Below are 144,179 nucleotides of genomic sequence, written 5' to 3'. Positions count from 1 at the left end.
ATTGCACTTTTTATTCATGTTTGTTCTTTATTATTTTTTAGGTTTAAAGGTTTGATGACACAGGGATGCAGGACTTATCGAACTGTGGGACTCCCTCTTCCTCTTCTCCCTCTGTATATATATAATTGTTCACTGTAATCACAATGCATATACAGGGTGGGCCATTTATATGGATACACCTTAATAAAATGGAAATGGTTGGTGATATTAACTTTCTGTTTGTGGCACATTAGTATATGTGAGGGGGGAAACTTTTCAAGATGGGTGGTGACCATGGCAGCCATTTTGAAGTCGGACATTTTGAATCCAACTTTTTTTTTTTCAATAGGAAGAGGGTCATTTGACACATCAAACTTATTGGGAATTTCACAAGAAAAACAATGGTGTGCTTGGTTTTAACGTAACTTTATTCTTTCATGAGTTATTTACAAGTTTTTGACCACTTATAAAATGTGTTCAATGTGCTGCCCATTGTGTTGGATTGTCAATGCAACCCTCTTCTCCCACTCTTCACACACTGATAGCAACACTGCAGGAGAAATGCTAGCACAGGCTTCCAGTATCCTTAGTTTCAGGTGCTGCACATCTCGTATCTTCACAGCATAGACGATTGCCTTCAGATGATACGAGATGTGCAGCACCTGAAACTACGGATACTGGAAGCCTGTGCTAGCATTTCTCCTGTGGTGTTGCTATCAGTGTGCAGTGTGTGAAGAGTGGGAGAAAAGGGTTGCATTGACAATCCAACACAATGGGCAGCACATTGAACACATTTTGTAAGTGGTCAGAAACTTGTGAATAACTCATGAAAGAATAAAGTTACGTTAAAACCAAGCACACCGTTGTTTTTCTTGTGAAATTCCCAATAAGTTTGATGTGTCAAATGACCCTCTTCCTATTGAAAAAACAAAAGTTGGATTCAAAATGTCCGACTTCAAAATGGCCGCCATGGTCACCACCCATCTTGAAAAGTTTCCCCCCTCACATATACTAATGTGCCACAAACAGGAAGTTAATATCACCAACCATTCCCATTTTATTAAGGTGTATCCATATAAATGGCCCACCCTGTAGATTGGCACTCAGCACTTTAATAACTGTTGGTTATCTGAACACATACAATCTGATGGTCGTCATTTCTTATTTGGGTATTTTTGGTATTTTTGATATCTTATGGAACTGCACATTTTTACATACTATTTTGATGGAGTATATATATATATTCTTTTCCCTTTTGTATCATTCATCGATTACTTTGATGATATTTATACATGAATTTTTCGCTTCCTATTTTTGCTCTTGCTTTTCTGGCCCCCTTCTCCCTGGTGCATGGTCCATCATCCTCTTGGCTCACCGAAGCTTTGGTTCGGAGGATATGAGTTTTAATTGACTATTTGCATTCCTTATTTATTATTAAAACTATACAGTCTGATTCATCGATTTTTTGAATAAGGATAACTCATTATTTAGCATTAAATGAATGTAGGTACGGTGTGGTGAGGACACAATGAGTTTATTAATACTAATAACAAAATATTTTTATTTTATTTTTTTATATATGTTTCATTTATTCATGTAATTATGTAATTATTCATGAGTTGGTTTGCTTGTGTCATCATGTCAGGGAGAAAGGTGATTGATTTGTGTATTATTATATATATTTTAATATATATATTTTTTTATTATTTATTTGATCATGCACTGTATATCACACGTATATACAGTACAGACCAAAAGTTTGGACACACCTTCTCATTCAAAGAGTTTTCTTTATTTTCATGATTATGAAGGCATCAAAACTATGAATTAACACATGTGGAATTATATACATAACAAACAAGTGTGAAACAACTGAAAATATGTCATATTCTAGGTTCTTCAAAGTAGCCACCTTTTGCTTTGATTACTGCTTTGCACACTGTTGGCATTCTCTTGATGAGCTTCAAGAGGTAGTCCCCTGAAATGGTTTTCACTTCACAGGTGTGCCCTGTCAGGTTTAATAAGTAGGATTTCTTGCCTTATAAATGGGGTTGGGACCATCAGTTGCATTGAGGAGAAGTCAGGTGGATACACAGCTGATAGTCCTACTGAATAGACTGTTAGAATTTGTATTATGGCAAGAAAAAAGCAGCTAAGTAAAGAAAAACCAGTGGCCATCATTACTTTAAGAAATAAAGGTCAGTCAGTCAGCCGAAAAATTGGGAAAACTTTGAAAGTAAGGGCTATTTGACCATGAAGGAGAGAGATGGGGTGCTGCGCCAGATGACCTGGCCTCCACAGTCACCGGACCTGAACCCAATCGAGATGGTTTGGGGTGAGCTGGACCGCAGAGTGAAGGCAAAAGGGCCAACAAGTGCTAAGCATCTCTGGGAACTCCTTCAAGACTGTTGGAAGACCATTTCAGGGGACTACCTCTTGAAGCTCATCAAGAGAATACCAAGAGTGTGCAAAGCAGTAATCAAAGCAAAAGTTGGCTACTTTGAAGAACCTAGAATACGACATATTTTCAGTTGTTTCACACTTGTTTGTTATGTATATAATTCCACATGTGTTAATTCATAGTCTTGATGCCTTCATAGTCATGAAAATAAAGAAAACTCTTTGAATGAGAAGGTGTGTCCAAACTTTTGGTCTGTACTGTATATATAACATATGTATTTACTGTATTCACTATGCTTTATTATTCACGATGAGCACACCTTGTTTATTTATTTAGTATTGCACTTTACATATTATCATGTAGTCATTTCTATTTAATTGTATATAATATTGAATCATGTTTTTGACACTAGTGCAACTTTATGAATTGGTTTTATGATTGATATCTGTTTCAAATTATTGTGCCTTGTTCGTACACCGGAACCAATAGTACCTTCCTTTGTTTCGGTGATCCATTTGGGGATGTTTCTGTGCGGCTTGGCGCTCTGTAGCGTTGTCGAGGCCGTGCGCGGCGTCGACTTCCGCTCGGGCGCCATTTTGCGCATGCGCGGTTGCTTATCCAGCACGCCGTTCCTTCTGGCGCCCGCACTCGCGCTCGGACCATGCACCGGGGAGAATCCAGATAATACATATGGGCGCCCTTCCCTTATTCCTCCTCCCTTTATTGTTCTATTCATTTGATCACAGTTATATCTGATTATTGATTAATTACAAAGACTATAATAACTTTGAAACGCCAATGCATAGTCACATGGACCTCTGAGGAAGCTAGTCCATGTTCTAGCGATACGCGTGAGGGTTTTCTGCTCTCCCCCTTATGGGTCTACACTCTGAACGTGCCACCACTGTGTTTCCGATAAGTATATCATTTGCTGGCATTTGGTTGCCATATCTTTGATGCTTGTACACACATTAATTGTTTCAATGGTGGCTCTGGTTGTAATTTTGTATAGTATTTTACCCATGGGTGGGGTTTGCTCCATGTATTGATGTTTTTAACGAGAATGTTTCAATAAATTATATTTTATTTTTTGGAGGTGCGGTCTAGTTGTGGTATTTCTTTACTTGGTTTAGTTTAAAATTCTAAAATCTGGCTTGGTCATTAAGGCTAGAGATGAGCGAATCAAAGTTGATGAAGTGGAATTCGATCCGATTTTCCTCGCGCTTCATGGTAACGAATCACATTCTTTCTAAAATAGCTGCAGCACATGTTAGAGGAAGTAAGAAGCCCAGGTATGAGGGAGCACCCATAATGCCATGCAGACAGCCAATCAGCAGATAGCCAACCCTTGTGATGTCACAGCCCTATAAAAAGCCTCCTCCTGCCCATTACAGGCACTATGGACAGTAATTAGGAAAGACTTTATTCACAAAAAAAATAACTATTAAGCAGTTTAGGGACAGTTTATTTATGGTGTAGGGATCAAATAGGGAGGATTTATCCACAACAGGAAGACAGAAGAAACCAATTGCACAGTGTAAAGCCTGGTTAATAGGGGCTATTCTATTACACCTAGCTGCACTAATATTGGGGTTACTAAAAGTGATCTATTACTACAGATTTTAGGCTGTTTGTATTCAGTGATACATCAGTAATTCCAGTAATCCTTGATTCTGTTATTGGGTTGAAACTGCTGTCTGATACTACAGAATTTAGGGTGTTCACTGTGTTTTATATATAATTAGCAGAAGGACCCGCCTTTGCATGGGTAAATTTCATCTATTTCATTTAATGTTTGTGTGTGTCGTTAAAAGATATCAACAGTATCCCCCATAACAGTGACCTCTACAGCACCCTGCTGCCTTAACAGTGACCTCACAGCACCCTGCTGCCTTAACAATGACCTCCACAGCAGTTGCCCCTTTAACCTCTTCCCGACACATGACGTACTATTACGTCATGGAAGCCACTGCGTTCCCCAATTTGATGTAATAGTACGTCATGGTGTGTGCCCAGAGCGGTGCGCACCCAATCACTGTAGGGGTGCCGCAGTCCCTGATAGCAGGGTCCCTGCTGTATCCACCGGCATCACTGTAAAAGCCGCCCTGACCGCTACATAGAAGGGGTTTGTGTCAGGTGACTCCCTGCGCTGCTGTGGTGGGGACTCGATGTGTCAGAAGACAGCCCGGTGACCTGCCTTCTACAAGTGCCCAGGAGACCCAGCCTCCGGCTGGGTCTCCTAGGCAACCTGTTAGTGTTCTATTTACTGTAGTACACGAACAGGCAATGCATTACAATACAGATGTATTGTAATGCATTGCAGAGGGGATCAGACCCCCAAAAGTCAACGTCAGAAATAAAAATAAATAAAAAAAAGTTTAAAAAAAGTGTTTTTAATAAAAGTTTTTAAGTAAAAAAATAAAAAAACACCTCTTTCACCTTATTTTATATTAAAAAACAGAAAAAAAAACACACATATTAGGTATCGCCATGTCCGTAATGACCAGCTCTATAAATATATCACATGATCCAACCTGTCTGATAAACACCATAAAAAATGGTGTAAAAAAAAGCAATTTTTGTCACCTTACATCACAAAAAGTGCAACACCAAGTGATCAAAAAGGCATACAGTTGCAAGAAAAAGTATGTGAACCCTTTGGAATGATATGGATTTCTGCACAAATTGGTCATAAAATGTAATCTGATCTTCATGTAAGTCACAACAATAGACAATCACAGTCTGCTTAAACTAATAACACACAAAGAATTAAATGTTACCATGTTTTTATTGAACACTCCATGTAGACATTCACAGTGCAGGTGGAAAAAGTATGTGAACCATTGGATTTAATAACTGGTTGAACCTCCTTTGGCAGCAATAACTTCAACCAAACGTTTCCTGTAGTTGCAGATCAGACGTGCACAACGGTCAGGAGTAATTCTTGACCATTCCTCTTTAAAGAACTATTTCAATTCAGCAATATTCTTGGGATGTCTGGTGTGAATTGTTTTCTTGAGGTCATGCCACAGCATCTCAATCGGGTTGAGGTCAGGACTCTGACTGGGCCACTCCAGAAGGCGTATTTTCTTCTGTTTAAGACATTCTGTTGTTGATTTACTTCTATGCTTTGGGTCGTTGTCCTGTTGCAACACCCATCTTCTGTTGAGCTTCAGCTGGTGGACAGATGGCCTTAAGTTCTCCTGCAAAATGTCTTGATAAACTTGGGAATTCATTTTTCCTTCGATGATAGCAATCCGTCCAGGCCCTGACGCAGCAAAGCAGCCCCAAACCATGATGCCCCCACCACCATACTTCACAGTTGGGATGAGGTTTTGATGTTGGTGTCCTGTGCCTCTTTTTCTCCACATATATTGTTGTGTGTTTCTTCCAAACAACTCAACTTTGGTTTCATCTGTCCACTGAATATTTTGCCAGTACTGCTGTGGAACATCCAGGTGCTCTTGTGCAAACTATAAACGTGCAGCAATGTTTTTTTTGGACAGCAGTGGCTTCCTCTGTGGTATCCTCCCATGAAATTCATTTTTGTTTAGTGTTTTACGTATCGTAGATTCGCTAACAGGGATGTTAGCATATGCCAGAGACTTTTGTAAGTCTTTAGCTGACACTCTAGGATTCTTCTTCACGTCATTGAGCTGTCTGCACTGTGCTCTTGCAGTCTTCTTTACAGGATGGCCACTCCTAAGGAGAGTAGCAGCAGTGCTGAACTTTCTCCTTTTTTAGACAATTTGTCTTACCGTAGACTGATGAACATCAAGGCTTTTGGAGATACTTTTATAACCCTTTCCAGCTTTATGCAAGTCAACAATTCTTAATCGTAGGTCTTCTGAGAGCTCTTTTGTGCGAGGCATCATTCACATCAGGCAATGCTTCTTGTGAAAAGCAAACCCATAACTGGTGTATGTTTTTTATAGGGCAGGGCAGCTGTAACCAACACTTCCAATTTCATCTCATTGATTGGACTCCAGTTGGCTGACACCTCACTCCAATTAGCTCTTGGAGATGTAATTAGTCTAGAGGTTCACATACTTTTTCCACCTGCACTGTGAATGTTTACATGATGTGTTCAATAAAAACATGGTAACATTTCATTCTTTGTGTGTTATTAGTTTAAGCAGACTGTGATTGTCTATTGTTGTGACTTAGATGAAGATCAGATCACATTTTATGACCAATTTGTGCAGAAATCTATATCATTCCAAAGGGTTCACATACTTTTTCTTGCAACTGTATGTCCCACCAATGGTATCAATAAAACCGTCACCTCATCCCGCTACAAATGAGCCCCTACCTAAGACAATTGCCCAAAAAATAAAACAACTATAGCTCTCAGAACATGGAGACACTAAAACCTAATTTTTTTGTTTCAAAACTGCTATTATTGTGCTAAAGTGAAATACATAAAAATAAAATATGCATATTAGGTATCTCCACGTCCGTAACAACAAGCTCTATAAAAATATCACATGACTTAACCCCTCAGGTGAATACCGTACAAAAAAAAAAAAAAACTGTGTAAAAAATGCAATTTTTGTCACCTTAAATCACAAAAATTGCAACAGCAAGCGATCAAAAATGTATATGCCCCCCAAAATAGTACCAATCAAACCGTCACCTCATCCTGCAAAAAATGAGATCCTGCCTAAGTCAAAAAATAAAAAAGCTATGGCTCTCAGACTATGGATACACTAAAACATTATTATTTCGGTTTTAAAAATGCTATTATTGTGTAAAACTTAAATAAATAAGAAAAAGTAGACATATTAGGTATTTCCACGTCCATAACGATTTGCTCTATAAAAATGTCACATGACCTAATCCCTCAGATAAATGCTGTAAAAATAAATAAATAAAAACTGCACCAAAACAACCAATTTTTTGGTCACCTTGCCCCATAAAGTGTAATAATGAATGATCAAAAAATCATATGTACCCAAAAATGGTACCAATAGAAACGTCAACTCTTCCTGCAAAAGACGATCGGCAGAAAAATAAAAAAAAATTGGGTGTTCAGAAAATGGAGATACAAAAACATATTTTTTGTTTTCAAAAATGCTTTATTATGTGAAACTGAAACAAACAAACATAGAAAGTAGACATATTTGATATCATTGCGTTGGTAACAACCTGCTGTATACAATGTTGTTAGGACATTCAGAAAACTTTTTTTCACCCTTACTGTCACCACCAACAGTTATGAAGCAACTTTGAGGCTTACTGGCTCTCAGTCAGATGAGAGCTGGTTTTGAATGTCTCATAGTGCACAGGGCTGCCATTGTAAGGTGTACTGACAGTATCTGTCTCATGGATAGATTGTTGGCTTGCACATACCTGGCTTTTGGCATATAGACTTTGTGTGGTTGTCTATTGTATGTCATAGGTAATAGGAGTCCAAGATGCATCCAGATGTCCTCCCCATACTGTTTCCAAACCATTTTGATGGTGTTTCCATCAATATCGAACCTTTTTCTGTAAACCAGACACTCCCTCTTCTTCAGAGCAGGGGGTGCCTGGATTAATGCTTACGTTTTCCCATTGACTTCCATTGTGCTCAGTAGAGCACCCCGATGTGTTCAGCCAGAGCACCCGAGCACTTTGGTGCTCGATCAACACTAGTCATCAGTCACGTGGAAAATCAGGTCAAGCCCACTGTGCCAGGGGGATAAGAATAGCATGGAACACCATAGGAAAAAAAAGAGGAGGAGAAGGATCCACAGCAAGGGAGAGGACAACACCCAAGATAAAAGACACACAAGAGAGAGAAGAGATCAGAAGGAAAATAGGATCGCTCTTACTTCATATTTGAATCTTGACACTAATTTCTTCCAGATTCTCTGGTACAGTATACATTTTGTCTGTGTATTAGGCAACTGATTAGCCATATACAGTCGTGGCCAAAAGTTTTGAGAATTACATAAATATTGGAAAAGTTGCTGCTTAAGTTTTTATAATAGCAATTTGCATATACTCCAGAATATTATGAAGAGTGATCAGATGAATTGCATAGTTCTTCTTTGTCATGAAAATTAACTTAATCCCAAAAAAACTTTTCCACTGCATTTCATTGCTGTCATTAAAGGACCTGCTAAGATCATTTCAGTAATCGTCTTGTTAACTCAGGTGAAAATGTTGACGAGCATAAGGCTAGAGATCATTATGTCAGGCTGATTGGGTTAAAATGGCAGACTTGACATGTTAAAAGGAGGGTGATGCTTGAAATCATTGTTCTTCCATTGTTAACCATGGTGACCTGCAAAGAAACGCGTGCAGCCATCATTACGTTGCATAAAAATGGCTTCACAGGCAAGGATATTGTGGCTACTAAGATTGCACCTCAATCAACAATTTATAGGATCATCAAGAACTTCAAGGAAAGAGGTTCAATTCTTGTTAAGAAGGCTTCAGGGCGTCCAAGAAAGTCCAGCAAGCACCAGGATCGTCTCCTAAAGAGGATTCAGCTGCGGGATCGGAGTGCCACCAGTGCAGAGCTTGCTCAGGAATGGCAGCAGGCAGGTGTGAGCGCATCTGCAAACACAGTGAGGCAAAGACTTTTGGAAGATGGCCTGGTGTCAAGAAGGGCAGCAAAGAAGCCACTTCTTTAAAAAAATAACATCAGGGACAGATTGATCTTCTGCAGAAAGTATGGTGAATGGACTGCTGAGGACTGGGGCAAAGTCATATTCTCCGATGAAGCCTCTTTCCGATTGTTTGGGGCATTTGTAAAAAGGCTTGTCCGGAGAAGAAAAGGTGAGTGCTAGCATCAGTCCTGTGTCATGCCAACAGTAAAGCATCCTGAGACCATTCATGTGTGGGGTTGCTTCTCATCCAAGGGAGTGAGCTCACTCACAATTTTGCCCAAAAACACAGCCATGAATAAAGAATGGTACCAAAACACCCTCCAACAGCAACTTCTTCCAACAATCCAACAACAGTTTGGTGAAGAACAATGCATTTTCCAGCACGATGGAGCACCGTGCCATAAGGCAAAAGTGATAACTAAGTGGCTCGGGGACCAAAACGTTGACATTTTGGGTCCATGGCCTGGAAACTCCCCAGATCTTAATCCCATTGAGAACTTGTGGTCAATCCTCAAGAGGCGGGTGGACAAACAAAAACCCACTAATTCTGACAAACTCCAAGAAGTAATTATGAAAGAATGGGTTGCTATCAGTCAGGAATTGGCCCAGAAGTTGATTGAGAGCATGCCCAGTCGAATTGCAGAGGTCCTGAAAAAGAAGGGCCAACACTGCAAATACTGACTCTTGCATAAATGTCATGTAATTGTCGATAAAAGCCTTTGAAACGTATGAAGTGCGTGTTATTATATTTCACTACATCACAGAAACAACTGAAACAAAGATCTAAAAGCAGTTTAGCAGCAAACTTTGTGAAAACTAATATTTGTGTCATTCTCAAAACTTTTGGCCACGACTGTACACATATATATATATATATATTTATTCAAATAGACTATATTGTTCTTTGTAGGATCTAGATTGATTTGAGATAATTGTAATGGCAGTATCAATTGTGCCTTTTCAATCTACGGAGATAAATATATACAATTGATATATCTACAATTGTGTGATCTCCAGAGAACTGATTGTAGTTCTAGTTTGATGGTCTAATTGAATTAATATGTATTACATAACATGGTGGAAGCTTAGTTTTATTTGGATTGTAATCTAGAGTTATTACAAAACTCATGCATGATGAGATAAAGTCACCATGCACCGTTAAATTTTGAATTAGGAAAATCTGTTCGTTGGGAGAAATGAAGTGTCAACTTTGAGTTTGCTTTTGTTTTCTGTTATTACTAAGATACCAGTTTAATTATTAATTATATCTATATCCTATATGTTATTTTGTCTTCTTGATTGCATATAATTGATTATTATTCTTGAATTGTCACCAATTTTATATCGTCTTATATTTTATTTCTTTTATCCACTGAAATATTATAAAAAATATATATTTATATATTTTGTACACAACTGTCTTCCTTTTGTCTTCAACTTAGCGCAGATAATGAGCTTTTATTAGCTCTTGTTTTTATTTGTGGAAATAAGTCGCAATCTCCTCTATTATACATTCTAGCTTGTTTTTCCATATATAAATTGAACTGTTTTTCAGAGCAGTATAAACATTCTGACATAAATGGAGGCACTGCTGAGATCTGCCTAAGATTGAAATAAAGGTTATTGTGTAAAAAATATATCTTTTGTTAGTTTATTCAATAATTAGATTGTGTTTTTGAAAATGTCTGAAGACAATGGTGAGGCTAGCCAAGCCAGGCAATTTGATATGGAAGCAAAAATTGGTATGCATAATATAGGTACTAGAGAATTAGTCAAATTTCATGTGATGTCTTTTATTCGAGATAGATTGGACTTAAAAGAGGATATAAATGACTGGGCAATTGACTGCAGAGTAAAGTTGCTGAATATGTAAATGATATTTAGTCTGATGAATCAGGGTTTGCTGGGTATCTCTATCGCATTGATGATGCTAAAAGAAAAAAGGACAAATATCTAGTGGTGCTCCAATCATGGCCAAAATGTCTTTATCTGGTATGTGAATTGGCAGAACAATTAAATAAAGCAAAGCATAAAAACAGTCAAAAGGCTGCTAAAGTTGAACAGTTACAAAAAGAGGTAAATGAGTTTGAAATTGAGTCTGCCAAAATTTCGGCTCAAATGGAGCAATTGTCTGCTAAAATATCAGAATATTGTGACAGAGATAGCCAGAATAGAGAAATGATACAGGGTCTAAAAAGGGATTTGGATCAAGTTTCTAGTGAAGCATTAGAATTTAAAAAGTCAAAATCTGATCTGGAAACAGAATTTGAAAGGCTGTATAATGCTAATATAAGTTTGCAGAGAGAGTTAGATAGCCAGGACCCAGCATATCTGCAGTTCAGACAGGAAAAACACGCCAGAGTAAAAGTTATACCTTCCGTGTGGAGGTCAGAGGTAGAAAGTGATTACAGTAGCCCCTCTGAAGAAGAAGAACGAATTTCTATTAAAGTCCTCCAAAAGTTTGTCACAGACAGAAAGTCTATCAGCCTATGGTTGACACGACAAAGGTTATCAAGTTTTTAAAAGAAACTGTGGGTCTTTTTACTAAGAAAGGATCGCCTTCCATAATTAATCATGTAGAAACCTATAAGGAGGCAATGAGGACCCTACATTTTGAACATGATAAGCAGACAATTGAATTCATTTCCTGGGTGTTTGAGCCAAAGCACAGGTATTTCTTTAATTCCCTCCATGATATGGGCGTAGATACCTAGTAAGAGGTTGTGTCAGAAATAAAGACAGCGTTTGGGCCTTATAGGTCAGGTACTGCTGCAAGGAGAGCCATGTTTACCCTAAAATGTCGGCCAAATCAGAGTCCCAGGAAATTTTTTCTGTTCTCAAAAATGCCTACAGCCTAGCTGAGAAAGATCAAAATTTTGAAAGCCATGAATTTATCCAACAGTTTAATGATGCTCTGACCAATAAAATAAAATTTATTTTGGCCCGGTATTGCCATCCCAGAAAAACTCTGGATTGGTTGCTGAAAGAGAGTACAACTCTGTATGCCACTTTACAACAAAGCGAGGAGTCTCAAGACAGGAGATTTAAAACACTGAATGATGAAATAGCTGAGACCCACATGAAAAGGGATCAGGGACAGTTTGAGGCTCCCAAGACGAGTTATGCTGAAGTTGTATAAAGCTCCAGACCTCCCCATCCAAATAAAGTTAAACCTAGATCAGATGATAATAAGGTGCCAAATGTTAATGAAAGCCCAGATAAAAAGAATCAGTTTGTAAATAGGCGATTCGCTCCTTTTAGGAGATACCAGGGAGGTTATGTCAGGAGTTTCCAACTTGGCCCAGAAAGGGTTCCAAATGGTTCTGAGTCAGTTGGTTCTGGTAAATCTCAATCATCTAAATTCCAAAATCAACCTCCAAAAGGTTATGGGAAAAATAGAGCTAATATCCATGACCGAATGGATCAGATCCAGAGCCAGTTTGGAGTGTTGATGCAAAAGATGGAAGATTTTTCCAAAGCTCTTACTGCTAATCCCAAAAATCCTTTTTTAGGGGCAGCTACTCCTGTAGAAAGCCCTCCCCAATTATAAATGGGGGGAAGCAGGTAATAGTGTCAAATCCTGCGAATGCTGATGAATTAGCTGTATGAAAAAGTAAGCAAAATAACACAAATGTCTGTATCCCTGAAAATAATTTAACTACTCCAATGCCACATGGCAAGCAGGAGGGGCGACATGGTTGTGATTTTACTTACAGCCCACAGAGTCTTCAGCTGTGCAGAACGTGACATGTAATCCTGTTTGTACAAAAAGGAAGAGAGGTTACGGGTAAGAATGCATGCAGAGCAGGAAAGCAGATTCACTTATCATCCAAAATATTTGTGTTCTTTACATGAAATAGAACAACAATATTTTATTAAAGTGGAATTGTTTGAGAATTTCCTGCAAATATTGGCTTTGATGGATACAGGTAGCCAAGCGACCTTATTATCCCAAAAATATTTTCAACAAATACAGGATTTATCTTCTGAGAAGTGAAAGTTAAAAAGTTTTACTGCTAACCTGGTAAGTGTTTCAGGTACCATCCTAAAGGTCTTAGGTAAAGCTTGGCTGGATTTCAAGGTGGGAAAAAAATTAATCAGCCATCCCACACTGATAGTGGATATGCCCTCTGATCGCTTAATTATTGGCATCGATTTCCTTAAGAGATTAAATCCTATTGTCGATTTTATCAATAAGGTTATATGGTCCCAAGTGAGAATGCCCAATAATTATGAGCATTCCCTATCCTATCACAGTTGGTGTAATTGCCATGTGATAGAGGAAAAGCCGGATTCTATTGAGATCCATTTCAGTTATAGTCAGATTCCAGATGTCTCCTTCTTACAAGCCACCTCAAACTCCACCGTAGGTGGACAGGAGGATAACACCATATGTGTATCTCCTGAAAGAGTTAGAGATGTTTGCTTGGAAGGTGATGTTCTCACAATTCACCTCCATCCAGAAACTACTGACTCTACTGGGTTCAGTGGTCATGAACAGTTCCCAGTAGGGATTGAAAAGGTGAATGATGAGGTGTTCTTCCCATTACAGGTTAATGACCTAGGGAGGACTAAAAGGGTTAAACTGAATTTACGCCAAGAGAACAGTTACATTAGTAGGAACCTACTAAAACAATTGGCCAATTCTAAGGTAAATAGGTATCCAAACCCTCAGGATAATTGGGTCCATGAGTTGGATGATGACTCTGAAGAGTCATAATGTAATTGAGAAATGCATGTTATCCATTTCTATTGGGGGTAAATCAGCTAATCATTTATTCCTGGTAATCAAAGAGCCACAATATCCCATTTACATAGGCAATAATATATTATATCACTTTGCCATACATGTGGATATAGTGAATTCCACATTGTGGACTAGATTAAAAGGAAATCCAGATGGTTTTATGGATGAACATGAAGCCCTAAAATCATCCCAGATACTGCCTTATGCAGTAAGTGTATTACTACCACAAGATGGTATTATCCCTCCCGGTACTAATAATTTCCTGTTACCCATTTAGGTATCAAAAGACAAGAAGTTAAAGAATCAAACAGAATGCAACAATTAGAAATTTCAGTAAATCCTAACCTCATGGTGAATTTACAACCCTTCAAAACGCAAATCATTGTTAACCCTTAGGATACCAGACTTTTTTTTTTTTTTTTTCATTTTTTCATTTTCATTTTTCTTCCCTACTTTCCATAAGCCATAACTTTTTTATATTTCCAGTCACATAGCCGTATGAGGGCTTATTTTTAGAAGGACAAGTTGTTCTTTCTAATGCCACCATTAATTCTGACATAAAATGTAGTGAGAAGCAGGAAAAAAAATCCAAATGGGGTGGAATTGGAAAAAGAAATGCAACCCCACCACCATTTTACAGGTTTTGTTCCCACAGCATTTTGTTTGAAACTGACCCATGCCCTTCATTCTCTGGGTCAGTACGATTACAACGATACCCCATATGTATAGTTTTTTTAAATGTGTAAATAGTGTAAAAATAAATGTAAACTTTGAGATTATTATTTTTTTTTTTTACATCACCATATTCTGACCCCCATAAATGTTTTATACTTATGTCTACTGAGTTGGGCTACTTATGGGCTCATTTTCTTGGAACAATTCATAGTTTTTATTGATACAATTTTCGAGTGTACATGACTTTTGGATCACATTTTAATTCATTTTTTGGGTAAGCGAAGCAATGAAAAAATGGCAAATCAGCCATTTTGACCCTTTTTTCCGCTACACCATTCGCCATATTGGATTTTTTCCGTCGCGGTTATACCCATGATGTTTATATTTATTGTAATTTCGTTTTTTTTTTATATACGAAAAGGGGGGTGATTTTAACTTTTATATATTTTTTATATATTTTTGAACATTTTTTTATCATAATTTTAAGGCTCATAAATGATGTTTTTGAATTTTTCATTTTGACCTTTAAGCGATTTAAAAAATAACAATTTCTTTGCTCATTTCTTATGTTGGCCTGCTATCTGTGGCCAAAATAAGAATTGCAGCATTAATGCTCTGAATTTCTTCATAGAGATTCAGAGCATTCAGCGTATATACTGAAGTCCCGATTGGCTGCATGGGGCTTCAGTACTAAACCCGGAAGCGTGAGCCTACAGGTTTTTGCGCATTCAGGTGCCGTGATCTCACTTGACCTCACTCTGCAATACAGCTAGGGCTACTTTCGCACCGGCGCTTCGGTGTTCGCCTGTGGGGTCCATATCGGGGCTCTCACGGGTGGCCCCGGACGGATTGGTTTGGCCCCAATGCACTCTGGATGGATGCGGATCCGTTCGGAGTGCATCAGTTTGGCTCCGTTCCGCCTTCATTCCGTTCTGAAGGGGGACACCGGGGTGCTGCTTGCAGCATTTTGGTGTCCGCCTGGCCGTGCAGAGCCAGGCCGATCCATCCTGACTTGCAGTGTGGGTCGGTGGGGACGGATCCGTTTGACGTTGACTCAATGTGGTGCGGTTGCGGGCGGATCCGTCCCCTGTTGACTTTCGGTGTGGGGTCGGGACAGGTCCGTCTGACTAACAATTGGATTTAAACTTTTCTACATAGAATGCGGATGGATCCGTTCTGAACAGATGCCATCGTTTGCATTTATGGGTGCGGATCCGTCTGTGCGGATGGCAGACGGATCCGCACCTAACGCAGGTGTGAAGGTGGCCTAAGATATGTTTATTATGTGTATGTATGCGTCACCTGTGATACTGGATCTCCTCCCCTGGACCGCTGAATGGTTCCCATTCCAGGCTCCAGGTGCGGACACTTTGCTGATTAGAGGGGGTTGGACCTTGTGCTACATAAAAAGGAATGGTTTTAATATGTGTGTTATGTCTTGATGAAGGGCTGGATTCTGTAGCGCGAAACATGTTACTGTACACCTTTTTACTGTGATTTTGGTGGATTTTATATGATGAGCCAATAAAGAACTACTTTTTACTCCACAAGAAGCTGGATTCTCTCTTTCTATTGGATATTCTATTAGGCCCAGTTCTGGCCTTTTTTCCGTGTTTCGTGGATTAAAGTCAGAGGTGAGAGCTGCAGCCATTTCTATTATTGTTTTGGGACATATTTGAACAGCGTGCACTCCCCCTGTATGTCTGAGTAAAACAGATTTTAGGCTCTGAATCCACCATTTCTTTTTGTCATCTACAGGGTGGGCCATTTATATGGATACACCTTAATAAAATGGGAATGGTTGGTGATATTAACTTCCTGTTTGTGGCACATTAGTATATGTGAGGGGGGAAACTTTTCAAGATAGGTGGTGACCATGGCGGCCATTTTGAATCCAACTTTTGTTTTTTCAATAGGAAGAGGGTCATGTGACACATCAAACTTATTGAGAATTTCACGAGAAAAACAATGGTGTGCTTGGTTTTAACGTAACTTTATTCTTTCATGATGGTGCACCACCAAATTATGGGTGTCAGGTCCGAGCATTCCTAGATGAACAGTTTCCTGGAAAGTGGATTGGTCATCGTGGGCCAGTTGAATGGCCCCCAAGGTCTCCCGATCTGACCCCCTTAGACTTTTATCTTTGGGGTCATCTGAAGGCAATTGTCTATCCTGTGAAGATACGAGATGTGCAGCACCTGAAACTACGGATACTGGAAGCCTGTGCTAGCATTTCTCCTGTGGTGTTGCTATCAGTGTGTGAAGAGTGGGAGAAGAGGGTTGCATTGACAATCCAACACAATGGGCAGCACATTGAACACATTTTATAAGTGGTCACAAATTTGTAAATAATTAATGAAAGAATAAAGTTACGTTAAAACCAAATGTTTTTACGCCATTGTTTTTCTTGTGAAATTCCCAATAAGTTTGATGTGTCACATGACCCTCTTCCTATTGAAAAAACAAAAGTTGGATTCAAAATGGCCAACTTCAAAATGGCCGCCATGGTCACCCCCCATCTTGAAAAGTTTCCCCCCTCACATATACTAATGTGCCACAAACAGGAAGTTAATATCACCAACCATTCCCATTTTATTAAGGTGTATCCATATAAATGGCCCACCCTGTACTTTGACTGAAGTATAATGTCCACAGCTCTGCGATCCGTAGAACAATGTGAGGATCGCATTAAGAAAATGGACGATATTTTCAATACAATGAATACACCCAAACAGGGTGATATGGAGTTAAAAGTTAAGATGACGCTGACCTCGCTTCATGGCGGTTGCTTCTGAATAGAGCTCCTGCCACCAAGCTCTTCATAAACCCGTTTTCAGCACGTTCTGCCTACTATGGTGAAAATACAATACAAAGAACTAACTGGGGCGATGTTCAGCACCGGTAAAAACATCAAACAGGACAAATCCATGGAGAAATTCCTGAACAAATCGAGACCTCGAGGAGATAGAGGACAACTTAAGATGGCGCCAGCTGGCGCAATGCCGCAAGATGCAGAGGCGGGAGGCCGACTGGATGGCTCAGATCTTGAAGAGGATCCTTCGGCTGTCTCATCGGGGGTGAGTGCAGTGGCCCCTTTAACCACAGCTTACCTAGATAGAGCCTTAAGCAGAGCCTTAAGCAGAGCCTTAGCCCCGCTGGCTGCGGATCTTTCTCATATAAAGGCGGACGTCCGCCATATTGGTGACAGGGTGGAAAACCTGGAACAGCAACATGAGGTCCAACAAGCCTTTAACGCTGCGGTTAGAAAATCCCTGACCTCATATCAGTCAGCCCTGAACGAATCTTTGGCATTAATAGAAGATCAAGAAAACAGGAGTCGCAGGAAGAACCTGCGGATAAGAGGTTATCCAGAGGCATCTGATTAGGAAAATTTGGTCAAAGCTATGAAAGACCTCTTTACTTTCCTGGTGGGAGCTGATCGAGCTGATAGTGGTCGAACGCGTTCACCGAGCCCTCAGGCCCAAACCTCTACCCTCTGATAACCCAAGAGATGTCATCTGTGGGTTACTGAGTTATAGGGACACTGAGATCCTTCTGAAAAAAGCGCGGGACCTACCCGACATCTTTATTGGCGGTTCAGAGGTCCAAGTGTTCCAGGACATCTCGCCTGCCACGCTACAGAAGAGGAGGATGATGAAGCCCTTAACCGTAGCACTTAGAGAAGCCGGGATCAATTACCGCTGGCTGTTCCCGTTCGGCCTCCTGATCACCGCAAAGAATAAAACATACACCGTCAGATCTCCAAGTGATCTGGAACAGCTTTGGGAGCCCCTGGGTCTAACTCCGATGAAGCTTCCATCTTGGTTACCGGTTCCCCTTGAGCCTGAATTACCTGTTATCAAGATCCCGACAGAGTGGTCCACAGTCAGGAGACAAAGACCCCACAATCTTCAGCGCTCTGCTCTGCCCGACACCAACGATTGATCAGCAGATGGAAGAGTTTTACGACCCCTTCCATTCCGGATCAGCGGAGATCCAGAGTTCAGTTTTTCTCGGTTAGACTCTTAATGTCAATGATTCCGGAGTCATCTAATCTCAGTAATACTGTCAGCCTTAGTGTTCCTAGTTCCTCCGTTTAAGGAATTATAGAAAGGAATATCCATATTACTGTCTACTAAGAGTGACTCCTTATTGCTTTAATTGTCACCTGTTTGTTATTTGATTTTTGCTTTTTACATTAAGTCTAGATACAACTCATATAGAGCATTTATTGTGTGCTATTCAACCTTTTAGCATATTATTGCCTGTCCATATTAAGTAGGGAAGTAGGGAATTAATTCAGGTTCCCTTCCCCCCCCCTCTTCTCCTCCCCCCCCTCCTTTTCCTGCCCCTAACATTATCACTCCCTGCATATCCATGTGACCTGAGATTACCTAGAGTTGTAGACTAGTTATATGGGCTTAAAATATGTGTTTTATATAATTCACCGTGGAGGAGAACCCTTTTGCTAGCAAACAATAGCGGGTTCATAAGTGGAGAGTTTGGGCGGATCAGGCTACTTTTTCGTATTACCTGCCCCCATTCCAGCTCTATCGGAGCCTTATGTCTTATTATTCACACACTGTATTGTTCATTATGTTAATACTGTTCACATTGTTTATCTCTGTATTATCACAGTTTAGGATCACTTTTGTGGTGAGCATATCACTGGCAAGCGGAATCTTTTTAGTGAGACCAATATGGCCCCAATAAGCTTAACTATAGCTTCCCTTAATGTTAAGGGATGCAACCATCCGGTCAAAAGGAGCCGAATTATGCAGTTGTTGAGAAGGGAGTCGGCTGACATCCTACTTTTACAGGAGACCCATTATAAGAAAGGGCGTACCCCTAATATGAATAAATCGGGCTACTCCACTTGGTACCGCGCCTGCTTTGATAAAGCATCCAGAGGAGTTAGTATAGGTATTCATAAAAAATTACCTTTTGTTAAAACAGCCATTATATCGGATCCGGAGGGGAGATATATTTTATTAAGGGGTAAATTGGGCTCCAAGCAGCTTACGATTTGCAATTTGTATGCACCAAATAATGGTACAGTGAGCTGGATGTGCAAAATGCTCAACACCATTTTGCAGTTCTCGTCAGGTCTTTTACTAATAGGAGGAGACATGAATCTCACCTTGAATCCAGCTCTTGATTCCTCAGCAGGTAGATCAAGTATTCCACTCTCGTCCTTGAGGAAACTAAATATGCAGTTGCTAGGTATGTGTCACGACTGTGACTGATCCAGACAGGTCTGGGAGGAGAAGGTCGCAGCGACTTGCTACTCGCGATAGCTTGTGAGTTTGCTCCGTGGTTCATGGTATGTCATCTGGGTTTTGCCTTGTGAACCTTTTTGTCCTGACTGGGAGTTTGTAGGCATCCTTCTCAGGTGAGTCCTGTCTGCCACTCCCAGCTACTATATTAGTTTCACTTTCACTTGCAGTCATTGCCAGATATAGTCCTTACTTCCAGTTCTATTCTGACCTTTGAAGGAGATCGTTTGATGGTGTTGCTGTGGAGCTCTTGTCCGGCGTGGACTGTCGTGATTGGGATCGCCTTCTCTGCTCGTGACTGGATAAGTCTATCTCTGATATAGTTTGTTTGTTGCTGTCTTCCCCTGCTGTTCTCCTAGACATGAGTGATGGTGACTAGTGCTCCCATCGGCCTTTCCCCACTCTAGGCTTGTTAGGGTGACTGAGGGTTTAGGCATCCTGCTCGCCACACGGGTTCACACCCCGTCTAGGGTATCAGGGCAGACAGGTGCCAGCTTAGGGTTAGTCAGGGGTGGCCATACTATTCCCATCCGTAGATAAGGGTCCCCCTTCCCCTTCGTCTGGTGCGACACGACTGCTGCTGGGGTAGCGGTCGTGACAGTATATCTGGCCTTTTGAAAAAGAAAAAAAAAAGTGACATTTCTTTTTTTTTTGCTTGCTGTTTTGCTTTGTATTTTTCTGTTCCACTATGGATCCGGTTACGGTTTTGGCGAAACAATTACAGGGATTATCCCTTGAAGTGGCAGGATTAAAAGCAACAGTGCTGCAGCAGCAGCAGCCATCCTTGGGTTCCACCGTTGCTATGGGAAACCAAGGTACTCCTGAGCCAAAAGTGGCTTTACCTGATAGGTTTTCAGGAGGGAGAGACCAATTTGTAACCTTCAGAGAAGCTTGCAAATTGTTCTTTAGGTTACGTCCTAGATCCTCCGGCGGTGAGGAACAACGGGTGGGTATTGTAATTTCTCTCCTGCAAGGAGATCCGCAGGCTTGGGCTTTCTCCCTACCATCTGACTCTCTGGCCTTACGATCAGTGGAGGAGTTTTTTGAAGCCCTGGGTCTCGTATATGATGACCCGGACAGGGTCTCACTGGCTGAGTCTAAGCTACGTAGACTTCGGCAAGAGAACCGGTCTGCTGAACTATATTGTTCCGAATTCCGTAGGTGGGCTACTGATACATTATGGAACGACTCGGCCCTTAGGAGTCAGTTCTGCCAGGGGTTGTCTGAAAAATTAAAAGACGCGCTGGCGGTATACGAGGTCCCTACGACCGGTAGATGGGCCCGAAATATTTTTGATCAATTATATTCGCAAAGAGCTTCTAGCTGCATTTGCAGTAAGTATGGCCACCAAGCAGTTATTTTTTCAGTGTTTGCTTATATCTTTGTGCAATTGACTAGCGGAGTGCTGTTACCTGTAGTTCTACTAATCCATGTCCATAAGAATCGACAGACGACTCAGGGAGAGACTATTAAATTTTACGGAGGCCTCTATAGGGCAGGGATCGGTTTGTTATGATCCAGTCGAACCAATGCAAATAGGGGGCGCCACTAGACGGGTGAATCCTCCTAAGTTCCGCTGTAGGTCAGAGGTTTGTTTTCGTTGTGGGGGGAGGAGTCATTTTGTAAAGGTTTGTCCCTCAGAACCCAAGAGACCACAAACAAAGGAGCCACCGGGAAAACTAGAGTCCCCAGATTGTGCGGAGGATAACAGTCTGGGCGTATTCGTTTCCTCCATACGCATGTCTCCGTTTTTGTTGTCCGCTACCGTTGAGGCGGGCAATAAGACTGAGATCTGTTCCGTCTTTTTGGACAGTGGGGCGGGGGTCAACTTGGTGGATTCACGGTTTGCTCAGGCTCTGGGTTTTACTCCAGAACCGATACGCAGAACTATTCCTGTTTTTGCCATCGACTCCTCCCCTCTTACTCAGAAAGAGTTAACTCAGATCATTCATAATATCCATCTGCAGGTAGGGGACCTCCATAAAGAGCATATCTCGTGTTATGTCCTGGACGGTCTTCCGGCTCCTATGGTATTGGGGCTTCCCTGGCTGGTGACTCACAATCCAGTGGTGGATTGGCAGGCCGGGGAGATTGTGGAGTGGAGTGAACATTGTAAGGACAACTGCTTGAGTAGTAGGTGCTCTACACTCTCTGTAACATCTTTACCTGCCTTTCTGTCAGATTTTATGGATGTGTTCTCTGAGAAGGGTTGTCAGGGGTTACCACCTCATCGTCCATATGATTGCCCGATTAATCTACTACCTGGGGCCAAACTACCTAAAACCCGGTTATACAATCTTTCCGGCCCGGAGAGGAAGGCTATGAAAGATTATATTTCGGAGAGTTTGGCTAAGGGACACATCAGACCCTCTTCTTCACCTGTGGCTGCAGGGTTCTTTTTCGTTAAAAAGAAAGATGGGGGGCCTACGTCCTTGCCTGGATTTCCGGGAATTAAACCGGATAACTATCCGAGATCCCTATCCTCTTCCTCTCATTCCCGACCTCTTTAATCAGGTTGCTGGTGCTAAATGGTTCTCCAAAATGGATCTCAGAGGAGCCTATAACCTGGTTTGCATCAAAGAGGGGGATGAGTGGAAGACGGCTTTTAATACTCCGGAAGGGCATTATGAAAATCTGGTCATGCCATTTTGTCTTACTAATGCGCCTGCGGTATTCCAACATTTTGTCAACGATATTTTTAGTCACCTTATCGGGAGATTTGTTGTGATATATCTTGATGACATCCTGGTCTATTCCCCGGATCTGGATACACATAAGATCCATGTGAGACAAGTGCTGCAGATATTAAGGGCCAACAAATTGTTTGCTAAGTTAGAAAAATGTGTGTTCGCCGTAAAAGAACTGCCATTTCTGGGGTATGTGTTGTCAGATTCAGGTTTTCGCATGGATGCAGAGAAAGTCTGGGAGATTATAGACTGGGATCTGCCTGAGAACCTGAAGGCATTGCAACGCTTCCTGGGGTTTGCCAATTTTTATAGAAAGTTTATAAAAAACTATTCCTTGGTGGTCAAACCACTGACGGACATGACCCGAAAGGGATCCGATTTTTCCAAATGGTCACATGCAGCCAAAACTGCCTTTGCATCTCTGAAGGAGAGATTCCCCTCGGCCCCTATTCTCGTACAGCCAGATGTCTCGCTTCCTTTTATTGTAGAGGTTGACGCATCAGAGGTGGGGGTGGGAGCAGTACTATCTCAGGGCCCGTCCCCTGGTGAATGGCGTCCGTGTGCTTTCTTTTCGAAGAAATTGTCTACTGCAGAAAGGAACTATGATATTGGCAACAGGGAACTTTTGGCTATTAAGTTGGCTTTTGAGGAGTGGCGTCATTTTTTGGAGGGGGCGGTTCATCCCGTCACGGTGATTACTGATCACAAAAACGTATTATATCTGGAGTCTGCTAAACGTCTCACCCCTAGACAGGCTCGGTGGTCATTATTTTTTACTAGGTTTAATTTTGTAATAACCTATCGCCCGGGGGCAAAAAATACTAAGGCGGATGCATTGTCTCGAAGTTTTCCTGGAGGGGGTGATGTTGAGTACCAGAGCCCATTTTGCAAAAGGGGGTGGTGGTCTCTGCATTACACTCAGGTTTGGAGGGGAGGGTGTTGGAAGCTCAGGGGGACGCCCCGGCCTCCTGCCCCTCGGGTAAACTGTTTGTGCCAGAAAATTTACGACTGGAGATACTAAAAGAACATAACTCCACACTGGCAGGACACCCAGGTAGTAGGGCAACCTCTGAGTTAGTGTTTCGTCGGTTCTGGTGGCCTAAATGGCGCCAGGAGGTGTTGAATTTTGTGTCTGCATGTGCTACCTGTGCTCGTTCTAAGGTAGATCATACTCGTCCGGCAGGGCGTCTTTTACCTCTGGCCATCCCCAACAGGCCTTGGACGCACCTGTCAATGGATTTCATTACGGATCTACCAGTATCAGCGGGGAAGACTGTTATTCTTGTAGTTGTTGACAGATTCAGTAAAATGGTGCACTTTATTGCTCTTGCCGCATTGCCTAATGCTAACACACTGGCTCAGGTTTTTATTGACCACATCGTGAAGCTTCACGGGGTCCCTTCCGATATTGTTTCGGATCGTGGTACCCAATTCGTTTCTAAATTTTGGAAAGCTTTTTGTTCTCGTTTAGAGGTTCATCTGTCGTTTTCTTCATCTTTCCATCCACAGTCCAACGGTCAGACTGATCGTACCAATCAAAACCTAGAGACATATTTGAGATGCTTTGTTTCCGAAAATCAGGAGGAATGGTCATCTTATTTACCGTTAGCCGAGTTTGCCATTAATAATCGTCGTCAAGAATCCACCGATAAGTCACCATTTTTTGGTGCGTATGGTTTCCATCCTCAGTTTTGTACGTTTAGTGAGGGGGGGCCGTCTGGGATTCCCGAGGAGGAACGATTTGCGTCTTCACTTTCTTCAGTGTGGCAGAGTGTGCAAGAAAGTTTGAAGAGAAGTGGTGGTAGATACAAACGTGCGGCTGATAGGAAGCACTCTGAAGGTCCGGACCTTGGGGTGAATGACTTGGTGTGGTTGTCTACCAGAAATATCAAGTTGAAGGTTCCCTCGTGGAAATTAGGTCCGAGATTTATTGGTCCTTATAGAGTAATTAAGATCATTAACCTGGTGGCTTTTTGTCTGGAGCTACCTCAGACTCTAAGGATCCATAATGTCTTCCACAGATCTCTGCTTAAGAGATATGTAGAACCTCCTGAACCATTGCCACTACCGCCTCCACCGGTGGTTGTTGATGGCAGTCTTGAGTTTCAGGTAGAAAAGATTGTTGATTCACGATATGTTTGGCGCTCTCTTCAGTACCTGGTACACTGGAAAGGTTATGGTTCCGAAGAGAGAATGTGGGTTCCAGCATCAGAGATAAAAGCGGACAGACTCATTCGGGCTTTTCATAGCTCCCATCCGGAGAGGCCTGGTCTTAAGGTTCCAGGGGCCCCTCGTAGAAAGGGGGGTACTGTCACGACTGTGACTGATCCAGACAGGTCTGGGAGGAGAAGGTCGCAGCGACTTGCTACTCGCGATAGCTTGTGAGTTTGCTCCGTGGTTCAGGGTATGTCATCTGGGTTTTGCCTTGTGAACCTTTTTGTCCTGACTGGGAGTTTGTAGGCATCCTTCTCAGGTGAGTCCTGTCTGCCACTCCCAGCTACTATATTAGTTTCACTTTCACTTGCAGTCATTGCCAGATATAGTCCTTACTTCCAGTTCTATTCTGACCTTTGAAGGAGATCGTTTGATGGTGTTGCTGTGGAGCTCTTGTCCGGCGTGGACTGTCGTGATTGGGATCGCCTTCTCTGCTCGTGACTGGATAAGTCTATCTCTGATATAGTTTGTTTGTTGCTGTCTTCCCCTGCTGTTCTCCTAGACATGAGTGATGGTGACTAGTGCTCCCATCGGCCTTTCCCCACTCTAGGCTTGTTAGGGTGACTGAGGGTTTAGGCATCCTGCTCGCCGCACGGGTTCACACCCCGTCTAGGGTATCAGGGCAGACAGGTGCCAGCTTAGGGTTAGTCAGGGGTGGCCATACTATTCCCATCCATAGATAAGGGTCCCCCTTCCCCTCCGTCTGGTGCGACACGACTGCTGCTGGGGTAGCGGTCGTGACAGTATGGGGCTTTGTGACGTATGGAGGTCTACACATGGTGACACTAAAGATTACACGTTCTATTCAGTTCCTCATAAGTCCTATCATAGATTGGACTACATGTTTATACCTGACAGAACACTTATTAATGTAAGTAGGTCGGACATACTTGGGATCAGGGTCTCTGACCATGCCCCTGTAGTGTGTGTTATCATCATTCCAGGAACGGAGGGTGGTGAGTGGACCTGGCGGTTAAACCCTACGATCTTAGATTCTGCTTCACATATCACAGCTTTAGGCGAGAAATTGTTAAATTACTTTCAGACTAACGAAACACCCGACGTCTCTCCAGCTTCCATTTGGGAAGCCCATAAGACCGTAATCCGGGGTGAATTCATCTCCCTAGGTTCTCATCTTAAAAAGATACGACAGAAACAAATCACCTCACTACTTACTAAAATCTCAGAGTTAGAGGCAACACACAAAAGCTCCCTGACCTCTGAACTGCTCAACAAGTTGTCTGCAATTAGGAATGAGTTGAAAGCGGTCTTAAATGTGAAGGCAGCTCAAGCTTTCTTACGCCTTAGGCACAAACAGTATGCTCATGGCGATAAGGGCAACAAGCTCATGTCAGCTCTGGTAAAAAAACAGATCCAACGCTCTTTCATTGGTCGGATGGTAGATGCAGAAGGCAAAGAACACACTTCTTCCTCAAGCATAGCAAATGTCTTTGCTAGATATTACAAGTCCCTCTATAACATTAGATCAGGAGACTGCGAGGTTGAGACCACTTCCAGATCCCAATCGATAAAATCCTTTTTGGATGGGCTCGACCTACCAGTCATACCTGAGGAAGCCAAAGGTCCTCTAGTTGCGCCAATCACCTTAGAGGAAGTTAGTAATGTTTTATCTTCTGTCCCTACAGGCAAGAGTCCGGGCCCCGATGGGCTACCTGTGAATTACTATAAGAAATTCTTCCCAACCATTGGCCCCTATCTAGTTAAATATTTCAACTCGCTACTCTCAGGAGCCCTCCCAGCAAAGCAAAATTTGGAAGCCTATATAGTTGTCATTCCTAAACCTGACAAAAATCCTGTCTCTCCAGCAAGCTATAGGCCGATTTCACTGCTCAACATTGACCTGAAGTTATGGGCAAAAATTCTAACTCATAGAGTGGCTCCGCTGTTGCCTGGATTGGTGTCTCCTGAGCAAACAGGCTTTGTGGGGGGGAGGGAGTGCAGGGACAGTACATTCCGTGTTTTACAGGCCATTGAATTTGCTTTAAAATTTAGGGCCCCTCTTGCCCTGCTCAGTACGGATGCTGAAAAAGCATTTGACAGAGTGGATTGGGGATTTATGCAAGCTGCCCTGCTTAGGTATGGCTTTCCCCAAACCTTTGTCTCAGCGGTGTTCTCCCTGTACTCCTTCCCCTATGCAAGAGTTCGGGTTAATGGATTACTGTCCACATCGTTCCCTATTGCTAATGGGACTCGACAAGGTTGCCCACTATCTCCCTCACTTTTTATCCTTTGCCTGGAGACACTGATCCAGGCGATACGACAAGATGAGAAAGTGGTTGGCCTACAGGTAGGCCCAGTTCTGCATAAAGTGGCAGCATTTGCAGATGACATGCTCCTGATGTTGTCGAACCCAACGGAAGCTTTCCCAGCTCTACTCAAATTATTGAAGAAATTTGGGGATATTTCCAACTTCAAAATAAATTTAGCAAAGTGTAATGCATTAGCCATTAATATTCCCCAAAATACTGTCACAAACCTAGCTGCTAACTTCCCTTTCCAGTGGGCTACATCGCATATTCGGTACTTGGGATTAAATATATCCTCAAAACCTTCACAACTTTGTGACCTCAACTACACCCCTATCCTGAAAGAGATTAAAAAACAACTGGATGACCTGCGGGTTCCCTTCATGTCCTGGCTAGGTAGGGTTCACATGATTAAGACTTATATTCTCCCTAAAATCCTTTATACCATACAGACGCTCCCGGTATTTGTACCCGATCCCTACTTTAAAGCTCTACGCAGAATTCTCTCTTCCTTTATTTGGAAACAAACCAAACCACGTTTATCGTATAACCTGTTAATCCGCCAGAAACACAATGGGGGTATCGGCATGCCGGACTTTAAGTTGTACTACTTATCCTCTTTCCTCCGACTTCACTCAGAAATACTAAACCCTAACAACCACAAATTAGGATGTCAAATTGCAAGACAGGTTTTCTCCCCAACTGAGGTAACTAGCCTATGGAAAGCTAAGATAGCCAATACCCCGAACACACAGGGTCACCGCCAGGCCTTCTCAAACGCCTCACCCTTTTATCAAGGGGTTCTTTCCACATGGCGGTACTTGTCGACCCTACTCGACCTACATTCACAACCCTCGCCACTCATTGCGATTAAACTCCTTCCATACTACCTGCTGAATGGATACTCTGATACATACAATATGTGGAGGAGATTTGGTAATCACACTATAGGTGACATACTGAAAAACAGATCAGTCCCACAGGAAAGTGATCTACGGGCGTCATTTAAGTTGGACAACTGGTCCACATTGCAATATGCTCATTTTAGTTTTTTCTGCAGACAATACATGGACCTGACTTGCCTTAATTACCTCCCCTCCTGGTACGACATGCTTTTGACATATGTCTCCCCAGTGAAGAAGGTACTTTCCTTAATATATAATTAGGGATGAGCGAACCCGAACTGTAAAAGTCTGTGTTCGGGTTCGGTGTTCGGCGCTTTCTTGGCGCTTTTTGAAAGGCTGCAAAGCAGCCAATCAACAAGCGTCATACTACTTGCCCCAAGAGGCCATCACAGCCTTGCCTACTATTGGCATGGCTGTGATTGGCCAGTGCAGCATGTGACCCAGCCTCTATATAAGCTTGGGTCACGTTGCGCTGCACGTCACTCTGCTGATTGAAGCATAGGGAGAGGTTGCAGCTGCGACGTTAGGGCGAGATTAGGCAGATTAACTCCTCCAAAAGACTTCATTCTGTGATCGATCTGCAGCTGTGGATCATTGAAGTGCTAATATTGACTTGCTCACTTTTTTGAGGCTGCCCAGAGCGTTTTTAGATCACTTTTTTTCTGGGGTGATCGGCGGCCATTTTGTGACTTGTGGTGCGCCAGCACAAGCTATCACCAAGTGTATTTAACCATCAATAGTGTGGTTATTTTGTGCTATATCCTACATCAGCTGCAGGCTGAGCCTGTGTCACCGAAGTGCATTTAACCATCAACAGTCTGGTTATTTTTTGGCCATATACTACATCAGCTGCAGGCTGAGCCTGTGTCACCGAAGTGCATTTAACCATCAACAGTCTGGTTATTTTTTGGCCATATACTACATCAGCTGCAGGCTGAGCCTGTGTCACCGAAGTGCATTTAACCATCAACAGTCTGATTATTTTTTGGCCATATACTACATCTGGTGCAGGCTGAGCCTGTGTCACCCAAGTGCATTTAACCATCAACAGTGTGGTTATTTTTTGGCCATATACTACATCAGGGGCAATTTGAGCCTGTCACCCAGCGCCTAAAAAATAGACCTGACATTTCTATTCAACCAAATCTGTACTGTTTTAGCTGGTCAAGTTATTTGTAGTGACTGTAAAAGCACACTTTTTGTTCTGGGTTGAAAAACTATTCCAAAATTTGCCATTCTCAAAATAACTAGTTTCTGGTATATGAGGCCTACTTGAAATCTATCCCAAAAAGGATATCTTGCATTGAAGGTACTGATAGTGTCATTCAGAAAAACCTAAGACACACGCTACCGTGCAGATAGAAGTCTGATTCTGAGATTAAACCTTAACCTGTCACACAGTGCAAAAAAAAACAGGTCTCACATTTCTATTCAAGCAAATCTGTACTGTTTTAGCTGGTCAAGTTATTTCTAGTGACCGTAAAAGCACATTTTTTTTTCTGGGTTGAAAAACTATTCCCAAATTTGCCATTCTCAAAATAACTAGTTTCTGGTATTTGAGGCCTACTTGAAATCTATCCCAAAAAGGATATCTTACATTGAAGGTACTGATAGTGTCATTCAGAAAAACCTAAGACACACGCTACCGTGCAGATAGAAGTCTGATTCTGAGATTAAACCTTAACCTGTCACACAGTGCAAAAAAAAACAGGTCTCACATTTCTATTCAAGCAAATCTGTACTGTTTTAGCTGGTCAAGTTATTTGTAGTGACCATAAAAGCACTTTTTTTTTTTCTGGGTTGAAAAACTATTCCCAAATTTGCCATTCTCAAAATAACTAGTTTCTGGTATTTGAGGCCTACTTAAAATCTATCCCAAAAAGGATATCTTACATTGAAGGTACTGATAGTGTCATTCAGAAAAACCTAAGACACACGCTACCGTGCAGATAGAAGTCTGATTCTGAGATTAAACCTTAACCTGTCACACAGTGCAAAAAAAAACAGGTCTCACATTTCTATTCAAGCAAATCTGTACTGTTTTAGCTGGTCAAGTTATTTGTAGCGACCGTAAAAGCACTTTTTTTTTTTCTGGTTTGAAAAACTATTCCCAAATTTGCCATTCTCAAAATAACTAGTTTCTGGTATTTGAGGCCTACTTGAAATCTATCCCAAAAAGGATATCTTTCATTGAAGGTACTGATAGTGTCATTCAGAAAAACCTAAGACACATGCTACCATGCAGATAGAAGTCTGATTCTGAGATTAAACCTTAACCTGTCACACAGTGCAAAAAAAAAACAGGTCTCACATTTCGATTCAAGCAAATCTGTACTGTTTTAGCTGGTCAAGTTATTTGTAGCGACCATAAAAGCCCTTTTTTTTTCTGGGTTGAAAAACTATTCCCAAATTTGCCATTCTCAAAATAACTAGTTTCTGGTATTTGAGGCCTACTTGAAATCTATCCCAAAAAGGATATCTTACATTGAAGGTACTGATAGTGTCATTCAGAAAAACCTAAGACACACGCTACCGTGCAGATAGAAGTCTGATTCTGAGATTAAACCTTAACCTGTCACACAGTGCAAAAAAAAACAGGTCTCACATTTCTATTCAAGCAAATCTGTACTGTTTTAGCTGGTCAAGTTATTTGTAGTGACCATAAAAGCACTTTTTTTTTTTTCTGGGTTGAAAAACTATTCCCAAATTTGCCATTCTCAAAATAACTAGTTTCTGGTATTTGAGGCCTACTTAAAATCTATCCCAAAAAGGATATCTTACATTGAAGGTACTGATAGTGTCATTCAGAAAAACCTAAGACACACGCTACCGTGCAGATAGAAGTCTGATTCTGAGATTAAACCTTAACCTGTCACACAGTGCAAAAAAAAACAGGTCTCACATTTCTATTCAAGCAAATCTGTACTGTTTTAGCTGGTCAAGTTATTTGTAGCGACCGTAAAAGCACTTTTTTTTTTTCTGGTTTGAAAAACTATTCCCAAATTTGCCATTCTCAAAATAACTAGTTTCTGGTATTTGAGGCCTACTTGAAATCTATCCCAAAAAGGATATCTTTCATTGAAGGTACTGATAGTGTCATTCAGAAAAACCTAAGACACATGCTACCATGCAGATAGAAGTCTGATTCTGAGATTAAACCTTAACCTGTCACACAGTGCAAAAAAAAAACAGGTCTCACATTTCGATTCAAGCAAATCTGTACTGTTTTAGCTGGTCAAGTTATTTGTAGTGACCGTAAAAGCCCTTTTTTTTTTCTGGGTTGAAAAACTATTCCCAAATTTGCCATTCTCAAAATTGTGGTGAACGGGAACAATGAGGAAAACATCTAATAAGGGACGCGGACGTGGACATGGTCGTGGTGGTGTTAGTGGACCCTCTGGTGCTGGGAGAGGACGTGGCCGTTCTGCCACAGCCACACGTCCTAGTGTACCAACTACCTCAGGTCCCAGTAGCCGCCAGAATTTACAGGGATATTTGGTGGGGCCCAATGCCGTTCTAAGGATGGTAAGGCCTGAGCAGGTACAGGCATTAGTCAATTGGGTGGCCGACAGTGCATCCAGCACGTTCACATTATCTCTCACCCAGTCTTCTGCAGAAAGCGCACAGATGGCGCATGAAAACCAAGCCCATCAGTCTGTCACATCACCCCCATGCATATCAGGGAAACTGTCTGAGCCTCAAGTTATGCAGCAGTCTCTTATGCTGTTTGAAGACTCTGCTGCCAGGGTTTCCCAAGGGCATCCACCTAGCTCTTCACCAGGGGTGGAAGAGATAGAATGCACTAACGCACAACCACTTATGTTTCCTGATGATGAGGACATGGGAATACCACCTCAGCACGTCTCTGATGATGACGAAACACAGGTGCCAACTGTTGCGTCTTTCTGCAGTGTGCAGACTGAACAGGAGGTCAGGGATCAAGACTGGGTGGAAGACGATGCAGGGGACGATGAGGTCCTAGACCCCACATGGAATGAAGGTCGTGCCACTGACTTTCACAGTTCGGAGGAAGAGGCAGTGGTGAGACCGAGCCAACAGTGTAGCAAAAGAGGGAGCAGTGGGCAAAATCAGAACACCCGCCGCCAAGAGACTCTGCCTGCTACTGACCGCCGCCATCTGGGACCGAGCACCCCAAAGGCAGCTTCAAGGAGTTCCCTGGCATGGCACTTCTTCAAACAATGTGCTGACGACAAGACCCGAGTGGTTTGCACGCTGTGCCATCAGAGCCTGAAGCGAGGCATTAACGTTCTGAACCTTAGCACAACCTGCATGACCAGGCATCTGCATGCAAAGCATGAACTGCAGTGGAGTAAACACCTTAAAAACAAGGAAGTCACTCAGGCTCCCCCTGCTGCCTCTTCTGCTGCTGCCGCCTCGGCCTCTTCTGCTGCTGCCGCCGCCTCGGCCTCTTCTGCTGCTGCTGCCGCCGCCTCGGCCTCTTCCTTTGCCTCTGGAGGAACGTTGGCACCTGCCGCCCAGCAAACATGGGATGTACCACCAACACCACCACCTGCGTCACCAAGCATCTCAACCATGTCACACGGCAGCGTTCAGCTCTCCATCTCACAAACATTTGAGAGAAAGCGTAAATTCCCACCTAGCCACCCTCGATCCCTGGCCCTGAATGCCAGCATTTCTAAACTACTGGCCTATGAAATGCTGTCATTTAGGCTGGTGGACACAGACAGCTTCAAACAGCTCATGTCGCTTGCTGTCCCACAGTATGTTGTTCCCAGCCGCCACTACTTCTCCAAGAGAGCCGTGCCTTCCCTGCACAAACAAGTGTCCGATAAAATCAAGTGTGCACTGCGCAACGCCATCTGTGGCAAGGTCCACCTAACCACAGATACGTGGACCAGTAAGCACGGCCAGGGACGCTATATCTCCCTAACTGCACACTGGGTAAATGTAGTGGCGGCTGGGCCCCAGGCGGAGAGCTGTTTGGCGCACGTCCTTCCGCCGCCAAGGATCGCAGGGCAACATTCTTTGCCTCCTGTCTCCTCCTCCTCCTACTCAGCTTCCTCCTCCTCTTCTTCCACCTGCTCATCCAGTCAGCCACACACCTTCACCACCAACTTCAACACAGCCCGGGGTAAACGTCAGCAGGCCATTCTGAAACTCATATGTTTGGGGGACAGGCCCCACACCGCACAGGAGTTGTGGCGGGGTATAGAACAACAGACCGACGAGTGGTTGCTGCCGGTGAGCCTCAAGCCCGGCCTGGTGGTGTGCGATAATGGGCGAAATCTCGTTGCAGCTCTGGGACTAGCCGGTTTGACGCACATCCCTTGCCTGGCGCATGTGCTGAATTTGGTGGTGCAGAAGTTCATTCGCAACTACCCCGACATGTCAGAGCTGCTGCATAAAGTGCGGGCCGTATGTTCGCACTTCCGGCGTTCACACCCTGCCGCTGCTCGCCTGTCTGCGCTACAGCGTAACTTCGGCCTTCCCGCTCACCGCCTCATATGCGACGTACCCACCAGGTGGAACTCCACCTTGCATATGCTGGACAGACTGTGCGAGCAGCAGCAGGCCATAGTGGAGTTTCAGCTGCAGCACGCACGGGTCAGTCGCACTGTGGATCAGACACACTTCACCACCAATGACTGGGCCTCCATGCGAGACCTGTGTGCCCTGTTGCGCTGTTTCGAGTACTCCACCAACATGGCCAGTGGCGATGACGCCGTTATCAGCGTTACAATACCACTTCTATGTCTCCTTGAGAAAACACTTAGGGCGATGATGGAAGAGGAGGTGGCCCAGGAGGAAGAGGAGGAAGAGGGGTCATTTTTAGCACTTTCAGGCCAGTCTCTTCGAAGTGACTCAGAGGGAGGTTTTTTGCAACACCAGAGGCCAGGTACAAATGTGGCCAGACAGGGCCCACTACTGGAGGACGAGGAGGACGAGGATGAGGAGGAGGTGGAGGAGGATGAGGATGAAGCATGTTCACAGAGGGGTGGCACCCAAAGCAGCTCGGGCCCATCACTGGTGCGTGGCTGGGGGGAAACACAGGACGATGACGATACGCCTCCCACAGAGGACAGCTTGTCCTTACCTCTGGGCAGCCTGGCACACATGAGCGACTACATGCTGCAGTGCCTGCGCAACGACAGCAGAGTTGCCCACATTTTAACGTGTGCGGACTACTGGGTTGCCACCCTGCTGGATCCCCGGTACAAAGACAATGTGCCCACCTTACTTCCTACACTGGAGCGTGATAGGAAGATGCGCGAGTACAAGCGCACGTTGGTAGACGCGCTACTGAGAGCATTCCCAAATGTCACAGGGGAACCAGTGGAAGCCCAAGGCGAAGGCAGAGGAGGAGCAAGAGGTCGCCAACGCAGCTGTGTCACGGCCAGCTCCTCTGAGGGCAGGGTTAGCATGGCAGAGATGTGGAAAAGTTTTGTCACCACGCCACAGCTAACTGCACCACCACCTGATACGGAACGTGTTAGCAGGAGGCAACATTTCACTAACATGGTGGAACAGTACCTGTGCACACCCCTCCACGTACTGACTGATTCATTCATTCATTCAACTTCTGGGTCTCCAAATTGTCCACGTGGCCAGAGCTAGCCTTTTATGCCTTGGAGGTGCTGGCCTGCCCGGCGGCCAGCGTTTTGTCTGAACGTGTATTCAGCACGGCAGGGGGCGTCATTACAGACAAACGCAGCCGCCTGTCTACAGCCAATGTGGACAAGCTGACGTTCATAAAAATGAACCAGGCATGGATCCTACAGGACCTGTCCATCCCTTGTGCAGATTAGATATTAACTACCTCCCCTTAACAATATATTATTCTACTCCAGGGCACTTCCTCATTCAATACTATTTTTAATTTCATTTTACCATTATATTGCTGTCACGGCCACGGTTTTGGCCATGACTCCTTGGGAGCCGCATACTGTTGCCCGCGGTTTTGGGTTGTAGTGTCAACCGCAGCTTGAGGCATAATGTAGTTGGCCTCAGGTGCGGTTGCCGCGGACAACAGCTATGTGTGCGGTTTCCTAGGAGTTGTGTGCGAGTATGTATGCACTTTTGTATGTCTGTGTGCACTCTGTTTTGAGTGTGTGGTGTGCACTGACATCTTCCCTTCACTGTGGTTGCCCGTGGCAACGTTTGGTTGTATGTGTACATGTGGTGGCAGTGTCCCGGCCCTCGGGCTGACTCCCAGGACACGCTTGCCACCCATGCTTTTGGCTGCGGCAACAGCCACAGTGTGTTTGTAGTTTTGACACTTCCCCTTTAGTTATGTTTTCCCTTCTGTGGTATTGGAAGGGTTAACTCCCTTTCAGTGTGTGTGAGCCACGGGGTGTGTCTGATTGTTGGGTGTGGCCTCTTGGCCCTATATAGCCTCAGTTGTAGGCAGTAGCCAGAGAGGGTGTTTCAGCCATGCTGGCTGTAGACATCCTCCTGGTTACTTACCAACTGCCAGTGGGGGCCAACCTTCTGGTCATAAGCTTATATATGTCCTTTGGTGTCTGAAGATGTGTTTGCTTTATGTTGTTTTATTGCACCTGTGGTCCTGGGTTCCCGTGTGTTGTATGTTTGTGTGCTGAGTCCTGCTGTCTGTGGGCAGTACACCCACATGGGTTCCAGGCTTGGTTGTCTGTGGCAGGTCAGTGTGATGTTTGTGGCAAGTACCTGCCACTGCCACAGGTTGCACTTGTTCTCCCTTCCTTGCAGCTTGGCCAGTGAGACTCCTGTTCCTCCGTATCCAGAAGGAACAGGATGTCTTACTCTGACTCCTAGCCTAGGGACCGGCGGAGGGCGAGTAGGGATCCGAGGTTCCTGCGCATGGGTCCTCCTACCTTCAAGGTCGGCCCATGCAGGTAGGAGTTAGGGTCAGGTTAGGGACGCTGTAGGAGGTGACCTGCTCCCTAATCCTGTTTGTCCTGGTCAAGCAGCGACCATCTTCCTTCCGGCACACGGCTGAGGGTTTCCCCCATCCTCAGCCGTGACAATTGCGGGGCAACCCAAAGTTGAATGAACCTCTCCTCTGTCTTGGTGCCGGGGCCTAAATGTGTGACAGTGGCCTGTTCCAGTGGTGGGTGACGTGAAGCCTGATTCTCTGCTATGACATAAGGACTTATTCTGTGCTGACATGAAGCCAGATTCTCTGTTACGCGACCTCTCTCCTCTGCCTGGGTGCCTGGGCCTAAATATGTGACAGTGGCCTGTTCCAGTGGTGGGTGACGTGAAGCCTGATTCTCTGCTATGACATGAAGACAGATTCTGCGCTGACATAAGGCCAGATTCTCTGTTACGGGACCGCTCTCCTCTGTCTGGGTGCCGGGGCCTAAATGTGTGACAGTGGCCTGTTCCAGTGGTGGGTGACGTGAAGCCTGATTCTCTGCTATGACATGAAGACTTATTCTGTGCTGACATGAAGCCAGATTCTCTGTTACGCGACCTCTCTCCTCTGCCTGGGCCTAAATATGTGACAGTGGCCTGTTCCAGTGGTGGGTGACGTGAAGCCTGATTCTCTGCTATGACATGAAGACAGATTCTGCGCTGACATAAGGCCAGATTCTCTGTTACGGGACCGCTCTCCTCTGTCTGGGTGCCGGGGCCTAAATGTGTGACAGTGGCCTGTTCCAGTGGTGGGTGACGTGAAGCCTGATTCTCTGCTATGACATGAAGACAGATTCTGTGCTGACATAAGGCTAGATTCTCTGTTACGGGACCGCTCTCCTCTGTCTGGGTGCCTGGGCCTAAATGTGTGACAGTGGCCTGTTCCAGTGGTGGGTGACGTGAAGCCTGATTCTCTGCTATGACATGAAGACAGATTCTGCGCTGACATAAGGCCAGATTCTCTGTTACGGGACCGCTCTCCTCTGTCTGGGTGCCGGGGCCTAAATGTGTGACAGTGGCCTGTTCCAGTGGTGGGTGACGTGAAGCCTGATTCTCTGCTATGACATGAAGACAGATCCTGTGCTGACATAAGGCCAGATTCTCTGTTACGGGACCGCTCTCCTCTGTCTGGTTGCCGGGGCCTAAATGTGTGACAGTGGCCTGTTCCAGTGGTGGGTGACGTGAAGCCTGATTCTCTGCTATGACATGAAGACTGATTCTGTGCTGACATGAAGCCAGATTCTCTGCTATGGCATGAAGAGACTGATTCTGTGCTGACATGAAGCCAGATTCTTTGCTATGGCATGAAGAGACTGATTCTCTGCTGACGTGAAGCCAGATTCTCTGATATGGGACCTCTGTCCAATTGATATTGGTTCATTTTTATTTTTTTAATTTTTATTTTAATTCATTTCCCTATCCACATTTGTTTGCAGGGGATTTACCTACATGTTGCTGCCTTTTGCAGCCCTCTAGCTCTTTCCTGGGCTGTTTTACAGCCTTTTTAGTGCCCAAAAGTTCGGGTCCCCATTGACTTCAATGGGGTTCGGGTTCGGGACGAAGTTCGGTTCGGGTTCGGATCCCGAACCCGAACATTTCCGGGAAGTACGGCCGAACTTCTCGAACCCGAACATCCAGGTGTTCGCTCAACTCTATATATAATAAGATTCTAGCGGCTAATTCTAAGGATATACCCCATTTCATTTCTCAATGGGAAAGGGATATTGGAGTTCCTCTGGTGGCAACAGATATAGAGGAGATTCTCCGTAACTGTCACAGCTACTCTCGGTGTGTCCGAATCCAGGAGAATTCTTACAAACTAGTGACCCAGTGGTACAGGGCTCCCACTATTTTGCACAAAATGGACCCCACCTCCTCTTCGTGTTGTTGGAGATGTCATAGATATTTAGGCACAAACTTCCACATATGGTGGGCTTGTTCAGAAATCACCGGGTTTTGGGGAATGGTGTCGAAAGACATTCAATCTATATGCTCTATAGGTACTCCATTAACCCCCAAGATAGCCTTATATTTGCCTTGATATTTTAATAAAGATTTGAAAGAAAGAAAAGTTAAGATGACAGCACTGGAAAAACTTTTAACTAAGGAATTACGCGTGTGGTGGGATTGTACATCCCTGAAACGATATCTGGACAAGAATATGGTACCGAGGGGACTACGTATTAAAAAGAAACCTACCACCGGGTATTCCGATCCTTTTGCAGCGCAATGGTACAACACTCTAAATGATTGCTCTTTGAAGCTGATGCAGCTCATTATTACAGAGGAGGAAGTGTGTCTGAAGGAACTCCATGAGGAGATTAAAATTTCACAAGGTAACCTTAAACAATATGAGCAAGATGTCAGTTTTCTCAATATGGACATTAAATTAAAAGAAAACCTGAATAAATTGGAGGACACCATTATTGATTACAAACAAAGCAAGTATAACAGAGATCTTCTGGACTATAGTACGGACACAGTTTTCACTTGGTCTAATAGTAAAAATGGTGTTCTACGCTCAATTCTTAAGAAAATGAACCGCAATAAGGGGAGACGCAATTCACGTGTTTCATTTAGCTCCACGGACATGGACTCGGCGGAGTCTGCTACAGATGAAACGAATGGTTCCGATACAGGGACCCCGCATAAAAGGCATGATGATTCCACTCACAAGGAGCAGGCAAAAAACGCAGGGCGGGGAGAAAGCACTGTAAAAAATCGGCGATATCCTACTCGCCGGAAATAGCTCATGATGACATTCAGGTAATCAACCTATCCTCAGTGTCCATCTCCCCCATTCAGGAGGGGGTACTGCGGAGGGGTTTTTCTTTCTCTCCGTCCTGCAGTTTTGACCTTTATCACACGATCATTGATATCAATCGTCTTGCTAGAAATCTCACTTTAAAAAAACATTTTTCGTCCAGTAAAGACGCGATGAGTGTGAATACAGGCCAAACAGGCGAAACAATAACGAATGTAAACACGGGTCAAATAGGTCATACAATAATGAATGTGAACACAGGCTCAATAAATCAAACAATGTTGCAGACGGTCCCTACCTTAAAGGGTTTCTGTCACCCCGCAAAACTCATTTTTTTTTTTGTTGGATAGTTAGATTCTTCATAGTGCGATATAGGAGAATATAATGCTCTTACTTACTTTCATGCGGCCGATTCTTTATAAAACGAACTTTTATAATATGTAAATGAGGGCTCTACCAGCAAGTAGGGCGTCTACTTGCTGGTAGCTGCTGCAGAAATCCGCCCCCTCGCCGTGTTGATTGACAGGGCCAGCCGTGATCTCCTCCTCCGGCTGGCCCTGTCAGTAATTCAAAAATCGCGCGCCTCGCGTCATTCGGCGCAGGCGCTCTGAGATGAGGAGGCTCGTATCCTCAGCACTCCCTCAGTGCGCCTGCGCCGATGACATCACCGAAAGAGAAGACGTCATCGGCGCAGGCGCACTGAGGGAGTGCTGAGGAGACGAGCCTCCTCATCTCAGAGCGCCTGCGCCGAATGACGCGAGGCGCGCGATTTTTGAATTACTGACAGGGCCGGCCGGAGGAGGGGATCACGGCTGGCCCTGTCAATCAACACGGCGAGGGGGCGGATTTCTGCAGCAGCTACCAGCAAGTAGACGCCCTACTTGCTGGTAGAGCCCTCATTTACATATTATAAAAGTTCGTTTTATAAAGAATCGGCCGCATGAAAGTAAGTAAGAGCATTATATTCTCCTATATCGCACTATGAGGAATATAACTATCCAAAAAAAAAATAATGAGTTTTGCGGGGTGACAGAAACCCTTTAAGTGATACATCTATGCATTATCCAGTGTTTGACTTTAAAGAATTGATCTGTGTCTCATCTCTTCAGGAATCTTGTCAGAGGGCAGAAAACTCACAGTTACAAAATGTCTCTGAAACATTCAGGGTATTAAACAAGGGTTTTTACCTAATACAGTCTCGTTCTGTGGCCCTTGACAAACTCCAGGAGTTAATAGAGAAGGATCTGTGTACTCTAAAACAGAAAAACAGGTCCAAGCAAAAATGTAACAATCTCACCAGGGAGGAAATGAATGCTTTGCAGGCTTTACATGATATGCAGGAGATTGTGATCCAAAAAAGAAGTGGAGTATATTTATGTGGAACATACGACCACACCAATCTTTCACGCACTTCCAAAAGTGCATAAACCGGGTTCCCCGCCCCCTATGCGTCCGATTGTGGCAGGCATCGGGTCCTATTCTGAGAGACTATCGGACTGGACCAATTCCCTGCTACAGCCACTGTGTCATGGCCCGCCCTGATGATGTGCGGAGGTCGGCCAGAATAGCAGCACGAGTTTAGTGTTTTGGAGCCGTGCTGGATCCGCCTCTCATCAGGTGCACTGGGTGGGGTCATTAGTTTAAATAGCACTCCATCCCAGTGCTCTGAGCGGATTATAGGAATCACTTTGGTCTTGGAAGCTAGGAAGGAAGGTTGACTGTTCCAGCTCAGAAAGATAAGTGTGATTTCAAGTTTGGTTGTTTTGTGTCATCTCTCCCATCCAGGTTCTGTGCGAGCAGGCTGCTCCTTTTTCCCCTCTCCACCATTTCAGGGAATTTAGGGTGTTTCAGCCCAGGCACGGGGACACATCATACCTACCACCAAGGTCTGCATGTGGGCTGAGCAGTGCAGGGAGAGAGGTCAGGGATTAGCTAGGAGGTGACCCTTCCCCCGCCTCTCGCCTAGAGCCTGGTCAGTGGTTTATCTGTTAGTCTGAGTGCATGTCCGCCGTGACATTATAATCCGCCCAAAACTTTGACTGTCATTGCTCAGCGGTTTGGTGATGGCGTCAATTGAAGCATTAGTTGACCGCATGCAGGGGCTATCCTTAGAGGTTGCAGAGCTACGTGGTTCGGTCGCACAGTGTCAGAATGCTCTGGCATCAGGAGGAGGTCAAGTTTGTGTGGAGCCTAAAGTGTCTCTTCCTGATCGATTTGCAGGGGGTACGGATGACTTTATCCATTTTAGAGAGTCCTGCAAATTGTACTTTTGGCTGCGTCCATCGTCGTCAGGTGATGAGAGTCAGAGGATAGGTATAATTATTTCTCTGCTTAAAGGGGACACGCAATCCTGGGCCTTTTCTCTGCCACCTGGTTCTCGGGCGCTCCGGTCGGTGGAGGAATTTTTTAAGGCTCTGGGATTAATCTACGATGACCCAGATCGGGTCTCTATGGCAGAGTCGAGATTACATAATTTGTTTAAGGGGGAACATACTGCAGAGGCTTACTGTGTTGAGTTTAGGAGATGGGCTACTGAATCAGAGTGGAATGATCCCGCGTTACGTAGTCAGTTTTGTCAGGGGTTATCTGAAAGATTGAAGGATGCCCTTGCTTTTCATGAATACCCAGACTCTTTGGAGAACGCCATGTCTTTAGCAGTACAGCTAGATAGACGTCTCAGAGAGAGGTATAGGGCTCCCCCTGTGCAAGGTATCCCTTCTGTGAGTGGTTTCATCTCTACTGCCTCCCCGGGCGATGTTACAGGTAATGCGGGGGAAGCGGTGGAACCCATGCAATTGGGTCAGGTTTCTTGCCATTCTGATAGTAGAGACTTTAGGAAATTGCACAAACTATGTTACTATTGTGGAAAGAGTGGTTATTTTGTTTTTGCTTGTCCTTATGTTAAACCACAGGTGGTAGAGAAAAATAAAAAAAAATCTTCCCTGACACTTGGTAGCATGAATGGTGTGGTGGAGCAGGCAGGTATGCAAGCTCCCTGCAGTTCCCGTTTTCTCCTTCCAGCTATGGTGGCGCTGGAGTCAAGAAATGTTTTTGTTGAGGTGTTCCTTGATTGTGGTGCTGGGGTAAACCTAATCGACTTTCTTTTCCTTCAAAATCTAGGACTAAGTACTTGCACTTTAGAGAACGAGATTCGTGTTTTTGCAATTGATTCTTCCCCTCTTTCTCAAAGGAGCCTTACTCACATTGTTCATGGTATTCACTTAAGGGTGGGTGATTCACATGTTGAGATTATTTCTTGTTTTGTCTTGAAGGATTTGCCAGCTCCTATAGTTTTGGGGTTGCCATGGTTGACTAAACAAAACCCAATTATAGACTGGCAAGCGAGACAAATCATCGGTTGGAGTGAGTTTTGTTCGGATAATTGTTTTGGCACATCTGTCTCTGGTGTGTCCATTACGATTTTACCTCAGTATCTCTCAGATTTTGCGGATGTCTTTTCGGAGGGTGGGGCTCAGGAATTGCCCCCTCATCGTGACTATGATTGTCCAGTTAATCTCATCCCAGGGGCTAAGTTGCCAAAGTCTCGGCTTTACAACCTTTCTCAGCCCGAAAGAGAGGTTATGCGAAAGTATATCGCCGAGAGTTTGGCAAAAGGTCATATTAGACCATCTAAGTCTCCAGTGGCAGTAGGTTTGTTCTTTGTGAAGAAAAAGGATGGATCACTGAGACCGTGTTTGGATTTCCGGGAATTGAACCGTATTACAGTCCGGGATCCATATCCCATGCCCTTGATCTCTGATCTTTTTGATCAGATTGTTGGAGCCAAGGTGTTCTCCATGTTGGATTTGAGAGGGGCCTACAATCTGATCAGAATCAAGGAGGGGGATGAGTGGAAAACGGCCTTCAATACGCACGAGGGTCATTTTGAGAACCTGGTTATGCCTTTTGGGTTGACGAACGCGCCAGCAGTATTTCAGCGATTCGTCAATGACATTTTTCATCATTTGGTGGGGAGGTTCGTAGTAGTTTATCTGGATGACATTTTAATTTATTCTCCTGATCTGAAGACCCATCAGGATCATGTGAGACAGGTTTTGACGATCCTTCGGGAGAATAAATTATATGCTAAATTGGAGAAATGTTTGTTTGCGGTGCAAGAGCTTCCGTTCTTGGGATACCTGCTTTCTGATTCTGGTTTTCGTATGGATCCCGAGAAGGTCCGGGCGGTTCTGGAATGGGACCGACCAGAGAATCAGAAAGCCTTGATGCGGTTCTTGGGGTTTACGAATTATTATAGAAAATTTATTTCGAACTATTCTACCATAGTAAAACCTCTCACTGATACGACCAAGAAGGGCGCAGACGTCTCTGTCTGGTCGGACGAGGCATTTTCGGCTATTAAGGGGCGTTTTGAGTCTGCTCCCATTCTGGTGCAGCCGGATGTGTGTCAGCCATTTGTAGTGGAGGTTGATGCATCAGAGGTGGGGGTTGGAGCGGTGCTGTCACAGGGTTCATCCCCTGGCAAGTGGGTCCCGTGTGCCTTTTTCTCCAAGAAGCTCTCGGTCGCCGAGAGGAATTATGATGTTGGAGATAGAGAGTTGTTGGCTATCAAGTTGGCCTTTGAGGAATGGCGTCACTGGTTGGAGGGGGCATCTCACCCCGTTACGGTATATACAGACCATAAGAATTTGGCTTACCTGCAATCTGCCAAGCGTCTGAACCCTAGGCAGGCCAGATGGTCGCTGTTTTTTACCAGGTTCAATTTTGTGGTTACCTTTCGCCCAGGGGTCAAGAACGTCAAGACAGATGCCTTGTCTCGCAGCTTTCCCGGGGGAGGTGATTCAGAGGATGCGCCGATTCCTGCACCGATTTTAGCGGATGGGGTGGTGGTCTCCGCTCTGTACCCTGAATTGGAGATGGAGGTGTTGGGAGCCCAGGAGGGGGCTCCTGGTTCTTGTCCCCCAGGGAGGTTGTTTGTTCCTGAGGGCCTGCGATACAAGGTGTTCAAGGAATATCACGATACTGTCCTTGCTGGACATCCTGGTGGTAAGTCCACCTGTGATCTGGTGTCCCGGAGGTTCTGGTGGCCAGGGTTACGTAAGAGCATTGAGAATTACGTGACAGCATGTGAAACCTGCGCTCGGTCAAAGGTTGCTCATACTCGACCTGCTGGTTCACTTCTTCCATTGTCTATTCCGTCTCGTCCTTGGACGCATTTGTCGATGGACTTTATTACGGATCTGCCGAGTTCCTCCGGGAGAACAGTGATTTTGGTGGTAGTTGACCGTTTCAGTAAAATGGCTCACTTTATATCACTAACTAGTCTGCCTAACGCTAAGACTCTTGCGCAGATTTTTGTGGATAATATTGTGAAATTGCATGGTATTCCTTCGGATGTGGTCTCTGATAGGGGCACGCAGTTTGTCTCCAGGTTTTGGAGGGCGTTCTGCTCTCGGCTTGGCATTCAACTTTCATTCTCCTCGGCTTTTCATCCGCAGTCGAATGGTCAGACGGAGCGTACTAATCAGAACCTGGAGACCTACTGGAGGTGCTTTGTGGCTGAGAATCAGGAGGACTGGTCCTCATTCTTGTCCTTAGCAGAATTTGCGTTGAATAACCGTAGGCAGGAGTCCACGGGTAAGTCGCCATTTTTTGGCGCATACGGTTTCCATCCTCAGTTTGATACCTTTTCTGGGACTGGTTCTTCTGGGATGCCAGAGGAGGAGAGATTCTCTTCTGCCTTATCTTCCATCTGGCGGAGGATTCAAGGGAATTTGGAGAAGATGGGTGAGAGGTATAAACGAATGGCTGACAAGAGACGTGTGACTGGTCCGGACCTGTGTGTGGGTGATCTGGTGTGGTTGTCCACTAAAAATATCAAATTGAGTCCAAGATTTATTGGTCCGTATAAAATTTCTGCGGTGATCAATCCTGTAGCGTTTTGGCTGGATCTTCCGCAGACTTGGAGGATCCATGATGTGTTCCACAGGTCGTTACTAAAAAAATATGTGAAACCGGTGGAACCATCGCCATTGCCTCCTCCTCCTCTTCTAGTCGAGGGAAACTTGGAGTTCGAGATCTCCAGGATTCTCGACTCTAGAATTCTTCGGGGTTCCCTTCAGTACCTGGTGCACTGGAGGGGATACGGCCCTGAGGAGAGGACGTGGGTTCCGGCGCTGGATGTCAACGCCAGCCGACTGGTAAGGGCTTTTCATAGGTCCCATCCGGATAAGGTTGGTCCAGGGTGTCCGGAGGTCACCCGTAGAAGGGGGGGTACTGTCATGCCCCGCCCTGACGATGTGCGGAGGTCGGCCAGAATAGCAGCACGGGTTTAGTGTTTTGTTTTGGAGCCGTGCTGGATCCGCCTCTCATCAGGTGCACTGGGTGGGGTCATTAGTTTAAATAGCACTCCATCCCAGTGCTCTGAGCGGATTATAGGAATCACTTTGGTCTAGGAAGCTAGGAAGGAAGGTTGGCTGTTCCAGCTCAGAAAGATAAGTGTGATTTCAAGTTTGGTTGTTTTGTGTCATCTCTCCCATCCAGGTTCTGTGCGAGCAGGCTGCTCCTATTTTCCCTCTCCACCATCTCAGGGAATTTAGGGTGTTTCAGCCCAGGCACGGGGACACATCATACCTACCACCAAGGTCTGCATGTGGGCTGAGCAGTGCAGGGAGAGAGGTCAGGGATTAGCTAGGAGGTGACCCTTCCCCTGCCTCTCGCCTAGAGCCTGGTTGGTGGTTTATCTGTTAGTCTGAGTGCACGTCCGCCGTGACACACTGATACCTTTGATGCCTGGTTATCTGCAGGATAGTCGCACAGTGCTTCAGAATTTTTATAACTTTAAGTGGAGTGAAGAATATATTTGGGTTGCGGCTGATATTACCGCACTATATACTAACATTCCTCAGGATTCAGCCATTGTGGCTCTTAAATGGTTTCTGACGCACTATAGCGACTATACTGTGGAACTGCAGGATTTCTTGTGCATATGTGTGGATTTTCTGATGAGACATAATTTCTTTATGTTCAATAGGAAATACTATCTCCAAATGTCGGGTGTTTCAATGGGAGCCAAACACTCACCATCTATTGCAAACATATACATGGCGTGGTGGGAGCGACATTTTCTGTTTCTTGATGACAACCCCTTTGCTGGCTCCATTAAATGGTATGGACGTTATATAGATGATATGCTGTGGGTTTGGCAGGGGGGGGGGAGAATAAGGTGACCCAGTGCATCAAGTATCTTAATAACTGCACAGATTCCATCAAAAACTTATATTAGCGATTCAGCTAAAATTGATTTTCTTGATTTACATTTGGAATGGGACCTCTCTGAGGGATTGGTCACTACCTGTACCTTTAGAAAAAAGACATCTGGGAACACCATTCTTCTTGACTCCTCCTGCCACCCACCGCATGTCATAAATAACATACCAAAGGGCGAAATGATTAGAGCTAGACGTAATTGCTCTACAGAGGGGTTGTTCTTAAAAGAAACAGAGATTATTACACAGAGACTCCTGAGCAGAGGCTATACACTCCAGAACATTAATAAAGGCGTTGAGTTTGCCAGACTGAAAGATAGGGAATCTCTGATCTTTCCTCAGACCTTGAAAAAATCCTATAGATGTCAAAAAAGTCAAAAAAGTGAATACCTTGCTGAGGAGGACAAAAAAACTACAGTTTTTTTTACTAACTACAGTAGAGAATATCCACACATATGCAGAATTATCCGTAAACATCTCCCTGTCCTCAATTATGATGAGGAGTGGAGAGATGTGGTGTCTGCGGGTATCAGGTGTATATCCAAGAAAGCACCTACGGTCGGAAAAAAACTCAGCCCCAGCCTGTTTACTGATACCATTCCTCGGGCATGTTCCTGGCCAAAAACTACTGGCAATTATAAATGTGGAAGTAAGAAATGCATTTGCTGCCGATACATGTGTGTCACTAAGGAGGTCACATCTACAGTCAATAACAACAGATACGCTCTAAAACAATAGATCAACTGTAATACGGCGTTTGTTGTGTACGTTATTACATGCAGAATCTGTAAAGTTCAATATGTTGGATGCACTGTAAATGAGCAGAAAATACGTATCAGAAAACATCTTAGTGATATTCCTCATTTTCAGACTCGCAATGTATCGGCAGCGACTTTCCACTTTGCCACTTTTCACAGAGGTGACGCATCTGCGTTTTGTGCACAGGGGATTGAAGTGGTTTCAATGCCCATAAGAGGAGGGGACCGCAGACAAAAACTCCTTAGCAGGGAAACCTTTTGGATGTTTTCACTTGATACCTGCATGCCAAAGGGGTTAAATAGAAAACATTTACTGGGGGCACTATATAAGGGTATTTTATACTGGCACACTCTGCAATACAGCTAGGGCTACTTTCGCACCGGCGCTTCTGTGTCCGCCTGTGGGGCAGTGGCGGATCCAGAGCCTGGTCTCGGGAGGGGCACTTTCAGATTATTTTCTGTCCGCCGCCACAAAACAATGGTGCTTATAAAACAGACTCCACAGTGTAGAGGTATACTGTATATTGTGTGGCACAGTGTAGGCTATGTGTGTATAACAAACATATTTCACATGAAAACTTACAATTACTTGGCTTGGCCCTTGGGGATCTCGGACGCCCCTTCAACACTTTGGCCGGGGGCTCGGTGGAGCTGATGTTGTGTTTTATCCTAATGAGAAAGATTTCATAATAAGGATTTGGAGAAGGGGCAGAGGGATAGCAGAGCAGGGAGAGGCTGGTGCTGCTACTAGGGGGTCATACCATGGGGGAGTAATAAAGCCCACCATAATGCCCCCCCCAGTAGAAATAATTCTCCTTATAATGTGACAGTGCAAAAAATACCCCCTTGTAATGCGCCCAGGTGTGCTAATGTCCCCATAATGTGCCAGTATAAAATACCCTTATATAGTGCCCCCAGTAAATGCCCCCACAGTGCTCCACACCCTCCTTCCTCCTAGTGCCCCCCATAATGTACCAGTATAAAATACCCCTTCTTAGTGCCCCCCGTAGATGACCCCATAGTACTCCTCTCCCCCCTTCCCCATAGTACCCACCATAATGTGTCCCAGTATAAAATTGTACTGTACAGAGCGCCCCATATAAAATACCCCTTCTTTGTGGCCTCAGTAGATGCCCCTATAGTGCCCCCAATCATGTGCCAGTAATAACAGCCCCCCCTGTGCCAGTAATAACAGCCCCCCCCTGTGCCAGTAATAATAGCCCCCTCCCTGTGCCAGTAATAATAGCCCCCTCCCTGTGCCAGTAATAACAGCCCTCCCCTGTGCCAGTAATAACAGCCCCCCCTGTGCCAGTAATAACAGCCCCCCCTGTGCCACTAATAACAGCCCCCCCCGTGCCAGTAATAACAGCCCCCCCCTGTGCCAGTAATGACAGCCCCCCCTGTGCCAGTAATAACAGCCCCCCCCCGTGCCAGTAATGACAGCCCCCCCTGTGCCAGTAATGACAGCCCCCCCTGTGCCAGTAAAAGTATTGTATTTTTTTAAAAATAAAAAATAAACACATACTTACCTCCATGTCAGCGATGCGATGCGATGCAGGCCTCTTCCGGCCTGTGTCCCGCTCTGTACGGCTCAGGCGGCGGTGCGATGATGTCATCGCGCCGCCTGCGCCGGCTTCTGATAGGCTGCGGGCCTCGTGCCTGCAGCCTATCAGAGGAAGGGAAAGGGACACGCCTCTCCCTCCCCTGCCTCAGCACAGCCATCTGTATCGCTGTCCTGAGGACGGCGATACAGATGACTATGGAGATCAGCGTTTCCACAATGGAAGCGCTCATCTCCCTGTGCCCCGCCGCCGCCAGCTCGGGGGGGGGGGGGCAATTGCCCCTGTTGCCCCCCCCTGGATCCACCACTGCTGTGGGGTCCATATCGGGGCTCTCACGGGTGGCCCCGGGCGGATTGGTTTGGCCCCAATGCACTCTGGATGGATGCGGATCCGTTCGGAGTGCATCAGTTTGGCTCCGTTCCGCCTTCATTCCGCTCTGGAGGCGGACACCGGGGTGCTGCTTGCAGCATTTTGGTGTCCGCCTGGCCGTGAGGAGCCAGGCGGATCCGTCCTGACTTGCAGTGTGTGTCGGTGGGGACGGATCAGTTTGACGTTGACTCCATGTGGTGCGGTTGCGGGCGGATCCGTCCCCTGTTGACTTTCGGTGTGGGGTCGGGACAGGTCCGTCTGACTAACAATTGGATTTAAACTTTTTTACATAGAATGCGGACGGATCCGTTCTGAACGGATGCCATCGTTTGCATTTATGGGTGTGGATCCGTCTGTGCGGATGGCAGACGGATCCGCACCTAACGCAGGTGTGAAGGTGGCCTAAGATATGTTCATTATGTGTATGTATGCGTCACCTGTGATACTGGATCTCCTCCCCTGGACTGCTGAATGGTTCCCATTCCAGGCTCCAGGTGCGGACACTTTGCTGATTAGAGGGGGTTGGACCTTGTGCTACATAAAAAGGAATGGTTTTAATATGTGTGTTATGTCTTGATGAAGGGCTGGATTCTGTAGCCCGAAACATGTTAGGCCTAGTTCACATCAGCGTTCAGCCTTTCCGTTCTCCTGCTCCGTTATAGGAGCAGGAGAACGGAAAGGACGGATTCGGCTCATAACTGAGCCGAACGGAGCCTACAGACCCCATAGACTATAATGGGGTCCGTTAGGTTTCCGCTCAGAAGATGATTTTGGAGCGGAGACAAAAGTTGTGCATGCAGGACTTTTGTCTCCGCTCCAAAATCATCTTCTGAGCGGAAACCTAACGGACCCCATTATAGTCTATGGGGTCTATAGGCTCCGTTCGGCTCAGTTATGAGCCGAATCCGTCCTTTTCGTTCTCCTGCTCCTATAACGGAGCAGGAGAACGGAAAGGCTGAACGCTGATGTGAACTCGGCCTTACTGTACACCTTTTTCCTGGGATTTTGGTGGATTTTATACGATGAGCCAATAAAAAACTATTTTTTACTCCACAAGAAGCTGGATTCTCTCTTTCTATTGGATATTCTATTAGGCCCAGTTCTGGCCTTTTTTCCGTGCTTTGTGGATTAAAGTCAGAGTGAGAGCTGCAGCCATTTCTATCATTGTTTTGAGAAACTACTGACTCTACTGGGTTCAGTGGTCATGAACAATTCCCAGTAGGGATTGAAAAGGTGAATGATGAGGTGTTCTTCCCATTACAGGTTATCCATTTCTATTGGGGGTAAATCAGCTAATCATTTATTCCTGGTAATCAAAGAGCCACAATATCCCATTTACATAGGCAATAATATATTATATCACTTTGCCATACATGTGGATATAGTGAATTCCACATTGTGGACTAGATTAAAAGCAAATCCAGATGGTTTTATGGATGAACATGAAGCCCTCAAATCATCCCAGATACTGCCTTATGCAGTAAGTGTATTACTACCACAAGATGTTATTATCCCTCCTGGTACTAATAATTTTCTGTTACCCATTTAGGTATCAAAAGACAAGAAGTTAAAGAATGAAACAGAATGCAACAATCGTTAATTTCTAACGATAATTTGTTTTCCCTTAGTCCTAACAGCAGCACAGATGGGGTTAACTGCCCCCTGAGGACTGGTAGGACCGGCGGAATTTTTAATGAGCCCAAGAACCAATAAGCGATCTTCAGCTCCCTCAAAGGGAGGAGATTGGCCCCCAGCCCACCGTGTCTGTAACAAGCATAATGTACCTAGGGTGGGAAATTTGTGTGCTGCTGTTAGGACTAAGGGAAAACAAATTATCGTTAGAAATTAACGATTCCCTTACGTCCTACCAGCAGCACAGATGGGGAGATAGCAAGAAGAATCCCCTAGGGAGGGTCCTCATGCCTGGCAGAACTAAGAACTGTCTGCCCAAAAGCCGAAAACTCTGCCACCCTAGCATCTATCCTATAATGGGAGATGAAGGTTGACTCAGAGCTCCAGGAAGCCGCCTTACAGATCAACTCTAAGGAGAGAAGTCTTCTCTCCGCAACAGAGGTGGAGACAGCCCTAGTAGAATGGGCCCTCACAAACTCCGGAGGATCTAGAGATTGGGAGACGAAAGCCTCCCTAATGGCTTCCTTGATCCAGCGACTAATGGTAGCTTTAGACGCTTTACGGCCTTTAGACTTACCGGCAAACAGGATGAGGAGATTCTCATCTATCCTGAACTCTCTGGATCTATCCACATAGACCTGGAGGCACCTCGAAATATCCAGCGGGTGTCTGGCTGGAGTATCAGAGGAGGAGGCTGAAAACAAAACTGGTAAAGAGATTACCTGGTTAATATTTTGGAAGGTTGGAACCTTAGGCCTGAAGTAGGGTAAAAACTTCAGGAGTACTCTGTCCTGCAAGAAGATGATGTAAGGATGAATTGCAGAAAAAGCCTGTAGTTCAGAGATCCTCTTGGCTGAAGCTACAGCCAGAAGAAAAACCACCTTTAAGGTCAAAAATCTTAATTCCACCTCCTCCAATGGCTCAAAGGGGGGAGATGCTAACCCCCTGAGCACTACTGAAAGATCCCACTGGGAAATAGGTTTCAGTATAGTAGGCTTTAGTCTTTTAGCTCCCTTCAAGAAGCGTTTGATGAGTGGGTCCCGAGAATGTGGCCTGTTAAGGCAGGCCGAGATGGCACATATCTGTACTCTCAAAGTAGCTGGAGAGAGACCTTTATCTAGTCCATCCTGAAGGAATTGTAATATCGCAGGAAGGGGCGGATCTGCAGACGCCACCTGTTTGGAATCACACCACGACATGAAGATTTTCATGATTCTGGAGTAGGCCTTCTTCGTAGACTCTGCTCTGGAATGCGACAAAGTTCTCAGGACCGACTCGGAAAGCCCTTCTATGTTGGGAAGGGACTGATCAACCTCCAGGCTGTCAGGTTGAACCTGTGCAGATCTGGGCAGAGGTGAGTGTCCCACGACACCAGGGTCTGCTCCGGGGGGAGCCTCCAGTATTGTCCCCGATTCATCTGAATGAGCTGGGTAAACCAGGATCTCCTGGGCCAGAACGGTATGATGGCTATTACCGAGGCCTGATCCTGACGGATTTTCGTCAATACCCTCGGTATCATGGAAAACGGAGGGAAGATGTAAGCCAGCCTGAACCTCCATGGTATCGACAGAGAATCTATCGCCAGGGGGTTGTCTTCCCTGTACAGGGAACAGAACCTCAGCACCTTGGCGTTGAACCTGGTCGCCATGAGATCCACCTCTGGCATACCCCATCTGTGAACTAACTGCCTGAAGATCTCCGGATGCAGAGACCACTCCATGGTCGGTAATCCTCGACTTAAGCGGTCCGCAATCATATTGAGGGAGCCTCGAATATGAGTGGCAGATAGATGGGAAAGGTTCATCTCTGCCCACCGAAGAATTACCCCGATCTCTGACAGAAGGGGCAATGATCTTGTGCCTCCCTGCTTATTTATGTAGAGAACCGCAGTCATATTGTCTGACTGGACTTTCACTGCTTTGCCCCAGATCTGAGGGGCGAAGTGAAGGAGGGCTAGCCGGATAGCTCGCATCTCGCGAAGATTGGAAGAGAGACGCCGCTCCAGAGGAGACCAAGATCCCTGTACTGGGGATCCGTCCAGGTGAGCGCCACAGCCTACAAGGGACGCGTCTGTAGTCAATATGACCCAAACTGGTTGGGTCATAGACTTCCCTGATGGCAGATGGAACCACCATCTGAGGGAATTCCGGGTTTGACTGGACAGGGAGCACAGGGAATCTAGCCCCGCAGGGCTGCCGTTCCATAAGTCTAGGACCTCCGACTGAAGAGGACGGAGGTGCCATAGCGCCCAAGGGACTGCGTCCGCAGCCGCTGACATGAGCCCCAGCATCTTCATCAGAGTCGGGATGGAGACTCGACGAGGGACGTAAAGGACCCTTGCCAGGTCCTGAATCCGCGCTCTCCTTTCTAAAGTCAACTGGAGGGACATCTCCACAGAGTCGACCACGAATCCTAAATAATGAATTGAAGTCGATGGGCTCACATTCGACTTCTGCCAGTTGATAATCCAGCCCAGGCGGAGGAGAAAGGAGATAGCGATCTGAAGATGGTGGGTAAGGATCGGAACTGAAGAGGCTATGAAAAGCCAATCGTCCAGATAAGGAACAATAGTCAGTCCTTGAAGTCTCAAAGCTGCCACCACCGACACCACCACCTTGGTGAAGATAAGAGGGGCAGAAGAGATTCCGAAGGGAAGAGCGGCAAACTGAAAATGCCTGCGAACCCCTGAAATCTGGACCGTGATCCTGAGGAACTTCCGGGAGACGGGATGGATCGGGATGTGGAGGTAAGCATCCTTGAGGTCCAGAGTAGCCATGACGTCCCCCGGGTTGAGGATGTAGCTGACTGACCTTATGGTTTCCATCCGAAACCTGGTTTTCCTTACAAATCGATTGAGGAATCTCAAGTCGATGATCATCCGGAGATCTCCCGTCTTCTTGGGAACCAGGAATACTGGAGAATAAATCCCTAGGCCTCTCTCCCCTACCGGTACCTCCTCCAGAGCTTCCTTGGAAATATAGTCCTGTATGTAGGACTCTAGGCTCTTCTGTTTGGCAGGCCCGAGACTTCGCGTGGCGATGAATCTTTCTGGGGGGAGAGAGATGAGATCTACCCGGTAACCGGCAGAAACTATACCCTGAACCCAGGGGTCTGACTGACCCAAGGGACTGCGTCCGCAGCCGCTGACATGAGCTCCAGCATCTTCATGAGAGTCCGGATGGAGACTCGACGAGGGACGTAAAGGACCCTTGCCAGGTCCTGAATCCGCGCTCTCCTTTCTAAAGTCAACTGGAGGGACATCTCCACAGAGTCGACCACGAATCCTAAATAATGAATTGAAGTCGATGGGCTCACATTCGACTTCTGCCAGTTGATAATCCAGCCCAGGCGGAGGAGAAAGGAGATAGCGATCTGAAGATGGTGGGTAAGGATCGGAACTGAAGAGGCTATGAAAAGCCAATCGTCCAGATAAGGAACAATAGTTAGTCCTTGAAGTCTCAAAGCTGCCACCACCGACACCACCACCTTGGTGAAGATAAGAGGGGCAGAAGAGATTCCGAAGGGAAGAGCGGCAAACTGAAAATGCCTGCGAACCCCTGAAATCTGGACCGTGATCCTGAGGAACTTCCGGGAGACGGGATGGATCGGGATGTGGAGGTAAGCATCCTTGAGGTCCAGAGTAGCCATGACGTCCCCCGGGTTGAGGATGTAGCTGACTGACCTTATGGTTTCCATCCGAAACCTGGTTTTCCTTACAAATCGATTGAGGAATCTCAAGTCGATGATCATCCGGAGATCTCCCGTCTTCTTGGGAACCAGGAATACTGGAGAATAAATCCCTAGGCCTCTCTCCCCTACCGGTACCTCCTCCAGAGCTCCCTTGGAAATATAGTCCTGTATGTAGGACTCTAGGCTCTTCTGTTTGGCAGGCCCGAGACTTCGCGTGGCGATGAATCTTTCTGGGGGGAGAGAGATGAGATCTACCCGGTAACCGGCAGAAACTATACCCTGAACCCAGGGGTCTGACTGACCCAAGGGACTGCGTCCGCAGCCGCTGACATGAGCTCCAGCATCTTCATGAGAGTCCGGATGGAGACTCGACGAGGGACGTAAAGGACCCTTGCCAGGTCCTGAATCCGCGCTCTCCTTTCTAAAGTCAACTGGAGGGACATCTCCACAGAGTCGACCACGAATCCTAAATAATGAATTGAAGTCGATGGGCTCACATTCGACTTCTGCCAGTTGATAATCCAGCCCAGGCGGAGGAGAAAGGAGATAGCGATCTGAAGATGGTGGGTAAGGATCGGAACTGAAGAGGCTATGAAAAGCCAATCGTCCAGATAAGGAACAATAGTCAGTCCTTGAAGTCTCAAAGCTGCCACCACCGACACCACCACCTTGGTGAAGATAAGAGGGGCAGAAGAGATTCCGAAGGGAAGAGCGGCAAACTGAAAATGCCTGCGAACCCCTGAAATCTGGACCGTGATCCTGAGAAACTTCCGGGAGACAGGATGGATCGGGATGTGGAGGTAAGCATCCTTGAGGTCCAGAGTAGCCATGACGTCCCCTGGGTTGAGGATGTAGCTGACTGACCTTATGGTTTCCATCCGAAACCTGGTTTTCCTTACAAATCGATTGAGGAATCTCAAGTCGATGATCATCCGGAGATCTCCCGTCTTCTTGGGAACCAGGAATACTGGAGAATAAATCCCTAGGCCTCTCTCCCCTACCGGTACCTCCTCCAGAGCTCCCTTGGAAATATAGTCCTGTATGTAGGACTCTAGGCTCTTCTGTTTGGCAGGCCCGAGACTTCGCGTGGCGATGAATCTTTCTGGGGGGAGAGAGATGAGATATACCTGGTAACCGGCAGAAACTATACCCTGAACCCAGGGGTCTACAATCTGCTGGGCCCAAATATGTTTGAAGTGGGAGAGACGGCCCCCCACGGGAAACAGGGGGAGGGGTACGGGAAAATCTAGAGGAGTTACGGCAGGGGCAGCAGGGCTTAACCAAGAGCCTGTGGGAGGCCCATAGTCAGGAAGGTTTCGCCTCCCTGGTGGGTTTGCGGGGGCGTCTCGAGGATCTACGAGATGGATGTCGAGGCGGAGGCAGCGGCCGCCGTGTAACCCCTTCTCAGGGTGCACTCTGCCCTCCGATCTAGAGGGTCCTGCAGACTAGACCCATCATCTGCTGGGACCAGAGTGCGCCTGGACAACTTTGCTATCGCCATGTCCACCTTGGGAATGGAACCCCACGATTCCACCAAGGGTTTAGCCATCGGGAACATAAGTTAAAATTTTCTGGTGAGGACTGGACCTTTTTCAGGCTTTCTCCACTCTGTGCGCATCACAGAAAGAAGGGTCTCATCCGCCCTAAAGACACGCTGTGTCCGGCCGGCGGGATCGGAGGACTCCCCCATGTCAACATCATGGTCCCCCGACCTGATGGACCTCAGCAACTTCTGTGTTTTCTCTGGTGGAAAGAAACAAGAAGTTAGTTCTTCTTCCTCAGAAGATGACCCCACCGAACAGGGGGTGGGTCTCTCGACTGGTGCAGCCACTTCCATAGGAGCCTGGGAGGGTCCTGGTAGCCTCTCGTTAAGTAGACGCACTACTCCCTTTATGGAATCGTCCACATAGGTCTTGGTCCACTGGAACATCTCCTGCATCGTGGGTTCCGTGGCTGTTTGTATGCGACAACTTTCACACCTGGAGTAAGGGCAGTTGTCGTCCAAGGGTGTGTTACAGTCATAACAGGCCAAGTGCTTTCTCTTGGCCCCAGACTTCCGCTGCTGATCCGAATCCCTAGGGGAAGCCATCACTGTAACAGAAAAGGATAGGTTATAACTCCAACAAAAAACACACAGAGGTGCAAAGAGACCATATGGGATGCCCACCAGCACTTGAAGAAAATAGAGCTGGAAAAATACACAATAGCAATGAAAATATGCCAAGCGCAGGGGACTCTGGAGCTAGATTGTCAAAGCAACGCAACCAGAGACTGAATGACAGGCTCTGGGAGTTTAAGAAGGGAAAGCTCCGCCCCTGGGTGGGACTGCCACTGAGAACTACGCCCAGAGTTCTAACCCTCTAATGGAGCCTTATTATATGCTCAGACCTTCACACACACAACTCTAACAATCCTAGACTGTGCCAGATGTCCCCTGGAAGCGTGCGGTGAGGAGAAAAAATCCCCCACCGCCGGAGAAATCGAGAAACCGGAAGTGACGTTGCGCACATGTGCGTCACTTCCGGAGATGGCGGCGCCCAGGGCGCCTATACTAGCGCGGCGAGAACTGACGGGCACCGGAGGAAGAGGGGGAGCTCCCTTCCACTGCACACTTCAGCTCCCTAAGAGGGAAGCCTCACGCCAGTCCACATGTCCAAAGGACAGAAAACAACATGGTGGGCTGGGGGGCGATCTCCTCCCTTTGAGGGAGCTGAAGATCGCTTATTGGTTCTTGGGCTCATTAAAAATTCCGCCGGTCCTACCAGTCCACAGGGGGCATCCATGGTGAATTTACAACCCTTCAAAATGCAAATCATTGTTAACCCTTAGGATACCGGAGTTGTTTTTTTTCATTTTTGCATTTTCATCTTTCTTCCCTACTTTCCATGAGCCATAACTTTTTTATATTTCCAGTCACATAGCCGTATGAGGGCTTATTTTTAGAGGGACAAGTTGTACTTTCTAATGCCACCATTAATTCTGGCATAAAATGTAGTGAGAAGCAGGAAAAAAAATCCAAATGGGGTGGAATTGGAAAAAAAAATGCAACCCCACCACCATTTTACAGGTTTTGTTCCCACGGCATTTTGTTTGCGGCAAAACTGACCCATGCCCTTCATTCTCTGGGTCAGTACGATTACAACGATACCCCATATGTATAGTTATTTTTTATGTGTAAATAGTGTAAAAATAAATGTAAACTTTGAGATTTTTTTATTTTTTTTTACATCACCATATTCTGACCCCTATAAATGTTTTATACTTATGTCTACTGAGTTGGGCTACTTATGGGCTCATTTTCTTGGAACAATTCATAGTTTTTATTGATACAATTTTCGAGTGTGCATGACTTTTGGATCACATTTTAATTCATTTTTTGGGTAAGAGAAGCAATGAAAAAATGGCAAATCAGCCATTTTGACCCTTTTTTCCGTTACACCATTCACCATATTGGATTTTTTCCATCGCGGTTATACCCAGGATCTTTATATTTATTGTTATTTCGTTGTTTTTTTTATATACGAAAAGGGGGGTGATTTAAACTTTTATATATTTTTTATATATTTCCCCAAAAAATATTTAATCATCATTTTAAGGCTCATAAATGATGTTTTTGAATTTTTCATTTTGACCTTTAAGCGATTTAAAAAATAACAATTTCTTTGCTCATTTCTTATGTTGGCCTGCTATCTGTGGCCAAAATAAGAATTGCAGCATTAATGCTCTGAATTTCTTCATAGAGATTCAGAGCATTCAGCGTATATACTGAAGTCCCGATTGGCTGCACGGGGCTTCAGTACTAAACCCGGAAGCGTGAGCTTACAGGTTTTTGCGCATTCAGGTGCCGTGATCTCACTTGATCACGGCATCTAAAGCATTTAATTACCGTGATCGGCATTATTGCCGGTTGTGGTAATTAGCCGCAGGTCTCTGCTGTTTGAAACAGCAGAGACTTGCCGGCCATGACGCCCGTTGCACGCGCAAGCGGGCGTCATGCTTGCACAGCGCTACCAGCGCCGTACATGTATGGCGCTGGTAGCGAAAGGGTTAATAATGAATAATCTAATAAACAGCTGACTCACAGTTCTTTTGCATACAAATACCATTTATTATCACCACAATTATACTAACACATTTATTGTAAAATAAACATCATATCATTCCATGTATGTCATCAATCATTATTCAATCCAGCAACAGTAAACATATAAAAATGCGGAGCTCACGCATTTGATTAAAACTGTACTTGGAGTAATATATTACCACAGTGGTAAAAATGTATCTATAGCTAATAGTCTCCCCGGCAAAGTTAATACTTTGTATGGCTTTTGGTTCCTTCTGTGGGCTATATTATCACCAATATTAAATTTTGGCCGCAATGCTACATTACCAGTTGTTGTAACCCTCCTGGTTCAGCAAGTTATGTTCCTTTGATTGCGCTCGGCTCCGCTGACTTTCCAGCACCCAATCTTCCTCCCTTAGGAGCGCTCTGTTTGTCCCTTAGGAGCGCTTAGGAGTTTTTCCAGGGTTCCCGGAGATGGTACAGAAGCAAATATCCTTAGCTGATGGATGCTCTAATGACCTAGAGCAGTGGTGGCGAACCTATGGCATGGGTGCCTCTCTGTGGGCACCCACACCCTGGAAAAATTCTGAGTGTACAAATATGCCTTAGACCTTTCCTGCCATTCATCAGCGCAGGATGCACCATGAACAGCACAGGCAGCGCACTTAATGTAGGCAGGCTATTAGAGCTACTACATGATAAAGTACATGAAAGATATACTATATTGAACTGTAGGATAGTTGGTTAGCACACCTGTGGCATACCTTTGACGTTCCATGACGTAGAGTCTGAATGGCAAGTTGTAGTTTGGAAGGCCAAGGGCTGGGGAGAATATTACAGCTTGTTTAGTTGTTCAAAGTATTGTTTGGGCTTGAGGTGAGGAAGAAAGGCTGAGTAGAAATACAATCATACAAAGGCTGCATGAGAATGAAAGCATCCAGAATCCACGGTCGGCTGTATGAGATTAGTCCTAAAAAGGCTTCAAGTTGTTTTGGAGTTGTAGGCTCAGTCATCTGCATGACATCTGTTTTCCTATCTTCAGTCAGGTGTTTGGCCCCAGGGCTGAGACAGTGGCCCAGGAAAACCACCTTGTCCTGACACCACTGGACCTTGGCAAGGCTGGCCTTACATCCTTGTTGAGCCAGGAAAAGAAGTAGAGTGACAGAAGCATCTCTGCATGTTTGTGCAGTGTCAGCACACAAAAGTAAGTCATCCACATATTGCAGGAGTGTCACTGTATCATGCTCCATTCTTTATTCATCCAGTATGGCTTTACTGAACTGAGAAGGACTGTTCTCTGCTCCCTGGGGCATGACAGTCCAGGTGTATTGGCATCCAGAATGAGTAAAGGCAAACAGATATTGACAGTGTGGATAAAGTGTTACAGAGAAGAAGGCATTTTCCAAATCAATTGGCTTCTGGAGGCACGCATGACGAAAGGGTATGTGGGTTTGGTACCACTGGTGTTTCCAAGACTGTAGCTTCGTTGACAGCCTGTAGATCATGTACCATACGATAAGTGTCTGGTTGTCCCTTTTTTTCCTTCTTCTTAACTGGGAAACAGGGCGTGTTACACAGAGAGGTCGTTTTAATTATCGCTCCCTCTTCCTGGAATGCCAGGATTTGCTTAGTCACTGCATCTATTTGTGCCACTGACAATTGATATTGGGGTTTGCGGGGTAGGAGGGCACCAGGCTTAAGCGTGACTACTACAGGCTGGACCCTTAGTCTCCCAATATCCTGGGGCCCAGAGGACCATAAATGGGGAGGTATCAGCTTCATTACATCTGATGGTACAGTTGTTCCCAATATCTTATCCTGTATTGTTTGTAGGGTAGCAAGCATAACTGTCTCTTCTGGTTGGAGGAGGAAAGAAAGTGTGATTGTTCCGTCTTTATGGAACTGAATGTTTGCAATACAACAAAAACAAGAGGGCCGAGCATACAAATAAAGGGCTTGGCCAATTACTCCCAAAATGCAAATACAAAAGTACTGATCCACTAGGCGACAGAGGGGGTAAAACGTAACATTTAATAATAAAGATAATAAAATGTCCGTGCTGAAACACGGGTAGAACCTACAGAATCAATTATTAGAACAGCCCAAGGTGGGCGTGTACGAACATACACTGAATGGTGCCAGTATGTGTAAAAAAAGGAACGCTCTCACCCATCAATGGCTGTACAGGTTGGTGGTAGGATCTCTTCCAATATGATGGGCTTCAAGGAGGCGGATATCCTTAATTCGATGGAGATAAAAAATCACATAGATGGTAGTACCATTCAGGAAAAATGATGAACTTTAGCGTAGATAGGAAACAGGAGAATACGTCCCTGATACACCCTGTCCAGGAGGAAGGAGCTAGTATCACCCTGCCTATTTATACGAAGTACTTGCCCCACAAGGAGCGACCCCATCCGGATACCTCTCCCTTTTCCCGGGCAGTATCCCTAGTATACCCTACTGGAGGTGAACTCCCGACGTGTCACGTTTCGTTCCACATGAACTCATCAAGGGAGATGTACAACAATAGTAGCAAACACAAACAGAGCTTGCTAAGAAAAGAGGGTAAACATAGATAATAGATTGGCAGTGGTTGGACCTAAAAAACTCCTAGGGAAGAGCCAGGCCAGTGGGACCCAGGCCACCCAATCGCAAGTCAGTACAGCGCTCCACAAGCCCGGACAGGGGGCGGCAACATGGAGGAGCCGCGGACCACGTGACAAGGTCACGTGGTGAAACCAACCAGGCCGTGGAGCGCAGCGCCAAATGACGCTGCACCCGAACTCGAACGGCCCACAAAGAGGGCGGGCAGGTATACAATCTGGAGGCAGGCGAGGTGCCTAGCAGCTAGGACGCCTCAGGAGACAGGGTGTCCTGGGTAATAAGGAGACTCACAGTGACGTGAGCTTCTAGTAACCAATACAATATTATTTATACAGAGCTATTAGTACAGGCCAGAAAGCAAACGACCCCATATGCACAAAAGCTAACTAATAATTAGGTCAGAAGAAGAGGGGCGGAATAAGGTCAAAGGTCAAAAGGATGGTTTTCAAACAATGCAGCTACTACTAAAATTAAGCTGCTCATTCAACCCTAATGGGGCCATGGTTTTGAGATAGTAAAACCAGCGGGTCTCACGCTGGAGAATGGCCCGATCCCAATTCCACCCACGCCGTGGGGGAAGGACTCTGTCTACGCCCATAACAGAAACACGAGCTCTGCCATTATGGTGACTATGAATATGGTTGGCCACTGGTGTATCTTTGGCCCTGGAGATGTCATTTAAATGTTCAACAATTCTTCTGCGGAACTCGTGGATGGTCTTACCCACGTATTCCTTGCGACATTCGCAAGTCAGGAGATAGATCACCCCACACGTACGGCAGTTGATATAGTAATAAAAGGCATATTCTTTACCAGTGATGTTACTTCAGAACATTTTACCAGTTTACTCATTTAAAACTCCCTCTCATTTCTCTAATCTTGACCAGGTCCATGCCACTGTTATCTCAGATCTTGAGAGCGATCGTTCCATAGTCATCAAGCCATCAGACAAGGGGGGGAATACAGTGGTTATGGACCATGGTCAATATAGAGAAATGTGTGAATCTCTGCTGCATGATTCCTCTACATATAAAGTGCTAGCCCGGGACCCCTCTGATGATTACAGAGTGGAACTCAAAGCTATTCTAGATAAGGCCAAATTATTACACATCATCACTGATGATGAGTACAGATATTTGTTACCTGTTTTCCCCCGCATGTCTACATTCTACTGCCTCCCCAAATTACACAAGGGGACGAACCCACTCAAAGGGCGACCCATTGTGTCAGGGGTGGGGAACCTTTGCCAAAATGTAGGGATTTATGTCGATCAGATTCTTGCCCCCTTTGTGACTGCACTTCCCTCTTTCACCTGTGACACCACAGATTTGTTTAAACAGCTAGAGGGGATTCACATTGAGGAAGGTAGTCTGCTGGCCAGCATTGATGTCGAGGTGCTGTATTCTAGCATTCCTCACTCCCTGAGCATCAAGGTGGTCAAGTATTCTCTGAGCACTCGTGGTTGTCAGTATCGCGCCCACAGTCTCTTTATCCTCCGTTTATTGGAATTCATGTTGACCCGAAACGTGTTCTCTTTTAGTGGTAGGGTCTACCACCAGCTCAGGGGCACTGCGATGGGGAGTTCCTGTGCCCTATCGTATACCAACTTGTTCCAGGGCTGGTGGGAGGCAACCCTGGTTTTCACGGAGGAACGATCTGTCCTAATGGACCATGTAGGACTGTGGGCGCATTACATTGATGACATTTTCATTATTTAGAATAGTAGTGATGCTTCATTTCAGTCCTTGGTGGATACGCTTAATGATAATACAATTGGGGTAAGATTCACGTGTGAGTCTGATAGCGAACGTCTGCCTTTCCTCGATGTCCTAATCTCAAAAACTCAAGGAGGTGAGCTTATGATGTCTGTATACAGAAAGCCCACATCCACCAACACCCTGCTTAGGTGGGAGAACAGTCATCCTCTCCCACTCAAGAGAGGTATTCCCAAGGGGCAATACCTCCGGTTAAGGAGGAATTGCTCGACTCAACGTGAATTTAGAAGGCAGGCTGATGACCTACGTATTAGGTTTCAGCAGCGAGGTTACCCAGACAAGGTCCTGCGGAGAGCTTTTAGGTCAGCGTTTCAAGAAAACAGAATTCATCTCCTTACTCCAAGATTCCATCACACACCGACTCAGAAGCTAATCTGCCTTATCACCACATTTGATAGGGCAGCGCCTGAGATCCGTGAGGTTATTCGCAGGAACTCTTTTGATGGACCCTGATCTGAAGGAAGTTGTGGGTGAATACCCACACCTTACCTATCGCCATGGACATAGTCTCCGTGACAGACTAGTTTCCAGCGAATACATACCCCTTTCCCACCCTGGCTGCTCTTGGCTAAAAACAAATGTCAAGGGTTGCTACAGGTGTAGTGGTTGCATTGCTTGCACCCACTTGCAAACTGGTAAAATGTTCCGAAGTAACTTCACTGGTAAATAATATGCCATTTATTACTATATCAACTGCCGTACTAGTGGTGTGATCTATCTCTTGACTTGGCAAGGAATACGTGGGTAAGACCATCCACGATGTCACAGTCATTACCGCTGGCTGTGACCTTCTGTCTATGCTCTCGCTGCAGTTCCGTTTCTGTGTCATTTGTGGTTCTTTATGGGTTAACTCCCCTGTGTGCCTATTAGGAGTTAATCCTCTGTCTGCTCCATGGGTGTGGTCTCTCTGCTGCCCCATGGAACCTGTATATAAGGCTGAGGTTTCCTCAGTTCTGTGTCAGCTCTCCTGGTGTGTGTTGTCTTGTCCTGCTCCTGGTTTGTACTCTCTCTCCCATGCTGCTGACCCATGGGATCCGTGTCTGTCTGTCTGTGCTCTGTGGGTTTCCCTACTTGTTCATTTACGTCTTCTTTGATGTCCTCTTTTCTGTCTTTCTGTTATCTGTTCTGCCAGTTATGTTTTAGTTACTTTGTGTTTATTCATATGTCTGTGTTCAGCAAGCCTTTGCAGCAGAGTGGCATGACAAGGCCATGCAGTTTACTACTGGTGGAGCAAGTCCTTCTCTGCTCATTGCCACTCCTGCTCCCTTGCGTGAACTTCTGCTTGTGTTATTAGTTGCCCTGTTTTGTATTTACCTGTCTGTTATGTTTGCCTATGTGCCGTCGGTAACTTCTGGTACCTGTTGTCCATTCTTTCCTGCTGTCACTGTTTAGTTCACGCTCCAGAGTGGACCCTGGCAACTTCCTGCGGCAAAGTCTAACCTTACCATCTAGGGCTCTAGTAAATACAAGGAGTTGCTTAGTCACGCCCCTCTGGAGTATTACTAGACAGTGGCGCAGTGGGGGTTTCTCCCACTGTGCTGACGGTACATAGAGCTCATGTTTTGTCTGTGCTGCCTTCCATGTTTTTGTTTGCAATAAACTCTTATGTGTCTGTACCTGATTTCTGTTTATTGCTTGACGACGCGGTGGTCTCTCCTGGGACCTCCAACTCGTGACACACGAGTTCCGCAGAAGAATTGTTGAACATTTAAATGACATCTCCAAGGCCAAAGATACACCAGTGGCCAACCATATTCATAGTCACCATAATGGCAGAGCTCGTGTTTCTGTTATGGGCATAGACAGAGTCCTTCCCCCACGGCGTGGGGGGAATGGGGATCGGGCCATTCTCCAGCGTGAGACTGTGAGTCCCGTTATTACCCAGGACACCCTGTCTCCTGAGACATCCTGGTTGCTAGGCACCTCGTCTGCCTCCAGATTGTATACCTGCCTGCCCTCTTTGTGGGCCGTTCGCATTCGGGCGCGGCGTCATTCTGCACTTGTCTTGTGGTCCGCGGCTCCTCCATGTTGCTGCCCCCTGTCAGGACTTGTGGAGCGCTGCGCCAATGTGTGATGCGTCCACCACCTGCGTTTCACCTGTCACGTGATTTGCATCACGTGACCGGGATAGGGCGGTCCTGGACTAGCGGTGTGATTTTGAATGCCTTTAAAAGTGCTGGTAGGTAGATGCCTCGTGCTGACAGCCTCACCATTCTGACTTTGTACTGCAACTTACAGTTGCCTAAGCCGGCATAACCCACTGGTGTACCAGCATACATACGATTAGTGGTATTTGGGTGGCCTGGGTCCCACTGGCCTGGCTGGGTCCCACTGGCCTGGCTGGTGTAAGCTCCAACCACTGCCAATCTATTACCTATGTTTACCCCCTTTTCTTAGCAAGCTCTGTTTGTGTTTGCTACTATTGTTGTACATCTCCCCTGATGAGTTTATGTGGAACGAATGTTTGTGCACAAAGCCATAGTATTGATGGCTTCTCTGACATGTGGCTCTGGCTTGCCCCTGTCTTATGGTTCATTTAAGATTGCCCCCGTTTGTTGGATTGCCTGGGCAGTGTGGAACGGTGCCAAAGATAATTGCTGGGGAGGACCCCTCTGCCCCCCCCCCCTCCTTGGCTGATGTGGGCATCAGTTTGTAAATGTCCCTTTTGTCCACATCCATAACAGGTGAGAGTCTCTCTGGGTCAGATCCTGGAATCTTCCTTCTTTCCTGGGTCCTTCCCTACTAACCATAACAAGGTGAGCTCGAGGGGCTGTCTCAATGCTTTTAGCTATTAGTACGAGTGTTCCCAAGTCGACAGCCCGATACTCGGGGGCAGTCAATTTTTAAGGCTTTTTGGATGGGTGGTTTTAACCCGTCCATGAAGGCATTGGACCACATTTTTGCTTGCACTAACTCATTACGGTTTAATCCTAGATCCCGGAACATCAAGGCCAGATGAAGCACTGAGGTGCGAAATGGCTGTCGCCTATTCAGCTGGAGCACTCATATATGCTGTCCGTTTCCTACCAAGAATAAAAGAAATTGTTACAACGCAGAGCGGTGAGTGCAGTCCTTTTGTCTCTTACCTGTATATACTGAACATAACATATCTTTCCCCTGCTTTGTATTCCTCACTCAGCTTAGCCGTTGAGGTCTGATCTAGTCGTGATAGGATATCTATTTGTACTGACAGTCTGGCTATCATCCGATCCAGTTCCCTCGCTCTCTATCCTGGACATATCTAATTCATGTGGTTCTAAATCTCCGAGTTCACGGGCATCATTTGTTGCCCCTGCGCTGTCTTCATCTCCCGATTCCTGGCCCTCCACTCTTTAGGATTTTGCAGCTCCTGCCTTTTTCACCCCCCCTCCCGCCCCCATCATGATTGACACCACTGGTCTCCCTCTTTGTGACACTCCCTTCTCCAGTACATAGTACGTGCCGTCAGCATTTAGGACCGGATATATGGGCTCTGACAGGGGAGGCAGGGCAGGGGCTGAGTTGGCTCCTGTGTTGATTCAAAGGAGATGAGGGGCGGTACGTTATTCTTCGAAGCAGCTGCGGGGGAGCCGAGGGATTTGTGGCTACTGCTATCAAGGAGGAGGAGCTACAAGGCCTGGGAGCTGCACATGCCAGGCAAATGTTCCGTGTATCAGGATTTTGTTGTCCACAGACACTACAGACCCACCCCTCAGGTCTCTGTTGAGGGGAGGGCACTTTTCACTGGGGGCTACAAGACCTTTTGTTTCTGAGCGCCATTATAGGGTGGTGGCTCATCTTGTCCCACAGTATACATGTACATCTTTGTTCCTTTATCCCATCTCACTGTCCCACCAGTCTCCATTAATCGACTTGCCGTTCGGTGCCAAGCTTGTGCCGCACCTAACAATCCTTCATCGCTCAACTTTCCCCGACATCGCTGTAACCCTCTTTTCCATATTTCACCATTCAGTTCTCCATTATTATCACATCCTGCAATCTTCCACAACTTCTTATAGTTTTTCACGTTTATTTCCCTCTTCTCTAGCTACTAACTGGGGGGCAGTATATTCTCCTCCTTCATGAGCCTGGGACGGGCCCATTTCAACAGCAATATTTCAGACTGACACACACAAAACAGAGGAGTGAGCAGGCACCTTTAACCCTTTCCTCCGCAGACAAAGGGTTCACCATCCCCTCTGGTTGGCCCAATCTGACTATCGCATCCGACTAGTCAGCCCGGGACTCTCTTCCGCACCTCTTCCTGATCAAGTCAGGCGGAATTTACCTCCGCACCTCGGGACCCTCCTCTGCACCTCTTCCTGATCAGGTCAAGCAGAATAATTTGCGTCCTTCGTTGGTGCATCAACACCCTCTGGCCCAAACCAGGTGGTTACTTTCCCCTTCTTTTGTCTGTGGTCTTACCATCCGTGCTCAATTCACTCCTCAGAAAATCACATCTACACACCAGAGTGATCTATCAATTCAGACTATGGTTCTATGGATAAATTGTTTACTGCCATCATAAGGCAGTAAACAATTTATCTACAGTGACAAGTACGCAAACCAGTATCAACTTTAGTTACTCATTTATTGTTCTATTGACCCAGCCTTTCAGCCGACTACTATACTCACATGGGCTCCACCGTACAGCAGACTAAGCTACGATGACGTGACGAACTGAATAGGAGAAAGGCAGGTAAGATCATTGATTTTCTTAGCTTTCTTTGAGGCCACGGTCCTTTCCTGTCATGCCATTTGTCGGCTGTTGATGCTCCCTTTGCCTGTGCCCCACATTGGGTGCCAAATGTTAAAGTGGCTTTCAATTGAAGCATTTAAGATACACGCTGGTGCTCCAAATCAAGGTACCCCAAGAGGTTAATATCCACACGTGGTAGAGACAGCTACTGACACAGGTGGGTCAAAGACAATATCTCTTTTTCATTTTATTACAATAAGTTTAAGCAGTTTATATATCTTCAGGAAGGGCGTTCCTCAACTGAGGCCCATGTATTGTTTCATTGGCTAAAAAGTTAAGAAGAAAAGAGAACACTTGGCATCTGTGCATTGTGCACTCTCTTACATACTTTGGTATGTGAACTAATGTAAACATCTGTGTGCCAGCGCCATATTGTAATGGCTTCTCACTAATATCAATACTGCATACGTCATATGTGACACCTCAAGGAGGAGCTTTTATAGGCACTGGAAATATATCTAACTAATTGGCTTAAGAATTCTTCTACAGTCCATACATCATTCTTGACACATCTGTGTGGAGAAGTGAGAAGCCTCTGCGGCTTCTCTTCAGTGTCAAATAAACAGGTAGCTTGAAGCAAAGGGGGAGGGGAGGCACTTGTGATATGGAAGAGGCAGTTTCAAGCAGCTACATAGAAATCATCTGGTTACATAGTTCTTGAAACAGAATGATATTCACATCTCTATCAAGAGTAAAGCTTATTTTTCGAACCTATGTCACCGGACCACCCTTTAAGCCAAATCGCTCTCCTAGCTGAGTTGGAGAGACACAGATCTGGCATTTAATCTTAATGCGGCTTCTGCTGTCCCCGACGTTACGAGATCCCGCGCATGCCCAGTAGAAAGCTATGGGATCTCTGAACGTCGGGGACAGCAGAAGCCGCCCAGCGAAGTGAATATTGATGAGCTGGGCGGCGCTTCAAAACGGCGGTTGGGGGCGGCTGGCTGGGCGCAAGTGAAGCTGAAACGCCGCCCATTGGTCAGAAAGAAGACGATTCTATCAGGTTATAAAACATGAGTTTACTGTATTTATAAGGTGACAGGGGGTATACTTATATGATTTTAATACACATTAGAAGACCTGTGCAGTCATATATATAGCTAAATATGCTTATTGGGCCTGTCAGTGTCCCTTTAAAGGCCTGAGTAGAGGCCTCCCATACTTTTTTTTTAAGGTACAGCTCTGCCAGTCTATCCATCGGGTCTTTTAACCCCTTCCTGACCAGGCCTAACTTTGCAAATCTGACATGTGTCATTTTATGTGGTAATAACTTTGGAACGCTTTTACTTATCCAAGCCATTCAGAGACTGTTTTCTTGTGACACATTGTACTTCATGTTAATGGCAAATTAGATTCAATGTTTTACCTTTATTTATTAAAAAAATCCAAAAGTTTATGAATATTTGAAAAAATTCACTGTTTTCTAAATTTGAATCTCTCTGCTTTTAAAACACAATGATACCTCCTAAAATATTTATTACTTAACATTACCCATATGTCTACTTTTATGTTGGCATCATTTTGTAAATGTCATTTTATTTTTTAAGAAATTGGAAGGCTTAGAATTTTAGAAGAAATTCTTAAAATTTTTAAGAAAATTTCCAAAACCCACTTTTTAATGACCAGTTCAGGTCTGGAGTCACTTTGTGTGGCTTACACAGTGGAAACCCTCCATAAATGACTCCATTGTAGAAACTACACCCCTGAAGTTACTCAAAACTGATTTTACAAACTTTGTTAACCCTTTAGGTGCTCCACAAGAATTAAGAAGGTTCACACTTGAGCGCATTTTATATGCGCGTTTAACGTGCGTTTTTGTCGCCCTTTTTTTATGCGCATTTTTTGCAATAGTAAACGCGCGTTTGACGCGCGTTTGTGTGATTGACTGCAGTGTCCTATGGCCACAAACGCGCGTCAAAACGCCCCAAAGAAGCTCAAGAACTTGTTTGAGCGTAGGGCGTTTTTCAGCGCGTTGCAAAACGCTCAAGTGAGAACCAGGGCCATAGGGAAGCATTGGTTTTCATGTGTTGAGCGTTTTACAGCGCGTTTGAACGCGCTGTAAAACGCTCCAGTGTGAACCCAGCCTAAAGGAAAATGGAGATTAAATTTCAAAATTTCACTTTTTTGGCAGATTTTCCATTTTAATCAATTTTCTGAACGCCATATTTTTTTACATTTTTCTGCTAATCGTCTTGAGCAGGGGCTCGTTTTTTGCAGGAAGAGTTGCCGTTTTTATTGGTACCATTTTTGTGTACATATGATTTTTTGATCATTCATTATTACACTTTATGGGGCAAGGTGACCAAAAAATTTTAGCACAGTTTTTATTTATTTATTTTTACAGCATTCATCTGAGGGGTTGTCATGTGACATTTGTATAGGGGAGATAGTTACGGACGTGGCAATATGTATACTTTTTCTTATTTATTTAAGTTTCACACAATAATAGCATTTTTGAAAAAAAAGATGTCTCCATAGTCTGAGAGCCATAGCTTTTTTATTTTTTGATCGATTGTCTTAGTTAGGGTCTCATTTTTGCGGGATGAGGTGACAGTTTGGTACTATTTTGGGGGGCCTTTTTGATTGCTTGGTGTTGCACTTTTAGTGATGTTAGGTGACAAATAAATTGCTTTTTTGGCACGGTTTTTACTTTATTTTTTATTACGGTGTTCACGTGAGTGGTTAGGTCATGTGATATTTTTATAGAGCTGGTTGTTATGGACGCGGCAATACCTAATATGTATTTTTTTCTTTTTTATTTCACTAACAAAATAATAGCATTTTTGAAAGAAAGAAATTATGTTTTAATGTCCATGTTCTAAGAGCTATAATTTTTTATTTATTTTTTCCGATTTTCATATGTAGGGGCTTATTTTTTGCGGGATGAGGTGACGATTTTATTGGTACCATTTTGTGGGACATATGCCTTTTTTATCACTTGGTGTTGCACTTTTTGTGATGTAAGGTGACAAAAAAATTTTTTTTAAGGCATTTATCGGACGGGGTGGATCATGTGACATGTTTATAGAGCCAGTCGTCATGAACACGGCAATACCAAATATGTCTATTTTATTTTTTTTAATTAATAACTTTTTTACATGTGAAAAAAAGTTTTAAATTTTTTTTATAAAACACTTTTTTTATTTTTTATTTTACACTTTGCATCCCCCATAAGGTCATACAAGACGTCTGGGGAACATTTAACTTCACTTTTTTTTTTTTTTTTTCCTCACCGAGCGCTGTGTTTACAGCGCTCTAGATGGCAGGGATAGTTCCCAGATGTCCCTGCCTTCTAGATCACTGTATGCACAGTGCTCAATGGTCCCGGCCCGATGATCATGTGACCGCCGGGGCCGGGAGAGTGCAGAAGCTTTCAGGTCTTCCACAGACAGCGGGCCCCCCGCTTGGTAGCTGCTATCTCTGAATGGAAGTTATAGAACGTGCATTTAGAGATAAACGTCCTATGGGCGGTCAGGAAGTGTTCAAAGTGGCAAGGTCTTCAAAAGGTAAAGCAGATCTTTTTAAAAATTTTGCAATAGGAGCATCCAGTTTAGGAGGCCTATCCTAACATGATGACTCTCCCTCTTCAAAAGGATATTTTCTCTTAACGTTCTTAGGAATAAAAAACGGTCAGGTTTTTTTTCCACTCTTTCTGAATTAAATACTTTATATTCTCGTTTAACCAAACATATCTTGAATGGATTTCTGTTCTCTGGATTCATCCACCTTCATCGTGGCTCTAATAGACAAGAGTAAGGAATCCGTACCCTCAGGGGAAAATAAAGGTCTACCCGTGGATTCTTCGTCTGAGAAAGAGCTTTGAGTTATCTAGGATTTCTCCTTGCTCATTCTCGTCTGAAGATTCGGTATCAAATATGACATTAGAGTGACCCTGCTTGTTCATAGCTGAGTAAGGTAGGCATTTTTTAAACATTTAGAATCAGAAACTTCAGATTTAACAATGTCTTTGATATTCTGAAGTAGTGACAAGGATTCCTCCTCTACCACCTTGTTAACGCAATGCTGACATAACAACTTAGTCCGGAAGGAGCGAGTTTTTTTCTTGAATACAGCACACTCCCTTCCTTTAATTTTAACGGTGGCTTTCTTAGGGCCCTCTTTGGTATTCTAAAATAAAATAAGAGATTAAGCTCTATTAGATACTGAGGGAGGAATACAAGGTGGGGATTGACCACCTTAGCCCACCAGGAATACCGGTCTGACATCATGACCCTCCTGGACATTAGCTTGCTGACTGCTCTCTTCCTCCATACTTCCAGATAAGGATAGAGCGTTGTCTATAGGCAAATCCACAGATGCCTGCAGGCTGGCTGGGGTCCATCTGACCGTGAGCTGATAAGGTTTAAAACCCACAGGTCGGGTCCCTGCCGGTGTCCCCATGCGGCCCCTCATGGAAGATGGATGTTTCTCCCTCATTTCCGGAACCACATGAGTTCCAAATACCGGAAGTTATATTTAGGGAATATATTTTTATACTATGGGCGTTTTCGCACATCGCAACACCCATGATGTGTATTTTTATTCTTTTTTTTAGCTCTTTTATTTTTATTTTGGGAAAAGGGGGGTGATTTAAATTTTTATGCATTTGAAGGTTTTTTTTTTATTTATTTTTTTTTTACTTTTTTCATAGTTCCCATAGGGAACTATAACATGCAATCAATGCGCCGACTAAGTCACAGTGAGGAAGCCGGCATCAGGAGAGCGGCCTTCACTCACTGCGCCAAAGACAGAAGTGAACGGCGCAGGCGCAGGATTTAGTCAACGATGCGGTGGATCGTGCCATCAATCAAGAGGAGCTGGGAGGGCAGAACAGGGGACCTGGGTGGGATAAATGGTGAGTGGACGGAGCCTCTAGGTGCTGATTTTACACCCACATAGCACCTATAGGCTCATTAGCATATAATAAAAGTGCTTTTTTTTTTTTAACAAAAACGGCTGCAGGGACTAATGTTAGAAACATACTGTTATGTAGTGCTGACATTAGCGCATCGCTAATGTCAGTCAGCTACATAACATATCTCAGAGCGCCTGCGCCGAATCAACACAGGCGCGCGGATCTTTGAAATGCTGACAGGGCTGGCCGGAGGAGGAGATCGCGGCTGGCCCTGTCAATCAACAGAAGGAGGGGGCGGTTTTCTGCGGCTGCTACCAGCAAGTAGACGCCCTACTTGCTGGTAGAAAGGTAATTAGCATATCATAAAAGTACGTTTTTTGCTACATCTACTGAACGAAAATTAATAATAACAATGTATGGCAATATGGCAGGATAGGGATAAGTACACAAAAAAAAACAAAAAAAAAACAAAAAAAAAAACTGAGTTTAGTGGGGTGACAGAAGCCCTTTAAAACACTTTTACTTATCCATGCCATTCAGAGATTGGTTTCTCGTCACATATTTTACTTCATGACAGTGGTAAATTTGAGTCAAAATATTTCATTTATATTTATAAAAAAAATATATACTAAATTTAACTAAGATTTAGAAAAATTAGCAACTTTCCAAATTTCTATTTCTCTGCTTTTTAAACAGATAGTGATACCTCATATAATAGTTAATACTTTACATTTCCCATATGTCTACCACATGTTTGGATCATTTTGTGAATGCCATTTTATTTTTGGGGGACATTAGAAGGCTTATAAGTTTAGAAGCAAATCTTGAAATTTTTCAGAAAATTTACAAAACCCACTTTTTAAAAGGGCCAGTTGAGGTCTGAAGTCACTTTGTGAGGCTTGCATAATAGAAACCACCCCAAAATTACTCCATTCTAGAAACTACCCCCCTCAAGGTATTCAAAACTGATTTTACAAACTTTGTTAACCCTTTAGGTGTTCCACAAGAATTAATTGAAATTGGAAGTGAAATTTCTGAATTTAACTTTTTTGGGCAGATCTTCCATTTTAATTTTTTTTCTGCTAACAAAGCAAGCACTAAACAGCCAAACTAAACTCAAAATTTATTACCCCGATTCTGTACTTTACAGAAACACCCCATATGTGGTTGTAAACTGCTGTACGGGCACAGGGCAGGGCGCAGAAAGAAAGGAGCGCCATATGGATTTTGAAGGGCCGATTTCACAGTGATAATTTTAACTTGCCATGTCACATTTGAAGATGCACCCCTAGAGTAGAAACTACAAAAAAAAAGTGACCCCAGTTTTATTGGTACTATTTTAGGGTACAGATGATTTTTGGTTGCTCCATATTACACTTTTTGTGAGGCAAGGTTAAAAAATAAATAAAGTAAAAAAAAAAAATGCTGTTTTGACACTTATGTTTTCTTATCTACAACGTTCATCTGACAGGTTAGATCATGAGCTATTTTTATAGAGCAGGTTGTTACGGACGCGACAATACTAAATATGACTTTTTGGTTGTTTGTTTCAGTTTTATATAATAAAGCATTTTTGAAAAAAAAAAGATTTTTTAGTGTCTCCATATTCTGAAAGCCATAGTTAATTTTTATTTTTTGGGCGAATGTCTTAGGTAGGGGCTCATTTTTTTTAGTACGAGATGACGGTTTGATTGGTACAATTTTGGGGTGCATATGACTTTTTGATCGCTTGCCATTACACTTTGTGATGTAAGGTGACAAAATGGCTTTTTGACAGTTTTATTTTATTATGGTGTTCACCTGAGGGGTTAAATCAGGTGATAGTTTTTCAGAGAAGGTTGTTACGGACGTGGCGATACCCAATATGTATACTTTTATTCATTTACATTTAACAAGAATTTTTTTGGGGAAAAAAAAAAAATTAAAAAGACATGTTTTAGTGTCTCCATATTCGGAGCCATAGTTATTTTATTTTTTGGGCAACCGTCCTATGTAGGGGCTCATTTTCTGCGAGATGAGGCGACGCTTAGATTGGTACTATTTTTGGGGGCATACCCTTTTTTGATCACTTGGTGTTGCACTTTTAGTGATGTAAGGTGACAAAAAAATTGCTTTTGACAGTTTTTATTTTTTATGGTGTCTATCAGACAGGGTGGATCATGTGATAAGTTTATAGAGCCGGTCGTTACGGACAGGGCAATACCTAATATGTGCATTTTTTTTCTTTTTTATCTTATAAAATCAGGGGAAAGGGGCTTTTTTTCCCCTCTTTTTAACTTGAAACTTTATTTTGTTTATTCGAAATACTTATTTTTTTTTTTAAGCTTTATTTCTGTCCCACTCTGGGACTTCAGATTTGGGGGGGGGGGGGGGGGGGTCTGATCCCCATGCAATGCATTACAATACATCTGTATTGTAATGCATTGCCTGTTCGTGTATGACACTGAGTCATACACTAACAGGTTGCCTTAGGAGACCCAGCCTGAGGCTGAATCTCCTCGGAACCTGTCGAAGGCAGGTCCCGATGCCGTGCAAGGCATTGGGCAGCCTCTTCACAGCATCGAGCTGCCTTCTGACACATCAAATCACCGCCACAGCAGTGCGGGGACTTGATGGAGCGCTCCCTCACCTGCCGGAAACAACTTCTATGTCGCGGTCAGCACGGACCGCAGCATAGAAGGGGTTAATTCGTCGGCATAGCTGCAAACAGCGATGTCAGCGGATACAGCAGGGGCCCGGCTATCAGGGCCTGCCGGAACCCTGCAGTGATCGGGTGCGCACCACTCCGCTGGCAATGCATCCCCCGCTGTACATGCACAGCGTTTTGCATTAAGGAGTTAACAGCTTTAGGGCTCATGCACAAAACAATGATTTGCCTACAGTACAATAGACCCACAATCAGATAGGCACTCTTTGCATGGTAAATCACTATGATGCAGTGAGTTAGAGTTGCCATTAGTCCGAGAAACAATGCCAACATGGGCAGTGTTTCCCAGACTGCACACAGTTATAAGCATAAGCTCTTAAAGGGGTATTCCGGTTACATTGTTATCTGCCATCCACAGGCTAGGAGATGACTGTTAGATAAGTGGGGGTACTACTGCTAGGACCCCCACAGATCACAACGGGGCCCTGTACACTTCTATAGGAATTCCAGAGATAGTCAAGCACTATAGGTTGCTATCTCCGAACTTCCATGAAAATGAATGGAGCGGCCGCACACATGCCCAAATCAGCAGCTCTGTTCATTTCAGGGTGCTGCAGGGCCCATTATTGTGATCAGCTGTACCACTACCAGCTGTAGGACCCCCACCCATCTAGTAGTTGTCACCTATCCACTTAACGTAACCCCTTTAAGGAAAAGCAAAGTACTTATGTAAAGAAAGCACTTCTACAATACATGTATGAGGGCAGTCCTGAAGGGATTAAAGCCCCTCCAATCTAGCAGTGACAGATCAGGTTGGGAAGCCAAGGAGAATGCATAAGTGGTTTATAATCGCTTTTGCCTTGTCCCCAGATTGGCGAGTTGCACTCTATGAACACTATGCAGTGAATAGAGGAAGTGGCACCCAGTGATCAATGGGCATCTCAGGAGCAGAGCACCAAGGTCTTAGCAGACCTGGATCAGCTTTACAAAACCCACATCTAAAATGGAAGAAATAATTACTCAAACATAACTTAATAGAACCGTTAAACAATCGATATACCAATGTTATTCAATATGCACACGTCTCCATACGACACTCACTTTTCTTCGGCCTGTGTAACAGGCCTATGCACTCGTGCACTGATCAACATTTTTTATTTGTGGCCCATTGAAATAGAACAATGTGGCAGTGAAGCCCTCAGGTCAAAAAGGGTTGTTTGTGCACCTCTGTTTCTCAATGCATCCCATTGACAAAAAAATAAAAATAACTGAGGTGGAATGGGTGTTCCACCTTTCATATATCAGTCTTGAAGGTAGCCCCTTATTGGTGTGGTCATGGACGTAAACGAAAATAGCTGATCTTCTTACACATACATGGAAGAATAATTTTTATTGTCTTAATTGCAATGTGAAATAAAGATTAAATGGAGGATTGTAACTTAGAGATATATCAGTATATATTTGGCTGCATGGTGTTACATAGGTCATCTTTCCTAAAGAAAGGGCACATATTACAAACTGTACAATTCAACATTGCAACAGAATATGGCACTGAAGCAGTTTTTTTTTCCTACATGTATGTGGATAAGTAAAAGGTTTTCAACCACAGACACGGTTAAGCCAGTAGTTTATTTGTATTATGATTAAGCATAACTTAAAATTTGACTTGCACAATACTGCCTCAAATATGAGGCATTAATGTGAAACGTACAACAGACTTCCAAAACTTTTATACAGTATAAAACAGGATTGTTGAGCCAGGATACAGGAAGGAAATATAATAATAAAAAAAAAAAAAAAAGGTCTACATAGGCCAAATATGCATGGATAAAGCAAAACAGGGAATGGATGGGGACTGGGGGAAGAAGAAAAAAAAAAAAATGGACATACAAATCAATACGGTAAAGAAATTATATAAAGAGTACTGCCAAAACACAGTAGAACATTTATCATTTGAACATATCTGCTCAGGACATCCCTGTGGAAATTGGCTCCCAAGCTACTATTCAACTTGTACTATTCCTTTACTGCTTGTCTTCTTTCTTCTCCTCTTTTTGCTCACTAGTTCCAGAACTCTCCCTCTCTGATGCCATCTGCAAAAAGAAATATTCAGAATGTGACAGAAATACATTTTCCAACCAACCATCCTGGGTTCACAACGCACCAGATATACGGTTTGGCTCTGGTATACCAATGAGCTCCCAGACTGGGTTTACAGTTTGCGGAAACGCACTATGGTCCAAAGGTGCTACACATCCATTATATTTCTAGATGTAAGCATTGCCTGACTTCTGGCAGATGTATAATGGTATGAAAACTGTACACGCATACCAATCCATCTGCAAGCCATACATCGATTTAAAAAAAATATATATAAAAAAAAAATTCTAATAATCCATACATACCAAGACGAAAGCGCTAAGTATTTTTGGTAAACACTAATGGAAGTGGAGTAAATTCAGAGGAGAACTAAAACCACATCTACTTGTAAAAACTTTTGTGCTTGCCAGCGACTCAAGGAAAAATAAATTCTTGATACATCAGGAAACAATCACTAATCTCACGGCAGGATCATTACCTTTTTGTACGCAATTTCAAATAACTTTAGAGAGGCTTGTTGAAGTGAAGATGCTGCTTGTTTGATGCTTTCACCAGTTTCTGTATCTTTTTTTGCCAACAGTTCTTTCACTTTGCTTATCTCCTCCCTAAGCTTGTTGCACTAAGGAAATAAATGACAGTATGGTGTAAGATAAAGAAGTATAAATGCAACCCATAAAAATGTAACAGGCACAAACCTCATCTTCTGGGAGCTGGCTTTTGAATTCCTCCATCTTAGACTCTGTATCATGGATAATGCCTTCTGCATTGTTCACTGCTTCAACACGTTCCTAGAATAGAAAGCAAAGAAACCTAGGTCAACTTAAGACAACTAAACACCATTTAGAAGCATGAAGACAGAAGACCAAGAGGAGACACAGCATTTCAGTATATTCAAACATATGTTTTATGGTTTTCAATAATAAAATATTACATACAAGAACAGTACATTGTGATACTGGTTTCAAACATCAAATCTTGCATGACATTTATAGACAGTCGAAATAAATAATTAAAATAACGGTACAATATAGTGAACTTCACCAAGTTGAATTATAACAAATAAGGTGAAAATAAATAAAAAGGTGAAAAGGAGTAGTATGCTCAACATTACATCACAAAAGTACTGAAACCTTGTTGAATTGAGGGTTAAGCCAGTTATGCCACTTAGCCTTGAATTTGACTAGTTTATTGGAGACGGAGGCATTGATCATCTCATAGAAACAATTGTTGTTAACAGAGTTCATAAGTTCTATCAATGAGTGTGGGTTTGAATTTTTCCAATAGTGGGCAATTTTCATTCTGGTTGCCATGATTACATGAATTATGACTGCTCGGAAAGAATCTGGAAAGGAATCCAAAATTAATAAAAAGAAGGCTTTGCGCCATTGATAAGGAAATGGGAAGTTTACATAGTCGAGTTATGTTGATTGAACGCCACACAAGTTTTATTTCCCTACATTCCCACCATATGTACTCCATATCCACTTCTGCTGATTAACATCTCCAGCAGACATGAGGGGATGAAGGGTACATTTTAGATAATCTATAACGGAGTATAATACCAGGTGTAGAGAATTTTCCTGGAGTGTTCCAGATTGTTGACACATTTAGAAAAGAGGCACACATGGAAAATGCAGACTACAATTGCTCTGGCGATATACTATTGTTTAATGCGGATTCCCATTTCCGAAGTAATGGAGACAATGGTGAGTCCAATCTCTCCGTCATAAAATAACAGATATAAGGCTTTAAGATTAGCAGACGGGTTATTTAGCAACCTCATCATTTGGGAGGCATTAGCGGTCATGGGGAATTTCAAGACAGGAGATGTCTTATTTGAAAATAAAAAAATAATAATATAATAATAATCTCTTTGAGGGATATTGAATTTCAAGCTTAGCTCCATAAATCAGTTCAGAGTATTATTGGTGAAAAGGTCTGCCAATTTTTTGATTCCCAGATCAATCCAATTAGGAATGTACAGGTCTGAAATACATTTCACCCCATGACCACCAAAGGGATATTGGAGAGGGTGAAATTGATAAAGCTTAATTTAGTTGATAATAAGGTCCACACTTCAAGTGCAGCTTGGGTTGTAGGGGGAACCTTAAAGGGCAGAGAAGTTCTTCTGTAAGGACATAGTGTAGAAAAACACTGATTAGGTAGTTCTCAATAGAGATCCAGTGTTTGTTAGAATTGTTTATCCATAAGAACCTCATTTGCTCAAAAATACAGGCCCCATAATATCTAATGATGGATGGGCAACCCAAGCCTCCCTTCGATATAGGTAAATAGAGTATTTCTGCTTGGACTCTGTCTTATCCTGCCATATGTATTTTTGGAGTAATCTTTGGATCTCTTTTAGGTATGATATAGGGATAGAGATTGGCAAATTGCGGAACAGATAAAGGATTTCTGGAATAAACATTTTCAGGGCTGAAATCCTCCCCATCTAGGGTTGCACCGGGTATAGAATTATCGATACCCAATTGATACTTTTGTACCGGTACAGATTCGATACCGGGATTTGCCTTTTACCTATACTAGGCTGCACTACTGCACAGCATAGTATCAGAGAACATGGCGTGCGCTGGTGTCCACAAGCTCCATGTTCCCTCAGCAGCACAGTGGAGAAGGAAGCAGTCTCTCCCTCCCCCTGTGCTGTTGCTGCCGCCAATGAGGAGGAGAGAGGGACAGGACTGTGGCCACTGTGCATTAACGTTTAATACAGATACAGGAGGTGGGTGCTGGCGGCAGAATCATATAGCCGGCACCCACCTCCTGTATTAAACTTTAATAATCAGTGGTGGCAGTGGCCAAATGGTCCTCTCCCCATGGCAGCCAGGACGCTACTGAAGCTGTCCATGGTCAGCTCCCTGCTGCTGTGTGCACAAAGCCCAGGGCAGTAGGGAGAGTGTACGATTCTATTCACCCTAATAGAGCTCTATTAGGGCGAATAGGGCAAGGGATTAAACGAACCCATGTTCTAGCCCCTAAGGGGGTAAATAGTTATGAAATAAAAAGTAAAAAATAAAAATATAATGAGTGTAAAATCACCCCCTTTACCATCGCCATGTCTGAAAAGTCAAAACTATTAAAGTGAGGTGACTGCAGAAAAAAATAAAATGCGCAAGTCACCTTGTCGTCCCTCGTCCCCCCTCCCCGTGCATTTCCGCATCTCTAAAAAGAGGTGACAGAATCCCTTTAACCACAATACTGTGCAAGAAATTAATATCAATATTGCAATAACTGAAGCAAGTAAAAATGAGGGAATTGGTGACAAGTGCTAGCACAAGAGTTTTCATTAACTTACTCTTCACTGCCAGACAGTTAATAATAACCACACAAACAGAATAAAAAAACTTGCCTTTCGTCTTCTATCCTCCTCAGCGTACTTTTCGGCATTTTTCACCATATTTTCAATATCATCCTTGCTAAGTCCACCAGAAGACTGGATGACAACTACAATGAAAAAATAAATAAAAATAAAATTATCCAATCCCACTGATACAATCTCTCATATCGTCTGTCATTGATGTTCAGTCAGAAGTAATGCATTAGACAGCAGTATCCTGCTTTATCTTACCTGGTTTTAAGACATCTACATACACTATGCAGAATAATGTTACTATCGGATATTAATATTAAAATTTTATAAAATGGAGAAAGATGGAGACACAGAGATATCTGAACATTAAACAAATTTTGTCTTTGTGGGAGATGAGGAAGGAAACCTACTCTGCTGCTCGCGGCCAGTTCCTTTGTCTTTTGCGGATACGTGCACAATTCCATTGGCATCTATGTCAAAAGTAACTTCTATTTGAGGAACACCACGAGGGGCTGGAGGAATTCCTACCTAAAGAGACATAAAAAAAGTACTTTGTTAGGAGGGAATCCTCACAATTTATATCACATTTAAGGCTTCAGAGTTTATGTACGAAGGTCCCCCATTTTTCCTAACTTAGCCATAGCCACTTACTAGTGTGAACTGTCCAAGTATTTTGTTGTCAGCAGCCATTTCTCTTTCACCTTGGCAGACTTTAATTTCCACCTGAGTCTGGCCATCAGCAGCAGTGGAGAAAACCTAGAGAAGACAAAATACACACTGAGCATAATCGTGCCTTACTTGGTCCATGTATTTGGACGAGTGCTGCATAATACTCAAAATTTCAATGCAAGATTACTCCACCAGCATTATCCCCAATATGACCAACATCTTGGAGCATGCAACTAGTGCTCAAAACATACAAACAACCAATGTATGTGGCTATATTGGCCAAGAGGATGCTTAGTTGCTTCCAACAGATCAAATGCAGAATTTACAGAACGGCACTCCCCACTTAGTGGTTTTAAAGGCTATAGATATTGATGGCCTATCCTCAGATCGCTGAAGGTCCAACACCCAACGTCTGCACCGATGAGGTGTTCCCTGCATCAGAACTAGCATTTTCAACAGGGCAGGAAGCACAGCTCCATGCAAAGTGTAGTGGCTGCGCCAGGTTACTGCAGCTAATGGGAGCTGAGGTGCAGTAACCCAGTACAGCCACTACACTACAAAACAGAGCTGTACCTCCATGTCCACTCAAAATGCTTGTTCCACAGGCTGCTAGTAACAGCTGATCGTTGGGGGTTAACCAATATCTGGAACCTGAAAAACCCGTTCGCTACCAGCGCCGTACATCTAGCGATGTGTAAACATGGCACCCACTTGGCGCATGCAACGGGCACCATGACCAGCAGATCTCTGCTGTTTCAAACAGCAGAGACCTGCGGCTAATTAACGTGACCAGCAATAATGCAGACTGTGGTAATTCAAGGCTTTAGATGCCGTGATCAAGTGAGATCACGGCATCTAAATGCGCAAAAACCCGGAAGCTCATGATTTTGGGCTTCCTACCGATGCCCTGTGCAGCCAATGTGGGCATCGGTAGTTGCGCTGAACACTGAGCCTCGATGACGAGGCTTTAAAGGCTATGTACAATTATTGCATTATACTTAATATGGAATCCCTTTTTCTGTACAGAGCTGACATGCTCTACTAGCTGTCCTTTCAGTCATCTGAGGAGCAGACAGACTTATCTGTGCCCTCTCACATCATAAACACTCATTAAAGCTCAATCCTTATCTTACTGATAAGAATGTGGCTTAAAGGGAACCGGTTACCTGGATTTTGGGTATAGAGCTGAGGACATGGGTTGCTAGATAGCCGCTAGAACATCCGCAATACCCATTCCCCAAAGCTCTGTGTGCTTTTATTGGGTAAAAAAACCGATTTGATATATATGCAAATTAACCTGAGATGAGTCCTGTTCCTGACTCATCTCAGGTTAATTTGCATATGTATCAAATAGTTTTTTTTTACACAATAAAAGCACACAGAGCTATGGGGACTGGGTATTGCGGATGTGCTAGCGGCCATCTAGCAACCCACGTCCTCAGCTCTATACATTAAATCCCGGTGACAGGTTCCCTTTAAGTGTTTATGACCTAGTAGTTTAGAAATAAGGGTAATTAGATACTGAAATTGAAAGTACCAGTCACACAGTTAGAAGAGTTAAAGGGTTTCTGTCAGAAGGAAAATGGTTATTAACCTGGCTGACATTAGTGATGTACTGTCAGCTGAACATAACTATATTAGTGCCATCTCACTGCGCGCCGCCATTATATAGAAAAAATATATATAACTTATAATATGCAAGTGAGCCTTTAGGAGCATGGGGAAGGGGGGCGTTGCTCCTGCTCCTAGAGGCTCCGTTCTCCCACCTCTGGCCATGCCCTGCTACACTTGATAGACAGGGCCAGGCAGCGCTGGTCTCCTCTTGCTGGCCCTGTCTGCCGTGGAAATCACGCGCCTGCGCCATCCCGTTTAGTATTCAGCGCAGGGGCAATGAGTAAAGCCATCAGCCGGCGAGCGCCCTTCACTCACTGCGCCTGCGTTGAATACTGAACGGGACGCTGCAGGTGGGAGATTAAGGTATAAAAAAAAAAGCTACGGGAGTCAGAATATGGTGATTAAAAAATATATATTATTATTATTATTATTAAGTTTATTTTTACACTATTTAGACATAAAAAACCTATACATATGGGGTATCGTTGTAATCGTACTGACCCAGAGAATAAAGAGCATTGATCAGTTTTGCCGCAAACGCAATGCCGTAGGAACAAAACCTGTAAAACGGTGGAAGAATTGTGTTTTTCCCCCAATTCCACACCATTTGTAATATTTTTACCGCTTCCCACTAGACTTTATAATTAATTGTGGCATTAGAAAGTACAACTTTTCCAGCAAAAAAAATAAGCCCTGATACAGCTATCCTGCGGGTTAAAGTCTTTATTGTACCAAACTTTAACAAGAGTTAAAGCAGTGGTTAGCCCAGCTATTCAGTTAGGGTATGGTGATGTGGTGCAAACTCTGCAGATTGTCACATCATGTATTACAGTAGCAGAGTAAATAAGGTTTATTTAATAAATGTCATTCATATGCTGGGGTCTCCTGCAAAAAAGATAGAGCATGTTCTATTCTTGTCTGTAATAGTGATGAGCGGGAGGTGCCATATTGGATTTCGCGAATATTCGAATGAATATTCGTATTATTTTCGTCGAAATCGTATATTCGTAATTATTTTATTTTTCGCGAATAATATGCGATTAAATGAATCGTACGATTTTATTTTAATTTTTTTTCCTGTATAAGGCAACGTTCCTATGACTATGGCTAGGCTAATATGTGTATTTTACGAAATTTCTTAACATTGCTCTAACTTCGTCTTTTAGAATATTCGTAATATTCTAAAAGACGGAGTTAGAGCAGTATTAAAAAATTTCGTAAAATACACATAGATTGTAATTTAGCTAATATACTGCTAAAGTAATTTTTTTAATAGTGTACATATTTTCCAAAACTGATGTTCAGAAGAGCAAAAAAAATTAGACAAAAAAAAAAAAGGATTATATATAGCACTATATATTAGCTAAATTACAATCTATGTGTATATTATACGAAATTTCTTAATATTGCTCTAACTTCGTCTTTTAGAATATTCGTTATATTGCTCTAACTCAGTCTTTTAGAATATTACGAATATTCTAAGAGACGAAGTTAGAGCAATATTAAGAATATTCTAAAATACGAAGTTAGAGCAATAATATTCCACTTTGGCATACTGCTCCCCGACAAGCGTCCCCGTCACCATGGGAACGCCTGTGGGTTAGAATATACCATCGGATCTGAGGTTTTACGATCTCAGGGAAAACTCAAATCCGATGGTATTTTCTAACCCACAGGCGTTCCCATGGTGACGGGGACGCTTGTCGTATGCTGAAGTTGATTAAATAATGATTTTGTCATGCGCTCGGGCACACATATTAACCATTACGATTTTTCTGTTGTAATATTCGTGAACTCGAATATTATAACCGAGATTATTGGTTTCGATTAGAATAGGACGGATATTCTAAAATTGAATATACAGCAATATATTCTTTATTTTGAATATTCCGGTCCATCTGAAAACGTGTTTCCCTCCAGCTTCAATTCAGTTGCTTGTGGGCCAATGGCTTATTGACCCACAAGCAAGAAGCAGGGGAGGAATCATTTTCAGATGAAAAAAAAATAAAAAAATATACGAATATTCAATTTCGCGAATATATGGAACTATATTCTAAATATTCGCGAAATCTCAAAATTGCGATATTCGAGAAAAAAATTCGAAATTCGAATATTTGCGCTCAACAGTAGTCTGTAATTGCGTACACAAATAGGCATGTCTAGCATAGGGCTGGTCATTCTGTTCCGCAAAATGTAGAACGCACACGGCCGGTATCAGTGTTTTGCGGATTGCAAAAATAGATACAGTTGTCTGAATGAGCCCTTACTCTGTAAATACCAAGAGTATTTTTATTGTATGCAAATGACTCCAATGCAATTTCCCTGGAAGTATAAGGAATTTAAGTACTTCCTCAAATATTTCTTATAAGGGTTTCTTATTAGATTTTAAGAGAGAAGCAGTTATTACTTAGATATTTTTTTTTAAGAATGATAAAAATTTACTTGTGGACCCTTGTTGCTGGTCAAGGTGACTGCAGTGAGACTGAGGGGGGTGGTCACCATATTGATACATAGTAATCAGTGTGGCTTTATTCCTGAAAAATTGGTCAAAAGATAATCTTAGCAACCTCCTTCACGATTATCTCTCCAATGCTGCGGAAATTTCAGCTATATCACCGAATACTGAGGATCTTTTACTCCATGTAGAGTACTTAATTTTTTTCTTGAACAATTTAAAAATGTTAAATTTTATTAAAATTTAAATTAAAATATTGAATCCAAAAGGAAAATGTACACTTCCACAATATCATGTAACCTTTTTATACAAAATGGTATTATCTGAGCACATAGTAAAAGCAATCATTTACAGATGTTAGAATCCTTGCCGTTATGGAACATATATTACCTGGCTCTTCTTGGTAGGTATAGTAGTGTTTCTGCCGATTAACTTTGTGAAGACTCCACCTAAGGTTTCAATTCCAAGAGACAGAGGAGTGACATCCAACAACAGAACATCTGTAACATCTCCAGCCAACACTCCACCCTGAATAGCAGCACCAATGGCAACGGCTTCATCAGGATTAACCGCCTTGCTTGGAGCACGGCCAAACAGGTCTTGTACAGTCTGCTGAACCTACACAGATCACACACAAAAAATAAATAATATTGATTAGGAAACACATCCAGCGAGGAACATTAATGGAGGTGCCCACTATAGGAACCTCATAACATAGAAATGGGTTTACCTTTGGCATCCTGGTCATTCCACCAACTAAGAGCACTTCTCCAATGTCACTCTTGCTAACTTCAGCATCTTGCATAGCTTTCTGGCTTGGTGAAATAGTTCTTTTAATGAGATCAGCAACAATACCCTCAAACTGAGAACGAGTCAACTTTATATTCAAGTGTTTGGGCCCAGAAGCATCCATGGTAAGGTAAGGCAGATTTATATCAGTCTAAAAGGCAGAGGGGAAAAAAGGGATTTTGTTTACTTTAAAAGAACTGTTTAACAGTCATCATGAAATAAAGAAATTAATGCAGTTTCATTACTTTTCAAGGAATAAGTGAGGCATTCTCCATCCCACCAGTCCATTTCTTTGATTCAAACAAGTCTGTCAAACATTCAGAGCAAGGGATGCTCAACTGACAGACGGCAGATACCAGTTGAAATCCGGACAACTGGTATCTGCAAGACACAGATACAGCTGAATACAATGGTGGTGTCGGGAGCCTTTAGATCCCTGCTTCACCATTCCCATTCTATATGTGGTACAGAGTAGGCAAGCGCGATGCAATGAGGTCATTGTGCCTGCTCTACAGAGTCACAGCAGTGACCTATTCGGCTCTGCTGCAGGGAACATGGGGTAGGTGAGTATTCAAACTGCATCACTGTGAGAGGGGCATCAAAAGCATCATGAGTGAGGCACCGAGTGGCATCATACAGCATAGGGACACTAGAGGAGCATTATACTGTGTGGGGGAACCAAGTGATCACCCTGCTCTGGGAGTGTGGCACTAAAGTAAGGGGAAGCAATATTGTGAAGTGACACGAATGAGACAGATTGTGGAGATGCAAAAGTGACTGGAAGGCATTAGACGCATGGCTTATTGTAAAAATTAGAACGGACTGTTGTCCCGCCTAATATTATTTTTTTGTATTTACTCCCACCTACACCTGACTGCAGAGCCAGGTATGTGGACCTTTAAAACTGTACTTGAGTACTCTTGATTAAGAGTATTGACAAAGCAATTTATTGTGGACCAAATCCCAGATTAAAATGCCTTTTTTGTGGACATGGTGTTTGGTGCAGTTTTTGTGGTAAAATACTAGCTCCAGATGTTTTTCATACGGTTAGTCATCCTTTTCTATGGGAAGGGGGGGGGATTAACAAACACCTGAACAAAGGTGTTACCTGTGGCTGTTAATACAAGTCCAATAAGGCCGGTTTCAGGTATTAATGTACATCTTGGTGGCATTAGAGGCAGAGCTATTTAAGAGCTCATTTGCATACCTTCTTCCCAGAATTCCAGGGGAGCATGTATGGCCTACTAGTCTCCTCAAGCCGATTAACCACCTCAGCTCCCCTAGCTTAAACCCCCTTAATGACCAGGCCACTTTTTACACTTCTGCACTACACTACTTTCACAGTTTATTGCTCGGTCATGCAACTTACCACCCAAATGAATTTTACCTCCTTTTCTTCTCACTAATAGAGCTTTCATTTGGTGGTATTTCATTGCTGCTGACATTTTTACATTTTTTTATATCAAAATTGACCTAAATTTTTGCAAAAAAATGACATTTTTCACTTTCTGATGTAAAGTTTTTAAAATAAAACTACATTTCTATATACATTTTTCTCAATTTATTGTTCTACATGTCTTTGATAAAAAAAATAAAAAAAAATGCAATAAGTGTATATTTATTGGTTTGGGTAAAAGTTAAAGCGTTTACAAACTACGGTGCAAAAAAATTAATTTACGCACTTTGACTTTCTGAGCACCTGTCATGTTTCCTGAGGTTCTACAATGCCCAGACAGTAGAAACACCCCACAAATGACCCCATTTCGGAAAGTAGACACCCTAAGGTATTCGCTGATTGGCATAGTGAGTTCATAGAACTTTTTATTTTTTGTCACAAGTTAGCGGAAAAAGATTTTTTATTTATTTATTTTTCTTACAAAGTCTCATATTCCACTAACTTGTGACAAAAAATAAAATTTTACATGAACTCGCCATGCCCCTCACAAAATACCTTGGGGTGACTTCTTTCCAAAATGGGGTCACTTGTGCGGTATTTATACTGCCCTGGCATTTTAGGGGACCTAAAGCGTGAGAAGTAGTTTGGAATCCAAATGCGTAAAAAATGCCCTGTGAAATTGTAAAGGTACTCATTGGAATTTGGGCCCCTTTGCGCACCTAGGCTGCAAAAAAGTGTCACACGTGGTATCGCCGTACTCAGGAGAAGTAGGGCAATGTGTTTTGGGGTGTATTTTTACATATACCCATGCTGGGTGAGTGTCACGGTCATGGTCATGGTCGTGACTCCTGTCACCGCAGGCAGTTGCCTGCGGTCTTGGTGTTGTTGTCAATCACAGGTGAGGGCTATAGTATGTTGCCTCAAATGTGGTTGCCGTTGGCAACATTGTGTATGTGGCAGCAGAGCAGCCTGAGCGGTGCTAGGCAGCTTGCTGCAGTAGGCATGCGGTTGCACCTGGCAGCCTCTCTTTATAGGTGTGCCTTTTATCGGTGTGCACGGGGTGTTATATGTGTTGTGTGCACTTCCCCTTTAAGTTGTTTTCCCTTCCCTGGTGTTGGGAGGGTTAACTTCCTTCCTAGTGTGTGTGTGCGCACTGGGTGTGTCTGACTGTGGGTGTGGCTACTTGGCCCTATAAAGCCTCAGTGGTAGGCAGTAGTCAGAGAGGGTGCTTCAGCCATGCTTGCTGGAGACATCCTACTGCTTATTTACCATCTGCCAGTGAGGGCCACCCTGGTTGTCATAAACGTTATGTCTGGTGTTAGTTTATGGTTTATCTGTTATTGCAGCATATGGTTTACTGGGTTCCCGTGTGATGTCTGTTGTGTGCTGTCTCCTTTATGTTGGTTGTTGATAGCAGCACTTGCACGTGGGTTCCAGGTTGTGGGTCTGTGGCAGGTAAGTGTGGAACTAGTCTCACTTAACTGTCATTGCCATATGTCTGTTTATGCTCCCCCTTTCTATGTAGCTTGGCCAGTGAGACTCCTGTTCCTCCGTGTATAGGAGGAACGGGTCGTCTTACCCTGCTCCTAGTCCAGGGCCACCCTGAGGGCGAGCAGGAATATCAGGTTCTGGAGTATGAGCCCTCCTACATTCAGGGTTAACTCATACGGATAGGAGACAGGGTCAGAGTTAGGGATGTGTAGGAGGTGACCAGCTCCCTAATTCTCTGTCCTGGCCTTGCAGCGACTCCATTTGCTGATACCGCACGGCTGAGGGTTTTCCCCATCCTCAGCCGTAACAGTGAGATAAATATATCTCTGTAAAAGACAACTTTTCCCTTTTTTTTTTTATACAAAGTTGTCATTTACAGAGATATTTCTCTCACCCAGCATGGGTATATATATGTATGTATAAATACACCCCAAAACAATTGCCCTACTTCTCCTGAGTACGGCGATACCACATGTGTGACACTTTTTTGCAGCCAAGATGCGCAAAGGGGCCGAAAGTCCAACGAGTACCTTTTAGGAGGGCATTTTTAGGCATTTGGATTCCAGACTTCTTCTCACGCTTTAGGGCCCCTAAAATGCCAGGGCAGTATAAATACCCCACATGTGACCCCATTTTGGAAAGAAGACACCCCAAGGTATTCCGTGGCAACGTTTGGTTGTAGTGTGTACATGTGGTGGCAGTGTCCCGGCCTTCGGGCTGACTCCCAGGACATGCTTGCCACGCATGTCGTTGCCTGCGGCAACAGCCACAGTGTGTTCTTCACTTGGACACTGTCTGAGTTTGTGTTTCCCTTCCCTGGTGCTGGAAGGGTTAACTCCCTTCCCAGTGTGTGTGACTCACTGGGTGTGTCTGACTGCTGGGTGTGGCTTCTTGGCCTATATAGCCTCACTGTTAGCATATGTCTGTGGGTTGCTTCAGCCATGCTTAGCTGGAGCAGCCTCCTGTGTTTACCAACTGCCAGTGAGAGCCACCCTTGTGGTTCATAAATTTTATGTCACATTAAGTTTATGTTCATCTTTATGTGTGATGTCTATGTGATGGTCTGTTGGGATTTTCCTATGTTGTTTAGTGCAGCTTATGGATCTGGATTCCTGTTTGCACAGGGATCCAGTCAGCAAGGCTGTGGCAGGTAGGTGGAACTCAGATAGTTCACCTGCCATATCCGCAAGTCTGTTTGTGTTCCCCTTTTCCCTGCAGCTTGGCCAGTGAGACCCCCGTTCCTCCGTGTCCAGTAGGAACAGGCTGTCTTACCTTGACTCCTAGTCCAGGGACCGGTCGGAGGGTGAGTTAGGGATCCGAGGTTCCAGAGCATGGGTCCTCCTACCTTAAAGGTCGGCCCATGCAGCTAGGAGTGAGTTAGGGTCAGGTTAGGGACACTTTAGGAGGTGACCTGCTCCCTAATCCTGTTGTCCTGGCCGAGCAGCCATAACATCACGTGGTATCGCACGGCTGAGGATTTTCCCCATCCTCAGCCGTGACACAAAGTCTCCCTTTCCGCTAACTTGTGACAAAGTTCAATCTTTCATGGACTCAATATGCCCCTCAGCGAATACCTTCGGGTGTTTTCTTTCCAAAATTGGGTCATTTGTGGGGTGTTTGTACTGCCCTGGCATTTGAGGGTCTCTGCAATCATTACATGTATGGCAAGCATTAGGAGTTTCTGCTATTCTCCTTAGGCCTCATGCACACGACAGTTGTTTGGGTCCGCATCCGAACCGCCGTTTTGGCGGCTCGGATGCGGACCCATTCATTTCAATGGGGCCGCAAAAGATGCGGACAGCACTCAGTGTGCTGTCTGCATCCGTGGCTCCGTTCCGTGGCCCTGCTAAAAAAAAATATAAAAACATGTCCTATTCTTGTCCCCGCTTTGCGGACAAGAATAGGCATTTATATTGCCGGCTACCGTTCCGTAAATTGTGTAAGTCAACACAGGCGCCTTCCGTTTTTTGCGCATCCGCGGTTTGCGGACCGCAAAAAAACGGTACGGTGGTGTGCATGAGGCCTTATATTGAGCATACGGGTAATGAGATTTTTTTTTCGTTCAGCCTCTGGGCTGAAAGAAAAAATGAATGGCACAGATTTCTTCATTCGCATCGATCAATGTGGATGAAAAAATCTCTGCCAAAAAATATGCAAAAAAAAAAAAAAAAAGCTGTAATCGCTAATAAAGATCCAAAAAGCTCAAAAGTGATCTTTATAGTGCCGCAGGGATTTTAAAGTGTTTTTGCAGTGATCAGAAAAAAAAACATTTCTGTCACTGCGGTGGGGCGGACTGAACGCAAGTGTGCGCACAAGATCAGTCCTGATCAGGCGACCACTGCGTTTTTTTGTAGAGCCTAAGGTGACCCTAATGTACTGATATAGATCTGATTGCGATCAGTCTTGATCACTTACAGATACTATATAGTACTAGTGCTGATTAGCGACAGCGATGACGCTAATCAGTGACTGCGGTGCGGTGGGCTGGGCGCTAACTACCTAACAAGAGGCTAACTAACTGGCGGTGATAAGGGACCCTTAGGCCCCATTCACACGTCCGCAATTCTGTTCAGCATTTGGCAGAACGGAATTGCGGACCCATTCATTTCTATGGGGACAGACTTTGTCCCGCTCGGATCCGAAATTGCGGATCTGCACTTCCGGGTCCGCACTTCCGTTCCGCAAAAATATAGAACAGGTCCTATTCTTGTCCGCAATTGCGGACAAGAAAAGGCATTTTCTATATAGTTCTGGCAATGTGCGGATCCACAAAATGCGGAAAGCACATTGCCGGTGTCAGTGTTTTGCGGACGTCTGAATGGAGCCTTACAGGGGGGGTGATCAATGACAGGGGGGTGATCAGGGAGTCTATATGGGGTGATCAGAAGCTAATAAGTGACGGGGGGGGGGGGGGGGGGGTGTAGTGTAGTGTGGTGCTACTTACAGAGCTGCCTGTGTCCGCTGGTGGTCGATCCAAGAAAAGGGACCACCAGAGGACCAGGTATATCAGATGCTGTTAACAAAACAGTGTCTGATACACCTTTCTGGGGTTAAAAATAAATGAATAAATAAAATAAAAAAATCGCATCTACAGCCTGCCAGCGAATGATCGCCGCTGGCAGTCTGTAGATCAACTTGTTTACCTTGCGATCCTGTGAACGCGCGCTCCTGTGTGCGCGTGTTCACAGGAAATCTCGCATCTCGCGAGATAACGCACCGATGCGTCAAGGAGGAATAACCCGGCCGCCCTCAGGACGCATCCCTGCGTTAGGCGGTCGGGAGCTGGTTAACCTCTTCAGGAAACAGGGCGTACAGGTACGCCCTTATGACCTGGTACTTAAGGACAAAGGGCGTACCTGTACGCCCTGTGTATTTCTGATCACCGCGGCGGGAGGTGCAGGCGGTGCGGCAGGCGGGATCGCGATCCCCTGCCCGCCTCCCCTTGAATAATCGTTGGTGGCCAGTGGGTATACCAGGGTGTCAGCACATTGCCGACACCCTGGTATAAACGTCTGACATCTGTGATGCGATGTCAGCCGTTTAACCCTTTCCATACCGCGTTCCGTACGGACCGCTGTATGGAAAAGGTTAACAGCTCAGGGAGCTCCCTCTCTCATCGGGGGGCTGCTGTGCCTTTGCAGCCCCCCTTCTTACCCTTCCCAGTCTGCGCAGTTGTGGCCACAACTGAGCAGACGGGGAAGGTTCCCATAGCAACAGGACGCCTTCTCAGGCATCCTGCTGTCCATGGTGCTGAACAGATCTGTGGTAAAGGCAGAGATCTGTTCAAAGTGTAAGTAAAATACAGTACAAAACACTATATAGTGTACTGTATTATACAGACATCAGACCCACTGGATCTTCAAGAACCAAGTGGGTCTGTGTAAAAAAACAAACAAAAAAAAAAACACATTAACCCCTTAAGGACTCAGCCCTATTTCACCTTAAGGACTTGGCCATTTTTTGCAAATCTGACCAGTGTCACTTTAAGTGCTCATAACTTTAAAACGCTTTGACTTACCCAAGCCGTTCTGAGATTGTTTTTTCGTCACATATTGTACTTCATGACACTGCTAAAATTTGGTCAAAAAAGTAAATTTTTTTGCCTAAAAAAATAAAATTTTACCGAAAATTTTGAAAAATGAGCAAATTTCAAAGTTTCAGTTTCTCTACCTCTGTAATACATAGTAATACTCCCAAAAATTGTGATGACTTTACATTCCCCATATGTCTACTTCATGTTTGTAGCATTTTGGGAATGTTATTTTATTTTTTGGGGATGTTACAAGGCTTAGAAGTTTAGAAGCTAATTTTGAAATTTTCCGAAATCTTCAAAATCCCACTTTTTATGGACCAGTTCAGGTTTGAAGTCATATTGTGAGGCTTAGATAATAGAAACCTCCAAAAAATGACCCCATTCTAGAAACTACACCCCTCAAGGTATTCAAAACTGTTTCAAACTTTATTAACCCTTTAGGTCTTCCACAAGAGTTAATGGCAGATGGAGAAACAATTTAGAAATTTCAATTTTTTGGAAAATTTTCCAATATAATAAATTTTTTCCAGGAGTAAAACAAGGGTTAACTGCCAAACAAAACTCAAAATGGGTTGCCCCGATTCTGTAGTTTGCAGAAACACCCCATATGTGGTCGTAAACTACTATTTGGCTAAACGGCAGGACATAGAAGAAGGGGAACGTCATATGGTTTTTGGAAGGCAGATTTTGCTGGACTGGTTTATTTACACCATGTACCCTTTCAAGCCCCCTGATGCACCCCTAGAGTAGAAACTCCACAAAAGTGACCCCATCTAGGAAACTACAGGATCAGGTGGTTGTTGTTTTGGGACTATTTTAGGGGTAAATATGATTTTTGGTTGCTCTATATTACTCTTTTTTGAGGCAATGTAACAAAAGAGAAATTCTAAAATTGTTTCTACATTCGCTATTTAGTTTTGTGGAACACCTAAAGGGTTAACATAGTTTGTAAAGTAACTTTTGAATACCTTGAGGGGTGTAGTTTCTTAGATGGGGTCACTTTTTTGGAGTTTCTAGTCTAGGCTACATCAGGAAGGGCTTCTAATGGGACATGGTGTCAAAAAAAAAAAAACTGTCCATCAAAGTCTGCCTTCCAGAAACCATATGGAGTTTCCTTCGTTCTATGCCCTGCCGTGCGGCTATATAGCCATTTACGACCACATATGGGGTGTTTCTGCAAACTACAGAATCAGGGCCATAAATATTGAGTTTTGTTTGGCTGTTAACCCTTGCTTTATTACCGGCAAAAAGGATTCAAATGGAAATTTTGCCCAAAAATGGGTGTTTTGGCACAGTTTTTATTTTATATTTTTAACACCGTTCATCCGAGGCGTTTGGGCAAAAGTTATTTTTATAGCGACGACTTTTACGCACGCGACGATGCCCAATATGTATGGTTCTCAGACTTTGGAGACACTAAGCAGGCATCCTAAAAACTGCGGCCCTCCAGATGTTGTAAAACTACAATTCCCACCATGCCCTGCTGATGGCTGTAGGTTGTCTGGGCATGCTGGGAGTTATAGTTTTACAACATCTGGAGGGCCGCAGTTTGAGGATGCCTGCACTAAAACTAATAAGTCTGAGAGCCATAGTTTTTTATGTTCTCTAGTGGACTGTTGGGGATTCTAAAAATTTAGTACTCCATGGAAGTGTGATACTCCCTGAAGCAATCGATAACGCAGAGGCCCGGATGATCGGGGCAAGTGTCGCACTGAGTGGTGGTGTCCTTCCGTATCCCCCTCCTGCGACACACTGCACTTTTTTTGGGTTCGTCCCTTCTTTCCAGTATGGGGGACCACACCTGGAAAGTGTTGGCCAGGGACGATCCGGGCGCCTCCAATTCCCGAGGTACTCCGGCCTGCTCTTTCCCGGTCCGAAAAGATCAGGTCCTTGAGGACTGCCTCACAGAATTGGAGGAATGTCCCTGTGCTGCCAGCGCTTCGGGATAGTACAAAAGAGTTGTACATGGCAACCTGCACCAAGTAGACCACAACTTTTTTGTACCATGCCCGGGTTTTGCGCATGGCGTTATATGGCTTGAGGACTTGATCCGAGAGATCAACTCCTCCCATATACCGATTGTAGGCGACGATACAATCGGGCTTGAGGACCGTTGCCGCGGTACCTCGCACAGGGACAGGGGTAATGTTGTTACCATGGATTGTGGACAGCATAAGGACATCCCTCTTGTCCTTATACCTGACCAGCAACAGGTTTCCAGTGGTAAGGGCACGGGTCTCACCCCTGGGGATAGGTACCTGGAGGGGGTAGGCAGGGAGGCCGCATTGATTTTTCCGCACGGTCCCACAAGCGAACGTGGATCTGGCGGCAAGGGACCTGAACAAGGGAATAGTGTTGAGCGCGAATATTCGAATTGCGAATTTTTTTCTCGAATATCGCAATTTCGAGATTTCGCGAATATTTAGAATATCGTTCTATATATTCGCGAAATAGAATATTCGTTTTTTTTCTTTTTTTTTTTTATTATATTTTTTTCTTTCCCACTTCCCTAAAGTTGTTCTTACCTGTCCTTTGGATTCCTGGCTTCCTGGCTGCTCCAGTCAGTGGCGCTTTCAACTTACTGCTATATTCCATATTAGCTAAATTACAATCTAATCTATATGTGTATTTTACGAAATTTCGCAATAGTCGCAATTGCGATGCGAGTAATATAACACGAAATATTCGCATGAAGATTTCAACTTAGCACTGCTATACTCCATATTCTATCCCAATATGGAATATAGCTGTGCTAAGTTAGCACTGCTATATTCCATATTAGGCTAGAATATGGAGTATAGCTGTGCTAAGTTGAAATCTTCATGCGAATATTTCGTGTTATATTAGTCGCATCGCAATTTAATAGAACGCATCGAGTAATATAACACGAAATATTCGCATGAAGATTTCAACTTAGCACTGCTATACTCCATATTCTAGCCTAATATGGAATATAGCTGTGCTAAGTTAGCACTGCTATATTCCATATTAGGCTAGAATATGGAGTATAGCTGTGCTAAGTTGAAATCTTCATGCGAATATTTCGTGTTATATTAGTCGCATCGCAATTTCGACTTTTTCAAATGTTCTTAATATTGCTCTAACTTCGTCTTTTAGAAATTTCGTAATATTGCTCTAACTTCGTCTCTTAGAATATTACGAATATTCTAAAAGACGAAGTTAGAGCAATATTACGAAATTTCGTAAAATACACATATAGATTGTAATTTAGCTAATATAGTGCTATAATCCCTTTTTTTTCCTGTAATTTTTTTTGCCTCTTCTGAACTTAAGTTTTGTAAAATATGTACACTATTAAAAATTATTACTATAGCAGTATATTAGCTTAAATACAATCTATGTGTATTTTACGAAATTTCGTAATATTGCTCTAACTTCATCTTTTAGAATATTACGAATATTCTAAAAGACGAAGTTAGAGCAATATTAAGAATATTTGCAAAAGTCGAAATTGCGATGCGAGTAATATAACACGAAATAGTCGCATGAAGATTTCAATTTAGCACAGCTATATTCCATATTCTAGCCTAATATGGAATATAGCAGTGCTAACTTAACACAGCTATATTCCATATTAGGCTAGAATATGGAATATAGCAGTGCTAAGTTTAAATCTTCATGCGACTATTTCGTGTTATATTACTCGCATCGCAATTTCGACTTTTGCAAATGTTCTTAATATTGCTCTAACTTCGTCTTTTAGAATATTCGTAATATTCTAAGAGACGAAGTTAGAGCAATATTACAAAATTTCGTAATATACACATATTAGCCTAGCCATAGTCATTAGCATAGGAACGTTGCCTTATACTATCAAGATAAATTTTCGCAATATGCGAAAAATAATTTCGCGATAATTGGAATAATTGCGAATATTCGATTTCGACGAATATAACACGAATATTCATGCGAATATTCGCGAAATATCGCGAAACCGAATATGGCACCTCCCGCTCATCACTACAAGGGAATGCTAGTATAAAAGTTATCCACGTACAAGTGGTAACCCTTATCCAGCAGTGGGTACATAAGGTCCCACACGAGTTTCCCGGTAACACCCAGAGTGGGGGGACATTCTGGGGGTTGAATCCGGGAATCTCGCCCCTCGTACACACGAAATTTGTAAGTGTACCCTGAGGTACTCTCACAAATTTTGTATAGCTTCAAGCCATACCTCGCCCGCTTTGTGGGAATATATTGGCGGAAACTGAGTCTCCCCTTGAACGCAACGAGAGACTCATCAACCGCGACCTCCCTTCCAGGTACATAGGCCTGCTGAAATGTGGCCCCAAAGTGATCGATGACCGGCCGTATCTTATACAGCCGGTCATAGGCAGGATCACCTTGGGGTGGACATGCTGCATTATCGGAATAATGCAGACATTTCCGGATGGCCTCAAACCGGGGACGTGTCATGACCATACTGTACAGTGGGGTCTGGTATAGGACGTCCCCACTCCAGTATTGCCTGACACTGGGTTTTTGGACTAGACCCATATGCAGCACGAGGCCCCAAAATGTCCTCATCTCGGCTGCACTGACCGGCGTCCAGCCACCGGGTCTAGCCAAAAATGAGCCTGGGTTTTGAGCGACGAACTGTTGGGCGTACAGATTCGTCTGCTCCACCATCAGATTCACCAGTGGGTTACTGAAAAAAAAAACTAAAATAGTCTATTTCAGTAAACCCCACTGGTGGGGGGGGGGGGGCAAGTGGCAGGGGGGGATCTGGGGTCTGATGGATGGATCAAAGAAAGTTTGGAAATAAGTTTTTTTTTTTTTTTTTCTAACTAACTTTCCCCTTCTTTCCCTGCCTAACGGTGCCTCTCCCTCACTGACCCTAACCTACCTGGGTGGCGATGGGTGCAGGAGGGTGATGGATGCCGATAAGGGGGACACAGGAGCTGGTTCTGGACGGTGCTGCACGGTCAGGGTGCTGGACAGGAAGAGGAGGGGAGAGAGGAGCGCAGGAAGTTTGAATCTCGCGCCTCTCTCCCCTGCACCAATCAGCACCCTGGACAGCAGGCATCAGCACCAGGGCCAGCACCGCCTCTTCAAATCCTCGGACTGCGATAGGTGGTGTATAATTACGCCACCGATCGCAGTCTTTTTCCGGTTCATCGGGTCACAGGACACCCGAATGGACCGGAAACGCAGAAAACCGATCGTCGATGCGGGGGGGTCAAATGACCCCCCCCCCCCCTGCATTGTTACGGGATGCCGGCTAAATGATTTCAGCCGAAATCCCGTTCCGATTAACCCCTGGGGCGCCGGAATGCCGATTTCAAGTTAGGACGTACCGATACGCCCTGCGTCCTTAAGGGGTTAAAATGAAAAAAAAAATAATAATCCCTACACGTTTGGTATTGCCGCGTCCATAACGACCTGATCTATAAAACTGTCATGTTACTTTACCTGAACGGTGAACGCCATAAAAATAAAAAACTATGATGAAATTGAAATTTTGCCCACCTTACTTCCCAAAAAAGGTAATAAAGTGATCAAAAAAGTCGCATGTACGCCAAAATTGTAACAATCAAACCATCATCTCATCATACCTTACCCAAGATAAATCGCCCAAAAACTGAAAAAACTATGGCTCTTAGACAATGGAAACACTAAAACATGATTTTTTTTAATTCAAAAATGAAATCAGTGTAAAATTTACATAAATAAAAAAAAAATAAAAAAAAAGTATACATATTAGGTATCGACCGACTCTATAAAAATATCACATAACCTAACTAGTCAGATGACCACCGTAAAAAAAGCTATTTTTTGTCATCTTAAGTCACAAAAAGTGTAATAGCAAGCGATCAAAAAGTCATATGCACCCCAAAATAGTACCAAACAGTCATCTCATCCCGCAAAAAATGAGACCCAAGCTAAGATAATAGCCAAAAAACTGAAAAAACTATGGCTCTCAGACTATGGAGACACTAAAAACGAGATTTTTGTGAAACTCACCTGTAAAATCTCTCTCGCGGGGTTCATTGGGGGACACAGGACCGTGGGTATAGCTTGCTGCTGCCACTAGGAGGCGACACTAAGCTGAAAAGTGATAACTCCTCCCCTGCAGGCTATACCCCCTCCAGCCTGGAGAGAGCATATCAGTTTGTGCCCAAGCAATAGGAGTAGGAGAAAAAAACCAAACAACCAACAACTGGTCAACGCCAGTCGGATCAAACCAGAACTGGGGCCATACTGGCTCGGCAACCAACAACAATCACGGCAACAGAAATTACTGGGTGGGAGCTGTGTCCCCCAATGAACCCCGCGAGAAAGAGATTTTACAGGTGAGTTTCACAAAAATCTCGTTTTCTCGCTGGTATCATTGGGGGACACAGGACCGTGGGACGTCCTAAAGCAGTCCACGGGGAGGGAACAAATCACATGCCCATGGAGTAAAACGCCTTTGAGGATGCGTAACTCGCTGCCGCCTGCAGACTTTGCTGCCTGGAACGGTATCCGCCGGTGCCTAGGAAGGCACCCGGTAAGACTTGACGAACGTGTGCCCAGAAGATCAAGACATTGCATTCCCCACTGGGAAGCTACTGCATGAAGGAGATGGACCCGAGAAGCACCGACCGCTGGTCGGGTGGGCCAAGACTCAGCTGGGCGTTGCCTTACCCGGAGGGCGGAATGCCTGAGCAACTGTATAACGGATCTAACTGGAAAACATCCTTTGGAGGCCGTCAGCCTTGACAATGACCCAAGGATAAAAATTGGTAGAAGTCCGTACAGCTGTAAGCGCTAGTCCAGGACAAGGAAGCTCAGAGGCCAAATCACATGGCTGATGGAGAGCTCGGTCTGTGTAATGCGAGGGAGAAAGAAGAGAAGCCCATGCCTGTGAGGGCGTGGAAAGACAACCATCTTCTGCGAAAAAAGAGGATCCTGGACGGAACACTGCCCTATGTTCATACTTAAAGAAAAAAAGTACGTACCAGAAGGCGTACCAACTCTGAGAAAAAATAATAAAAAATTAACGCCACAAAATAGCTGGCTCCTGGCCGTAGCTGCGGAAGTAGAACTAAAAAGGCCAAGTCCGCAGGATTCACCTCTGGTCAAGAGAACGCCCCATAGGGAGCGGAATATTGGTAGACCAACGCCCTTATAGCCGTAGAGGCTTGTGGAGAGATTTCTAGTGAGAGAGGCTGCCCGAGAATCACGAAGAAACAAACGCCTGAGCCAGGCGTGCCCCACTGCCGGCCAAAGCATCAACACCACGCGAGAAAGGTAAAGTAAAGCCAATGTGAGCACCACCTGTGATGGGAAGCCCCGTCAGTGACCGAATTTTAACCAAGCGGCAACGCTGCCTGGAAGGGCAGATGAGTGGAACAAAGATGAGAGAAATACTCTTGCCGGGTGAAGTTTGATTACATTACTGATATCTGAAGAGAGGTAGCACCAATGGAGTTACGGTATGACTACTAGAATCCAAGTCCCGCTTCGAACGGCAATCTAGTGTTGACGAGTGCCGTAGGGACTGAGCTACCCAGTAGAACGCACTCAAAGGTAGGTGCTGATCAGCCATGGTAACTACACCATCGCCACGCCCAAGCCGACGACAGAAGGACAACAGTTGTCAGAGCCACGGTCCCTTATTGGTAGTAAACCAGAAAGAGGCCAGAACTAAAGCCCATTCCCATGTGAGACTGGCGCTCTACAGAATCTAGTGGTAATGCGATACTCCGCCTGAAGGGAGGCCATACAAGCCCCAATAGTAATGCTCACGCCATACTCCAGCTGAGGAGTAGGCCATACCTTCGAGGTCACTGAATTCCCGTGTTAGAGGAATCCGTTGCCTGACGAAAGAACTATGCAGTAGGAACCTTAGCATGTAATGGTGACTCCAACACCCCTCGTGCGGTAGGGGCTACCGCATGCTCCGCCAGCGTGGACATGAGGGGAAGGTCTGAGGACATCCAGTAGAAGTCCTGGTATCAAGCTGGCCCAGTTAGTAGACCTAACCTTAAACCCTCCACCTGAAAAAGGGCGCTGAACAGGAGCAACTGCCGAAGTAGTACCAGGGTAGAACCCCTACCTGAGGGGGGCTGTCCCGCTACAGCGATTAGGAGCATCTAACCCTAGCGTGAAGACTACCCTGCGAAGGAGAAGACTTGTAGTAGTCACTGCGGAGGGCCAGCATAACACCCTCACCTAGATAAGGATGAGTGGTGGACGAAGCATCCGGAGTCGGTGGAATATTCTGCTTGCTGGATCTTGATCACAGCACTCTGTGCAGTGAGACTGACCTGAACGGTGGAGGCTCATGGGGATGGGGAGTCTCTAGGACACATAAGGCTGGATGACTCCCCTGAGAGCACAAAGGGCCGACATTTTTGTGTCTTCAATAAGTGCATGAAGAAAAGAGGGATACAATATGGGAGTATTCCTAGTATCCAGTGTCAGTATCCATATAGCACTAGATGGAGAATATCAGGCACCAGCGGTACCGACTGTTGCCAAGGACCACCTGTGAAGGCAGCCGAGTCATCTAGAGACGTGGCGTAGTTGAAATACTGCATGCAGAGATGCATAGTGATTCCCCTGTTAATCGATCGTTTGTAGCGGATAATGCCATAGGAAGTATGTGATGGCAAATGAGAGATGGAATAGCACCAATGCTAGCGCAACACCCGGTTAGGGAAGGGGGTAGCGCAATAGTCAGAACCGCAATCTACGGAAGTGTAATTACCCACTCAATGCAGGGGGGGAAAAAAACCTACGGTAAGCACTGCGCCCAGTGGCAGTGCAAACACTTTATCTATGGTCGGGAGTAACATATCCAGTAAGTACTGTAACCCGAGGTAGTGCAAATACATCACACCTCGAAGGGGGTAACGCACCTAGCAGGAACTTGTCATATGACGTGTTCTGTACTCTGTGGGAAGTGCCATTATCCCAGCCCAGTAAGGAGTTAATGCGTACGTAAAACTGCGACAGCAGTGAGAATGCCATAATGCCACCTATACAAAAGGTTAATGTATGCTGACGATACTGAGCCCAGTGGAACTTCAATTTCGCCACTCACAGAACGAGGGGCACCTATGGCTGGCATTGAGACCAATGCTAGTGCAGTCAGTCCACCTCAGGAAGGAGGTAATACCCAATTAAGCACTTAATGCATACACCAAAAACCGGCTAGCACGGACGTAATCTTGGAAAAATGATCCGGATTCATGTCAGAGTCCGAATAACTGTCCTGCTTCGGGCTGCTCGTGCGCAGTTCCACCTCTCAGCCTCTAGCCCATGGCTGTTGCAGGCTGTGGCGGTGTTGACATAAGAACCAAACTACCCGTAGGTGGAATGGAACTAAAGGTCTGCTGATCGGATTGCGCAGACGGTGCTCGATTACCCAAACGACCCAGGAGGGTGGATTGGGAACTTCCAGAGGTCCTCCGCTGTGTTGCGCAGGAGGAGAAATATCAAACAGACGCCCGGAAGGGTGGATGGGAAGTTTCAGTTGTCCTCAACTGGATTTGCGCAGTTGGATATTTGTGCAGTTGTAGTATTATCAACCAACCGGCCTCAGAGGACAGATTGGGATCCTTCAGATGAACCCCACTGGATTTACACAAGTGGAGCATTATCAACCAAACGGTTTCAGCGGGTGGAATGGGGATCCCCCGTATGCACTCCACCGGATTTACGCAGTTGGAGTATTATCACCAAACGGCCCGGGAGGGCGGATTGGGAATCCTGCAGATGTACTCCACTGGATTTGCGCAGTTGGAGCATAATCAACCAACCGGCCTCGGCGGCGGATTGGGGATCCTTCGGATGTACTCCACTGGATTTACGCAGTTGGAGCATTATCACCAAACGGCCCAGAGGGCGGAATGGGAATCCTCAGGTGTACTCCACTGGATTTACGCAGTTGGAGCATTATCACCAAACGGCCCAGAGGGCAGAATGGGAATCCTCAGGTGTACTCCACTGGATTTACGCAGTTGGAGCATTATCAACCAAACGGCCCAGAGGGCGGAATGGGAATCCTCAGGTGTACTCCACTGGATTCTTCTCACCCAAACGGCCCCGGAGGGCGGATTGGAAACCCTTCAGATGTACTCCACTGGCTTTGCCCAGGTGGAGCACCATCAATCAAACTGCCCGTGTGCGCAGTTGGAGCATTATCAACCAAACGGCCTGGAGGGCGGATTGGGAAAGGAGGGCAAGCCTGTATGGGCGCACTTCTTTATTTAACAAATAAAATAATTATATATATATATATTTTTTTTTTTTTTATTTAACCCGGGTGAGGACCTAACCTCAAATGGACAAGGGGCAGGGAAGGCTGCATACTGCAATATTAAGGCACATCGTGCCTGCAGATAGAGACCCAGGGTAAGTGTAATCTGGTCACTGGATTAGGAAGGGTTAAACTGTCCCAGGACCGGGGCGGAGCCAGCTGGCTCCAGAGGAGAATTCGTGCCAGAAAATGGATCCGCCCCTCCATACTTGAGGGTGGAAGTTGCGGCCTAGAAGGCCGCAAAGCCGGGAACTAGAGTTTTATGCAGGCCGACGGAAACGCACCACCAGCCGAACACAACGGTACCTGGATCGGTGCAAGAATGAGGCCGCCTATGCCCACTGGCCACGGAAGCCCGCCCCGTGGGCCGGGAGAAGACAACAGCGTGGCCGGAAGAAAACGGAAGGCCCGAATGAAGCCGGGGCCTAGATTTGTGGTGCCCGGCCAACTGGGATCTCCGCCCGCTGTATCCGCCGGTGCTTCCGGATCCGGAACGGCACTAACAGGCGCCAAGATTATACCTGCCAAAGGTATGGTGTTTGACCGGCCGGGAGCTCGCCCGGCCGGTCTGAGAACAAGGGGCACGAATGGAGCGCAGCGGCGCCAGCTTCTGAGTGTCCCCTGCCCGATATGAGCCACGTTAGATCGGAGGGTGTGTAGAGGGAAAATCTAAAATGCCGCCGCCGGGTTTGAGGATTAACCCCTTCATTACCTCAATGAGGTGATATGCGGCGACTGGTGGAGGATTCTCAGCCTCCTTAATAAAGGGCCATGGTGTGAGGGGGACAGGGAGGGACAGTAATACTCACCTGTCTTCATCTGTGGTCTTCACCCTTAGTCTTGTCCAGCAGGGCCACCCCACGACCGCTGGCACCAGGCATCAGGGGTCCGGGCAGAGAAGGGCTGGAGAGGAGGTGGCCCTCTTGCTGGCGGGAAGCAGGGGAGCAAGGCTGCCCTGGTCCACTTTGTCTTCTTGGGGGAGGCAAGGCGGTGGAACCAGCAACACCGGCCAGCCTCCCAGGGAGACAGGGACGCAAGCGTGCCTGTGCCCCATCCAGGAAATCTGTGCAAAATAACAAAATTAAGAAAATCAAAAAAGGCCACCCTGCTAAGCAGGGAGGTCTGCCTCCTACGACACTAAGCTAAAAACTGATATGCTCTCTCCAGGCTGGAGGGGGTATAGCCTGCAGGGGAGGAGTTATCACTTTTCAGCCTAGTGTCGCCTCCTAGTGGCAGCAGCAAGCTATACCCACAGTCCTGTGTCCCCCAATGATACCAGCGAGAAACATGATTTTTTTTGTTTAAAAAATGAAATCATTGTGTAAACCTTACATAAATAAAAAAATTGTATACATATTAGGTATCGCCGCGTCCGTGACAACCTGCTCTATAAAAATACCACATGATCTAACCTGTCAGATGAATGTTGTAAATAACAAAAAAAAAAAAAAAAAAGTGACAAAAAAGCTATTTCTTGTTACCTTGCCTCACAAAAAGTGTAATATAGAGCAACCAAAAATCATATATACCCTAAACTAGTACCAACAAAACTTCCACCCTATCCCGTAGTTTCTAAAATGGGGTCACTTTTTTGGAGTTTCTAGTCTAGGGGTGCATCAGGGGGGCTTCAAATGGGACATGGTGTCCAAAAAAAAAAAAAAACTGTCTAGCAAAATCTGCCTTCCAAAAACCGTATGGCATTCCTTTCCTTATGCGCCCTGCCGTGTGCCCGTACAGCTGTTTACAACCACATATGGGGTGTTTCTGTAAACTACAGAATCAGGGCCATAAATATTGAGTTTTGTTTGGCTGTTAACCCTTGCTTTGTAACTGGAAAAAAAATATTGAAATTGAAAATCTGCCAAAAAAGTGAAATTTTTAAATTGTCTATTTTCCATTAAATCTTGTGCAACACCTAAAGGGTTAACAAAGTTTGTAAAATCAGTTTTGAATACCTTGAGGGGTGTAGTTTCTTAGATGGGGTCACTTTTATGGAGTTTCTACTCTAGGGGTGCATCAGGGCGGCTTCAAATGGGAAATGGTGTTAAAAAAACCAGTCCAGCAAAATCTGCCTTCCAAAAACCATACGGCGCACCTTTCCCTCTACACCCTACTGTGTGCCCGTACAGTAGTTTACGGCCACATATGGGGTGTTTCTGCAAACTACAGAATCGGGGCAATAAATATAGCATTTTGTTCTGCTGTTAACCCTTGCTTTGTTACTGGAAAAATTTTTAAATTTGCCAAAAAATTTTAATTCTCAAATTTCACCTCCATTTGCCAATAACTCTTGTGCAACACCTAAAGGGTTAACAAAGTTTGTAAAATCTGTTTTGAATACCTTGAGGGGTGTAGCTTCTAGAATGGGGTCATTTTTGGGTGGTTTCTATTATGTAAGCCTCGCAAAGTTACTTCAGACCTGAACTGGTCCCTAAAACGTGGGTTTTTGAAAATTTCTGAAAAATTTCAAGATTTTCTTCTAAACTTCTAAGCCTTGTAACAGCCCCAAAAATAAAATATCATTCCCAAATTGATCCAAACATGAAGTAGACATATGGGGAATGTAAAGTAATAACAATTTTTTGGAGGTATTACTATGTATTATAGAAGTAGAGAAATTGAAACTTGGAAATTTGCAATTTTTTAAAATTTTTTGGTAAATGTGGTATTTTTTTATAAATAAAAATGATTATTTTTTTACTTCATTTTACCAGTGTCATGAAGTACAATATGTGACAAAAAAACATCAGAATGGCCTGGATAAGTCAAAGAGTTTTAAAGTTCTCAGCACTTAAAGTGACACTGGTCAGATTTGCAAAAAATGGCCTGGTCCTTAAGGTGAAATATTGCTGAGTCCTTAAGGGGTTAAAGCTAACATCTGGAAGACTTTTTTTGCGGCATGGTAGGAACTGTTGGCGTCCGGAAAGGAGCACGGCGCATGCGACGCTTCAACCACTATCGCGAGATTCACTGAGGTAATGTGTGGTAAAACAACCACATCAAGGATGGCCACTTTGAAACAATAATTATTAACGGAGTAGCAACACTGCTTGACAGAAAATTCCGAACAGACCAAGGCGAGAGAAAAAACTCCTGCCTCAAAGAGGAAGAAAAGGGGTGTTCCGTTCCAGAAACGAAACTCCATCAACAGTCGTGACAGCACCCCTGCTCAGCCTGGCCACGGAACGTGCAGTGAAAAGGCATGACTACATCGGACTTACATGGCAGTCACTAGTCAAGTCTTGAGAGGTAGTTGTAGATACGGGTAGTACACCCAGGACCAACGGGTAGGAGTTGGAAAAAACATCACATCCCAACAGTCGGCCCGGAACAGGACTTGGAAGAAAAAAAAAAAAACACATAACCAATACCCTGCATCCACATAGATGGAGGGGAAGTAGTAACGTAGGAGCTACCAAGGTTTGCGGAGTGGCCGTGAACCCTGAGCCAGAAAAGGAAAAAAATAAAAAAATCTGAAAAAAATAAAAAATAAATGGCAAGGCGAAGTCCATTCCCCATCTGAGACTGGCACTACACCGAAGTAGCCACCGGATGATAGTGGCGGTGCCACACTCCGCCTAAGGAGGAGGCCATGCAGCATACGCCACCGAATCTAGCGATAGAAGAATTCGTCACCTGAAGCTCGCAGGTATAGCTGCCAGGGGAGGAGCTAACAGTTTTTACTAGTATCAACGCCTCCTAGGAGGACATAGCTATAGCCATGGTCTCTGTGTCCCCCAATGAATATGGGCGAGAAAAAAATAAATAAAACACATCCTATTCTTGTCTGTTTAGGCATTGTTACAATGGATCCGCAAAAAACTGATGGCATATGGATGTCATCAGTTGTTTTTTTTTTGGGCGGATCCGCAATTTGTGGACCTCAAAACACATACAGTTGTGTGCATGTAGCTTAAAAGTGCGTGGGGCCTCCTCAGCCCATATATGACAGAAAACCAGCAGGAGTTCTAATGGAAACCTGCTTCAGCCCATAGCTGGATTACATTTGCATTCTGGCAAATGGACAGTACAAGATGCAATAAATTTAGTAAGAGTGGTGCCCCCAAGAAGGAAACCTCCATTAGGAAACTTCAAATGGTTAACCAAGCCGATAATGAAGCACAGTAATTGTAGACTGTACCCACCTGCACAGAGGAGGACAGCTCACATTTTGCTTTTTCAGCAGCTTCTCTGACTCTTTGAAGTGCCATGTTGTCTTTCAATAAATCTACTCCAGTCTAGCAAAAGAGAGTAGAAAATTAGAAAGGCAAATAAAAAATAAAAAGACACACAAAAATAGCAGTAAATAAGACCAACTTTATATTTGAATTAAGCATCACAATATATGCTGCTGGTATGTCATTTTTTTTTAAAATAAAACAAGGACTAACCAACTAAATACTGCTTTAGCTGCATCCCCATAATGAAAATATCTTCCTGTGGACTATATAGAAAGTGGGGGTGTAATCAGCTTTCACATTAGCTACTCTTCAATAAATATAATAGATCTTCTCCAGAAGGAAAATAACTCTTTAGCGCCACCTAGAGGTAGCTACAAGTTTAGTCACTGTCTGAACCCTGAGATTCCTATCAACCAGCAGATGAAAGGGGTTGTGGTGCATACATTTATAAGCAGCCCATAAAGTGCTAGAGAAAGAGTTAAAAAATGCAAACAGTATTCACGTTTAACATTCAAAGTTCATACAAAGCAGCAACCACATGATTCTGCCAATAAGGGGGTGTCATTTCCAAAAAACTACCAACCTCTCTCTTGAACTGCTTTACAATATGTTCCAATAAAGCTTGGTCAAAATCTTCTCCTCCAAGAAAAGTGTCGCCATTGGTGGATTTCACTTCAAACACGCCTTTCTGAATCTCCAGGATAGAAATATCAAAGGTACCACCTCCAAGATCATAGACTGCAATGCTGCAAGAGCAATATTTAGATATTAAACATTATGTAAATGAGTATTGCATACACACAACCTGCAAAAATGGTGGACAATAAGCGGTAGTTTACCTTTTCAGACTTGAAGGGGTATTCCAGTAATAACGAGTTACTGTATCTGTTAAATCAGTAGGTGACCCTCACCAATCACGAGATCGGGTGCCCCACTTGAATGGAGCGGTGGTTCTATTGGACTGCACGAGAGCGCTGTACTATGCCATCTCTTGCGGTCCCATAGAGATGAATGGGGCAGCATACATATTCAACTGCCACGCCAATCATAGGGGGGCACAGGATCCCATTCTAGTCTCAATAGATATCCCAGTGGTCAGAACCCCAGCACTCTCCTTTATCCCAACTTCGAATGGACAGAACTTCTAACCTGAAAACCCCCATGAACAGGCAAAAAAGGTGTCCCTAAAAGCTTAAGAAATATCATTCGTAGAAAGGACTTATTCAATTTGGCTGGAGGACATGTAGTAAAAGCAGGACAGTATAGTGTAGGTTCATATGTAGCTACAGGGGTACTATAACAAAAATCAGGCAAGTTATGGAGATCTAGAACTTCAGAAAGTAGAAGGAAGTTAACTTACACTTTATCATCAGACTTATCCAAGCCATAGGCAAGAGCAGCAGCGGTTGGTTCATTAATGACCCTCAAAACATTGAGGCCAGCGATCTGCCCAGCATCTTTTGTAGCCTAAGAAGAAACGTCTGCAGCATTAAGTCAGTGGCCAAAGTAACAGTCTACTATTCGATGCACTTTTGACAATTTACAAGCAAATAGAGCAACTGCATAAATACCTGGCGTTCTAGCTTTTACCACCAGTTCTTAATTCTACAGGCCTCAGCGCTCAGCTAATGTCTCCCAGCATTTGTTGCTGGTTAACAAAGGGAGCCGAGGTAAAAACGGGCAAGGGCCACAGCTCTTTACAAACGCCATCATCAGCACATCCTAGCAATATGCCTTCAATTGTAACAGGGAAACAACAAGCACTTCAACTACACCCAGACGTCCCCTCAGTAAATGTGTGCATACTAGGGATCGACCGATTATCGGTTTGGCCGATATTATCGGCCGATATTGAGGATTTTGAACGTTATCGGTATCGGCATCTATTTTGCCGATATACCGATAACGTATTGGGAACACAGAACGCGCTGCTCTCAGCGCTCTCTGTGTTCCCTCCGCAGCACAGGGGAGAAGGAAGCAGTGTCTCCTCCCCCTGTGATGCTGCTGCCGCTGCCTCCAATGACAGGACGGAAGACAAGAGGAGGGGAGGGGCTGTGGCCGCTGCGCCACCAATGAAGAGGAGTCTTTCATTAATTCAAATACAGGAGCTGGGAGCTGGCTGCAGAATCACATAGCCAGCTCCCGACCTCTATGAACGGCAGCTGCGGTCCGCGGTAGTTAACCTCTTAGGTGCCGCGGATCGCAGCTACCGCTCATAGAGGTCGGGAGCCGGCTATGTGATTCTGCAGCCAGCTCCCGCCTCCTGTATGTGAAAGAGAGGTATCTTCATTGGTGGCGCAGTGCGCGCCCCCCCCCCCCCCCCCCCCCAAGCCCCCTAGTATTAATCATTGGTGGCGCAGTGCGCCCCCCACCCCCATCCCAATAGTAAAAACATTGGTGGCGCAGTGCGCCCCCCCCCCCCCCCCCAGTTCTAATCATTGGTGGCAGTGGCCACAGGATCCCCTCTCCCCTGCTCCTCCGATCGGAGCCCCAGCAGTGTAAGCCTGGGGCTCCGATCGGTTACCATGGCAGCCAGGACGCTATTGAAGCCCTGGCTGCCATAGTCAGGTCCATGCTGCTGTGTGCACAGAGCACAGGGCAGCAGGGACAGTGTGAGCTCCTATTCACCCTGATAGAGATCTATCAGGGTGAATGGGACAAGAGTTCTAGTCCCTAAGGGGGCTAAAATCTATCAGGGTGAATGGGACAAGAGTTCTAGTCCCTAAGGGGGCTAAAAGTTAGTAAAAAAAAAAAAAAAAAAAAAAAAAACACAAAAATATTAAGTATAAATAAAAAAGATTTACAAAAAAAAATAAAATAATAATACACGTTAACAATAAAACATTAATTTTCAGCAGATTTGTGTAGGAAATTTTTTTTTTCCCCTCAAAAATAAAAATACCCAGAATATCGGTATAAATTATTGGCTATCGGCCTGAAAGTTGACAAATTATCGGTATCGGCCCTAAAAAATCAATATCGGTCGATCCCTAGTGCATACATCAAGATACAATCCCCAGCTTGTAATTACATGGAGGCTTCACAGGACCCCATCAGCAGCCTGGAGTTCGGGCAGCACAACAAGCTCCCTGGTAAAAAAAAAAAAAAAACTAAATTGCTTTCTCCGAAATGCCACAGCGTTTCAGAGTAAAACAAAAACGATCGGGGAAATGGCTCCCTGTCAGCTTCTCCTCACCAGGCTCAGCTTGATGGGTCTTTTATTATTTGTGTATAGGGAGAGCAGGCAGGGCAAAGCCAGAGGGGAGATGCCATTTCGAACTATGCTTAGCAGTTGTGTGTAACCAGGCACCCCGTCGAGATCCCATGCAGTCTGTGGTTCAGGCACCATGCACTTCCCGACAGGTTTCATTTTACATTTGGTTTCTTCACTGAGCAGCCATGTGTCTATCCATGGAGTCTCTTAGCTTTCAATAATTAGTAATTGCTATGCTCTGCTTACTGCTGTGTGAAAAAATACTACCCCTCAGGCAGGCAGGATGATCTCACTAGGAATAGACCACTTTTTATAGCCGATAATTGGTCATTATTTTGCTCCAGCATTTAGGCCACTTCCAACATCTGTGCTTTGTATTCCGGTTTCGAGAATCTCAAAACTAGAGCAAAACGCTTCCTTTTTGTCCCCGTGCATTATCAATGGGGACAAAACAGATCAGGACGCATTCCGTTCCAGAGACAAAACCACAAGAAGCGGCGGTTTTGTGTCCGGCCTGCAAACTGAAAAAAAAACTGGATCCGGCACTAAAAACAATGTAAGTCAATGGTGCCAGATCTGCTTGTTTTCTTCAGATCCAAATAAATAAATTTAAAAAACACAGATCCGTGACCTATTGACTTGCATTGGTTTTTAGTACCGGACCCTGTTTGTTCAGTTTCAATTCAATAAAACCACATCCGAACGGAATGGATGTATCCAGATTTATTAAATAAAACCAGAGCAAAATGCTTCCGTTCGAAGACCCTCTGCCAGATCTCAAAACCAGAATACAAAGTGCAGTGATGTGAAAGTAGCCTTAAAGGGACACTGACAGGCCTTCTGAGCATAGTTAGCTCTTTATATGCCCCCCTAGGTCTTATAATAAGTTCCCAATTCATATAAGTATTATCCCTGTGCGCATTATAAAACGTTAAAAATAATCTTTATAATCACCTCTCCTTTCTGCCCAAGGGGCGTTCTTTGTGGCGCATTTGTGCCCAGCCGTGTACCAACTGCCGGGTCCTTAGACACGCCCATCTCATTAGTATTCACTTCGCTGGGCGGTATTTCTCAGTCCCCGACATTCGGAGATCATGCGCCCGGCACCCTCGCTCGCCGGGATCACATTGCGCCAAGTGAATACTAATGAGATGGGCGTGTCTAAGGACCCGGCAGTTGGGACGCGGCTGGGCACAAATGCGCCGCAAAGAACGCCCCTTGGGCAGAAAGGAGAGGGGATTATAAAGATTATTTTTAACGTTTTATAATGCGCACAGGGATAATACTTATATGAATTGGGAACTTATCATAAGACCTAGGGGGGCATATAAAGAGCTAATTATGCTCAGAAGGCCTGTCAGTGTCCCTTTAAATCGGTATTTGTAAGCGAAACCCAGGAGTAGAAGCTATTGAGAAAATGGATTATGAAAAGATCTGTGTTTTGAACCCACTCCTGGTATTGGCTTATAAATGGTGGTCAAGAAAGGGGTTGTCCCACAATTAAATATTCATTTACTCTGCTCGATCACACACAATTTTTCAACAGGAATAATTAAAAGGGGTATTCTAGCAAAAAACAAACAAACCTTGAGCATGGATTGCAAATAGTTAAAATAATAAATTAAAAGGAGCTCCTAACCAAATAGTTCCAATGGTGCCTGGGTTCCCACTGCACTCTTCCTGCTCCTCTCAACACGGCAGATAATGGCTGGGTATACCACTCAGCCAGTCACCGGCTGCAGTGATGACCCACCTCAGCCAGAGACTGGTCCACCTACAAGTGGTTGTGTGACTCCAAGCCAGTATCAATTAGTATGAGACGCACACTCGTCATACGAGACTGCTGATCTCATGGGACAAAGGAGAGGAAAAACAGTATCTCACAAAAAAGGTACCAGTAAGATTATTACCTACAGTACAATTTATATAGTATTTCTTACTAACTGACCACCATAACAATCTTAAGGGGGTTCTCCTGGCTACAGATATTGATTACCTATGCTCATCAATGGGGGTCTAAGGCCCAGCACCCCCACTGATATCCATTTCGGGCAGCCTCAGCGCCAGAACCCTTGTACTGTAAGTAGCTGGAGGTAGGCAGCTCCATGTACCATGTGATAACTGTGCTGTGGTACCGAGGTCAGCTACTATTCAATCAGATGAGAGCAGAGTTTCAGTACACGGGCGCCAGAAGCTACAGTGGCCCAGATTTACTAATTGTAAATACTGTGTAAGCTTAGACCGGATGCCCAGACCTGCACCACATTTATCAGTGGCTCAGGCTGGAAGACAAATTTGGTGCAGGGATAGACACTTTTTGCTGACACAATTGGTTGGCTTACTATGAAAGATTTATATACAGCAATAGTTCCCAAATTTTTAGACCCGTCCCTTTATGAGCAAGTCATAAAAAAAGGGAATACACTCTAGATGTGCCAAACTGCGCCATTTATTTTAGAAAGATTATTGGTGCAAAAACATTAGTAAATCTGGGCCATGGTGTACAGAGCAAACCCAAAAACAGCTGACCGGTGGGGTGCCAAGTGTTGTCAGACCGCCCCCGATCACATAGGTGATCAGCATCTGTAGCAAGAAGAAACGCATTCATTTCTAGATGCTCTTAACATGTATACTTGTTTTTTGCTAATGACACAAAAGTCTTATTATTTGTGTAAACCACAGAGAAGGGTAAGAGTAGAGGATAATTTACCACCGCTGGCCATGACCGATTGCTTACCTGCCTCTGGGAGTCATTAAAATATGCAGGAACGGTAATAACTGCATTCTTTGCCGAATGGCCCAGATAGCTTTCTAGGTAAAGAGAATAGAAACATTACACCATTTCTGAAGTTTCACAGATAAAGTATAAAGTTCCACACTTCTACCAAGCTACAGTTGTTTTTTATAGAATCCACGCAAAAAACTTCATTTTATTTTACTGAAACTGCACACTGAAATTCAGGTCTCAGTAATAGTCTCCAATACATGTTAATAAACCCTCCATGTGTTATGTGCACGGGAGAGCAAGTAGAGCTTGCGTAAACCAGTCTAGGAAGATCTGAATTATTACCATACACACAGCAAGGCGGTATAGGTTAGATGGCACGGCCGTCCTCAATGACGACCGACTAAACAGAGTGGTCATCAGTGCCACTACAGTGCATGGGCGGTCTTCTCTCTACACAAAATCACTGGTCAGCCTGCACATGTAAAGCCTCATTCACATGTCCGTGTTTTGGTCAGTGATTTCCATCAGTGATTGTGAGCCAAAACCAGGACTAGAGCTACACAGACATAGGGGGATGTTCTGCGTTTAGAGCCGCACCTGGTTTTGGCTCAAAAAAAAATCACTGACATGTGAAGGAAGCATAATATTGTGCTCAATTCTGGGCACCTGGGCGACCAAGGTAATTAGAGGGTACCTAAATCTTGGGGGAAGAAAAAAAAAAAAGGGGGGGGGGGGAATGCTCCGAGCCTTTCATTACCTTTGCTCGGCTGTCCAAGCATGTGGAGTACAGATCCCATATAAAGTACCATGGATCCATACATATGTTCAGAAATCCGAGAACGGGAAATGAAAGCTGAAGGTGCAGAATGCTCAGGGCAGAGCTTCATCCTCCATGTTTATTCTTATATAGGGAATGGGTGGTCTGCAGCACCATTACAGGTTGTTACCACTTGAGGGGAGATCAAATTACATTGTACAACTATATGGACAGTAGAGATCTTTCTAATGATTTTTTTATACCTAGGCCAGTAACGTTTTGGAGAAAAGGATGTCACCATGATCATGGACAGAATCTTTACTGCAAAAGCAGTGATACTATGGAAGTCTCTGCCACAGAAGGTTGTAAGGTTTGAGAGTCGTCATACAGGTTTAATGGAGCCTGGGAGTAATAACATCACAAGTGTATACCAGATTTCTGGAGATTAGGCAGCCAGAATTAGAGTCAGGAAGGATCCCCCCCAACATGGGGTAACAGGCGATCGCCTCATAAGGGTTTTTGCCTTCCTTTGGTTCAACAAGTAGGATTATAAATTGGACTTTACGATCCAGTGCCTTTTTTCAACTATGTAATAAAAAATTTAAAACCTCACCTGCTGTCTCTTTCATTTTCACAAGTACGAATGCACCAATCTGACTGGGAGAGTAGAGCTTTCCATGTGCTTCAACCCAGGCATCACCATTTGATGCACGGACAATCTTGAATGGAACATTTTTGCTGAAAAGAAAAACAAAAAATGAATACAAAAAATAAAAACGCACATTAACATCTTAAAAATGATGGGGTTGAAAGGTCTCAGTTGATATTAAACCAGTTCCTGCATTAAATAACAGCCCTTTAGTAATGCTATGCAGCTTTCAGAAGCCCCGACCATACAAGCTATTACAGCTCCAGATCAATGCAGGAAAAAGCCAATTAAGTCACTTATCTTCCCACAATAACATTTTATACCTTACAACACCTCCTTCAAAATGGCGGTATGTACCCAAACGTAGGACTCTCACAAAAAATGTAATTCTCTGACCGGTTTGAAACAATGCGCTGCAGCAGTAACATATGCTAATAGATTTTTATTTTTTTACCCTTTAAGGAGCATTTTAAACGGCACACTAATGCCAAGACAGATCAATTTCTACATTTGTACATACATATCTTTTTGGACTTCAGCATCATCAAAACGACGGCCGATGAGACGTTTTGTGGCATATAACGTGTTGTTGGGATTTGTGACTGACTGGCGTTTCGCTGGCATTCCAACCAAGCGTTCCCCATCTGCGGAAAAAGCAACCACAGACGGTGTGGTCCTGGCACCCTCTGCATTTTCCAGAACCTGCAAAACAAGATGTCCATTAGGTATCAAGCACAGATCAGGAAGAATGATCACCCCTTAGTGACCAAGCACTTTATTTACCATCTCCTTCCAAGAGCCATCATTTCTTTCCCCATTGAAGTAGCTGTATGAGGTATTGTTTTCCATGGGACTTAGTGTAGTTTTTAATGGCAGCATTCTGCAGTACACAACTCACTGATCAACTTTCAGAACTTTATTTCAGGGGGCGGAATTTTCATTTTTTTTTTTTTTAAGGGAACCTGTCACCATGAAATGCAGTACAAGCTACAGGTAGCATGTTATAGAGCAGGAGAAGCTGAGCAGACTGATGTATAGTTTTGCAGGAAAAGATTCCTGAAAACTTGTAATTTATACCTCCTTTTATGCATAGGAGTCACTTAGGTGGTCCTATTCAGTGATTGAAAGCTAACTCGGCATGACCAAGCATACAGGGAAAGCGGGCAATCCCCGAGTAAGTCCGCCCAAATTACCCTTTGGGCCCCTTGGAAAGATTGGCTCGAGGGATAGGGACAATAACCCCTTCCCTAAGTGCTAGACATAATTGCATTCTCGGACAGTTACACGCGCTCCCTTAGGTCAAGAAACTTGGATTTTCTCTACTTCAGGGATTCGTATTTCCTATGCCTTGTGTATATTAGCGAGTGGCTGGCCAACTGGATCGCTCTTTTGTCATTTCTCTCTTTACTTTTATTCCTCCATGCATACAGCCCTACTATTCCATGTCCACTTTTTGGAAGAGTTTCATTTTTTTTCCTTGATGTTCTATTTTGTTTAGCATTTTATTTTTCCTCCTCCGGTTATATTGGTCCTGTATTTTATAACCATTAAAGGGCTTCTGTCAGCCCACTAAACCTTTTTTTTTTTTTTTGCTTAATAATAATACCTACACTGCGATTTATCCATACATAAGTAAAATAAGAATTTTGGTTCGTTCAGTAGAATTTGCTAAAACCCTATTTTTATAATATGTAAATTACCTTGCTACCAGCAAGTAGGGCGCATCCTCCGATGGTAATGACGCCCCCTCTGCTTGTTGATTGACAGGGCCAGCGGACGGGATCTTTCTCCGCTGGCCCTGCCTGTTTTCATTCAATATCTGGCGCCTGCGCCGTGGCCGTACCTCTCTTCAATCGGCGCAGGCGCACTGAGAGGCGGCCACTCACTCGGCCGCTTCATCCTCAATGCGCCTGCGCCGGGTGTAGATGTGACGTCATCGGCGCAGGCGCATTGAGGATGAAGCGGCCGAGTGAGTGGCCGCCTCTCAGTGCGCCTGCGCCGATTGAAGAGAGGTACGGCTGCGGCGCAGGCGCCAGATATTGAATGAAAACAGGCAGGGCCAGCGGAGAAAGATCCCGTCCGCTGGCCCTGTCAATCAACAAGCAGAGGGGGCGTCATTACCATCGGAGGATGCGCCCTACTTGCTGGTAGCAAGGTAATTTACATATTATAAAAATAGGGTTTTAGCAAATTCTACTGAACCAAAATTCTTATTTTACTTATGTATGGATAAATCGCAGTGTAGGGGTTATTATTAAGCCAAAAAAAAAAAAAAAGGTTTAGTGGGCTGACAGAAGCCCTTTAATATCAAGCTCATCCTCGACCCGCCTGTTATTTTTTACCATATACAGTTGGCCTCCGTGCCATTGCTTTCATGTCATGGCCTAGCCTCTGGATCTAAGGCCTTTCAGTAACTTATTTATGATATTTGAGGTTTTGTACACTGTTTGTTCTACGATGAACATTAAATAAAGATTGTCAAATAAAATAAATAAATAATCGTTGCATAACTTATTTCAACAGAGCAGTGTGCGGGCTTGATTTTTGCTTTATGACTTGACGTTTTCATTGCTACCATTTCGGGGTACCCGGAAAATTCTTATTTCTTATTCCATTTACTGTGCAGCACATAAGCGAATAAAATAAATAAAAGAATTTATTCACTCACTCAAAGTGCTGATATACCATATTCTCTCCCCCCCCCCCCCCGCCCCGCCCCGCCCCGCAGTGAATACAGCGCTCCCCAGGCTCTGTACTCAGCTGCTCGCTGTGAGAGGACGTCAGCACGCTGTGACCACATGCTGTGTGTCGGGTCACAGCACAGCCTCAGGCAGGAAGATTCGGAGCTGGATCCCCCGAGTGTCAGTGGTGTCTGGAGCAGGAGAGGCAATTACATTTATTATTTTTGTTATGTAAGGTCTTAACACTTTGGATAGCAGGTTTTTTTGTTTTCATTTTTCTTCCCCATCTTCCTTGAGCCATAACCTTTAATATATTTCCGTTCATATAGCTGTATGAGGGCTTATTTTTGAGGAACAAGTTGTACTTTCTAATGCCACCATTAATTATAGCATACAATGTAGTGGGAAGGGGTAAAAAATTCCAAATGTGGTGGAATTCGAAAATAAACGCAATTCCTCCACGGTTTTATGGGTTTTGTTCGCATGCCGTTCCATTTGCGAAAAAAATGACCCATGTCCTAAATTCTCTGGGTCAGTACGATTACAACGATACGATGTATAGGTTTTTATGTCCAAATGGTGTAAAAAGCTGAATTAGTCTTACCGGTAATTCCTTTTTCGCGAATCCTCCATGACGGCACCTTACTTGGAGATTATCCTCCTCCTCCAGCCAGGCAGGGACAGGAAGGTTCAAAAGGGCCCGCCTCCTCACTTATCTTCAGTGTCTTCTGGACTTGACAGGCCCTAAACTTACACACTCATTCGTGACCTTCACCAGTTACTTAACTATTCTCTGTTAGGCCTCATGCACACGACCGTTGTGCCGTTTTTTTTCGCGGACCCATTGACTTTCAATGGGTCCGTGGAGAAAAAAAAAAATAAATAAATAAATAAATAAATCGGAAAATGCACCGTTTTGCAGCCGCATCCGTGATCTGTGTTTCCTGGCCGTGAAAAAAATAGGACCTGTCCTATTTTTTTCACGGCCAACGGTTCACGGACCCTTTCAAGTCAATGGGTCCGTGAAAGAACACGGATGCACACAAGATTGGCATCCGTGGCCGTAGGTTAGTTTTTATACAGACGGATCCGAAGATCCGTCTGCATAAAAGCTTTTTCAAAGCTGAGTTTTCACTTCGTGAAAACTCAGAACCGACAGTATATTCTAACACAGAAGCGTTCCCATGGTGATGGGGACGCTTCTAGTTAGAATACACTACAAACTGTGTACAAGACTGCCCCCTGCTGCCTGGCAGCACCCGATCTCTTACAGGGGGCCGTGATCAGCACAATTAACCCCTTCAGGTGCGGCACCTGAAGGGGTTAATTGTGCTGATCACGGCCCCCTGTAAGAGATCGGGTGCTGCCAGGCAGCAGGGGGCAGACCCTCCCCAGTTTGAATATCATTGGTGGCCAGTGCGGGCCCCCCCCCCCTCTATTGTAATAATAGGCTGGTGGCCAGTGCAGCCCCACCCTCCCTCTATTGTAATAATTCGTTGGTGGCACAGTGTGCGCCCCCCCCCCTCCCTCCCTCTATTGTAATAATTCGTTGGTGGCACAGTGTGCCCCCCCCCCCATCGGCCCCCCCTCCCTCTATAGCATTAACAACATTAGTGGCCAGTGTGCGGCCTCCCATCTCCCCCCCCCCCCCCCCCATCATTGGTGGCAGCGGAGTTCCGATCGGAGTCCCAGTTTAATCGCTGGGGCTCCGATCGGTAACCATGGCAACCAGGACGCTACTACAGTCCTGGTTGCCATGGTTACTTAGCAATAGTACAATAGTAGAAGATTCATACTTACCGGCTGTTGCGATGTTAGTGTCCGGCCGGGAGCTCCACCTACTGGTAAGTGACAGGTCTGTGCGGCGCATTGCTAAATGAACTGTCACTTACCAGTAGGAGGAGCTCCCAGCCGGACACAGACATCGCAGCTCCCAGGTAAGTATGAATCTTTTACTATTGTACTATTGCTAGTAACCCGCTGCCACCAATGATCGGGGGGCTGGGGAAGAGATGGGAGGCCGCACACTGGCCACCAATGTTGTTAATGCTATAGAGGGAGGGGGGGCCGATGGGGGGCGCACACTGTGCCACCAACGATTTATTACAATAGAGGGAGGAAGGGGGGGGAACGTACACTGGGCCACCAACGATTTATTACAATAGAGGGAGGAAGGGGGGGGGGGCGCACACTGTGCCACCAACAAATTATTACAATAGAGGGAGGAAGGGGGGGGGGCGCACACTGTGCCACCAACGATTTATTACAATAGAGGGAGGAAGGGGGGGGGGGGGGGGGGCGCACACTGTGCCACCAATGATTTATTACAATAGAGGGAGGAGGGGGGGGGGGGGGGGGGGCGCACACTGTGCCACCAATGATTTATTACAATAGAGGGAGGAAGGGGGGGGGGCCGCACTGGCCACCAATGACATTCAAACTGGGGGGGGGGGGGGGGGGGGGTGTCTGCCCCCTGCTGCCTGGCAGCCCTGATCTCTTACAGGGGGATATGATAGTACAATTAACCCCTTCAGGTGCGGCACCTGAGGGGTTAATTGTGCTGATCACGGCCCCCTGTAAGAGATCGGATGCTGCTAGGCAGCAGGGGGCAGTCATGTACACAGTTTGTAGTATATTCTAACTAGAAGCGTCCCCATCACCATGGGAACGCCTCTGTGTTAGAATATACTGTCGGAAATGAGGTTTCACGATCTAACTCATATCCGACAGTATATTCTAACATAGAGGCGTTCCCATGGTGATGGGGACGCTTCAAGTTAAAATATACCATCGGATTGGAGAAAACTCCGATCCGATGGTATAAAAAGGGACTCCAGACTTTACATTGAAAGTCAATGGGGACGGATCCGTTTGAAATGGCACCATATTGTGTCCACGTCAAACGGATCCGTCCCCATTGACTTGCATTGTAATTCAGGACGGATCCGTTTGGCTTCGCACGGCCAGGCGGACACCAAAACGACTTTTCTTCATGTCCGTGGATCCTCCAAAAATCAAGGAAGACCCACGGACGAAAAAACGGTCACGGATCACGGACCTACGGACCCCGTTTTTGCGGACCGTGAAAAAAAACGTCCGTGTGCATGAGGCCTTATACATATTAAATCTCATACATATAACTTTAGACTAATTAATTTCATAACTAGTTTTTTTTTTTTTGGGGGGGGGGGAGGATATAAGCGATGCCGTCATGGAGGATTCGCGAAAAAGGAATTACCGGTAAGACTAATTAAACTTTTCCCCTCCCCTCCATGACGGCACCTTACTTGGAGAACTAACAGATTAGTCAATTAGGGAGGGACAACTGCTTGTAAAACTTTCCTACCGTTGGATAGGTCTCTTTTAGAATCAATATCTATCCTATAGTGTTTTACAAAAGTATGAGGACTCGACCAGGTTGCTGCCCTACAGATCTGATCCAAGGAAGCGGATGCTTCTTCCGCCCATGAAGTCGATACTGCCCTTGTAGAATGAGCCTTGATATTTACCGGGGGTCGTTCTCCTATTGCTATGTAGGCTTCTGAAATGGCCGATTTTAACCAGCGTGTAATAGAAGGTTTGGACGCTTTAATCCTTTCCTACCACCTAAGAATTGGACAAATAAGTTATTAGCTTTTCTCCAGTCTTTCGTTTCTGATCTATACTTCAGAACACACCTTCTGACATCCAAAGTGTGAAAAACTTCTTTTTTAGATCTGGGATTTTCACAGAACGAGGGAAGAACCACCTCCTCCATCCTATGGAACTCCGAGACCACCTTAAGTAGAAAGGAATCGTCGAATCTTAGAATTATTCTGTCATCCCTGATCGTCATGAAGGGTTTTTTAACCGAGAAGGCCTGTATCTCGTTAACCCTACGTGCAGAAGTAATGGCCACTAGGAATACTGTTTTAAAGGTCAGATATCTGATATTTGCTGACTCCAAGGGTTCAAAGGGGGGTTTAGTGAGACCGGAAAGGACAGAGTTTAAATCCCATGATGCGACCAGAGGTCTACTCCGGGGTCTGAGTCTGTTGGTTCCTTTCATAAAGCGAATGATCCACGGATTAAGTGCTATTTTTTCATCTAAATAGGCACTCAATGCTGAAATCTGAACTCTAAGAGTGCTAGGTTTTAGCCCTTTATTAAAACCTTCTTGGAGAAAATCTAGAATAGACAAAATACTCCCCGCAGAGTTAGAAGTATTTTCTGAACACCAGGAAACATATCTATTCCAGATTTTGCGGTAAATTCTATTAGTGACTTCTTTTTTGCTGGCTAGCATGGTATTAATTACTCTGTCCGATAGACCCTTAGATTTTAAGACTGCCCTTTCAGGATCCAAGCAGAGAGGTGCAGACTTTGAGTCTTTGGGTGGAGAACTGGCCCTTGACAGAGGAGGTCTTCTGACCAGGGTAGAATCCATGGATCCTCCTTGGACATCTCTGCCAGGAGAGGAAACCAAAATCTCCTCGGCCAGTTAGGAACAATTAGGATTACTTTGGTCCTCTCCTTTTATTTTCCTGAGCACCCTTGGAATCAGAGGCAGAGGTGGGAAACAATATGCCAGTTGAAAATTCCAAGAGCTAGTGCATCTGTTCCTGCACTTCTCGGATCCCATGGATCTAGGGAAAAGTAAGTTGGTAATTTCGCATTTATTTTGTTTGCAAAAAGGTCTATTTGGGGAAGACCCCACCTTTGTGTTAAGGTTTGAAAGATTTCCTCTTTTAAACTCCACTCCCCCGGATCTAATTTCCTGCGGCTGAGGAAATCCGCTTGCATGTTTTGCATCCCTTTTAGAAAAACCGCTGTTAGGGAGAGGAGATTCTCCTCCGCCCACAAGAAAATCTTGTTGGCTAGGGCTTGTAGTCGATTGCTTTTTGTTCCTCCCTGGTGGTTTATATATGCTACCACCGTCTTGTTGTCGGATCTTATTTGTACATTGGACCCCTTTAACTCCTCTGAGAAGTAACTCAGAGCCCCCCACAGCGCCAGAAGTTCCCGGTGATTTGATGAGTATTTCTTCTGGGATTGTGACCACTCCCCTTGGTCTGACAATGTTTGGAGATGTGCTCCCCAGCCCCACAGACTGGCATCCGTGGGGAGGATCAACTGATCTCTCACTATCCACGGTACTCCCCTCTGTAGATTTGAATTTAATTCCCACCATTTTAGTGAGGACCGAATGTGATCCGGAATTGTTATTAGACTGTCCAGGGAATACTGTTTCCGGTTCCATATTTTTAACAAACGTCTGAAGAGGACGGGAATGTATTTGCGCCCACTTCACTGCCGGGATACAGGCTGTAAAGGACCCTATCAGGGCCATAGTTTGTCTTATGGTGTGGGATTTTTGTTGACTGAATTGTTTTACTTGGGATTGGATTTTTGTGATCTTCTCTGCTGGTAAAAAGCATTTTTGTCTCACCGAGTCTATGAGAATTCCCCAAAAAAAACTATTTTTTGTGTGGGAACTAAGTGAGACTTCTCCCGATTTAAAATCCAACCCAGTTCCTCCAGTCTGTCTATCGTTTTGGATAGATTGGTCTCTAGATCTTTCTGGGAGTCCCCCACTATCAAAAGGTCGTCCAGATATGGAACGATCATTACTTTTTCCTTTCTCAGAGGGGTTATTGCCTCTAGCATAATTTTTGTAAAAAGCCTGGGGGCAGTCGTTATCCCAAAGGGTAGTGCTTGAAACTGGAAATGTTTTAGATGCCCTTGGATCCATACCGCTATTCTCAAGAAAGGTTGTGACCCTGGATGAATGGTTACGTGAAAATACGCATCTTTTAAATCTATGGATGCTAGAAACACCCCTTCTTGTAGAACTTTGACCGTGGTTCTTATAGATTCCATCCTGAATTTCTCGTACTTTATGGACCTGTTCAGGGCTTTCATATTTATAATGAGACGCATTTTCCCGTTTGTTTTTTTACCAAAAAAACCCTGGAATAACAGCCCAGACCGACTTAATCCGTTGGTACCGGAACTAAGACGTTCATCTGAACTAGCAGTTCGATTTCTTGCTCCATGCAGAGCTGGAGATGTTCCGAGCTCTGAACTGGAGTCTGAACAAATAGAGAGGGGGGACTCTTGACAAAGGGAATACTGTACCCCTTGTGGAGGGTATTTAGTAACCAGTGGCTGCACGAGTATTTTTCCCAGCAATCCACAAATTTTCCCAGTCTTCCCCCCCCCCCCCACTGGGGCTCTGGCGTCATTTTTTGGAAGATTCCTCAGAACGGGGAGAGAACATAAAACCCTTCCCTTTCTGTCTTCCCGATCTCCAGTTTTCCGTTTTACTCCTTTTATTTATTTTGAAAACTAACCTTTTTTTGGGGACGAAAAAAAAAAGGAGTTTTCCTCTTCTTTTTATCCTCTGGGAAGTTCTTTTTGGAATCAGAAGCTTTCTCTAGAATTTTATCTAAGTCCTGACCAAAGAGAAGGTTACCATAAAACGGGATGTTACATAATTTTGCTTTGGAACCTGTGTCTCCAGACCAAGCTTTTAGCCAAAGTGCCCTTCTAGAGTTATTGGCTAGAGCGGTAGCTCTTGCGGCCAGCCTAACAGAATCCGCTGTTGTGTCTGACAAAAAATCTACGGCTTTTAATAAGAGAGGGAAGGAGTCTGCAAAGTTTTCGTATGGGGTATTGGATTTTAATAGTATATCTAGTTGTTCCAACCAACTTTTTAGGGACCTAGCTACGGATGTGGCCGCGATATTAGGTTTAAATAAAGCCGCGACAGCATCCCAGGTTCTTTTAAGGTTAGCATCCACTTTTTTGTCCATAGGATCACGCAATGATCCTGTATCTTCAAATGGTAAAGAAGAACCTTTAGCTAGTTTGGAGAGTGAAACATCAATTTTAGGACAATTCAAGAACTGGGATAATTCTTCTTCGTCGAAAGGAAGCCTTTTCCTAATTGTTCGGGGTAGGAAAACTTTCCTGTCTGGATTTTTCCACTCCCTCAAGATAAGAGACTGTAGATTTTTGTGTACAGGAAATACCCTTTTTTTCTTGGTTTCTAATACTGAAAACATTCTATCCTGGGCGGATCTATGTATTTTTTCTTCTTTAATTTCCACGGTATCCCTGACAGCTTTCAATAGATCGTTTATATCGTCAGGTGAAAATAGATAATTTTTAAAATCTCCATCAGAGTCAGAATTATTACTACCCTCATCGCTATCTGAAGAAACATCAGAGGAAGATGAAGAGGTTTTTAAGGGGGGATTTTTTCCTGGGCCCCTGTTTTGATGTTGATGGAACACTAGCGGCTGCAGAAAAATCTGAGAAAGCGGATTTTATTTCTTGCTTAATCAGACACTGCAATTCCTATTTTAAAAGACGGGACTTCTTCCCTGACAACGCTATCAATGCATTTTCCACAAAGTTTTTTAGCATAATTATCGGGGAGTTTGGCCGAACATCTAGGAATTTTAGATTTCTGCGCTATTTTAGGCCTTACAGAACTGTCTTTGTCACTCTTCCATACAAAAAAAGGGGAAAAGATGAGAAAGACTTCGTAACAGTGCAAGCAGCATTCCATACTCACAACCTGGATGTCACTCACTGCTACAGGTTGGTCCATAGCTTCCTCCTGATCCATATGTGCGGATATCTGAGGCTGCAGGAAAGCTTGCAATCTCTCTGGTCAGAGGCAGACATCCGACTTGACCAGGGCGCCAGTTTTTAAACCCACGTATGGCCGGAAGTCTCCCCAGGACCTCCGACGTCATCCAGGCCGGCAACTCTCAGGCTACCACAATTAGGCCCCCAGATGACGTCACCCGCCGGAGCCGAGAACCTCGGGCAGCGGACGGCCTAGAAACCGGAAGTACTCCTTTGAGTGTCCGGTTGCCGCGGCCTACCACTACGCGCTGGTGCGTGCGAGTTTTAAACCAGAAGAGGACCGCGGCAGGCATCCATGGAACTAACTTACTTGCCCAAGGTAAGACCGTGGCTGGCGCAATGCACCCGCCATCAGCGATAGCTCCCGACCGGAGCACGAACGTAGTTCCTATCCTCCGCCTGGCAGGGACAGGAAGACACTGAAGATAAGTGAGGAGGCGGGCCCTTTTGAACCTTCCTGTCCCTGCCTGGCAGGAGGAGGATAATCTCCAAGTAAGGTGCCGTCATGGAGGGGAGGGGAAAATAAAATTTAAACTTTGAAAAAAATAATTTCTCATCACCATATTCTTACCCCTGTAACTTTTTTAGAGTTATATCTACTGAGCTGTGTCTGGACTTTTTTGCGGGACTTTTTTCTGTAGTTTTTATTAAAACCATTTTGGAGTGTGTGAGACTTTTTGATCATATTTTATTACATTTTTTGGGGGTAAGAGAAGCAATAAAAAAAAAAAAAAATAAATAAATAAAAAAAAGCAAATTCGCCATTTTTACCCTTTTTCCGTTACACCATTCACAGTATTGGAAAAATATTTTTATACAATCCTGATCAAAAGTTTAAGACCACTTGAAAAATGGCAAAAAAATCCATTTAGCATGGCTGGATCTTAACAAGGTTGCACGTAGAGCTTCAACATGCAACAAGAAGAAATGGGAGTGAGAAAACATTTTTTGAGCATTCAATTTAATGAAAACAACGAATAAACTGAAACAGGCTGTTTATCAGCTGATCAAGTTTAGGACCACACCTCCAAAAAATAAAAAAAAAAATAAAAATGAAAAAAAAAAAATAACCCATGCCTTTGCCATCACAACGTGCGACTACCTGACAGAAAATGAATCCACATCTTTGAATAGATTTGGCCTTTTAAAGGCATGTGGTCCTAAAATTTTGATCAGCTGAAAAACAGCCTGTTTCAGTTTAATCGTTATTTTCAATTAATTGAATGCTCAAAAAATGTTTTGTCTCACTCTCATTTCTTCTTGTTGCATGTTGAAGCTCTACTTGGAACCTTGTTAAGATCCAACAATGTAAAATATGATTTTTTGCCATTTTTCCAGTGGTCTTAAACTTTTGATGAGGACTGTATTTTAATAGTATGGACGTTTGTGGTCACGGTGATACCTACGATGTTTATACTCTGTTATTTAGGGATTTATATTATACAGAAAGGGGGATTTAAACTTATTTTTTTATATCTTTAACAATTTTTGTCATTATTTTGAAGCCCTTATCAGCCTACAAAATCTATTTGATTTTGGACAATCGTGTATTTTTTAACTGGACTTATTGAGAATTGCTCATTTCGTATGTTAGCCTGCCATCTGGTGGCCAAAATAAGAGTTGCACTTTTAATGTTCTCAGCGACGACGACGACGACGATGTCATCGCCGCCTCTCTAACCTCCGCGCCGCAGGTTATACCTAGTGCGCACGCGCGGGATCTGGCTGAGGAGAGCCGACGATTTCAGAGGCGCTGAGGTTAGAGAGGCGGCGATGACGTGAGGTAGGCGGATCTATTGAAAGGGAGGGCGGCGATTTCTGGTCGGAAGGCGGCGCTGGGCACCGAAAGGAGATGGCTGCAGCCGGGCACCCTGTATGATGAGACGTCCCCTTGGACACATTTGGGACGTTAGTGACAGGTTATATAAACCTGTTTTATATGATAATAGAGCCACAGGCGCATTTGATAAAGTCACTTTAGGATTCAGGGTATTAGTAGTGACCTGGCCATATGTTTAGGTTATAGGCCTCAAATCGGATGACAGAATCCCTTTAACAACAGAGAATAAAACTCTATAATATAACCCTGGAATATGCATAAAGTATAACAATCACTGAAGCAGAAACAATCCTGTGAGTTATGGAATTAGACAATCAGAATATCATTTACAGCAGCCTGTATTCTGTATTTTCTTCAGGCTGCTATCCTATTCAGTACAAGGTCTCACTCATAATTAAAGAGGTAGCCCCATCTGGACATTTATGGTATTTGAGCAGGATATCCCATAAATGGCCGATAGGTGCAAGTGCTAAAGAATGGAGCCATGTCAAGCACCCATAGAAATGTAGAGGTGGCCAGGCCTCTATTCATTTCTATGGGGCTTCCAAAAACAGCCGAGTAACCGCACACTGCAATTTTAGATGTCCTGCAGCACTGAATGGAGAGAGCTGTATAAGTGAAGCCACCTCTTCACTCACAGTGGTGCGAGATAGGACCCTATTAGAGATAACTGACATACCCTTTAATATTCCACGCTGCATACACGAGGGCAGAGCCCGCCAAAAGGTGCTTTATTGTGCGAGTAGATGTCACAAGACAAGGAGGGCTATCATGAAGTTACAGATCTGGGCAAATCCTGCACATACTCATGTCCTCTCAGATTCAGTTAAGGGTTTCCAAAAATGGAGCTATGCCTTAAATTCATCATGCCAATTTAATCATTAGAAAAAATAATAAAATAGACAAACCTTTGCTTGCTTGCCTTCCATCACAGCGACACAGGAATTTGTCGTTCCCAGATCTATTCCAATAACGGCTCCTTTAATTGCCTCAGAGCTGTACATCCAAATATAACCATTAGAGCTCTTACATGGATGAAGACACAGTACATACTGTATATAGAATGAGAATTAGGGGGGTATTTCAGTTACATATCATCCCCTATCCATTGGATGGAGGTCCAAACACTGGGAATCCCCTGCCCCAACATCATGAGAATGGGAGAGCAGCGCATTGCCGTTATCACTCTGAGACTGAGCTGTTCCACCTCTGGCAGTCTCATACCGTCCGCCATCTCCTACAGATGTGGTGACCATCTCACCATTCAGACAGGGACACAGACCCCCTTGTTCTCATGATCAGACTGATCTAATAATTGTCCCCTGTAATGGACCGGGGATAACTTTTTCTAAGCAGAACAGCCCTGTGGGCAGAACACTGTGGGCAGAACACTGCACATGCCCAAGCCCGGAAGTGATGCGCGAACGGCCTAGGGGGCGATATGATGTCGCAGAGCTACAGGGCTGGCCGGACTTTACTGAGGGGCGGAGTTAAGCGCGTGTGAGGCGGGGGAACTTGGGCACTTTCAGCCAACTCTCCGCCCCTGGGCACTTGCGAAGGCTCATTAGCATATCATAAAACTACTTTTTGGGCGATTTGGATGATCTAAAAAAATGAAACAAAAAAAAGGTACCATCTGTGTCCCACTGAACTATGTGATCAGTTTAAAACGAGTCAGGTTGGTGACAGACTCACTTTTAGGCTGGGTTCACACTTGAGCGTTTTACAGCGCGCTCAAACGCGCTGTAAAACGCTCAACACATGAAAACCAATGCTTCCCTATGGCCCTGGTTCTCACTTGAGCGTTTTACAGCGCTGAAAAACGCGCTGTAAAACGCCCTACGCTCAAACAAGTACTTGAGCTTCTTTGGGGCGTTTTGACGCGCGTTTGTGGCCATAGGACATTGCAGTCAATCACACAAACGCGCGTCAAACGCGCGTTTACTATTGCAAAAAAACGCGCGTTAAACGCGCATATCAAAGACGCTCAGGTCTGAACCCAGCCTAAGGGAGCACTCCAGAAAAACGCAACGATTGGTGCATGGTATGAGGGGCACTACCCTCAAAACAGTGATGATTTTTTTCTGGAGGGTTCCGATGAGGCTGAGGACATCGGCTTTATTCAAACAGAAATGTTGCATGTTCTGATGTCCTTATAAATGTTACACTAGCAGTTTCCACATGCCCCACTGGATACTAGTTCTCAGTGGAAGCCCTGGTGGGTCTGTGTATTATACACCCACTCATCTTGCTATAATACTTTATACTGTAAGGGTAACAAACAGGAAGATCCACTGGAAACACAGTATTGGGGTTGGTGGCAAAGACACGTTATCACAAGTATGTAAAGTTATGATATAATACTTACGCATAGTTCCTCTTAGATGCTGCTCTGAGCAACTCTTCACTGAAGCCATTGAAGCAAGCCTAGGAGAAGCCACACATTATTCATGAGTATTAATTAAAGGGGCTATTCAGGATTAGAAAAACATGGCTGGTTTCTCCCAAAAATAGCGCCACCCCACCCACAGGTTGTGTCTGGAATTGCATATCAGACACTGATGTGAAGGGTGTTGAGCTGTAGATGGGTGTGATTGATGTTTCTTGAAGAAAATCCTATACCTTATTAATGGATTTTACCTTCTAATAAAGAAATGGACAGCCAAAGTCCTGTCTTCTGCCGCGCTTTAAATTCACATGACTGATTCCTTAGCGGAGTATGGATTCCTTGCATCATAGCAATGGGGCCGCAGTGATGGTGTACGGGCAGAAGCAAACATCGCTGCTCCTGCATGTGCCCCCCTCAGCTTGGCTGAAGGCTGGCATAGCACATGGGGTAGCCCTGTGCCCGCTCCACTCAGCTAATCCTGGCATAGCACATTATTATCCCTGTGCTATGCCAGCCTTTAGCCAAGCCCAGGGGCCACAGCGATATGTGCTTCTGCCCGTTCACTGCGGCCCCATTGCTATGATGCAAGGAATCTGTACACCAGGAGGTCAGCAATGTGAGCTTGTTTAAACTGATGATCTATCAGACACCCGGGACCCCCGCCGATCAGCTGTTTGAGAAGGCAGCGGTGCGACCTTCTCACCGTTTACCGCAGGCCCAGCGACGTCACGACTAGTATCAACTGGCCTGGGAGCAGCTAAGCTCCATTCAAGTGAACAGAGCTTAGCCGCGCCCAGGCAAGTTTATACAAGTCGTGACGTCACTGGGCCTTCTCAAACAGCTGATCGGCAGGGGTCCCGGGTGTCGGACCCCGGCCGATCAGATGCTTATGATCTATTCAGAGAATAGATCAGTTTAAACAAACTGCAGAACCCCTTTAAGTCATGTTCTCCTCCTTCACCTGCTGTCCTTCAAAGTTTTGGAAGACTCCAGACTAGCACACCTGCACCTGGAGCAAGACTTGGCCCCCACTGATAACCTGATGTGTGGGGACAGCAGAACAGATCATTGCTACTTGAGATCTAGAACTTTCCTATACCTCTCTGCCTATAGTATTATTCCCATTAATTCCAGGACGCTATGGGGGTCATTTATCAAACTGGTGTAAACTAGAACTAGCTTAGTTGCCTATAGCAAACAATCAGATTCCACCTTCCATAGGAGCTCTGAAGAATGAAAGGTGGAATCTAATTGGTTGCTATGGGCAACTAAGCAAATTCTACTTTACACCAGTTTGATAAATTACCCCCTATATACCCAAAAAGGTTGTTAACCCCCCGGGGACCTTCTCTGCAGACCCCGCAGCACGACTGGACCCGCGGTGCTACTGCATTCTGGCTCTGCCGGTCCAGGGTCTCCCTGCGTCATCACTTGGTTTGACATGTGGCCACTGCAGCAACTGAATGCCAGCAACAGGGGTGTGTCACCCATGCACTCTGCTGCATGGGTTTCCTCAGTATCTGATCGTTGGGATCCGACACCCCCACAGATCTGCTGTTTGAGAAGTCATCAGTGCTCCTGTGAGCTCCACAGCCTTCCAAGTACAGCGCTGTACATTGTATAACAGTAGTGCTTGGTATCACACAGCGCGATACCGGACACAGCCGCTATACAATGTACGGCGCTGTACTTGGTAAGCTGCGGAGCTCACAGGAGCACTGATGACTTCTCAAACAGCAGATCTGTGGGGGTCCCGGGTGTCAGACCCCCACCAATCAGATACTGATAACCTATCCTGAGGAAATCTCAGAAAACCCCTTTAACCACCTCAGCCCCCAGTGCTTAAACACCCTGAAAGACCAGGCCACTTTTTACACTTCTGACCTACACTACTTTCACCGTTTATTGCTCGGTCATGCAACTTACCACCCAAATGAATTTTACCTCCTTTTCTTCTCACTAATAGAGCTTTCATTTGGTGGTATTTCATTGCTGCTGACATTTTTACTTTTTTTGTTATTAATCGAAATTTAACGATTTTTTTGCAAAAAAATGACATTTTTCACTTTCAGTTGTAAAATTTTGCAAAAAAAACGACATCCATATAGAAATTTTGCTCTAAATTTATAGTTCTACATGTCTTTGATAAAAAAAAAATGTTTGGGTAAAAAAAAAATGGTTTGGGTAAAAGTTATAGCGTTTACAAACTATGGTACAAAAATGTGAATTTCCGCTTTTTGAAGCAGCTCTGACTTTCTGAGCACCTGTCATGTTTCCTGAGGTTCTACAATGCCCAGACAGTACAAACACCCCACAAATGACCCCATTTCTGAAAGTACACACCCTAAGGTATTCGCTGATGGGCATAGTGAGTTCATAGAACTTTTTATTTTTTGTCACAAGTTAGCGGAAAATGATGATTTTTTTTTTTTTTTTTTTTTTTCTTACAAAGTCTCATATTCCACTAACTTGTGACAAAAAATAAAAAGTTCTATGAACTCACTATGCCCATCAGCGAATACCTTGGGGTCTCTTCTTTCCAAAATGGGGTCACTTGTGGGGTAGTTATACTGCCCTGGCATTCTAGGGGCCCAAATGTGTGGTAAAGAGTTTGAAATCAAATTCAGTAAAAAATGACGAGTGAAATCCGAAAGGTGCTCTTTGGAATATGGGCCCCTTTGCCCACCTAGGCTGCAAAAAAGTGTCACACATCTGGTATCCCCGTACTCAGGAGAAGTTGAGGAATGTGTTTTGGGGTGTCTTTTTACATATACCCATGCTGGGTGAGATAAATATCTTGGTCAAATGACAACTTTGTATAAAAAAAATGGGAAAAGTTGTCTTTTGCCAAGATATTTCTCTCACCCAGCATGGGTATATATAAAATGACACCCCAAAACACATTCCCCACCTTCTCCTGAGTACGGAGATACCAGATGTGTGACACTTTTTTGCAGCCTAGGTGGGCAAAGGGGCCCATATTCCAAAGAGCACCTTTCGGATTTCACTCATCATTTTTTACAGAATTTGATTTCTAACTCCTTACCACACATTTGGGCCCCTAGAATGCCAGGGCAGTATAACTACCCCACAAGTGACCCCATTTTGGAAAGAAGACACCCCAAGCTATTCCGTGAGGGGCATGGCGAGTTCCTAGAATTTTTTATTTTTTGTCACAAGTTAGTGGAAAATGATGATTTTTTTTTTTTTTTTTTTTTTTCATACAAAGTCTTATATTCCACTAACTTGTGACAAAAAATAAAAACTTCCATGAACTCACTATGCCCATCAGCGAATACCTTGGGGTCTCTTCTTTCCAAAATGGGGTCACTTGTGGGGTAGTTATACTGCCCTGGCATTCTAGGGGCCCAAATGTGTGGTAAGGAGTTTGAAATCAAATTCTGTAAAAAATGACGAGTGAAATCCGAAAGGTGCTCTTTGGAATATGGGCCCCTTTGCCCACCTAGGCTGCAAAAAAGTGTCACACATGTGGTATTGCCGTACTCAGGAGAAGTTGAGGAATGTGTTTTGGGGTGTCTTTTTACATATACCCATGCTGGGTGAGATAAATATCTTGGTCAAATGACAACTTTGTATAAAAAAATGGGAAAAGTTGTCTTTTGCCAAGATATTTCTCTCACCCAGCATGGGTATATATAAAATGACACCCCAAAACACATTCCCCACCTTCTCCTGAGTACGGAGATACCAGATGTGTGACACTTTTTTGCAGCCTAGGTGGGCAAAGGGGCCCATATTCCAAAGAGCACCTTTTGGATTTCACAGGTCATTTTTTACTGAATTTGATTTCAAACTCCTTACCACACATTTGGGCCCCTAGAATGCCAGGGCAGTATAACTACCCCACAAGTGACCCCATTTTGGAAAGAAGAGACCCCAAGGTATTCGCTGATGGGCATAGTGAGTTCATGGAAAAAATTTTTTTTTGTCACAAGTTAGTGGAATAGGAGACTTTGTATGAAAAAAAAAAAAAAAAAAAAAAAATCATCATTTTCCACTAACTTGTGACAAAAAATAAAAAATTCTAGGAACTTGCCATGCCCCTCACGGAATACCTTGGGGTGTCTTCTTTCCAAAATGGGGTCACTTGTGGGGCAGTTATACTGCCCTGGCATTTTCCAGGGGCCCTAATGTCTGGTAAGTAGGTAAATGACCTGTGAAATCTGAAAGGTGCTCTTTGGAATGTGGGCCCCTTTGCCCAGCTAGGCTGCAAAAAAGTGTCACACATCTGGTATCTCCGTACTCAGAAGAAGGTAAGGAATGTGTTTTGGGGTGTCATTTTACATATACCCATGCTGGGTGAGAGAAATATCTTGGCAAAAGACAACTTTTCCCATTTTTTTTATACAAAGTTGGCATTTGACCAAGATATTTATCTCACCCAGCATGGGTATATGTAAAATGACACCCCAAAACATATTCCCCAACTTCTGCTGAATACGGAGATACCACATGTGTGACACTTTTTTGCAGCCTAGGTGGGCAAAGGGGCCCAAATTCCTTTTAGGAGGGCATTTTTAGACATTTGGATACCAGACTTCTTCTCACGCTTTGGGGCCCCTAAAATGCCAGGGCAGTATAAATACCCCACATGTGACCCCATTTTGGAAAGAAGACACCCCAAGGTATTCAATGAGGGGCATGGCGAGTTCATTGAAAAAAAAAATTTTGGCACAAGTTAGCGGAAATTGATTTTTTGGATTTTGTTCTCACAAAGTCTCCCTTTCCGCTAACTTGGGACAAAAATTTCAATCTTTCATGGACTCAATATGCCCCTCAGCAAATACCTTGGGGTGTCTTCTTTCCAAAATGGTGTTATTTGTGGGGTGTTTGTACTGCCCTGGCATTTGAGGGTCTCCGCAATCATTACATGTATGCCCAGCATTAGGAGTTTCTGCTATTCTCCTTATATTGAGCATACGGGTAATGAGATTTTTTTTTTCCGTTCAGCCTCTGGGCTGAAAGAAAAAAATGAACGGCACAGATTTCTTCATTCGCATCGATCAATGTGGATGAAAAAATCTCTGCCAAAAAAAGAAAAAGGAGGGGAAAGGCGTCTGCCAGGACATAGGAGCTCCGCCCAACATCCATACCCACTTCAGCTCGTATGCCCTGGCAAACCAGATTTCTCCATTCACATCAATCGATGTGGATGAATAAATCATTGCCGGGATTTTTTTTTTTATATATACAAAGTGTTTGCCAAAGTATATGAACACCGCCACCTCCTCAGCTCATATGCCTCGGCAAACATATCTTTTACTGCAGAGGAGAAATCTCGTCTTGCAGCGCCGCATACACCGACTTGCGTGTAATCTGACAGCAGCACAATGCTTCTGTCCGAATGCACATCAGTGCTGCAGCTGGTCGATCGGTTGGTCCACCTGGAAGGTAAAAAAAACAAAACAAAAAAGAAAAAACCAGGCCGCAAAGCAATAACTTTATTAACTTTAGAACAGAACATATTAACTTTTTTAAACTTTTTTAACTTTTTTACTTACCGGTAATTTTTTTTTGTTTAGTTTTTTTTACCTTTATAGAACAAACCTCTCCTTCCCCATGGGACAATGTGCAAAGCGCAAATCGCCCAAAGATGTGGCGAAGTACGTTATGCACTTTATCCCAGGTGAAAGGAGAGGTTTGCAGCAGCTGAGAGTAAAAGGGCCCTAATAGCCCTGTGTGCCTGTCCTGTGAGATGCAATCCCTATGCTAGGTGTACCTGTGTGTGGTACTTCCGGAAACACTCTCCATAGCATAGGGCAGGGTGGTCAGCACAGTCAGGACAGAAATAGCGGGTGTCACGCCTTATTCCACTCCTGCTACAGACACAACATCTTTTTCGGGGTGACGGTTGGGTTGAGGTACCAGGAACGACACTGGGGAAATGTCGCTCGTGTAGACGGCTAACTACACTGGGGGATGGGGCCACGGAACCTCCTGGGTAAAGGAGGTTCTCGATGATCTCTTCCTGGAATTTGAGGAAAGATCGTGTTCTCCCAGCCTTACTGTAGAGAACAAAACTATTGTACAGCGCCAATTGAATTAAATATACAGACACCTTCTTATACCAGCGTCTGGTTCTGCGGGAAACTAAATACGGAGACAACATCTGGTCATTGAAGTCCACCCCTCCCATGAGCGCATTATAGTCGTGGACACAGAGGGGCTTTTCAATGACACGGGTTGCTCGCTCAATTTGGATTGTCGTGTCTGCGTGAATGGAGGAGAGCATGTAAACGTCACGCTTGTCTCTCCATTTCACCGCGAGCAGTTCTTCGTTACACAAGGCAGCCCTCTGCCCCCTTGCAAGACGGGTGGTTACAAGCCGTTGGGGGAAGCCCACGCGACTAGTTCGCGCGGTGCCACAGGCGCAAATCCGTTCTAGAAACAAATGCCTAAAGAGGGCCACACTTGTGTAAAAATTGTCCACATAAAGATGGTACCCCTTGCCGAATAAGGGTGACACCAAGTCCCAGACTGTCTTCCCACTGCTCCCCAGGTAGTCAGGGCAACCGACCGGCTCCAGGGTCTGATCTTTTCCCTCATAGACACGAAATTTGTGGGTATAGCCTGTGGCCCTTTCACAGAGCTTATACAATTTGACCCCATACCGGGCACGCTTGCTTGGGATGTACTGTTTGAAGCCAAGGCGCCCGGTAAAATGTATTAGGGACTCGTCTACGCAGATGTTTTGCTCGGGGGTATACAAATCTGCAAATTTCTGGTTGAAATGGTCTATGAGGGGCCGAATTTTGTGGAGCCGGTCAAAAGCTGGGTGGCCTCTGGGACGGGAGGTGGTGTTGTCGCTAAAATGCAGGAAACGGAGGATGGCCTCAAATCGTGCCCTGGACATAGCAGCAGAGAACATGGGCATGTGATGAATCGGGTGCGTTGACCAATATGACCGCAATTCATGCTTTTTTGTCAGGCCCATGTTGAGGAGAAGGCCCAAAAAAATTTTAATTTCGGAAACTTGGACTGGTTTCCACCGGAAAGGCTGGGCATAAAAGCTTCCCGGGTTGGCGGATATAAATTGTGTGGCATACTGGTTGGTCTCTGCCACGACTAAGTCCAAGAGCTCCGCAGTCAAGAACAGCTCAAAAAATCCCAGGGCCGAACCGATTTGAGCCGTCTCAACCCGAACTCCAGACTGGGCGGTGAAAGGGGGAACTACAGGTGCGGCTGAAGTTGGTGACTGCCAATCAGGGTTTGCCAGCACCTCAGGGATTCTAGGGGCTCTACGGGCCTGTCTTTGCGGTGGCTGCGACGGGGTAACTAGTGCACGTGCCACCGTACCAGCTTCAACTGCCCTTCTGGTGCTCGCCACGTCACCATGTTGTACGGCAGTGCTGGTACTAGGTCCAGGGAGGGCTGCGCTGCTGGTGTATGCCTCACCACGTGATCCGGCAGCGACAGCCCCACTCTGCTGCTCTTGAAGCGGATCCTGCATAACCTGTGGTCTAGCGACATGGGGCCGGGTACGCCTGGTGCTGCCAGGGACCTCCACCTCCTCGTCCGAACTTTGGGTCAGAGAGCCACTGCTTTCCACAGGTTCATATTCTGACCCGCTAGATTCATCAGATGAGGGTTCCCACTCCTCATCCGACTGGGTCAGAATCCTGTAGGCCTCTTCAGAAGAATACCCCCTGTTTGACATTTTGGACTACTAAATTTAGGGGTATTCCCTGAGACTACCCAAGAAAAAAAGCAAACCTGTCTTACAAAGGGGAGGCTAGCGAAGTACCGGAGGCCGCTGCGGTTGATAAAAAATATCAAAACTGATTTTTTTATCGCCGCAGTGCGTGTAAAATGAATGTGCAGTGATCAAAAAATATATATTTTTTGTCACTGCGGTGGGGCGGGCGTGGGTGAACGCACGTGTGGGCGACCGATCAGGCCTGATCGGGCAAACACTGCGTTTTGGGTGGAGGGCGAACTAAAGTGACACTAATACTATTATAGATCTGACCGTGATCAGTTTTGATCACTTACAGATACTATAAAAGTACAAATGCTGATTAGCGATACGCTATTCAGCGAATAAAAGTGACTGCGGTGCGGTGGGGTGGGCGCTAACTGACGCTAACTACCTAACCAAGGGGCCTAAACTATCCCTAAAACCTAACAGCCAATACTAGTGAAAAAAAAAAAGTGACAGTTTACACTGATCACTTTTTTTCCTTTCACTGGTGATTGACAGGGGCGATCAAAGGGGTGATCAAAGGGTTAATTGGGGTGCAGGGGGGTGATCTGGGGCTAAGGTGTAGTGTTGGTGCTACTCACTGTGAAGTCTGCTCCTGTGCTGGATCCAACCGACGAAAAGGACCAGCACAGGAGCAGACAAGCCATATAACAGATCATATTTACTAATATGATCTGTTATATGGCTTGTGATTGGATTTTTTAAAAATCGCCAGCCTGCCAGCCAATGATCGTTGCTGGCAGGCTGGTGACTAACTTGTTCTTTAACTTTTGCCGGCCCGCGATGCGCATGCGCGGGCCGGCTTGGAGCGAAATCTCGCGTCTCGCGAGATGACGCGTATATGCGTGACTGTGCGCAGCGCTGCCACCTCCGGAACGCGAATCTGCGTTAGGCGGTCCGGAGGTGGTTAAAGAGCTCATGCACACAAACTTATTTTCTTTCAGTGTCCGTTCTGGTTTTTTTTTGCGGACCGTATATGGAACCATTCATTTCGATAGGTCAGCAAAAAAAAAAACGGAAGTTACTCCGTGTGCATTCCGTTTCTGTATGTCCGTATTTCCGTTCCGCAAAAAAAAATAAAAAAATAGAACATGTCCTATTATAGTCCGCATTACGGACAAGGATAGTACTGTTCTATTAGGGGCCAGCTGTTCTGTTCCACAAAATACGGAATGCGTATTTTTTGCGGATCCTTTTTTACATATAGTCGTGGGCATGAGTCCCACTCCCAAACTACAGACTGCCCAGAGGAAAATAAAATATAAAAATAAAAGCCCTCGTGCAGCTCCAGAGATGGCTGTTACAAAACTTGAGTGTCTGAATATAGCAGTGCAAAGAAGAAAAAAAATTGCAGTTTTTTATTCTGCTTTTTATTAATAAATAAATCTATACTAGTTTGATATTGTCATCGTCGGACGGACCCACAGAATAAACAAACACATTTTTATTGCACAGTGAGCACCGTAAAGACAAAACCCAAAACATAATGGTGCAATTGAGGTCCCAATTCCACCTCATTAGTCATTTTTCCAGATCCCCAATACATTGTATGAAATAGACACACGATAGCTGTAGTAGGCAGCCAGGTTGTTGGCTGAGGCAATGTCCATGCAATCCGTATCCTCTATCTACCATGACATCACTGAGGAGTGGGAATACAAGATGGCCGCCCCCACTGCAGGAAAGACCTCCACATTACTGGGAAATACCCCAAAGTGTGGAAGCAGATAGGATTGGACTTCATGGAAATGGAGTATACCCAGAAAACGACACTGACCCCAAATCCCCACAGATGACAAGGACATAGCTAGGCTTTCCCTCCCACAGGGACCAGTGACTGGACTGCACGGACGAGGAGAAATCCACTTGACTTGTGTTCACATTGGAGCCGTCAAGGACGCGTCATTTGTGCCCCGTGCACGGAGAGGGGTTGACAGTTCACATAAGGACAATACCGCTAACACTAACTTATCATTCATTCGCTGGGAAATAACATGCTCCATCCACAGACAACTTCAGAAGATCGAAAAATCCAGCTCCATCAGACCCATCCCCCCTCTCATCAGGATGGTGCAATCCAATGACGTGTTCTGTAACCTTGCAGTGAAGAGACGAGGCCAGTCCATTACACTACAGTAGGGGTGTCTTACATAATCAGGTCTGCCTAACCAGCAGTCGGCTATCATGGATATGTCATAAACAGTTCTAATAGTGACGGACGCATGGTGTGAATGTAGCCTAGGAATCACGCTGAAAGCCCAGTGAATGTAGCCTAGGGATAACGCTGAGAGCCCAGGCACATGTGCACGATGACATGTGAGAACGTACCTTGCGGGCTTCGCTCCGCGGCACACAGGACAAGAGGCGGCTGACGGTTCTACTTGCGCTCAGCATGTTGCAGTACAGATGTGACGGTGACGCAGCGACAGTGCAGTAAGACACCGGGTACAGTGCGCACTTCTAGAAGTATCCGAACCACGTGGGAGTGACCGCAAAGTTCAGGAGACAGGGGACGTCCTCCAGGCTCCGCCTTGTGCAAGGCACAGCTGCCTGTACTCTAAAGCCTCCTTATCACGGAAGAGCACGGCTGTATTAAAGCAGCCGACGAGAGAGAGCGGGTTCGGCGAGGCGCCGGCAACCAGCAGCAAGCCTGGAGCCAGGGCTGGGACAAGCTGAAGCAGCAACGTCCAGTCAGGCATCACGGAGGACGTCCAGAATGGGTCCTGAACAGGGCCCTGCTGTCAAGGTCATCCGGGACAGGAAGTGAAAAGTTCTAGCAGTGGGTGGTGCGGAGATGATGCCGAGACTGATGGGCAACGGAGTGTGTCTGTGCTTTGGTGCCTAGAATGGATGCCCTCCATACAGCACCTCTATAGGGAGTGCAGAATTATTATTCCCTGTAGACCACATCATTCTCTTTATGCATGTTGTCTTACTCCAAGCTGTATAGGCTCGAAAGCCTACTACCAATTAAGCATATTAGGTGATGTGCATCTCTGTAATGAGAAGGGGCGTGGTCTAATGACATCAACACCCTATATTAGGTGTGCATAATTATTAGGCAACTTCCTTTCCTTTGGCAAAATGGGTCAAAAGAAGGACTTGACAGGCTCAGAAAAGTCAAAAATAGTGAGATATCTTGCAGAGGGATGCAGCACTCTTAAAATTGCAAAGCTTCTGAAGCGTGATCATCGAACAATCAATCGTTTCATTCAAAATAGTCAACAGGGTCGCAAGAAGCGTGTGGAAAAACCAAGGCGCAAAATAACTGCCCATGAACTGAGAAAAGTCAAGCGTGCAGCTGCCAAGATGCCACTTGCCACCAGTTTGGCCATATTTCAGAGCTGCAACATCACTGGAGTGCCCAAAAGCACAAGGTGTGCAATACTCAGAGACATGGCCAAGGTAAGAAAGGCTTAAAGACGACCACCACTGAACAAGACACACAAGTTGAAACGTCAAGACTGGGCCAAGAAATATCTCAAGACTGATTTTTCTAAGGTTTTATGGACTGATGAAATGAGAGTGAGTCTTGATGGGCCAGATGGATGGGCCCGTGGCTGGATTGGTAAAGGGCAGAGAGTTCCAGTCCGACTCAGACGCCAGCAAGGTGGAGGTGGAGTACTGGTTTGGGCTGGTATCATCAAAGATGAGCTTGTTGGGCCTTTTCGGGTTGAGGATGGAGTCAAGCTCAACTCTCAGTCCTACTGCCAGTTTCTGGAAGACACCTTCTTCAAGCAGTGGTACAGGAAGAAGTCTGCATCCTTCAAGAAAAACATGTTTTTCATCCAGGCCAATGCTCCATCACACGCGTCTAAGTACTCCACAGCGTGGCTGGCAAGAAAGGGTATAAAAGAAGAAAATCTAATGACATGGCCTCCTTGTTCACCTGATCTGAACCCCATTGAGAACCTGTGGTCCATCATCAAATGTGAGATTTACAAGGAGGGAAAACAGTACACCTTTCTGAACAGTGTCTGGGAGGCTGTGGTTGCTGCTGCACGCAATGTTGATGGTGAACAGATCAAAACACTGACAGAATCCATGGATGGCAGGCTTTTGAGTGTCCTTGCAAAGAAAGGTGGCTATATTGGTCACTGATTTGTTTTTGTTTTGTTTTTGAATGTCAGAAATGTATATTTGTGAATGTTGAGATGTTATATTGGTTACACTGGTAAAAAGAAATAATTGAAATGGGTATATATTTGTTTTTTGTTAAGTTGCCTAATAATTATGCACTGTAATAGTCACCTGCACACACAGATATCCCCCTAAAATAGCTAAAACTAAAAACTACTTCTAAAAATATTCAGCTTTGATATTAATGAGTTTTTTGGGTTCATTGAGAACATGGTTGTTGTTCAATAATAAAATGAATCCTCAAAAATACAACTTGCCTAATAATTCTGCACTCCCTGTATTCTAGCTGCTGACTACTGAACTGACTAGCATGGAGTTACTGCAGGGAGGTCCATCATCTGTGGCCATACATGGTGGCCCTCCATACCGCACCTCTATTCTAGCTGGTGACTACTGAACTGACTAGCATGGAGTTACTCCAGGGAGGTTCATCATCTGTGGCCATACATGGTGGTCCTCCATACAGCACCTCTATTCTAGCTGGTGACTACTGAACTGACTAGTATGGAGTTACTCCAGGGAGGTTCTTCATCTGTGGCCATACATGGTGGTCCTCCATACAGCACCTCTATTCTAGCTAGTGACTACTGAACTGACTAGCATGGAGTTACTGCAGGGAAGTCCATCATCTGTGGCTGGATGGTAGTACATGGTGGTCCTCCATACAGCACCTCTATTCTAGCTGGTGACTACTGAACTGACCAGAATGGAGTTACTCCAGGGAGGTTCATCATCTGTGGCCATACATGGTGGCCCTCCATACAGCACCTCTATTCTAGCTGGTGACTACTGAACTGACTAGCATGGAGTTACTCCAGGGAGGTTCATCATCTGTGGCCATACATGGTGGCCCTCCTTTCAGCACCTCTATTCTAGCTGGTGACTACTGGACTAGCATGTAGTTACTGCAGGGAAGTCTATCATCTGTGGCCGGATGGTAGTACATGGTGGTCCTCCATACAGCAGCTCCATTCTAGCTGGTGACTACTGAACTGACCAGACTTTAGTTACTGCAGGGAAGTCCATCATCTTTGGCCAGACGGTAGTACATGGTGGTCCTCCATACAGCACCTCCATTCTAGCTGGTGACTACTGAACTGACTAGACTGGAGTTACTGCAGGGAGGTCCATCATCTGTGGCCATACATGGTGGTCCTCCATACAGCACCTCTATTCTAGCTGGTGACTACTGAACTGACTAGAATGGAGTTACTGTAGGGAGGTCTATTATCTGTGGCCCTCCATACAGCGCCTCTATTCTAGCTGGTGACTACTGAACTGACTAGCATGGAGTTACTGCAGGGAGGTTTGTCATCTGTGACCAGATGGTAGTACATGGTGGTCCTCCATACAGCACCTCCATTCTAGCTGGTGACTACTGAACTGACTAGAATGGAGTTACTGCAGGGAGGTCCATCATCTGTGGCCATGCATTGTGGCCCTCCATACAGCACCTCTATTCTAGCTGGTGACTACTGAACTGACTAGCATGGAGTTACTGCAGGGAAGTTCATCATCTGTGGCCATAGACAGTGGTCCTCCATACAGCAGCTCTATTCTAGGTGGTGACTTCTGAACTGACTAGCATGGAGTTACTGCAGGGAAGTCCATCATCTGTGGCCCTCCATACAGCACCTCTATTCTACCTGCTGACTACTGAACTGACTAGCATGGAGTTACTGCAGGGAGGTTCATCATCTGTGGCCAGACTGTAGTACAGGGAGAACCTCAATACAGCTTGAAACAAACAAAATGGCAAACTATGTACCATATGACGTATTACACTTCACAGGATACTCCCAAATATGAAGCCAATCGTAACTATTCCCAGGAGGGAACAGAGTTAGCTAAAACTTAAAGGGGTATTCCCATCTTATTAATCATCTTTCATTAAATTATTTATCCCCCATTTAATTTTTTTCTAAATATATATTATTTAAAAAAAAACTACTATTTTCTTTAAAATCGAATTATCATAATTCATTGTTTATCTTCGCTGCCCATGGATACGGCCACCGCTCGCCGGCCGCATCCATGGGCCACGCTTGCGCAGTAGTTTTCTTTTAGATGCTGCGGCCGGCCTCTCACTGACACTGTAAAATGCGTGGATCCATATTCTTTTGAGCCGCGTCCAAAAGAGCCGTGCATGCGCGGCTCCAACGCAGCACAAAGGAATATAGTTCTGCGCATGCGCGGCCACCCGAGACGAATCCGGACAGCGTCGGAGATGAGGACCGGGAGACAACTTCATAAGCGGTGGTTGAGTATTATTTTTACATGCACCACCAATTCCACCAACGATTGGGGGCTCATGGAGGCATATGGGGGGGCTGATGGATGTAGCAGAGCTGAATATGCTGCTGTTCAGCCATAGTTCTAGTGGGGAAGGGAATAGATGTAGCAGAGCTGTATATGTGGCGGGTCACCATCTATGCTGGTGGAAGAGAGAAACTGATGTAGCAGAGCTGAATATGCTGCTGTTCAGACACATTTCTAATGGGGAAGGGAATAGACAGATGTAGCAGAGCTGTATATTTGGCGGGTCAGCATCAATGCTGGTGGAAGAGAGAAACAGATGTAACAGAGCTGAATATGCGGCTGTCTGACACAGTGCTGGTTGAAGAGATAAACAGACAGATGTAGCAGAGCTGTATATGAAGCTTTTCAGACACAGTCCTAGTGGGGGAGTAGAATAAAGATGTAGCAGGGCTGTATAGGAAGCCATTCAGCCAAAGTGATGTTAGGGGACTGCAGAAGACACATGTAGCTGAGCTGTATATGCATCTATAAAGATACATAGTGTAAGGTTTATACACAACTGGAGTACAGCTGTAATGGAAACAAATCTGCATCAGTGCTGGTGGGTGGGGGTTGGTCAAGCTTTTGGGCTAATGTATAATATGGAATTCTAGTTTTTGATGCACAGAATGGGTTTGTAAAAGATCAGACTGAGATTTTGTGTGTAAAACTGCAGAACAGCCAAGTGTTACTGTACACTGAGCTCACTTCACATGGCTCTCTGATTCCCCCAGCAGGGGGAGGGGCCTCACACACACTGCAGGCTGCCAGACTGATGAGTCATACTCTTCACATGAACTAGCACACAAGGACTGAGTTCACAGTGTGATGTCATAAGGAGGTGTGGCCGGCCTTCATTCAAACTGCCTAAGCCCGGCCCAGCCTTAGCAGCAGAAAACCAGGAAGTGAACAGCAGAGCTGGCAGCAATTGAGGATGAAGTAGCAAGATGGGAATACCCCTTTAACGTTTAATCAATATCAAACAAGGAATTATACATGCAACAAAGACTGATAGACAGCAACCCGACTGGGGCCAAAACAACAATAGGATGGTACCTGCTTTGCAACACATGAAAAGGAATGTGCTTACCAAACAGTAGATGCAGATGGAATAGGTGCTCCAGGAGATTTTCACAGGCACCCCGGATTCGTCACAGGTTATCTAGATCCACTGGATATGGTGGGCAGAAGTACCATCCGATGAAAAGATGCCAAAATATATTGGCTGTAGTGTAGATGGAGGTCAGGAGCTGCTCACCCTAAATAACCCTATCCAGGGATGGGTTCTAGCAAAGCCCTGCCTACCTACACAGAGCACTCGCCCCAAAAGGGGACTCAGCAGCAGCTAAGGAGCTCGGGCTTTGCCCGGAGTGTCCTGGTTGCTAGGCGTCCAGACCGCCTCCCTTTTTTTTTTAACTTATCCTGCCCCCTAGGTGTGCTGCGCATGCGGTGTTGCCTTGTGCTGCGTTCCATGCGACGCAC

At 44.7% G+C, this 144,179-nt stretch overlaps 1 protein-coding gene across 1 annotated transcript; it reads right to left on the bottom strand.

The window, feature by feature from the left end:
• Positions 1 to 75,924: 75,924 nt before the first annotated feature.
• HSPA9 (heat shock protein family A (Hsp70) member 9) lies at positions 75,925 to 138,766 on the bottom strand. The gene is made up of 17 exons (XM_040442319.1): positions 138,588 to 138,766; positions 128,516 to 128,574; positions 127,056 to 127,143; positions 114,509 to 114,690; positions 113,953 to 114,077; positions 112,592 to 112,665; positions 108,001 to 108,107; positions 107,224 to 107,386; positions 106,605 to 106,697; positions 85,211 to 85,420; positions 84,871 to 85,098; positions 80,394 to 80,498; positions 80,153 to 80,270; positions 79,782 to 79,876; positions 77,110 to 77,202; positions 76,893 to 77,033; positions 75,925 to 76,407 (listed from the first exon to the last, which is right to left on the bottom strand). The coding sequence occupies exons 1-17, from the start codon at positions 138,651 to 138,653 to the stop codon at positions 76,339 to 76,341; spliced, it is 2,016 nt and encodes a 671-aa protein (XP_040298253.1). The 5' UTR covers positions 138,654 to 138,766; the 3' UTR covers positions 75,925 to 76,338.
• Between the last annotated feature and the right edge of the window lie 5,413 nt (positions 138,767 to 144,179).

This window comes from Bufo bufo, chromosome 1, assembly GCF_905171765.1.
Source record: "Bufo bufo chromosome 1, aBufBuf1.1, whole genome shotgun sequence".
NCBI classification, from domain to species: Eukaryota; Metazoa; Chordata; class Amphibia; order Anura; family Bufonidae; genus Bufo; species Bufo bufo.
This window is presented reverse-complemented; position numbering and strand designations above follow the sequence as displayed.

Coding starts and splice junctions, on each gene's coding strand:
- HSPA9 (XM_040442319.1), bottom strand. CDS start 138,653: ATGCTGAGCGCAAGTAGAACCGTCAGCCGCCTCTTGTCCTGTGTGCCG. Junction 77,203..79,781: donor AGGAGGATAGAAGACGAAAG/GCAAGTTTTTTT, acceptor TTTCTATTCTAG/GAACGTGTTGAAGCAGTGAA. Junction 77,034..77,109: donor GCCAGCTCCCAGAAGATGAG/GTTTGTGCCTGT, acceptor TTATTTCCTTAG/TGCAACAAGCTTAGGGAGGA.